A 144179-nucleotide genomic window follows, 5' to 3' on the forward strand; every position below is an offset into this window, starting at 1 on the left:
AATGTTTGACGTGACAAAACAAATGGATCTCTCCTTCCTTTGCTATTATCTCGCAAATTTGTCAAAGGTTGCTTTTCTATGGTCTTCTCAGAAATGTCAGTGTTTCATTTCTGTTTTCCAGAAAGAGCTGTACGGCTGTCACGGTTATGTATTATGAATGAATGTGGCCAAGATGGCTTCGTTCAATTCGGTCTTCGTTGTGTAACTGTTAGACACATTTGATCATTTTTATATCTGTTTGGGTGTGAGGTTTACAAACTGGATTATCGTAGGTAGCCGTAGGCGTGAATTCTTCGAACAGCAGTTCCTGCGGAGGGTGTTTTTGCGGCGTTAGGACCCTGGGGACAAGTTCTCATTCTCACAAGGCACAATGCAATTTGCATGCGTTTGTTCTGCAAGGCAAACACGGCTGTACGAGTGAAACCCAAACCACCGGAAGATCGAGGAACAGACTTGCATACTCGCTTGGTGTAGAATCACTATCGTGATGGGGAGCTTTCAGTCTTTGCCGGATAACCATCAATATCGAACCCTGTCACAGAAGACAGGCTGTGAGTATAACTATTACGAAGGGTTTAATGTCATTCATATCCCATACTTATATTGTAATGTTTGACAAACGCAGCACCATTTACTCAGGAAATGTAAAGTGAGAATGTATAGTGACAAATCGGAGATGTCTTCTTTTCACAACTTACACACTGAAGTGTGTAATCAACTAGAATAAATCTACTGCGTACTTATTGTAATATTTAGCCCCCCCTTTTTTAAAATAAAAAACCCTGATATGGACTTGTGGTAATTTGCATTCGTAATTAGACAAAGGATGACAAGACAACACTATTGCAAATTGTGCATCTGGTTTCACAAGTGGTTATTTATGCTTAGTTTGATGCCTCTGTCCTACAGACTCAAAAGGAAACAAAAATAAAGAATAGCCTACAGTGTGTATCCTACAAATGTGATGATTCACCCCCATCATTTAGACATTCATGTCGTTCCAAACCCATATGACAGGTGTTTGGCAGAATGACAGCCTCAAGCCTCACCCACTTTCATTTTGTTCCATGTAAGTGAACAATGACTGGTCAGTCTCTAACATCACCTTCTGTGTTCTACAGAAGAAATAAAGTCATAAGGGTTTGGAACAACATGACGGTTAGTAAATAATGACAGCATTTTGTATTTTTGGAAGACCGATTCTGTTTAAGGTTTCTTCATGACTCGTGATCATTCATAATTCAGTTACAAATGTCACTGTGAGGCATTTTAGATTTAGTTTTAGTAGTTGTGTTTCACTTCACACAGTGCATTGCCAGTTAGTGAGTCATCTGTTTGATGAGCACCTGCACCTCCATTCTTTTCATTCTCTCTCAGTTTCACTGGAGCAGATCGGAATCCTCCACAATCGTTTTAAGCAGCTCAGTCAGAACGAGGAAACATTACGGTAATCTACAAGTGTTGTTTTGTTTGGGAGATGATTCTGCAGAATGTTTCCAGCTTGAGTGTTGCAACATAGAATGACTTTTAAGACTCAAATCAAACCAGTTTGCTGGTACTTACTATTAGAAAAAATGCAAAGTTCTGTCATGCAACTCTAGATGGCACAGGCTGATCTCAAATTGCTTGCAAACACATCATTTTCTGTAGGGCACAGCTGATTGGTTCCTTCTGTATCAGTACCTAATGAGCTCGCTGCTCAACCTTCAAATACTTGGTTACCATTTGCTGTAGCAGTTGCAGCGCGCTTTCAGAAACCCTTACCTTCCCCAGATCCACCTGTATAGATCTGCTATGGGTAATTCATGTATGCTACATTGTACAGCAGTAGCAGTGTAGCAGATCTATTCCGCCAAGGCCAAACATATCGAGATGGTCATATCCATAACCATGCCAAACACACTGAAAGTTGTCATGACAGAACTAGTGCTTGATTAATAGGTCTGCTTGGGTGGTTTAGTTTGGCTATACAGCAATCCATAATGCTGGCCTTTTATGTGTCAGGCTTAATTGTTTTGTGTTCTCATTTAAAGGAGAGATGACTTTAAAACAATCCAAGATTTGGAAAGCAACCCAATTCGGTCCCAGATTATAGAGGCTTTCTTTGATAAAAGGTTTGTAATTGTTTATATACTGTGTATGTTTGTAGTATGTAGTGACAATAGTTATGTGAGGCAATTGATATTATTCCCTACAGCTTCACAAATGTGATATTGCATTTGAATACTAGATCATATTTTTAAAGGTCTTTTATTTTTTAAGTTTCAAATTCACAAATATCAACAGCATGTCTTCTTTCATAAGGGATGTGAAACTACACCTTTATAGTAAAGAGAAGTATATTTGCACTGTGTGGTTGTTTCTTCACTATAAGGCTAACATCATTTGGGAAGGTGGCTTTTGTGGCTTAAGATTATTTTGTTTTGTTTTGATTTTTGATATTTTTTATTGTTACTTATATCTCTAATTAAAATAGTCAGATTGAACACATTCTTTATTTCATTTAGAAAACAAATATTTAAAGTCAAACACAATTTGCAAGCTTTAAAATTGTGTTAGAATAGTGTCTTCTATTCTTTCCAAGTCCTCTCGGTCAAAAATTCATCTGACAACCCCAAACTTGAAGGTTAATAGTGAAGTTTAACATTCAGGGCTCAACAAAGCTGAAATGGAGCAATAACATGTTACTATACTTGCTTGTTCTACTCAGGAATTTCCAGAAAGATGATGTGGGATCTGTGCAAGAAATTGTTTTTGAGGAATTCCTGACCGTCATGTCGTACTTCAGAGCACCGACCCATCATATTACAGAGGAGCAGAGAGAAGAAATGAGGAGAGCCAAACTGCGCTGTAAGAACATGCAGAAATAATACTTGAATTATATTAAAAGACTTGAAGATAAAGTACCAGTGAACTGAGCCATGAATTCACAATACTAGTGAAACAATACTGTCTCTTTCTTGATACTGTAGTTCTATTCAACATGCATGACACAGACAATGATGGAACAATAACACTGGAGGAATACAGACATGTAAGAAATTACTCATGTTTGTGTAATTCAATCCATCTGAGTAAAGCATTTACTGTGTGTGTGTAGTTCATGATTATATTCAAAGATTATCAGCAGTGTTGTGGTCTCTCTATAGGTAGTCGAGGAGTTGTTGTCCCGTAGTGGAGCTCTTGGAAGGGAGACAGCTAAGGGCATTGCAGATGCTGCAATGCTGGAGGTTGCCAGTATCTCAGTAGGTCCCATGGTATGTTATCTAGAGGCTGGATCAACAACAGTGTGTGGAGTATATCAGATAACACCAATATTATATCAATGCAAGTTGTAACCTGAATTTGTAAGAATTTGTTCCTACTTGTTCTGTGATGGTGCTGTAGGTTTCACTGTTCGTTTGATCGTTCATTCACTCACCCACCCAAAATCTCACTCACTCACTCACTCACTCACTCACTCACTCACTCACTCACTCACTCACTCACTCACTCACTCACTCACTCACTCACTCACTCACTCACTCACTCACTCACTCACTCACTCACTCACTCAAAAACCTACACTCACCCACTCGCTCACTCACTCACTCACTCACTCACTCACCCACCCTCAGTCACTCACACACCCTCAGTCACTCACTCACCCACCCACTCAACTCACCCACTCACTCACTCACTCACCCACCCACTCACTCACTCACTCACTCACTCACTCACTCACTCACCCACCCTCAGTCAGTCACTAACCCAACATTCACTCACTCACCCACCCTCAGTCACTCACTCACCCACCCACCCGCCCACTCTCAGTCACTCACCCTCAGTCACTCACCCACCCTCAGTCACTCACTCACTCAACCACCCACCCTCAGTCACTCACCCACCCTCAGTCATTCACCCTCAGTCATTCACCCTCAGTCATTCACCCTCAGTCATTCACCCTGAGTCATTAACCCTCAGTCACTCACCCACCCACCCTCAGTCATTCACCCTCAGTCATTCACCCTCAGTCATTCACCCTCACACCCACCCTCAGTCATTCACCCTCCCTCAGTCATTCACCCTCCCTCAGTCATTAACCCTCAGTCATTCACCCTCCCTCAGTCATTCACCCTCCCTCAGTCATTCACCCTCAGTCACCCACCCACCCACCCACCATCAGTCACTCACCCTCGTCACTAACTCACCCACCCACCCTCGTCACTAACTCACCCACCCACCCTCGTCACTCACTCACCCACGTCACTCACTCACCCACCCACCCACCCTCGTCACTCACCCACCCACCCTCAAGCAGTCACTCACCCACCCACCCACCCTCAGTCAGTCACTCACCCACCCTCACTCACTCACTCACTCACTCACTCACTCACTCACTCACTCTCTGACCCTCACTCACTCACTCACTCACTCACTCACTCACTCACTCACCCACCCACCCTCAGTCACTCACTCACTCACCCACCCACTCCCAGTCACTCACTCACTCACTCACTCACTCACTCACTCACTCACTCACTCACTCACTCACTCACTCACCCTCACTCACTCACTCACTCACTCACTCACTCACTCACTCACTCACTCACTCACTCACTCACTCACTCACTCACTCACCCACCCTCACTCACTCACTCACTCACTCACTCACTCTCAGTCACTCACCCACCCACCCTCAGTCACTCACCCACCCTCAGTCACTCACCCACCCTCAGTCACTCACTCACTCAACACCCTCAGTCCGTCACTCACTCAACACCCTCAGTCACTCACTAACCCACCCACCCACCCTCAGTCAGTCAGTCAGTCACTCACTCACCCACCCAACCACCCACCCACCCTCAGTCACTCACTCAATCACCCACCCAACCAACCAGCCTCAGTCACTCACTCACCCACCCACCCTCAGTCACTCACTCACTCACCCACCCACCCACCCTCAATCAATCACTCACTCACTCACTCACTCACTTACTCACTCACTCACTCACCCTCTGACCCTCACTCACTCACTCACTCACTCATTCACTCACTCACCCACCCACCCTCTGACCCTCACTCACTCACTCACCCACCCACTCCCAGTCACTCACTCACTCACTCACTCACTCACTCACTCACTCACTCACTCACTCACTCACTCACTCACTCACTCACTCACCCACCCTCAGTCACTCACTCACTCACCCACCCACTCCCAGTCACTCACTCACTCACTCACTCACTCACTCACTCACTCACTCACTCACTCACTCACTCACTCACTCACTCACTCACTCACTCACTCATTCACCCTCAGTCACTCAGTCACCCACCCACCATCAGTCACTCACCCTCGTCACTAACTCACCCACCCACCCTCGTCACTAACTCACCCACCCACCCACCCTCGTCACTCACTCACCCACGTCACTCACTCACCCACCCACCCACCCTCGTCACTCACCCACCCACCCTCAGTCAGTCACTCACCCACCCACCCTCAGTCAGTCACTCACCCACCCTCACTCACTCACTCACCCACCCACTCCCAGTCACTCACTCACTCACTCACTCACTCACTCACTCACTCACTCACTCACTCACTCACTCACTCACTCACTCACTCACTCACCCACCCACCCTCAGTCACTCACTCACTCACCCACCCACTCCCAGTCACTCACTCACTCACTCACTCACCCTCACTCACTCACTCACTCACTCACTCACTCACTCACCCTCACTCACTCACTCACTCACTCACTCACTCACTCACTCTCAGTCACTCACCCACCCTCACTCACTCACTCACTCACTCTCAGTCACTCACCCACCCACCCTCAGTCACTCACCCACCCTCAGTCACTCACCCACCGTCAGTCACTCACTCACTCAACACCCTCAGTCCGTAACTCACTCAACACCCTCAGTCACTCACTAACCCACCCACCCAACCAACCAGCCTCAGTCACTCACTCACCCACCCACCCTCAGTCACTCACTCACTCACTCACCTGCCCACCCACCCTCAGTCACTCAAACCTCAGTCACTCAGTCAGTCACTCACTCACTCACCCACCCTCAGTCACTCACTCATTCACTCACCCACTCACCCACCCTCAGTCATTCACTCACTTACTCACCCTCGGTCACTCAGTCACTCACCCTCAATCAATCACTCACTCACCCACCCACCCTCAATCAATCACTCACTCACCCACCCACCCACCCACCCTCAATCAATCACTCACTCACTCACTCACTCACTCACTCACTCACTCACTCACTCACTCACTCACTCACTCACCCACCCTCTGACCCTCACTCACTCACTCACTCACCCACCCACCCTCTGACCCTCACTCACTCACTCACCCACCCACTCCCAGTCACTCACTCACTCACTCACTCACTCACTCACTCACTCACTCACCCTCAGTCACTCACTCACCCACCCACTCCCACTCACTCACTCACTCACTCACTCACTCACTCACTCACTCACTCACTCACTCACTCACTCACTCACTCACTCACTCACTCACTCACTCACTCACCCACCCTCACTCACTCACTCTCAGTCACTCACCCACCCACCCTCAGTCACTCACCCACCCTCAGTCACTCACTCACTCAACACCCTCAGTCCGTCACTCACTCAACACCCTCAGTCACTCACTAACCCACCCACCCACCCACCCTCAGTCAGTCACTCACTCACTCACTCACTCACTCACTCACTCACTCACTCACTCACCCAACCACCCACCCACTCAATCACCCACCCAACCAACCAGCCTCATTCACTCACTCACCCACCCACCCTCAGTCACTCACTCACTCACTCACTCACCCGCCCACCCACCCTCAGTCACTCAAACCTCAGTCACTCAGTCAGTCACTCACTCACTCACCCACTCACCCACCCTCAGTCACTCACTCACTCACTCACTCACTCACCCACTCACCCACCCTCAGTCATTCACTCACTTACTCACCCTCGGTCACTCAGTCACTCACCCTCAATCAATCGCTCACTCACCCACCCTCAATCAATCACTCACTCACTCACTCACTCACTCACTCACTCACTCACTCACTCACTCACTCACTCACTCACTCACTCACTCACCCTCTGACCCTCACTCACTCACTCACCCACCCACCCTCTGACCCTCACTCACTCACTCGATCACCCACCCACCCTCACTCACTCACTCACCCTCAATCACTCACTCACTCACTCACTCACTCACCCTCAATCACTCATTCACTCACTCACTCACTCACTCACCCACTCACCCTCAATCACTCACTCACTCACTCACTCACTCACTCACCCTCAATCCCTCACCCACCCACCCTCACTCACTCACTCACCCACCCTCAATCACTCACTCACTCACTCACCCACCCACCCTCAATCACTCAATCCCTCACTCACCCACCCTCACTCACTTACTCACTCAGCCACCCACCCTCAATCACTCTCACTCACCCACCCACCCTCACTCACTCACTCACCCACCCACCCTCCCTCCCTCAGTCAGTCACTCACCCACCCACCCACCCTCCCTCCCTCAGTCACTCACTCACTCACTCACTCACTCACTCACTCACTCACTCACTCACCCTCAATCACTCATTCACTCACTCACTCACTCACTCACCCACTCACCCTCAATCACTCACTCACTCACTCACTCACTCACTCACTCACCCTCAATCCCTCACCCACCCACCCTCACTCACTCACTCACCCACCCTCAATCACTCACTCACTCACTCACCCACCCACCCTCAATCACTCAATCCCTCACTCACCCACCCTCACTCACTTACTCACTCAGCCACCCACCCTCAATCACTCTCACTCACCCACCCACCCTCACTCACTCACTCACCCACCCACCCTCCCTCCCTCAGTCAGTCACTCACCCACCCACCCACCCTCCCTCCCTCAGTCACTCACTCACTCACTCACTCACTCACTCACTCACTCACTCACTCACTCACTCACTCACCCACCCTCAGTCACTCACTCACCCTCAGTCACTCACTCACTTACCCACCCTCAGTCACCCACCCACCCTCAGTCACCCACCCACCCTCAATCACGCAATCCCTCACCCACCCACCCTCACTCACTCACTCACTCACTCACCCACCCTCACTCACTCACTCACCCACCCTCAATCACTCACTCACTCACTCACTCACTCACTCACTCACTCACTCACTCACTCACTCAGCCACCCACCCTCAATCACTCTCACTCACCCACCCACCCTCACTCACTCACTCACCCACCCACCCTCCCTCCCTCAGTCACTCACTCACTCACCCACCCACCCACCCACCCTCCCTCCCTCAGTCACTCACTCACTCACTCACTCACCCACCCACCCTCTGACCCTCACTCACTCACTCACCCACCCACTCCCAGTCACTCACTCACTCACTCACTCACTCACTCACTCACTCACTCACTCACTCACTCACTCACTCACTCACTCACCCACCCACCCTCAGTCACTCACTCACTCACCCACCCACCCTCAGTCACTCACTCACTCACCCACCCACCCTCACTCACTCATTCACTTACTCACTCACTCACTCACTCACTCACTCACTCACTCACTCACCCACCCTCACTCACTCACTCTCAGTCACTCACCCACCCACCCTCAGTCACTCACTCACTCAACACCCTCAGTCCGTCACTCACTCAACACCCTCAGTCACTCACTAACCCACCCACCCACCCACCCTCAGTCACTCACTCACTCACTCACTCACTCACTCACTCACTCACTCACTCACCCACCCACCCTCAGTCACTCACTCAATCACCCACCCAACCAACCAGCCTCAGTCACTCACTCACCCACCCACCCTCAGTCACTCACTCACTCACTCACTCACCCGCCCACCCACCCTCAGTCACTCAAACCTCAGTCACTCAGTCAGTCAGTCACTCACTCACTCACCCACTCACCCACCCTCAGTCACTCACTCACTCACTCACCCACTCACCCACCCTCAGTCATTCACTCACTTACTCACCCTCGGTCACTCAGTCACTCACCCTCAATCAATCACTCACTCACCCACCCACCCTCAATCAATCACTCACTCACTCACTCACTCACTCACTCACTCACTCACTCACTCACTCACCCTCTGACCCTCACTCACTCACTCACTCACTCACTCACTCACTCACTCACTCACTCACTCACTCACTCACTCACCCTCTGACCCTCACTCACTCACCCACCCACCCTCTGACCCTCACTCACTCACTCACTCACCCACCCACCCTCACTCACTCACTCACCCTCAATCACTCACTCACTCACTCACTCACTCACTCACCCACTCACCCTCAATCACTCACTCACTCACTCACTCACTCACTCACTCACTCACTCACTCACTCACTCACTCACTCACTCACTCACTTACCCTCAATCCCTCACCCACCCACCCTCACTCACTCACTCACCCACCCTCAATCACTCACTCACTCACTCACTCACCCACCCTCAATCACTCAATCCCTCACTCACCCACCCTCACTCACTTACTCACTCAGCCACCCACCCTCAATCACACTCAGCCACCCACCCTCAATCACTCTCACTCACCCACCCACCCTCACTCACTCACTCACCCACCCACCCTCACTCACTCACTCACCCACCCACCCTCCCTCCCTCAGTCAGTCACTCACCCACCCACCCACCCTCCCTCCCTCAGTCACTCACTCACTCACTCACTCACTCACTCACTCACTCACTCACTCACCCACCCACCCACCCTCAGTCACTCACTCACCCTCAGTCACTCACTCACTTACCCACCCTCAGTCACCCACCCACCCTCAGTCACCCACCCACCCTCAATCACTCAATCCCTCACCCACCCACCCTCACTCACTCACTCACCCACCCTCACTCACTCACTCACCCACCCTCAATCACTCACTCACTCACTCACTCACTCACTCAGCCACCCACCCTCAATCACTCTCACTCACCCACCCACCCTCACTCACTCACTCACCCACCAACCCTCCCTCCCTCAGTCACTCACTCACCCACCCACCCACCCTCCCTCCCTCACTCACTCACTCACTCACTCACTCACTCACTCACTCACTCACTCACTCACCCACCCACCCTGTCACTCACTCACCCACCCACCCACCCTCAGTCACTCACTCACTCACCCTCAGTCACCCACCCACCCACCCACCCTCAGTCACTCACTCACCCTCAGTCACTCACTCACTTACCCACCCTCAGTCACCCACCCACCCTCAATCACTCAATCCCTCACCCACCCACCCTCACTCACTCACCCACCCTCACTCACTCACTCACCCACCCTCAATCACTCACTCACTCACTCACTCACTCACTCACTCACTCACTCACTCACTCACTCAGCCACCCACCCTCAATCACTCTCACTCACCCACCCACCCTCCCTCCCTCAGTCACTCACTCACCCACCCACCCACCCTCCCTCAGTCACTCACTCACTCACTCACTCACTCACTCACCCACCCACCCACCCTCCCTCCCTCAGTCACTCACTCACTCACTCACTCACCCACCCACCCACCCTCAGTCACTCACTCACCCACCCACCCACCCACCCTCAGTCACTCACTCACCCTCAGTCACTCACTCACCCTCAGTCACTCACTCACCCTCAGTCACTCACTCACTTACCCACCCTCAGTCACCCACCCACCCACCCTCAATCACTCAATCCCTCACCCACCCACCCTCACTCACTCACTCACTCACTCACTCACTCACTCACTCACTCACTCACTCACTCACTCACTCACCCACCCACCCTCAATTCCTCACTCACTCACTCACTCACTCACTCACTCACTCACTCACTCACTCACCCACCCACCCACCCACCCTCAGTCACTCACCCACCCTCAGTCACTCACCCACCCTCAGTCACTCACTCACCCTCAGTCACTCACTCACCCTCAGTCACTCACTCACCCTCAGTCACTCACTCACTTACCCACCCTCAGTCACCCACCCACCCACCCTCAATCACTCAATCCCTCACCCACCCACCCTCACTCACTCACTCACTCACTCACTCACCCACCCACCCTCAATCACTCTCACTCACTCACTCACCCACCCACCCACCCTCCCTCCCTCACTCACTCACTCACTCACTCACCCACCCACCCACCCTCAGTCACTCACCCTCAGTCACTCACTCACCCTCAGTCACTCACTCACCATCAGTCACTCACTCACTTACCCACCCTCAGTCACCCACCCACCCTCAATCACTCAATCCCTCACCCACCCACCCTCACTCACTCACTCACTCACTCACCCACCCTCAATCACTCACTCACTCACTCACTCACTCACTCACTCACTCACTCACCCACCCACCCTCAATCACTCAATCCCTCACTCACCCACCCACCCTCCCTCACTCGCTCACCCCCCCACCCACCCACCCTCACTCACTCACTCACTCACTCACTCACTCACTCACTCACTCACTCAGCCACCCACCCACCCTCACTCACTCACTCACCCACCCACCCTCCCTCCCTCAGTCACTCACTCACCCACCCACCCTCCCTCCCTCAGTCACTCACTCACCCACCCACCCACCCTCCCTCAGTCACTCAGTCACTCACTCACTCACTCACTCACTCACTCACTCACTCACCCACCCACCCACCCTCAGTCACTCACTCACCCTCAGTCACCCACCCACCCACCCACCCTCAGTCACTCACTCACCCTCAGTCACTCACTCACTTACCCACCCTCAGTCACCCACCCACCCTCAATCACTCAATCCCTCACCCACCCACCCTCACTCACTCACTCACTCACTCACCCACCCTCAATCACTCACTCACTCACTCACTCAGCCACACACACTCAATCACTCTCAGTCACCCACCCACCCTCCCTCCCTCAGTCACTCACTCACTCACTCAGCCACCCACCCACCCTCCCTCCCTCAGTCACTCACTCACTCACTCACTCACTCACTCACTCACTCACTCACTCACTCACTCACTCACCCACCCACCCACCCACCCTCAGTCACTCACTCACCCTCAGTCACTCACTCACTTACCCACCCTCAGTCACCCACCCACCCACCCTCAATCACTCAATCCCTCACCCACCCACCCTCACTCACTCACTCACTCACTCACCCACCCTCAATCACTCACTCACTCACTCACTCACTCACTCACTCACTCACTCACTCACTCACCCACCCACCCTCAATTCCTCAGTCCCTCACTCACCCACCCTCACTCACTCACTCACTCACTCACTCACTCACCCACCCACCCACCCTCAATCACTCTCACTCACTCACTCACTCACTCACCCACCCACCCTCCCTCCCTCACTCACTCACCCTCCCTCCCTCACTCACTCACTCACTCACTCACTCACTCACTCACTCACCCACCCACCCTCAGTCACTCACTCACCCACCCACCCTCAGTCACTCACTCACCCTCAGTCACTCACTCACCCTCAGTCACTCACTCACCATCAGTCACTCACTCACTTACCCACCCTCAGTCACCCACCCACCCTCAATCACTCAATCCCTCACCCACCCACCCTCACTCAATCACTCACTCACTCACCCGCCCTCAATCACTCACTCACTCACTCACTCACTCACTCACTCACTCACTCACTCACTCACCCACCCACCCTCAATCACTCAATCCCTCACTCACCCACCCACCCTCCCTCACTCGCTCACCCACCCACCCACCCACCCACCCACCCTCACTCACTCACCCTCACTCACTCACCCACCCTCACTCACTCACTCACCCACCCACCCACCCTCACTCACTCACTCACCCACCCTCACTCACTCACTCACTCACTCACTCACTCACCAACCCACCCACCCTCACTCACCCACCCACCCACCCACCCACCCTCCCTCCCTCACTCCCTCACTCACTCACCCACCCACCCTCCCTCCGTCACTCACTCACTCACCGACCCACCCACCCTCACTCACTCACTCACTCACTCACTCACTCACTCACCCACCCACCCACCCTCACTCACTCACCCACCCACCCACCCTCCCTCCCTCACTCACTCACTCACCGACCCACCCACCCACCCACCCACCCTCAGTCACTCACTCACCCTCAGTCACTCACTCACCCTCAGTCACTCACTCACCCACCCACCCTCCCACCCTCACTCACTCACTCACCCACCCTCAATCACTCACTCACTCACTCACTCACTCACTCACTCACTCACTCACTCAGCCACCCACCCTCAATCACTCTCACTCACCCACCCACCCTCCCTCCCTCAGTCACTCACTCACTCACCCACCCACCCACCCTCCCTCCCTCAGTCACTCACTCACTCACTCACTCACTCACTCACTCACTCACTCACCCACCCACCCACCCTCAGTCACTCACTCACCCTCAGTCACTCACTCACTTACCCACCCTCAGTCACCCACCCACCCACCCACCCTCAATCACTCAATCCCTCACCCACCCACCCTCACTCACTCACTCACTCACTCACTCACTCACTCACTCACTCACTCACTCACTCACCCACCCTCACTCACTCACTCACTCACTCACTCACCCACCCACCCTCAATTCCTCAGTCCCTCACTCACCCACCCTCACTCACTCACTCACTCACTCACTCACTCACTCACTCACCCACCCACCCACCCACCCTCAATCACTCTCACTCACTCACCCACCCACCCTCAATCACTCTCACTCACTCACCCACCCACCCACCCACCCTCCCTCCCTCCCTCACTCCCTCACTCACTCACTCACTCACTCACTCACTCACTCACTCACTCACTCACCCACCCACCCTCAGTCACTCACTCACCCTCAGTCACTCACTCACCATCAGTCACTCACTCACTTACCCACCCTCAGTCACCCACCCACCCTCAATCACTCAATCCCTCACCCACCCACCCTCACTCACTCACTCACTCACTCACTCACCCACCCTCAATCACTCACTCACTCACTCACTCACTCACTCACTCACTCACTCACTCACCCACCCACCCACCCTCAATCACTCAATCCCTCGCTCACCCACCCACCCTCCCTCACTCGCTCACCCACCCACCCTCCCTCACTCGCTCACCCACCCACCCACCCTCACTCACTCACTCTCACTCACTCACTCACTCACCCTCACTCACTCACTCACTCACTCACTCACTCACTCACTCACTCACTCACTCACTCACTCACTCACCCACCCACCCTCACTCACTCACTCACTCACCCACCCACCCACCCACCCTCACTCACCCACCCTCCCTCCCTCACTCACTCACCGACCCACCCTCCCTCCCTCACTCACTCACCGACCCACCCACCCACCCTCAGTCACTCACTCACCCACTCACCCTCAGTCACTCACTCACCCACTCACTCACTCACTCACTCACTCACTCACCCACCCACCCACCCTCACTCACTCACCCACCCACCCACCCTCCCTCCCTTCCTCCCTCACTCACCGACCCACCCACCCTCAGTCACTCACTCACCCTCAGTCACTCACTCACCCACCCACCCTCACTCACTCACTCACTCACTCACTCACTCACTCACTCACTCACTCACTCACTCACTCACTCACTCACCCACCCACCCTCAGTCACTCACTCACCCTCAGTCACTCACTCACCCACCCTCCCTCACTCACTCACTCACTCACTCACTCACTCACTCACTCACTCACTCACTCACTCACTCACTCACCCACCCACCCTCAGTCTCTCACCCACCCTCAGTCACTCACTCACTCACTCAATTTTTTTTCAATTTCAAATTAGCTTTATTAGCATGACTGTGTAACACAATGTTGCCAAAGCATCAACATATTATATATAAATAATACAACAAACAGTAAACATATATGTATAAATCATGTCATATGTAGCATTGTAAATATATAGATAAACACAATCTATCTTAATAAATAGATAAATAAATACATTTGATCACTCTAGAGCAGGGGTCTCAAACTCAACTTAACTGGGGGCCGCTGAAGGGAGAGTCTGGGTCAGGCTGGGCCGCATCAAGTATTCCACAAAAAATAGTATTCAAGTATTCCAAAAAAGGAGCACAACTGATCCAATCTTCATGAGCTGTCCTTCTGACAGTTGAAGTTCATTTTCCTTATACACAAAATCTTTGTGATACTTCATTTTACAAACATTCTTTTTCTTTTCCTTATAACACATATTTGTGATACTTATATTTGCTTATGTCCTTTTTATTTTCTTTATACAACACATTAATGATATTGAATGTTTTTTTGGAAGGCACATTTCCTTTTATTATACTTAGAAAAACGATTATTGCTTTTGAAATACAAATATTTGCAGTCATGTCTGCCCGTCTTAGGGCCTGTTCACATATCGCGTCTTTTGCGCGCTCAAGTTCGTTATTTCAAATGTAGGTGCGCGGTATGCGCGCTCATAATGGAAGCGACGCGGTCGTGGTGCGACGCGCTCGTTTTTTCCAAGCGCGTGCGCGCCGTATCGAGATAAAAACATCTCAACTTTTCAGTATGCCGCAAGCGCACCGTAGCTTAGCAACGACAGATGCCTACGGAGCGCAACCGCCCTAGCGCTTTGGAAAAAGGAGAACGCGGCGCGCCTAGCGTTTTCTACGCGTTTTTGGGCGCTAAATGTGAATTCAGCCTTATATAATTATTTCTACACATGTATAGTATCTCAGGCAAATTACTGACTTTGCACAAATCAAAGCAAACCTTCTTATCAACCTGCTGGACACATATTACAAGCTCAAAATGATTATTCTCACATTGTTTTAGAGCAGGGGCCTCCAACACGTCGCTCGCGAGCTACCAGTAGCTCGTGGCATGTTCACATATCGCGCTCACATATTTTGCTTGCTCAAGTTCGTTATTTCAAATGTAGGCACGCGCCAAGCGCGCTCATAAGCGACGCGCTCATTTTTTCCAGGCGCAGTAAGTTTGTACTTCGCGGTTGACAACTATTGACAACAAACCCACCGTAAGCTGTCATGAGACTATCTATGGTAGCCCATAAGGGATACAAATATATATATTTTTATATATAAATATATATATATATATATATATATATATATATATATATATATATATATATTTTTTTTTTTTTTTAAACGCAGCACACGCGACGACGGGCCGCACTAACATTAAACTTTAATGTCAAGTAGGGGGCCACAAAATATCACCCCGCGGGCCGCAAATGGCCCGCGGGCCGCGAGTTTGAGACCACTGCTCTAGAGAATTAGCTGTCTTTGGCGTTGTGAATAGCTAGCACATATTTAGCCGCTAGTGCAGCTGTATTAACATCTTCTCCCAGTAAGAAGGAAATTTTGACAGTGTCGCTCAGTTCATAGAATGATGGGATCAAGGCTTCAAATTTGGGCAGAAAAGTGTCTCTTATACTGGTATATTTAGAGCAGAAAAGCAGAAAGTGTTCCTCATCCTCTATGTGCTGTAGATCGCAGTGTCTACAGATCCTCTGCTCTCTCTCTGTCCATGTCTGTCTGTGTCTTCCTCTCTCTATCTCTAGATCATGGTCACTTAATCTGTATTTGGAGAGGATTTGTCTGTCTTTAAAATGTTTAATAAATAGATAACTGGCCAATTTAGTGGTTCTATTGAGGGTCGAGTAACATTGGAGTTTATTCTGGAGGTCAAAACTTGCTTTTAGTGATTGATCATGAGTGTCTTTTAGATGTGTGTGGATTTCTTTAACAGTAGTTCTGGGGCTGTAGCTGTGGTCAGTGGGGAGTGTAGTCTGATGGACGAGTTGAAGAGCGAGTGTGTGTAGAGGATGAGGTTCTGCTGAGCTTTCATTGGCGAGGAGGGCTTTATATTGGACTGACTCTGGATCAGACTGATGGAGGTGATGCCAGAACTGAACACATCTCTTCTGGATCTCGATGTTCAGCGGGTACAGGCCTAGCTCAGCCCTGCAGGCAGCAGTGGATGTGTTTCGGTGAACCCCTAAAATATTTTTGGCAATTTCCTATTGTAATTTTTCTACTGGTGTTTTATCTCAATTTTTTTAATTTTGTACTGGTCCGCAAATTTCACATCCATATAAAATAATTGGTTTTATTATTGAATTATATAATTTGATCCAGGTTTTAATTGGGTAATTTTAAGTGGCCGCATCGTGATTTTATTGCATAAAAAGCCCTCCGAGCCTTTTCACTGAGTGTTTTAACAGCCAGACCGAAGCGTCCCGAAGCGCTGATGTCGATGCCCAGATAGCTATAGCTCGTGCTGTGCTGCAGGACCTGGCCTTTATACAGGAACTGGTGTTTGTGTTCCTGAGATCTGGCCTTCTTCTGGAACACCATGACTCTGGTTTTGTCCAGATTGACTGTCAGGGCCCAGTGGTGACAGTATTGTTCCAGCAGGGACAGGCTCTGCTGAAGGCCCTCAGGTGTGCGGGACAGCAGGACCAGATCATCCGCGTACAGACATCTGACCTCTGACCCCTGACCCCTGGCCTGTGTGTGGTGTAGAGTGAGGCCGGGCACAGTGGAGCTCTCCAGCGCTGATGCCAGGTCATTGATGTAGATGTTGAATAGAGTCGGGCTCAGACTGCAGCCCTGCCTCACTCCACGGCCCTGCTGGAAGAACCCGGTTCTGTGGTTCCTGATTTTCACCGCACTTTTGCTGTTGCTGTATAGAGATTTTACCCTTTCACGCGTACGATCACACCGGTGTGATCAGTCTTGGCTGGTCCCTGGAGCGTACGATCACACCGGTGTGATTAGAACGGTCAGTGCATCACGTGATCAACTGCTAAATTCAAACGTGCTTTCGCGCGTTGGCTGGCGCTGAGCCAGAGATGGACGCACTCAGTGCTGTCATATATCACAACTATTGAGTATTTTAAACCACATAATGTTTATTTTAGGTTTCAGACATTTAAATACACATAAGTACTAGCAAAACAGTGATTTTGAATTAGTAAAATAGACACTGATGTCTATGGAAACGGCTACAATAATCATTTCCATTATAATAAGACAAAACGTTTTATTCATATCAGATACACATTGTGTAAGTAGCTTTACATTTTACCCTATTCTTCTCCTAGTTCACCGGCCACTTACTTTCATGTATTTCGTGAGAAACAACAGATCCGATTCTCTGAACTGTGAAACAAACTAACATGGCGCCGCCCATCGCGCATCCAGCTCAACTAACGCGATCGTTATAAAGACGTTTAAACAACAAAACACATCCACTTGCACATATTTGACAAACGGAATATCAGTGTTTCATGCTATAGCTAATACATGTGTGAATATTTTGAATAGAAAAGGAAAAAAGACATAAAAGCAGATCATCACTCATTCAGCTCTGTGTTGTGATTGCGCTGTGTCACGTGACAAGAAATGACGCGTCACCATGGAAACATTAAAGTGACAGGTTCTAAATAACGGTCGCCTTGAAAAACTCACGCTGGGGGGTCAGTTAGAATATTTTAAACGTACGTGCGAAAGGGTTAAATCAAACGTTTTTCCGCCAATGTCAATTTTTAGGATTTTGTACAGTAGACCATCATGCCAAATTGAATCGAATGCTTTTTTAAAGTCTACAAAACATGCAAATATTTTCCTTTGTTTGCCCTTGATGTTTTCGTTGATGAGTGTGTAAAGAGAATAGATGTGGTCGGACGTGCGGTGTTTTGGTAGAAAGCCAATCTGTGCTTTATTTAAAATGTTGTGTGATGAGATGTGTGAGACTCACTATGTGTGTTTATGATCCCGCAGAACAGTTTTCCTAAAGCACTGCCCACACTGATGCCGCGATAATTATTGGGGTCAAATCGATCACCTTTCTTGAATATGGGTGTGATGAGTCCCTCAGACCAGCTCTCAGGGACGCTTCCGGACCACAACACTAGATTAAATAGTTTGGCTAGAGTTTGAATCATGCTGGGACTGCTGAGTTTAAGCATTTCGTTACTTATGTGATCTTGTCCACATGCTTTCTTTAATTTAAGATTTTTAATATGTTCTAATATTTCAGATATTGTTATAGATTTATCTAATGGATTTTGATAATTTTTTATTGTTTTCTCCAAGTCTTCTAGAGTTTTCTTTATTTTACTCTGGGGTTGATTAAGGTCAGCTGGTGCAATTTTTCGATACAAATTTTCAAAGTAAGATTTCCAAATTGTGCCATTCGGGAGTGACATCTCTAGTTTGGGTTTTTCAAGTTTTTTTATAAAGATTCCAGAAAGTGTTTTGATCTACCGAATCATCAATTTCATCAATTTTGGTTTTCAAATATTTTTCTCTTTTGTTCCACAAAAGTCTTTTGTAATTTTGCAGACAGTCTGAATAAGAAAGCCGCAATGTCTGGCTGGACGGATCTTTGTGCTTTTTGTTAGTGAGTCTCCTCAATTCTTTTCTGAGACCGGCACATTCATCATCGAACCACACATCCTTTCTCATTCTCTGTTGGTTTGTTTTATGTGTGCTTTGCTGTTTAATGTTAGATAGAGTCATCAATGTTTTGAATATGTAATTTAAGTTTTTTGTTGCTACATTTATTCCATTAATATCTAAAGTGAAATCAGTGGACATAAATTCATCCAGCATTTTTGATATAGTTGGACTGTTCATATTTTCTTTGAATTGTTCTGAGTTGGATTGATTCCATTTAAGTTTAGGTTTCAGAGGAAACAGTTTTTCAGATTCGAGTGGAGAAGTTTTAGTTATTTCACCAGGGGGTTTCAGATAAAGCACAGTTTGGCAGTGATCGGAGATCGGGAGCTGAGGTCTGACTGTGAAGGCATTAATAAAGCTTGGGTCAATATCTGTTATTGAATAATCAACCACACTGGTTCCTAATCTGGAGCAGTAAGTGAATCTACCTAATGTATCTCCACGAGTTCTTCCATGGATGATGTAGAGTCCTAAACCTTTACAGAGTTTTAACATTTGTTTTCCATTAATGTTTACTGAATTGTCGTAGCTGTGTGATTTCTCTGTGTGATATTCGATGAGGAATGAAACGTGGTGTCACTGAGGATGTGGTCATTATCTACAATATTTACATAATCAATTTCTCGCCCTGTTCTGGCGTTTAAGTCTCCGGAGACGAGGACATTTCCTCTGGACTGAAAGTGTAAGATGTCCGCCTGTAATGTTGGGAAGCTGTGTTCTTCGTAATAGGGAGAGTCGTGAGGTGGGATATAGATGGCACAGAGGTAAAGATTGGACTGTGGTATGATGGATTTCACTTCAAGCCAAATAGAAGATTTTCCACTTTTAGCAATTTTAATCGAATGTTTTAAATCGTCTTTGTGCCATATAAGTATTCCACCTGAGTCTCGGCCACATTTTATTTTAGAATTTTTTGATGAAGGAAGTATAATTTCCTTGTATCCTATTGGGCAATGTAAAGTCTCATTACTACGACACCACGTCTTATGAAAAATACAGATGTCCATATCTCTTACACTGCTGAGTAAGTCTTGGTCTGCAGTCTTATTACCAAAAGTAGAAGAGTGCAGACCTTGTATATTCCAACTACTGATTTTAAAAGATTTCATGAGTAGGTTCTTCTATAATGTGTGTGTGTGTGTATATGTGTGTGTGTGTGTGTGTGTGTGTTATGCAGGTTATGTCCTCAGTCTGGAGCAGATGATGTTCAGCAGATGCCTTATCTGGTTGAGTTCAGCGGCTGCAGGGTTCTGGGGTTGTTGGGCGGCCACTGCGTAGCTCTTTTGTTGTGATGGAGGTCCGGGGGCCGGTCTGGGCTCTGCTGGAGGACGAGGGCTTCTCGGTGTTGTGTAGCTCTTGTGTTGTGATGGAGGGCCGGTGGCCGGTCTGGGCTCTGCTGGAGGACGAGGGCTTCTCGGTGGCTGAGAGCTTCTTTTGTCATCGAAGTTTCTGTTTCTTGCTGTGTTTCCAAGGGCTGTGCTTTTCAGCACTCTGGCGAAGACTTTCACTCCTTGCTTGTTGAGATGTACGTGGTCATACATATGATGAGGCTGTATGTCTTTGTGATGGGCGAGATGAACATTGGGAATGAGTGCACAGCTTCTGGAGAGTTCCACATTATTCCCGTGGATCACGTGGAACGGCACGTCGGTGCGTGGCAGCAGTGTGGACAGAGTTATTCTGGCCTGTGGGAAACGCTGTGTGGCTCTGATCGCCACCTCTCTCATCACAGGAGCCACATGGCCCTTAAGTCATTTGTCCCTGTGTGAATTATTATGTGCTTGTAGTTTTCGTGTTTACTCTCCGGCAGGATCTGAAAAGCACTTCTTGTGTTTGGACACCAGATTTTCTTGGCTCTCATGTTTGGTAATAGAAGCTTCTCACTGACATATTTCCCATTGGAGTCAGTCAGGATAAGAGCGTGTGTTTCTGTCGGGTCCTGTGCAGCGGAGCTGTGGGTCTGGGATGCTGGATCAGTCGAGCAGTGAGGCTCTTCTTCCACTGGTAGCTGTTCAGGGTGAGGATTCTCCATTAGCATCTCTGGACGGATCAAGGGTTTAGCAGAAGACTCTGTAGGTGCTGAAACAGAACTGAGTCTTTCTTTTAGGTCAGTGATGAGTTCATCTTTGGTGTGAAGAACTGATTTCAAGGCAGAGAATTCCTCCTGCATTTCTTTTCTAACGTCTGTTAGTTGTCTCCCTAAAGTTGATTTTACTTCCCTCAGTTCATCTTTAGTTTGCTGAAGTTCTGTTGACATTTCTTCTCGTTGTCTCTGCAGAAATTCAACTTCTTGTTTTAAGTTCTTTATGTCAATTGTCACTTGTTCCATGTTGATTTCTTTCAGGTGGGACAGTATTAACTCTTTTGTCTCCACTACTTCTACTTCCAGAAGTGAAAAATTGTCTTTCATTCTTGACATTGGAGATGGGATCGCAGTTGCTGAAGTCACTGTCATCTTTTGGACTGCTTTTCCAGGGGACGCATTAATGTTCATATTTTTGTCAGCTTCATCAGACAGGGCCAGTGTTTTTATTAGTTAAAATCCTCAATAAAGACCTTGAGAGCAGACTCTGATCCCTGGACCATGACAGTGCCATTTTGATACAAGTTCAGGGTCAAAAATCTTGTTTCATCATTTTTTTCAGCATCTTCAAATGCTAAGATCTGTCTGCCTTTACAGATGCCTCTTTTCTTGATAAAGGTGAGATGTTGACAGAAGGCAGTGTGCCATAAAGGGCTGTGTTCGGTGTAGAAGAGCAGGTTGTTCATGGCACTGTGGTCCTGTAGATCAGCGAACAGTGTGTCAGGGCTCTCCTTCCTCTGCTTGTGTCTGAGCATCAGCCTGCAGTGCTCAGAGCTCTTCTGAGGGTAGAGGAAGGGGCGGGGCCGAGATGATGCGCTGGCCATGTTGATTTGGAATGTAATCAATCAACTGAAATAACTGCCACTGTTTTGATTTGTTTTGTTTTTCATTTCTCAGTGAATATATAAAATAGGCAAAAATGAATAAATAAGCCAAAAATGGGAAAAATATGACTTTCACTGGTCTCTTTACAATTCCAGTTGTGTCCAAAATGTCCAAAAATGTTTTTCAGTGCTGTTCTTTTAAACAGAAATCAGGCAAAAGTCCAAAGAGAGATAAATAGCACTGTCTATTTAAAATATCTTTACCTCTCTTTTCCTGCAAGTTTTCTTATAGTTGTTGTTGTTGTTTGTTGCTTGATGTTATCCTTTCCAACATGAATATCCTCTTCTGCAGAGGGTTATCCTCATAGACATAATAAATACATAGACGCCCTATTGGCCGCTTTGGAACGTTGCTGCGATACGTCAACGGGTCCGCCATTTTGCGAAAGGGCAAGACTGCACTGTAATCAAATGTAAGTAAACGGGGGAGCTGCGTCTTTTCTGGATAAAAACAAACTGTTTTTACATTTTACAACCAACCGATTTCAGTGGTTTGTATGTGGTGTACAAAAAGTTCCATCTCTAGTTATTTAAAATCTCGATAGTTAGACTTGTAAAATATTTTTTTTTAATAAAGAATGGTCAAAGCTCAGGCTTGTCATGTATCTGGATTTTTATTCTTGGATAAGAATGGTGAAGACCCCCAAACTGAGATATAATTTAAGTTTTCTTATTGTGGAAAAAGCATTTTCTGTGATTGACCAGATTTTAGCAATAACAAAGATAACTGATGGATCCTTTATAATAATACGTTATAGTACAACTACAGTGCAATGCAAATAGTAAATATAACATAAAGTGAGAAGTAATAGTAAATAGTTTAGTCAATAAAATAAACAAATAGTATACAGCAGATAAAATAGTAATGATTAGTATAATTATATAATATCATACAATCATAAAAGTATTGATAATAGCATAGTTTATTAATAATACTATAATAATAGCAATAGAATAAGAAATATCAATTACAGAATATACACAATAAAAAATAAGTTAAATAGTGACTTTAATATTTAACTCATTTTGTTAAATTTCAGTTTTATTGATCAGTAATAGCCATTATAACAGAAGTAGCTTCAGTCAAACATACAGCAGGATACAATGTTAAAATAGCCTAAATATAAAGTTATGAAACTTCACTTTGCCCTCAGCCAAAATGATTTACCAGGGAACCATTTATAGATTAATGAGACCAAAAATCGCCCGTTAGATATACACAAGACAAATTATATCTCATTTTTAACCACTAGACTACAGACATCCGAGTCAGCGGCAAAACTTCAGAAGCACTGGCCGAGGTACGGCTGTTCCAGGCGGGGTAGACGAGCGCTGAGCGCATCTTACAACTCCGAAAACGTCAGATCAAAATTTTAAATAGGCGCTATCTTTATAAACAAACAACATATTTGAGCTTTAAGCAACTACATTGTCGACTGAAAAACTATTTAAACTACATTTCGTGACACAATAACAGTAGTATTTTTAAATGTATCCTCTGAACGTTACTATTACTAATTAAATCATGACCAAATACAACCAAAAACAAACGTTCAGTCTTGCTTGTGAAAGGTAATTCCTCGAAAGCTGTTTTCAATTGTGTGGCGATGTGTACAGCCCCAAACAGTGCACAAAACATGCATTTTTCTCAATTCCCGGTATGAGAGGTATGGGAAAGTTGCCATCCCCAACATGGCGGCGCCGTTGAACTTTTCCTCAGATTCAGGTGTGACAGTTTAAAAAATAAAAACTGTCCAGATTCAACAAAATCTTTGTTTAGATGTTGTCTAGGTGTTGTTGTATGTTGAATCCTCTATTTTCTTTAGCTTGTTGGCAAATAAATCTTATTTTTCTTGCAATTTATCTGGAGCTCAACTCAAGCATGACCATCTCTCATGGAACACTCACACTCACTCCAGTCACAGTCACTCACCCACTCACCCTCAGTCACTCACCCATCCTCAGTCACTCACCCACCCACCCACCCTCACTCACTCACTCACTCACTCACTCACTCACTCACTCACTCACTCACTCACTCACTCACTCACTCACTCACCCACCCACCCTCAGGCCGTGTGTCCACTGTCCACCAAAGCGTTTTAGCCGGCTGAAAACGCTAGACGCTCTGTTGAAAACGCCCAGCTGTGGGCGCTTGAGAGTGTTTTGGCAGCGCAGCGTTTTTTCCGTTGAGACGCTTCGTTGCTATGATACAGAATATCTGAATAGAATATTCCGATTACCGGGCGTTATTTATAGAAATGTATCTTAAAAAAAAAGAGCTTTGACGGTTTGCAAGCTAACGTTACGCTAACGTAGATCCCGGCCCCCACCGATCAGCTGTCTGACTGCTTACCTGATAGACCGATCGCCGATGAAATGTTCCTCCAAGCATTGTTTTTTAAATTCACATTGTGGTAATCCGGGGATGTCATCTGGTATAAACACGTATGTTCGGAGACCAACAATATTAATTTTTCATCCATTTTGTTCAGCTCTGCTGGTTGATGTCCTTGTACACAAAGAATGTTGAATGACAGTTGGTCGGTGTGATATTAGTCCCGCCCCTCCTCCACTGTGATTGGACGGTTGGTGAAAAGTGACAGTGATGAGCGCTGCGTTTTATCCAAAAGTTGAACATTTTTCAACTCTCGGCGACCAGTAAAAACGCCGGGCGCTCAGCGCTTCAGCGTGTAAAAAACGCCGAACGCTCAGCGCTTGAGCGTTAAATACACGCTCAGCGCCTCGTTGCGCTCACGGCGTTTAAAACACGCGGCGCTCCCATTGAAAACGTACGCCAGGCGCGAGTAAAAACGCTTTGGTGGACACACGGCCTCACTCACTCACTCACTCACCCACCCTCAGTCACTCACTCACTCACTCACTCACCCACCCACCCTCAGTTACTCACTCACTCACTCACCCACCCACCCTCAGTCACTCACTCACTCACTCACCCACCCACCCTCAGTCACTCACCCACCCACCAACCCTCAGTCACTCACCCACCCACCCACCCTCAGTCACTCACCCACCCACCCACCCTCAGTCACTCACCCACCCTCAGTCACTCACCCACCCTCAGTCACTCACCCACCCTCACTCACTCACTCACTCACTCACTCACTCACTCACTCACTCACTCACTCACTCACTCACTCACTCACTCACCCACCCACCCTCACTCACCCACCCACCCTCAGTCACTCACCCACTCTCAGTCACTCACCCACCCACCCACTCTCAGTCACTCACCCACCCACCCACCCTCAGTCACTCACTCACCCACCCACCCACCGACCCTCACTCACTCACTCACCCACCCTCCCTCAGTCACTCACTCAGTCACTCACTCACTCACTCACTCACTCACTCACTCACTCACTCACTCACTCACTCACTCACTCACTCACTCACCCACCCTCAGTCACTCACTCACCCACCCTCAGTCACTCACCCACCCACCCTCACTCACTCACTCACTCACTCACTCACTCACTCACTCACTCACTCACCCACTCACTCACTCACCCACCCTCAGTCACTCACCCACCCACCCTCAGTCACTCACCCACCCACCCTCACTCACTCACTCACTCACTCACTCACTCACTCACTCACTCACTCACTCACTCACTCACCCACCCACCCTTAGTCACTCACTCACCCACCCACCCAGCCTCAGTCACTCACTCACTCTCAAGGTGATGTCACTCACTCACTCACCCACCCTCAGTCACCCACCCACCCACCCACCCACTCACCCTCAGTCACTCAACCACCCACCCACCCTCAGTCACTCAACCCTCAGTCACTCACTCACTCAATCACTCACCCACCCTCAGTCACTCAACCCTCAGTCACTCACTCACTCAATCACTCACCCACCCTCAGTCACTCACTCACCCACCCTCAGTCACTCACCCACCCACCCTCAGTCACTCGCTCACCCTCAGTCACTCGCTCACCCACCCTCAGTCACTCAACCACCCACCCTCAGTCACTCAACCACCCACCCTCAGTCACTCAACCACCCACCCTCAGTCACTCACCCACCCTCAGTCACTCGCTCACCCTCAGTCACTCGCTCACCCACCCTCAGTCACTCACCCACCCACCCTCAGTCACTCAACCACCCACCCTCAGTCACTCACTCACCCACCCTCAGTCACTCACTCACCCACCCTCAGTCAGGGTGAGACGCTTCGTTGAGACGCTTCGTTGCTATGATACAGAATATCTGAATAGAATATTCCGATTACCGGGCGTTATTTATAGAAATGTATCTAAAAAAAAAGAGCTTTGACGGTTTGCAAGCTAACGTTACGCTAACGTAGATCCCGGCCCCCACCGATCAGCTGTCTGACTGCTTACCTGATAGACCGATCGCCGATGAAATGTTCCTCCAAGCATTGTTTTTTAAATTCACATTGTGGTAATCCGGGGATGTCATCTGGTATAAACACGTATGTTCGGAGACCAACAATATTAATTTTTCATCCATTTTGTTCAGCTCTGCTGGTTGATGTCCTTGTACACAAAGAATGTTGAATGACAGTTGGTCGGTGTGATATTAGTCCCGCCCCTCCTCCACTGTGATTGGACGGTTGGTGAAAAGTGACAGTGATGAGCGCTGCGTTTTATCCAAAAGTTGAACATTTTTCAACTCTCGGCGACCAGTAAAAACGCCGGGCGCTCAGCGCTTCAGCGTGTAAAAAACGCCGAACGCTCAGCGCTTGAGCGTTAAATACACGCTCAGCGCCTCGTTGCGCTCACGGCGTTTAAAAAACGCGGCGCTCCCATTGAAAACAATTGAAAACGTACGCCAGGCGCGAGTACACCCACCCACTCTCAGTCACTCACCCACCCACCCACCCTCAGTCACTCACCCACCCACCCACCCTCAGTCACTCACCCACCCACCCACCCTCAGTCACTCACCCACCCTCAGTCACTCACTCAGTCACTCACTCACTCACTCACTCACTCACTCACTCACTCACTCACTCACCCACCCACCCACCCACCCACTCTCAGTCACTCACCCACCCACCCACCCTCAGTCACTCACTCACCCACCCACCCACCCACCGACCCTCAGTCACTCACTCACTCACTCACTCACTCACTCACTCACTCACTCACTCACTCACTCACTCACTCACTCACTCACTCACTCACTCACTCACTCACTCCCTCACTCACCCACCCTCCCTCAGTCACTCACTCAGTCACTCACTCACTCACTCACTCACTCACTCACTCAATCACTCACTCAATCACTCACTCAATCACTCACCCACCCTCAGTCACTCACCCACCCACCCTCAGTCACTCACTCACTCACTCACTCACTCACTCACTCACTCACTCACTCACTCACTCACCCTCAGTCACTCACCCACCCTCAGTCACTCACTCACTCACTCACTCACCCACCCACCCTTAGTCACTCACTCACTCACTCACCCACCCACCCAGCCTCAGTCACTCACTCACTCTCAAGGTGATGTCACTCACTCACTCACTCACCCACCCTCAGTCACCCACCCACCCACCCACCCACTCACCCTCAGTCACTCAACCCTCAGTCACTCACTCACTCAATCACTCACCCACCCTCAGTCACTCAACCCTCAGTCACTCACTCACTCAATCACTCACCCACCCTCAGTCACTCACTCACCCACCCTCAGTCACTCACCCACCCACCCTCAGTCACTCGCTCACCCACCCTCAGTCACTCGCTCACCCACCCTCAGTCACTCGCTCACCCACCCTCAGTCACTCAACCACCCACCCTCAGTCACTCAACCACCCACCCTCAGTCACTCACCCACCCTCAGTCACTCACTCACCCACCCTCAGTCACTCACCCACCCACCCTCAGTCACTCACTCACCCACCCTCAGTCACTCAACCCTCAGTCACTCACCCACCCACCCTCAGTCACTCACCCACCCACCCTCAGTCACTCGCCCACCCACCCTCAGTCACTCGCTCACCCACCCTCAGTCACTCACCCACCCACCCTCAGTCACTCAACCACCCACCCTCAATCACTCACCCACCCTCAGTCACTCACCCACCCACCCTCAGTCACTCGCTCACCCTCAGTCACTCGCTCACCCACCCTCAGTCACTCACCCACCCACCCTCAGTCACTCAACCACCCACCCTCAGTCACTCACTCACCCACCCTCAGTCACTCACTCAACCCTCAGTCACTCACTCACTCAATCACTCACCCACCCTCAGTCACTCACTCACCCACCCTCAGTCACTCACCCACCCACCCTCAGTCACTCGCTCACCCTCAGTCACTCGCTCACCCACCCTCAGTCACTCGCTCACCCACCCTCAGTCACTCACCCACCCACCCTCAGTCACTCACCCACCCACCCTCAGTCACTCACTCACCCACCCTCAGTCACTCAACCCTCAGTCACTCACTCACTCACTCACTCACTCACCCACCCTCAGTCACTCACTCACCCACCCTCAGTCACTCACCCACCCACCCTCAGTCACTCAACCACCCACCCTCAATCACTCACCCACCCTCAGTCACTCACCCACCCACCCTCAGTCACTCGCTCACCCTCAGTCACTCGCTCACCCACCCTCAGTCACTCACCCACCCACCCTCAGTCACTCAACCACCCACCCTCAGTCACTCACTCACCCACCCTCAGTCACTCACTCAACCCTCAGTCACTCACTCACTCAATCACTCACCCACCCTCAGTCACTCACTCACCCACCCTCAGTCACTCACCCACCCACCCTCAGTCACTCGCTCACCCTCAGTCACTCGCTCACCCACCCTCAGTCACTCACCCACCCACCCTCAGTCACTCACCCACCCACCCTCAGTCACTCACTCACCCACCCTCAGTCACTCAACCCTCAGTCACTCACTCACTCACTCACTCACCCACCCTCAGTCACTCACTCACCCACCCTCAGTCACTCACTCACCCACCCTCAGTCACTCACTCACCCACCCTCAGTCACTCAACCCTCAGTCACTCACTCACTCACTCACCCACCCTCAGTCACTCAATCACCCACCCTCAGTCACTCAACCCTCAGTCACTCACTCACTCACCCACCCTCAGTCACTCACTCACCCACCCTCAGTCACTCAACCCTCAGTCACTCACTCACTCACCCACCCACCCTCAGTCACTCACTCACCCACCCTCAGTCACTCACTCACCCACCCTCAGTCACTCACCCACCCACCCTCAGTCACTCGCTCACCCTCAGTCACTCGCTCACCCACCCTCAGTCACTCACCCACCCACCCTCAGTCACTCAACCACCCACCCTCAGTCACTCACTCACCCACCCTCAGTCACTCACTCAACCCTCAGTCACTCACTCACTCACTCAATCACTCACCCGCCCTCAGTCACTCACTCACCCACCCTCAGTCACTCACCCACCCACCCTCAGTCACTCGCTCACCCTCAGTCACTCGATCACCCACCCTCAGTCACTCACCCACCCACCCTCAGTCACTCACCCACCCACCCTCAGTCACTCACTAACCCAACCTTAGTCACTCAACCCTCAGTCACTCACTCACTCACTTACCCACCCTCAGTCACTCACTCACCCCCCCTCAGTCACTCACTCACCCGCCCTCAGTCACTCACTCACCCACCCTCAGTCACTCAACCCTCAGTCACTCACTTACCCACCCTCAGTCACTCAACCCTCAGTCACTCACTCACTCACCCACCCACCCTCAGTCACTCACCCACCCACCCTCAGTCACTCAACCACCCACCCTCAGTCACTCAACCACCCACCCTCAGTCACTCACTCACCCACCCTCAGTCACTCACCCACCCACCCTCAGTCACTCACCCACCCACCCTCAGTCACTCGCTCACCCACCCTCAGTCACTCACCCACCCACCCTCAGTCACTCAACCACCCACCCTCAGTCACTCAACCACCCACCCTCAGTCACTCACTCACCCTCAGTCACTCGCTCACCCACCCTCAGTCACTCACCCACCCACCCTCAGTCACTCACCCACCCACCCTCAGTCACTCACTCACCCACCCTCAGTCACTCAACCCTCAGTCACTCACTCACTCAACCCTCAGTCACTCACTCACTCACTCACCCACCCTCAGTCACTCACTCACCCACCCTCAGTCACTCACTCACCCACCCTCAGTCACTCACTCACCCACCCTCAGTCACTTACTCACCCACCCTCAGTCACTCACTCACCCACCCTCAGTCACTCACTCACTCACCCACCCTCAGTCACTCACTCACCCACCCTCAGTCACTCAACCCTCAGTCACTCACTCAATCACCCACCCACCCTCAGTCACTCACTCACCCACCCTCAGTCACTCACTCACCCACCCTCAGTCACTCGCTCACCCACCCTCAGTCACTCGCTCACCCTCAGTCACTCGCTCACCCACCCTCAGTCACTCGCTCACCCACCCTCAGTCACTCACTCACCCACCCTCAGTCACTCACTCACCCACCCTCAGTCACTCACCCACCCTCAGTCACTCACTCACTCACCCACCCTCAGTCACTCACTCACCCACCCTCAGTCACTCAACCCTCAGTCACTCACTCACTGACCCACCCACCCTCAGTCACTCACTCACCCACCCTCAGTCACTCACTCACCCACCCTCACCCACCCTCAGTCACTCACCCACCCACCCTTAGTCACTCGCTCACCCTCAGTCACTCGCTCACCCACCCTCAGTCACTCACCCACCCACCCTCAGTCACTCACCCACCCACCCTCAGTCACTCAACCACCCACCCTCAGTCACTCACTCACCCACCCTCAGTCACTCACTCACCCACCCTCAGTCACTCACTCAATCCTCAGTCACTCACTCACTCAATCACTCACCCACCCTCAGTCACTCACTCACCCACCCTCAGTCACTCACCCACCCACCCTCAGTCACTCACCCACCCACCCTCAGTCACTCACTCACTCACTCAATCACTCACCCACCCTCAGTCACTCACTCAACCACCCTCAGTCACTCACCCACCCACCCTCAGTCACTCGCTCACCCTCAGTCACTCGCTCACCCACCCTCAGTCACTCACCCACCCACCCTCAGTCACTCACCCACCCACCCTCAGTCACTCACCCACCCACCCTCAGTCACTCACTCACCCACCCTCAGTCACTCAACCCTCAGTCACTCACTCACTCACCCACCCTCAGTCACTCACTCACTCACCCCCCCTCAGTCACTCACTCACTCACTCACCCACCCTCAGTCACTCACTCACCCACCCTCAGTCACTCAACCCTCAGTCACTCACTCACCCACCCTCAGTCACTCAACCCTCAGTCACTCACTCACTCACCCACCCACCCTCAGTCACTCACTCACCCACCCTCAGTCACTCACTCATCCTCAGTCACTCACCCACCCTCAGTCACTCACCCACCCACCCTCAGTCACTCGCTCACCCACCCTCAGTAAGTCACTCACCCACCCACCCTCAGTCACTCACCCACCCACCCTCAGTCACTCACCCACCCACCCTCAGTCACTCACTCACCCACCCTCAGTCACTCAACCCTCAGTCACTCACTCACTCACTCACCCACCCTCAGTCACTCACTCACCCACCCTCAGTCACTCACTCACCCACCCTCAGTCACTCACTCACCCACCCTCAGTCACTCACTCACCCACCCTCAGTCACTCACTCACTCACCCACCCTCAGTCACTCACTCACCCACCCTCAGTCACTCACTCACTCACCCACCCTCAGTCACTCACTCACCCACCCTCAGTCACTCAACCCTCAGTCACTCACTCAATCACCCACCCACCCTCAGTCACTCACTCACCCACCCTCAGTCACTCACTCACCCACCCTCAGTCACTCGCTCACCCACCCTCAGTCACTCGCTCACCCACCCTCAGTCACTCGCTCACCCTCAGTCACTCGCTCACCCACCCTCAGTCACTCACTCACCCACCCTCAGTCACTCACTCACCCACCCTCAGTCACTCACCCACCCTCAGTCACTCACTCACTCACCCACCCTCAGTCACTCACTCACCCACCCTCAGTCACTCAACCCTCAGTCACTCACTCACTGACCCACCCACCCTCAGTCACTCACTCACCCACCCTCAGTCACTCACTCACCCACCCTCACCCACCCTCAGTCACTCACCCACCCACCCTTAGTCACTCGCTCACCCTCAGTCACTCGCTCACCCACCCTCAGTCACTCACCCACCCACCCTCAGTCACTCACCCACCCACCCTCAGTCACTCAACCACCCACCCTCAGTCACTCACTCACCCACCCTCAGTCACTCACTCACCCACCCTCAGTCACTCACTCAATCCTCAGTCACTCACTCACTCAATCACTCACCCACCCTCAGTCACTCACTCACCCACCCTCAGTCACTCACCCACCCACCCTCAGTCACTCACTCACTCACTCAATCACTCACCCACCCTCAGTCACTCACTCAACCACCCTCAGTCACTCACCCACCCACCCTCAGTCACTCGCTCACCCTCAGTCACTCGCTCACCCACCCTCAGTCACTCACCCACCCACCCTCAGTCACTCACCCACCCACCCTCAGTCACTCACCCACCCACCCTCAGTCACTCACCCACCCACCCTCAGTCACTCACTCACCCACCCTCAGTCACTCAACCCTCAGTCACTCACTCACTCACCCACCCTCAGTCACTCACTCACTCACCCCCCCTCAGTCACTCACTCACTCACCCACCCTCAGTCACTCACTCACCCACCCTCAGTCACTCAACCCTCAGTCACTCACTCACCCACCCTCAGTCACTCAACCCTCAGTCACTCACTCACTCACCCACCCACCCTCAGTCACTCACTCACCCACCCTCAGTCACTCACTCACCCTCAGTCACTCGCTCACCCTCAGTCACTCACCCACCCTCAGTCACTCACCCACCCACCCTCAGTCACTCGCTCACCCACCCTCAGTAAGTCACTCACCCACCCTCACTCACTCACACTCACTCACCTTGTTGTCGGAAAGAACAGAAATCATGGAGGACACCAGGTTTATTCTTGTTTATTTATTGGGAAAATCTTTTTAAAGTCAATGTTTAAAGTTTGTGGCCCTCCCATCTCAGAAACACCCTCAGTCACTCGCTTACCCACCCTCAGTCACTCGCTCACCCACCCTCAGTCACTCACTCACCCACCCTCAGTCACTCACTCACCCACCCTCAGTCACTCACTCACCCACCCTCAGTCACTCACTCACTCACCCACCCTCAGTCACTCACTCAACCCTCAGTCACTCACTCACTCACCCACCCACCCTCAGTCACTCACTCACCCACCCTCAGTCACTCACTCACCCACCCTCAGTCACTCGCTCACCCACCCTCAGTCACTCGCTCACCCTCAGTCACTCGCTCACCCACCCTCAGTCACTCACTCACCCACCCTCAGTCACTCAACCACCCTCAGTCACTCAACCACCCACCCTCAGTCACTCAACCTCCCACCCTCAGTCACTCACTCACCCACCCTCAGTCACTCAACCCTCAGTCACTCACCCACCCACCCTCAGTCACTCACTCACCCACCCTCAGTCACTCAACCACCCACCCTCAGTCACTCAACCTCCCACCCTCAGTCACTCACTCACCCACCCTCAGTCACTCAACCCTCAGTCACTCACCCACCCACCCTCAGTCACTCACCCACCCACCCTCAGTCACTCACCCACCCACCCTCAGTCACTCAACCACCCACCCTCAGTCACTCACTCACCCACCCTCAGTCACTCACTCAATCCTCAGTCACTCACTCACTCAATCACTCACCCACCCTCAGTCACTCACCCACCCACCCTCAGTCACTCACTCACCCACCCTCAGTCACTCACTCACCCACCCTCAGTCACTCAACCCTCAGTCACTCACTCACTCACCCACTCACCCTCAGTCACTCACTCACCCACCCTCAGTCACTCACTCACCCTCAGTCACTCGCTCACCCTCAGTCACTCACCCACCCTCAGTCACTCACCCACCCACCCTCAGTCACTCGCTCACCCACCCTCAGTAAGTCACTCACCCACCCTCACTCACTCACACTCACTCACCTTGTTGTCGGAAAGAACAGAAATCATGGAGGACACCAGGTTTATTCTTGTTTATTTATTGGGAAAATCTTTTTAAAGTCAATGTTTAAAGTTTGTGGCCCTCCCATCTCAGAAACTTGGGTATCAAAATTATCTTAGAGCTTCCCAGTGGTAAAAACGACTTTAGAGGGCATTAATGTCGAACCTTTAACTAGGAAACTCATATTTACAAAACATTTCACTATATTAGTAAGAACAGACACAACTTGACCCTTAACCCTCACAAAACCTGTGCAAAACACTAGATTTAAATACAAGCATGATTTGGCCAATTTATAACCCTTAAAAAATTTACATAAACATGCATTTTTTTTACGCATATAAGTGAGGTCATTTGGCCCTCACAGGCATAGTTAAACAAGTGCGCGCACACACACACACAACACGCACACAAAATCTCTTGCTAATCTCTCTGTTCTTTGTGTGTTTTTACCAGGCACCTGATGAGTTCTTTGAAGGAATAACATTTGAGCAGTTTTTGAAGGTTTGTAAATTTATATATTTTTATGCACAATCCAGATGGTCTAATTTACCATTATTTTTGAAGCAAATACACTACTTTGTATTTGCATTAAACATCATCACAAACAACGTGTGTAAACATAAGGCATTGTATGGTCTGAACTCATAAGACTTGCCTTTTTTAACCAGCCTTCACTCTTTTTCCTTGTTTCCTGCTCAACAGATTCTTAAAGGAGTTGAAATCGAGACGACAATGCACATTCGCTTCTTAAACATGGACACAACTGTATTGTGCAAATAACATTCTGTCTAAATACTGCTGGTTAAATGTATACTTTCTAGTAAAGTACGCACTTTATTAGATGAGGTCAGTTTAGAATTGTTTGGATAGATCTCTAGTTCTATGAACTATTTATAGGAAGCTCAGAACGTGCATTTTACACGTTAAAAGTTAAAAAGTTAAAGAAAAGTTAAGTTAAAAAGCTATAAGAAAGAAAGTATCTTGAAATCTGAAACTCCTGGCTTTGCATGCACATATTACATAATTATGGTCCAATACAATTAATACTATGCAGGCATTTATTTATTTATTTATTTATTTGACTTGTATACACCCTCCTATTAAAAATAAAAAAAATGCAATGTTGAATGCTTATAACCAAACGCACTTCAGTATTAATACTGAATAGAACATTTGATTATTGACACTGATATAGCAATAGCAATATTTTGTGTGCTCCTTTTATGTGTGATCTGCATTAATACTAATAAAATAAAACTACTATCTATAATCTGAAATAAAGAACTGCAGTTACTCTTATCAACCAGCAGATATTGCTAATGTAACAGCTTTGTTTGTGTCAGTGGATATAGAAATACTCAGGTTTATGTACAACTAATAAGCAAGTTTCAGCCTGTCCTTGCAAGGGCAACTAGAAGTTTATCAACAAAATTACATTATAAACAATACAAAATATTCAAAAACAAATAATGACACCATGGCATTGATGATCTGTAACTGCTAGTGGACACCAAAGACCTTTAATCAATATCAGCAGCCACGTATATTTCAGTAATAAACTTTGAGACATAGAGCTCAAGTTGTGCTCTGTTAGCAGTTATAAATTGTGCATGCATTATGCAAATGTAGTTTTGTTTTGCATAAAGCGTTTTTGTAGTTGCAAAAATGAAACTAGAATTTACTCTGCGTGAAAGGGCAAAAAATGTCTCAGAATGAAGAAATGAATGAATGTTTCTTCTGTTAACCTTAAAACGGAAAAAAGACTCTTCATGCAATTACGGTGTATTGAATCTGCAACTTGCATTTACCACAATAAAACGGCATCTTGCAACACTTTTTGTAATGCACTGTTTTTTCCCCAACTGAAACAATTCAAAGCATTTCTCAGATCTCTTCAGTATTTGACAGTAAAAAGGCCATGATCACTTTCATATTTCGTGTGAAAGTGTGTCAAGTGAGGTTGCCAACACAAGACAGAAAGAAGTTCTCACATGAGCACCTGTTTTGATTGTAAATTATTTGATTAGGGGGTCTTCCCCACCACAAGCTACCTGTGAAAGACTCTGTGACCCACTACTCTTTTTTTCTTGTTTCATGAATGTGCCACTCCCTTTGTTAGTAAGCGTGGCACTGTTACAAAAAACCCATCTGTGTTTCTACAGAAATCAACTTTGTTAGACATCAGGAAGTTTGATGCAATGTCTCATAACAAATATCACTGTGGCTGTTTTAACTGTTTTGAATGAACAAAATGCAGCTCTTGTTCAGGACAGAAGTTTCCAGGACCATTCAGCTTCTAGAGATCATTATGCACAATGTCAAGTGTTCATTAGAAAGGGATTAGGCCTACTACAACCTTTATGAACAAGTGGAAAATGCTCTCTGGATAATCTTGCAGTATGATGATAGAGTTTGGTGGATCCCCAGATAATTTTGTCTGCATAAACCTGTTTTCCACTAAAAAGAGATGGGGAATTTTTTTTTGTTTTTTTGTTGGAAAACTTGCATTTCTAATTCATAAAAGTCCTTAAGTACCAATTACAGGGGCTAAAGCGCTAAACATTTACTTTTTTAGGCATTCTTCATCACAAATGTACTCCTACCCTGCAAAATCAGGTGAGAGCAAGGATGAACTGCAATTTTCAGCCATTTTATCATCTGGCCGTTTCATGAATATGGGTTTGGTGGATCCATGGTAGAATTACTGCATGAATATCATGACCCTGCAGCATACCATACCATGACACTTTTTGCATCGCTAACCTTCTGACGTAGTATTGTGTTGGGAAGGGCCTCCCCTGATTCAGCATGATCATGCCTCTAAATGTTTAATTGAGATGAATGTAAAAATGTCAATGCATTTTGCTTTTTCCAGTTGCAATATTAACAGACAATATAATATAAGACATTTAACAAAATGGGGGGAAATGCTGATAAAGCTCCCCTCCCTGTTTTTCCTTAAAAACATTGCCATGCAGAACTTGACCTATAATGAATCTTCCTACTTCCATTTCCACATAAGCGTGTGACTAGGGCAAAGTGCCTGAAATGGCATTTTTTTGACTGCCATCACAACATAAAATGAATAGATCAGATGAAACATTTAACAATAATTACGGATGCTTTGTATCCTTAGTGGCTGTGTTGTTTTGCATGTTGTTTGGTATGATATGATACTATGAACTATTATGAAATTCATATTAGTGTTCATGCTTTGATTTTGTTGTCATTTAAAGTGTCAGCAATATACTAAATGGAAAGAAAGGAAGAAGCATTTCTGCATGTCCATGTGTGCAACTTTGCAACATTTGTACACAGTGTAAGTACAAGAACAGAAGTTTCCTTAAGTTTAGTTTATTTTGAAGATATGAATGCAAAGTGATTTATACCATGACATAATGTACATAGTTTTTATATAAATAAGTATCAAAATAATTACATACATTCATAATTTATAACTGATAGCTATAGAAAGCATTCATAGCTTTGCTGAGTGAAATATACTAACCAAAGAATGTAAACTTTCAAGCAAATGGCTTGAGATTCACTCACATGGACACAAACACACTTATACCTTGTGACAGGGGAGACAGCTAGTCAGTTTTTTCCCCTTTCTGATGTGGTGAAATGAATGCGTCATTATGGGCTGATATCAGTCTCTTGCACTTCCTGACTTCTAAAATGGTCTCAACTCAAAGCTGTCTCAAAAAGTACATATACATTTACAAGGTTATTCAGGTCATGCTATGTTAGCACAGACCACAAAAGCCAATATGGCTAACGTGTGACATCACAGTTTATCACTGCAAATTTCTTTATAATCAAAACAATTGTCTCTGACAACATGCATGACCTCATAGAGTGCTGTTAAGAAATCCTGAGTAAGTGCTAAGAATTTTTTGAGCCTTCTTTCCTGAATGGCAAAATGCTCCACATCCAGCCATATTGTATACAGTTCTGATGACAGCTGATGCTTCATAACTGAATCAAGTGTTTTTTTTTTTTTTTTACTGTCAAATAATAAAGGAACCATGGCAGTCCATGACATCCAAATAAGATTTTCCATTCTAGTCCAAATGGAAGTTAAAAAAAAAAACTTTTTTTGTCTACATATATGGATAAAGTATGCAGGGCAGAAATAAATTACATTAATAAATATTACATAAAACAAACACTCCACAGGACATCTTTTCAACATAGATTAACCAAAATAAATATTAATATTAAAACATCAACATCGTTTTATGTCTCAGAAGAAATTTTTTGTCCTTTTTCTGCACAAGAGACTTTTCCCCCTAAGAGACTTTTGTTCTTGAACTGCTTTGCTAAGGAGCTCCTGAAGCCGAGACAGGACAATGCATCCATAGGCCTTCTGCTGGAAAATATTTTGTGCAGGGGGAATTCCCGTTGGCCTTTCAGCTGGCTCAGGAATGGGTATATTTGGTTGGAGGATTTGTAAGAGACAGTTCACTCTCAGAGCAGTGTGGCGAACATGTGTAATCATCATGTTAAGCCCCTCTGCCACAGGGTTGGTTGGAGGATTGAAGTCTTTCTGCTGCTCCATAACTGTCTGCATGTGAGGCAGAAACTCTTTCAGGCGGGTGTAAACACTCAAGATGCGCTCCGATATAGTCTGGCCGGAGATTGTTGATTCTGGAACATTGTCCATTTGCATATCACAGATCAGGTCTGTAGAGTCTCCTTGACTGGCTTTCTGAATGAGAGAAGACATAAGTCTATAAGAACTATAAAGTTTTGTATGTTTTTTACAATCTATTTTATCCTTACAAATTTATCCTTTATATTAAATTCCAATATTGTCTTGGGCAATGCTCTTGGCTAATCCAGTGAACAGAATTAAGGCTATATATTTAATGTCAGGTTCCTATGTGACAACATGCCCCACTGTTATTAAAAAAATCTTTTTTTTTTTTTGGCCAATAATGATGGACGTGTTCAGTAGTTTTTCCGTAGACAAGGCTTAAAGGCATGTGCCTAGACCAGTGGCTCTCAGCCTGTTTGATTCCAAGACCCCACTTTCCACAACATATTTAATAACCCCATGACTTGATTTACAGGATAAGGATTAGGAAAATTGTTTTCATAATTTCTAAATAAAAATAATATATTTTAGAGCTTGGCATAAGAAGAAAAAAAAAATATTTATTATAAAAATGCCCTTGGAGTTATAAGATATTATTAATTTACATTACTTTTTCACATCTAGAAATCACACTTTTAAAAGTAGGCTACCTCTTTTACCTATGTTTTTCACACACACACAAAAAAAAAAAAAAAAAAAACCTTTCAGGGGGTGAATTCAATTGAGAAATATCTTCATATTTTCTTTGTTTGTCTTATTTATTTAAGCCACGGCCCCTTGGTTGAAAACCACTGGCTTAGACAGAATTGCATTTATTTATTTATTTATTTATTTATTTAAAAACCCACTCTGTGACAACTAGCCCCATTCAGTGTCTTTTGCTATTTTGAATACATATGACCATGAATAATTCTGTTGAAAGACTCATTTCCACACTTTATGCACAATATATACTGTCAAATAGCTACATTTACACTTCCCACTTACCCACAGACTCCCACCCACTCTCAAAACTAACCAGTTTTATCAATGAAAGGAATCACCTCATTGGATGTGGAAACCACCCAAGCAACTGCTGACCATATTAGGCATGTATTGTCAGAGCATCTCCTCTTTCTTATACCAATCACAACCCAAACTAGGATTATTGATGTAAACGTCATTTGCATTGCTACTTATTGTAACTGTAGAAAGAGAGTACTTACATAGGTTCCTAAGAGCTCTGCCGTCTTTTTGCTGGTTAATCTAGTGAGCTTGAGACTATTGTGAAGAAGCCGGCTGCAGTTTTCATTCTTGCATGACATAGTTGGTTGCACTAACTCGACAGCAATCAAGATGAGGAGAGGGAAGATTATTCCTAAAAAAATTAAATAAAAATGATTTAAAGTCATGTTAAACAAATAAACTAAGCTCAAGTCAAAACAAATTCACATTGGATGGTGCACACTTTCACAAAAAAATGTCTTTAGATTCACATTCACTGCAGTCAGCATGACCAGATGATGATCTTATGAGTGCACATATATAGTCAGTACATGTAAATCTATCAAATGCAACACACTTCAACAAATATACGCGTTTCGTTTATGTGTATTGTAATTGGGTTATTAATTGAATCACAGCATTAATAATATTCCATGTCTGACTGTAAGCGTATTGTTATGGGTGCAGTGTGGCAGTAATACTTACTGGATTTTGCTTGTGATCTCTGAGATAGGCAGACCATGTTCCTAACATGACAATTCATTCTCCTTTCACAGACAAAGTTTCAAACTGGTCATGATCATAACTCTGAAAAAGTTTTTAAAGACTGAAACCACACATTTGTCATTGGAAGGAAATGACGCGGCCAGCTTTCTGAGGCAACAAGAGTTCCCAGAATTTTTTTTTTCTTTTTGCGTCTTCATTATCACATGTACTATGTGTAATGCTCCCTCCTTCTTTAGCTGCCACCCAGTTTTTGTGTAGATGCATCTCCTTATGTGATGCAGAGTCTGGATAGGTTGAGCAATCATCTCTATTTATTCAACCGTCATTACGTCAAATGAGCTTATAAGTAAAAATGTAATTTTATTGTTTCCTCTGAAATCTTAAAAAAAAAGATTTTGATGTTGCACAATGCCACACGACAACATCTCATCTCTCATCATCTAATTTCATTATCTACATTGAGATTTATTTTTTTATGCAAATATACTCTTGCATTTTGAGATCACACTTTTTGAACATTTTTACATATCCTCAGCAAAAAGTAGAAAAATAACCAGTCCAACACAGCGCTCTTCCACCCTTGCTCTGAACTCTGTCCGTTGTTGGTTCAACAGGAAGTGGTCTTTTAATAGGAAGGTAGTTTCTCAACTAGATTTTCACTGACACCTTTCGATCTTTTGACGCAAGGTTTGGAATTTCAGCCACCTATCAACTTCAGACAAGGAAGGAAGATGACGAAAACGTTGCTGTGCTTTGATTTGCCTGCACTTTTATTCAACTATTGTGTGATGCAATTGCGCATTTATTGCATGTAGAATGCCTTATGTGGACAGAAAATCACATCTGATGTTATCTGAGCTAAGCTTTATTTTTACCCCTTATGACTACAAGGGAAATCCCAGAGCCAAAAGTTTAGAACTTGCACAAACATCATATAGTCCCCCAATTAAAGTCTGATCTCACAGCCACAAATGCAAAAAAAAACAAAAAAACATTTATATGCTTAGACAAATACATGTCATTTCTTTGGTAAGAAGTCTGCCTGTTCAAGCATAAGTGTGGCACTGATGTGGTAAGTTGTGTCAGTGTCACAGGGGAAATCAGTGTCTTCTCAGCAAAACACAGGTAATAGTTCAGTACCTGGTACTTTCCACAATTCTTACCAAAAATCATGCACAATAGGTAGAGTGCGGAAGGAATGAGGATACATTGGAAGTGTTGTTTGCTGACTGTGGTCACTTTCTCCTGTATCTGTTGTTGATTTAACATCCTGGGTTTTGGATGTGCATGGGTGTGTGTCAGCCCAGTCTCAGCATGGGGGCACCTTCTGCCCCTTCAAATGTTTATCAACTTCAGTCAACTCTGGAATGTTTGTAACTCAGTCACTGGAATGGTGCTAGTGTTAATTCAGCAGAATTCATGCTTTTGAGTGTCAGACAGGTCTGCATTTTATATGTGGGGCAAAAAGATCAAAGACAATTTCTCTTAACCTCTAAACCACACAGGAAATGCTTTACTTGAGAGCCTAAGGAAATCCCCCAGTCTCTTTTATGTATTTCTCATAATTACATATTAGGCTAAACTCACCTCAAAATATTTTACGTAGAATTTGACACGGTTGCACCAGAGTTAAGAATAATGATAATTGCAATACATAAGCATAGCTCTCCTATAATTCAGTGAGGTGAATCTTGATATTGTGTAAGAAGTAAGAACTCATAAACATGTATGACAAACTGTTGACATGTTAATGAATTGCACGCAAATAGTTTTTTTTAGCTTGTTCATATTGTGTGTTGATGCTTTAGGCATTTTGCTGTGATGACGCACCTGTGTTCGTGGCAATTTCCTCAAATGCTGCAGGTCATTGTTTTTTTTTTTATTTCCTTATTTATTATATTTTATATTATTATGATTAGTAATTTGATCGATTGCGTGAAACAGCGGATTATTCACTCAACGGGGGACACGTAGCCTAATACTGAAATGACACTAATTGTAAGTGTGTAGCCTATGTAATTTTAATCACATTTCTCAAAAGTCCTAGGCTATTGATTCTTTACACGTACAACTTTTAATTAGCAACAAATCAAAAACAAACACAAATAATAAACAAACACTGACTGCACCTTTAAGTATGTAGAGTTAGAAACGATAAAAGTTTAAGACGCATGCACGCGCGCGCACACTCTTTCCGCTGATTGCCCGTGGTAGGCATTGCGTAACCGTGCGTAACTCACTCTATCCCACCGGATCTGTATGCTTCCTCCTCCTCCTCCTCCTCTTTCTTCTCAGGAAGTGCAGCCGCTAGTCTGAAGAGAGGCTACGGACTCCCGCTCTCGCCGAACAGAGCGACTCGCGCGCCATCCATCGCGATGCTGTGCCTTTTGCAGGCACCTGTGAACGACATACGCCAGTAACAGATGAAGGGTGAAGAGGATGCGCTGGAAGCAGCAGGCTGTTTGCGGGCAGCAGGGAGACGCAGCGGCATCATCCTCATCCTCAGCATCAGCAGCAGGGCGCTCGGTTAGCGCCCACCCCCACTCACTTCGTCTTTTCCTCCCCCCCTGCAGAAGCATGCTTGCGTGAGGGATGAGGCTGGAGACAGGGACATCAGGCCAGAGCTGCGGCCTTCTTCTTTTCACAAGAGCCGGGCTCGCCATCATCGCAGCAGCAGCAGCAGCAGCAGCATCCGCCAACGCTTTGCCATCATCACATCAGCATATTTGGTAGGCAGCCTATCTCTCCTCTTCTGCTCGCCGTTTTTGCATAAGAAATGCAGGCCTGCCATGGTCATCCACTCAACCCCACATCAGTAACCATGGCAACCACATCCTGTTAATAAGCGCTTTTTAACCCCCCCCCCCCCCCATGTCTTTCTGTCTCTGGAGCGCAGGCTTATTTTCCGGCTTTTTTTTGTAAAGATATTAATTTTGTTGTGATTTAGAGCTCTTTTCTGGAGCTGTACATTATGTACAGTAACCCCCCCCCCCCACATATATATATATATATAGATTCCTTTCCAGAATGCAAACTAAGTCAAGGGTTTTATATATACAGAGAGAGAGGTTAGTAGGCTACATGTTCGTTAAAAGAACATAATTATTTGCTTTCATATTGGCATTTTGATTCAGTTAGTGACACTATTATAATGATTATATTTTACTCAGACACAGTGTGTTCAACCCATCAAGATGAATCTGATTAGCTCCAAAATCATATTTTTCTTCAATGTAAAATTATATGAACCTATATACTTATAGCTGACATGAGCTGTGTAACATGCATTTAATCATTTTATTTTATCTAATTATTTTTTGTATGCATGCAGGTTTTATGATCTCTAATTAAATGACAAACTACATGGTATATTTGTACTGTAAAAACTAAGGGTTGATTTAAAATGAACTAATCAATAATGTGAATTAGTAAAACACTAAACAGTGAAATCACAATATATTTACTTTTTCTTATGCATACATATTCATTTTAACCTAAAATCCTGATACTGATAAACACTATACTACACATTATGCATCAACTTTTAATGTATTCAGTAGCTCCTGTTGCCCAAAATTTATATATGGACGTTTCAGATTTTTTAAAGTTTAATGAGTGATACACTCTATAACATTATGCTAGTTGTGAAAAAAAAAAGAAAAATTGATGAAGGCAAATTTAAAAGCTTATATATCAAAACATATCATTATACGCAGTTGCTCTGATGGAGCAAATAAACACAGCATTAAACAAAATGATGCATGCTCTCATTTTTATTGGTTATATAATCATTTACATACATATGGTATATAAGGTTACATATGTTTTCAATTTAGAAAATTCTGAATTAATCATAATATGACAGAAATGACTAGAAAGTCACTTTACAGAATTGGTCAATATAATGAAGATGCAAGTAATTGGTAACTTAAATGGGAACAATGAACATCTTTATCTTAAATTAATATCTTACATCTTGTGGTTTAAAAGGTGCAAAGAGAAAATAATCTTGCTTGGCTTACGTGACCTTTGACCCCCCAACACACTGTGTTTGCAGGTCAGTGAGCAGATCCAGGAGCATGAGCAGGAAGCTGTGCGGCGTGAGCAGATGTCAGGGTATAAGCGCATGCGGCGGCAGCACCAGAAGCAGCTGATCGCCCTGGAGAACAGGCTAAAGGCTGAGATGGATGAGCACAAGCTCCGGCTGCAGAAGGAAGTGGAGACCCAGGCCAATAACACTTACATTGAACTGGAGCGGCTGGCCAAGAAGCAAGCTGCTCAACTGGACAAGGAGGTGCTTGCTCATACTGTACTTTACACATAGTGGAGAGGGTTATGCAAAGTTTACAAGATATCACATTTTTTCTGTAAGTTGCTACTGTGAACATGCAGTGGGGTCCAAAAGTTGAAGACCACAGTAAAAATTTGGAATGGAAAATCTCATTTGAACCTGGAAATAAACAGAAAGTTTTAGAATTATGAAAAACGTAAAACAAATAAAGGTTATGAATTAAAATTAATTGGAAATATTTAAGTTTTTCAGTATTTTCAGTATTATCAAATAAGCAAATTTGTGACATTGATCACTTGAACTCCTTTGTACAGGTGATCAGATGTTCTTGCTTCCATTGAAGCTCAAGAATCTCTTTGGATCATCTCAAATCAACAAACTTGTGGATTTCAAGCAGCTCGAGGCTGCTGTGATTTAAACAAAAGGTGAAAATACTATGCAGTTCAAATTTTTTTTTTAGAATTTGTAATCAAAATAAACTGTATTAAATTATTATACAAAAGGATTTTCACTAGTGGTCTCAGACTTTTGTATGCCGCTATATGTGGATTACATGAATTATTTTAAACAGATTTTGATGAAATGACTTAGTTTACAAAACATACACCTATTGTATGTTTATTCAATATAGCAAATCACCATGATGACAAAATATTGTCAGTTTACTAATGCACAGCTGACCACAGTAAGCTTTTTTGTGATACTTATCCTCCCTTGGCCCTACGTGATTCATTTGTAAATGATTAATGTTGCAAAACCAGATGTTTTTTCATTTTGTCTCTCAAAAGACGAAGGCCTCGGCAGCTGAGGAGAAGAGAATCCAGCAACAGATCTTGGTCCAGCAGAAGAAGGAACTGACCACCTTCTTGGACACACAGAAAAAGCAGTACAGACTATGCAGAGAAAGAATGAAAGAGGTGAGATCAGGACAGTCAATTAATTCACAGGACACAGGACAAACCCAACTTTTAATGGTTGGGCCCCACTCTTCTGAGCCCAATGAGTATACCATAGACCAGTGGTTCCCAAACTGGGGTACGTGAGGTGACAGAGGGGGGTATGCAAACAAAATGCTGCGTTTTGCCATTCATTTAATTCTACCATTTAATTTCATTCTAAAATCTTTTGCGGTCAAAACTGACTGCATCCACACAAGCAGCGTGCATATGATAGGTTGCTTGCAGAGTATGCTGCCTTAGCAAATCTTGCTTTACTGCCATTTACACGTACTAGCATGAAGAAAAAATATAGACACAGACTATGCATAGAGATCGTTTTAAGACTCAAACTCTCTTCGATACAAAAACATACCCTTGTGTAAGTTCTTGTTTTTAATTTTGATATTATATTATCTGAACAAGAGTGCAGTTTTTTTCAGTTGAACGAACGTTTTGTACAGTACATGTTTATATTATGTACATTTTAAACACAGTATTGTTGTCAGTATTGTTTGCTCTATTTTGCAACGAAATAATAGTTCAAACCAAAGCCACATCAGAACTGCAACACACAGTGGTGTTTCGTGAACAAATCTGCGACTTTGAATCCATTCATAATTCATAATTACAGCCACTTTCTTTCTTACTGAATGAATGAATGACTCGATGGCTCACTCATTAAGATAGTGACTTACTGCCACCTACTGGCGGTTTTAGTTTAATATTTAAAGGGGTGGTATAATGCCCTTTTCACAAGATGTAAAATAAATCTCTGATGTCCCCACAGTGTGTATGTGAAGTTTTAGCTCAAAATACCCAACAGATATTTTTATATAGCATGTTAAAGTTGTCACTTTTTGATGGTAAGCAAAAACGCACTGTTTTGTGTCTGGCCCTTTAATTGCAAATGAGCTGCAGCTCCCGACACAGTGGGCGGAGCTTCAAGAGTGTGTGTGTTAGCAGCTCCGATTACCTCACGCAGACACACGCTAAAATGTCAGAAACTGTTCTGCCTTTTACGTTTAAACCGGAGTCAGACAAAGATGGAGAGACTAAGAAGAAGTGACAACATGTAGAATGCAACAGGACGTCTCTGAATGGTTAGTTGATGAATTTATGTTGCTGATGTGGAGTTAACTAACTTTAATTAGCATATTCTGTCAGGATAATCTATAAATCGCTCGTATAGGAACTGTTGTGAGATGCACAGAGTGACTTTCTATTGCATGTGAAAAGACTGATGCTACAGTTTGAGCTGACTCACAAATGAGCTCGACTACAACAGCTCTTCCTCTTCTCAACATGGATGGACTGCGTTCCCGGGGGCGGGGTTTATGTAAATCTTAGGGTTAGTGATGTCACTAACCCGGGAGGAAGCTGGTGTAGTTCCTACCAGCCGTTTGTTGTAGTCCTTAAAAAACGATTTCTTTAAAAGCAAATCTCTCCCTTTGCTTTGAACTTTGAGCGTTGTAACTTTGCAGATGTTGTTTATGCTCAAACAGCAACATTACACACTAACTAAAGCTAGAAAAGTGAAATCATAATCAACCACCCCTTTAAAAGTATCACTTCGTTTTTACCATCATTGCATATTTTTCTCTATTGAACTTTTGATTTATTTATTAAAAACATTATTTATTTTATAAAGGCATTTATAAAGGTAAAAAAATAACTGGGCAATCAATTTAAGGGGGCAAATATTGCGTATTAATGATGTATTATTAACAAAGTTCATGAGGAACTCGTTCAAGTGATCTATCCAATCAGTACGAGAGGAGGCCTATATATACAGTGCTTAAAGGGGTCATATAATGGTACATGCACTTTTACAAGTTGATTGTACTGAAATGTGTGTTGGCAGTGCCTGTACACAACCATCATATAATGATAAAAATCCATCCATGTATTTTGTTTTAATCTCCTTATATGTTTTCCCCTGTCTCAAATCGAGCCGTTTGACCGTGTGACGTCACACGGTCGGACGCCCCTCCCACGATTGTTGATTGACAGCAGCGTTTCAACACATCCTCGCCCTGAGCGAGCTGTCATCATAGTCCGTCATTGTTGATACTGGAGCAGAATGGCGTCTAAGCGATTGTGGTGTTCTGTTCTTGGGTGTAATAACGAACACAGCAGTCATTTTGATGTTCCTAAATCCGAACCGCTGAAGACGCAGTGGCTGAGTTTTGTTTTCGAAGGGAATATTCCCCACGAGCAACGTCAATGCTTTCATGTTTCCGCGAATCATTTCTCACCAGACTGCTTATAAACGAGGGTCAGTATGAGCTGGTTTTGCTAAGAAGCTGCTCCTGAACAAAAGAATCGGTAGCAACTATTTATGTTCCCTGCTGCACCTCCAGAAGAAGTAAGTGTAAAGTTGTATTAACCTTTATATTAATCTTTGCAAATCGCGAAAAAAAGTTTTTCATGACCATTAGTTGTAACAGCAATCTGTCAATGAACTAACGTATACATCAGTAAACACATAGCGTTCGTATCTCACTACTCTAACGTTACCCTGTCAGTGCATACAAAAATAGATCAAAGTAACATTACATTAACCAACAATTCAGAAACGTCCTGTTCGAACCTGCTGCTGTCAATTGCTGTTAATTGTCGAACTTCTTTGCAGCCGTCATCTTGTTCAGGGTCCGACTCCGGTTCAAACTGATACGGTTGCACAGATGTGTCCTCAGAGACTCCCGCTGCCATTCTTTCTCCAAATTATACCCTCAACTGTTGTCAAGGTAACACTCCACGTGCGTTGTATCAAAACGCCCACAGAACAGAGGGGCGGAGTCAGCGAAGCTGATTATCATTTAAAGGCATATGCACTGAAACGGGGTGCTGAAAACAGAGCTGTTTTTGACCAGATAAAATTAGTGTTTTCTTAAAATACTAATGAGAATTTTTAATAAAAGTATATTACAAAGTTTTCATTTAGACCCTAAACATTCATATTAACTTGTACAAAAATGGCATTATATGACCCCTTTAACAAATTTAGTAGACCACCTGTCATAATAAAGAGAAAACAAATTGGGGGGGAGGGGGTTGGGGGTTGATCCATCAGGGGGTAGTGAAGGGAGAGACTTAAAAAAGGATAAATAGGGCTGCCTTTACTGTAAAACTTGTTGGAAACACCTCTCAGAGAATATTTAATCTTTTCTAATTTCAAAAAGAACATAACATCCCTTAGCCATTGGGCGCTGGAAGGGGCTTTTGTAGATTTCCAGTGGAGAAGAAGCTGTCGTCTCGCCAATAGAGATGTAAAAGCAAGGATGTCTAATTGTTTCGATGTAAATCTATTGTAATCCTCTACGCATCCGAATATGGCAATATGGGGAAAGATAGTTAAGTTCATCATAAATATTTCAGAAATAATATCAAAGTACCTCTGCCAGAAGGAAAAAACTAACGGGCAAGAAAAAAACATATGAGTTAAATTACAGGGAGAGGTATGGCATTTGTCACAGCTGTCGGTGACAGCAGGAAAAATTTGTGACAGGCGTGCCTTGGAGAAATGGATCCTATACAAGACTTTGAACTGTATCAAAGTTAAACGGGCACAGGTTGAGCTAGAGTGGATTTTGTTGAGGGCAACGTTCCACCAAGTGTCATGCAATTCCAACCCAAGTTCACCCTCCCAGGCAGTCCTAACTTTAGTGGTGGATGAGGTGTCATGATTCAGGATAGGGCTGTCACGATGTTAGATTTTTCACACCACGGTTATTGTGGCCAAAATAATTCACGATATCGATATATCGCGATATCTATAGAAACCTTGGGGGGAAAAATGTCAAATCAGTCAAATTAATTTTTACTTTATTTAATTAGTCTTTTTTTGCATTTTTACTTCTTGCGTTGTTATATTTGAATGCACATTTTTGCGAAGTAAGACAAGCATGTGAAGTATATCTGGTTTCAAACTGGAGCGAAACACTGTCTGAATGTTTCCTGAAGAACTGAAAAGCTCAAACCTATTGTTGCGCCGGTGCAAGTCATGCAGATTTGAACAAAACAAATCAAGTGCAAATACAAAAATAAGACGAGTAAAGAAAACGGGGTATGCTACTTAATAATCACCCTTTATTTAAACATATGAAAACAAAAACCCGCTGTTAACAGGTTAATGTCACATTTCCCATTCCATGACTAGTAAAATAATCGCAATTTACTCTCTGTAAAATAGCGTAATCCGCAGGGTGATGGACACGGAGATGGGTAAAAAGGTTGGTGGCTACACATTCTGCAGATTGGGCTTAAGGGGGGTCGCACACCGGACGAGAAGCGCAGCGCAGCGCCGCGTGTAGCACACCTGACGCGCACTTTCTCAGTTCATGGCCAGCAATATTGTTATGTTTAAGGACATTATGAAATTAAGATCATATCTGTACTATGTTATGATTGTACTGTACAATTAAATACAATCGTTGCGAAGTCTGCAGTCTGAACACTTTACCTCAGTCAGAGCGCATCCGTTAACTGAATGATTTGAGAATCTCACCTGAAAATCCGAGCCATTGCTAGGCGTCGCGAACAGACGCCGAATGGTGCCGGTGGTGTGTGTAAACTCCTAGAAAATAATGTGTTCGAATTTTAAAGAATTCTCTGCGCTTCTTGTCCGGTGTGGGATCCCCAAAGCCGAAGAACTCCCATACCAAAGTGGCTGCGCGGGTGCGCGCTGCGTCTTCTTCTCATTTGATATGTCGCGGATGCAATACTGGCACCTCAACTGGCGCTGGAGTATACGTGTCATATTATCATAAAAGTCCTATTCATTTTAAACATCGTGGTTATCGCCAATACCGGTATATTGCCACACTCTAAATTAACACGATGTCGATATTTCACGCTTTGAATATCACGATTATCGTCAATACCGGTATATTGCGACACCCCTAATTCAGGAGTTTGTTATAAATTTCTGAAATGAAAGACTTCTGAGGGGGGTCTGGAGAGAGAAACTCTTCCCACAATTGGAGTGGGGGTGCAGAAGGGAAGGTTGGGAACAAGGATTTGGCGCAGTGTCTGATTTGAAAATAACGGAAGAGGTGAGATGGGGGGAGTTGAAATTCACTTGACTGCAAAGCTACGGAAAGTACCATCTCTATAGAAATCTTTAAAAGTTTTCAGGCCTTTGTCATACCATGTAGAAAATGTGGGATCAGACAGTGCAGGTTGAAACAAATGTTTTTTTATTAAAGGAGCTGAAGTAGATGGAGAAGTGCATTTAAGAAACCTTCTAAGTTGGAATCATATTTTAAGAGTGGACTTTACCACTGGGTTATCTGTAAAGCCATAGATGTTGGTAAGGATAGAGGAGGCAAGCAAATCAGACAAAGAAGATGAACCGCATGAATGTAACTCTAACTGGTACCATGGGGGATGCGTAAATTTGGACCAAAATGAAATTTTATGAACATGTGTCGCCCAGTTGTATAATTGGATATTAAGGGAGAGAGAGTCCGGCATTTAGTTTACATCTCTGAAGAGTTGATTCACTTATTCTGGATGTCTTTCCACACCATAAAAAGCTAGATATATCCTGATCAAGTGTTTTAAAAAAGCGCTTAGGTAAGAATAAGGGGAGACATTGGAATAGAAACAAGAACTTGGGTAAAATGTTCATTTTAACTGTGTTGGTCCTACCTATAAGCGACAATGGCAGGCTCCTCCATCTTTGAAAGTCAGACTTAATTTTAGACATTAAGGGGAGACATTGGCAGAAAAAAGGGAGGTTAGCTTTCTGGCTACATTTACTCCTAAATGCTTAAAACCTAAGGGGCTCAATTTGAAGGGGATATCGGACTGACTCAGCTGATACGCCAGAGCATTAACAGGATCATTCACTTTTGGATACATTAACTTTGTAACCTGAAAATGAGCCAAAATTACTGGTATAGAGTGACCGGGGTCTGAAACATATAACAACAAATCGTCCGCATAAAGGGAGAGTTTAAATTCCATTCCAAAACGTGATATACCAGAAAAAATGGAAGAGGATCTCAGATATATAGACAGCGCAAAAAGTAAAGGAGATAAAGGACAACCCTGTCTGGTGCCTCGAGATAAAGGGAAAAAAGCAGATTGAATACCATTGGTGGAGATACTAGCTAGTGGGGATGTATAGAGAAGGCGTATCCATGAAATGAATGCATCACCCAACCCAAATTTATTTAGTACAGTGAGCAGGAAATCCCATTCGACCCTGTCGAATGCTTTTTCCGCACCAACTGAGATGACCACCTCGGGGGTTGTAGTGGAATTTTTTGAGTATAATATATTTAAAAGGGTGCGGACGCCAGTTTGCTCTTCTGAAATCATGGCCGGGAGATGTTTTTCCAAACGGCTGGCCAGAGCCTTAGCAAGGATTTTAGCATCCACGTTTAGTAAAGACAGGGGTCTGTAAGAACCACAAAGGTCGGGATCCTTGTCCTTCTTTAACAGCAGACTTATGGAGGCTTGCCTTAAAGTAAGAGGGAGAGAGCCAACCTGTAGAGATTCCTTGTATACAGAAAGCAATATCGGGGCCAATCTGGATTGAAATCTTTAAAAAAATTCCACTGGGAATCCATCAGGGCCAGGTGCTTTATGATTTTGCTTGTTATTTATAGCAGCGTTGATTTCATCCACTGTTAGCGGCAGATCAAGATCATTGGTAACATGTAGGGGTGGGGGAAAAAATCGATTCTTAGATGCATCGCGATGCGGACGTGGACGATTCTGAATCGATTCACAATTGTCAATTTTTTTTTAGATATATATTATAATAACGTAATATTGACGGAACGCGAAAGACGGAACTCTGAAGCGCGGAAATGCAGTGGCCGGACCGTCTGTGGCGTGCACGTAACAGAGACGCGGACGCGATGGCTGAGCGGCAAATCCAAACACCCTCCTCGTTAAAAGCTGACGTGTGGAAATATTTTGGCTTCTGAAGTTGAAGGGGGAAAGGAGCTGGACAAGAGCCACAGTAGTTGTAAGCTTTGTAGAATAAAACTAAAATATTTCGGAAACACGACACATATGAGAAGCCATATGACACGTTTCCACCCAGAGGAGGAAAAACACTCGGCTGTACCGGTCGTTGTTATATTATTAATTTACTACAAGTATGCTGCTAGTTCAGACACACATTTATTTTCCTGTTGGTTCTTTGCAATGTTAATAAAATATATTGTACGTTAATTCTTTATGGGTCATTACTTTGTACTTTTAAAGCAAAGTATTTATAGTCACACACACACACACACACACACACACACACACACACAAAAAAAAGATTCAGATAATCGATTTAGCATCGAATCGCAGCCCTCTGAATCGTAATCAAATCGAATCGTGAGGTGCCTAGAGATTCCCACCCCTAGTAACATGTGGGCTAACAGTAGGAAAGTCGAGGCTATCTAAAAAAGCACCCATTTCAGAGACGTCAGGTGAGGACTCAGACTTATACAGAGAAGAATAGAATGAGCAAAATACTGAGTTAATGGTATTAGGGTCAGTATGTAGTGTGCCCGAGGGATCCTTGATTTGAAGAATCAATAAGTTGTTTTTATAGTCATGAAATAATTTTAAACATAAATTATTAGTTTTAGGCTAAATGGTAGGCTATTAACGAGCGTTTTAAACCTAGACTTTCTTATTTGCCATCGACCCATATCGAAGTTATAAAATGCATTGGTGCAAAAACATTCTTGCTGGCATTGTTTTTATGTACTTTTCCACAGTCTCATATTGACTTATTGAAATGACTGAAATAGTTTCTAGTTGTTCCGAAAGACTTGCTTTTGATGAAACTTTTATGCAATCTATCTGTTATGTTGCCAAATGAACACGTAGATAAACCACTGAAGAAGACCAGGACCACAAGGGACGTTTTTGCATTTTAATTTCTTCTCCAGATGGTGAAAACTGAAAGCATACACAACATGCTCTTAGAAAACTGAGCTCTAGACAGACGAGAATAAAGTCATTCATCGGCGCTTTAAAATGCATTTCCCAACTAGACAATACAAAAATACATTACTTAAGATCCTTATAAACACATAAAAACTTACGGCATTGCCTTGACAGTGCTTTAAAGGGAATGGCAACAGATCGCTGACCATACAATGCTGGATTTCGCCTGCTCTGTTTACCATGAAACCGAAACCGGAAGTTAGCGCGGCCGCACAGGAAATAAAATTGTCCGCTAATATTTTTTAAATAAAACTTACAAATAAACATGAAATACTTATAAGAAACTCTTAGAAATGCTTTTTAAACATTTAACTTATTTATTAAATTATTAACTGCCTTAAGAACAACACATTCCCCGCCTGACCTCAGTGAGGTCACTATCAACAACAAAAACTTAGCGGGATTCAGTCCTTTGGCAAAAGAAGAATGACTTCAGTAACTGGTCGCAAAAAGGTCTTTCGAGTGCCTTTGTCATTTACTGTGACCTCGACTTTCCTTACTCGATTGTCTTTCCCAGGGAAAGTTGCCGTGACTCTACTCATGAGCCAGCTGTTCCGTGGAACCTGCTTGTCCTTGAGCAAAACAAGGTCACCAACTTGCAGATTTCGACAAGATACAGTCCATTTCTGCCTCTGCTGCAATGAAGGCAGGTACTCTCGCCTCCAGCGTGTCCAGAACTGGTTGGCAAGAGCCTGAACTTGTCTCCATTGCTTGGTGTAAAGGTCCTTGTCCAAGAAATCTCCAGGAGGAGGTATAAGGCACGATTTCTGGGTTAGCAGCATAGAGGGAGAGAGAATGAAGGGATTGTCTGGATCGGACGAAACTGGAAGGAGTGGCCTGGCGTTTATGATTGCAGACACTTCAGCCATAAGTGTGCACAATACGTCGTGAGTGAGTTGCACCTTACTTTGAAGCAGCATTGAATCCAATATTCTCCGTGCAATGCCGATCATGCGCTCCCAGGAGCCTCCCATGTGGGACGCATGAGGCGGGTTGAATTCCCAACTGCAACCTTGATCATTCAGGTATAGTTGCAGAGCTTTGTCCATTCCTAACTCCTTGGAAGCCCCAATGAAATTAGTGCCACGATCCGATATAAGTTTTTTGGCAGGGCCTCTCAGGGCAAAGAAGCGTCTCAGGGCATTTACACAACTGCTGGTGTCTAAGGACTCAATTACCTCCATGTGCACGGCTCTTGAGCTCATGCAGGTAAACAGGATAGCCCAACGCTTACTTTGTGCATGTCCACCTCTGGTACGTCTGGTGGTTACTGTCCAAGGCCCGAAAACATCAAGGCCGACGTAGCTAAAGGAAGGACATGTTTTCAAACGTTCCGGGGGAAGATCTGCCATGAGTTGCTCTTCCTGCTTTCCCCGCAGTTTGCGACAGATAACACACTTGTGGATAACTGAATTAACTAGTCTCTTTCCACCGACTATCCACAGACCTCCAGCCCTTATTGCACCTTCTGTTAGGTGACGACCCTGGTGCTTGACCTGTTCATGGAAGTGGCGAGTGAGCAGGATAGAGACATGACTGTCTTTTGGGACAATTATCTGGGTTTTTTCAGAGTTCTCGAGCTCTGAGTGTTTGAGTCGACCTCCAACAGAAATGATGCCGTTGTCCAGGACTGGGGTGAGCTTTTGCAAAGGGCTTTGTTTGGTGATGGATTTGCCAACGTTGAGGGCAGACAGCTCCTTTGCGAAGGTGGCCTGTTGCACTTGTTGGAGGATGACACGTTTTGCTTGATCCATTTCATCTGGTGAACGAGGAAACTGACATATGTGCCACCCTTTGCATCCATGGTTTGAATTGGAGCCGTTGAAAGATTTTGCCATGTGAATGAGGAAGGCGACTGCACGGACCAAAGACTTGAAGGTGGAGAAGCGCTCAAAGCGCTTACAGGAGACTACTTGAAGGTGAGTGGCACAAGTTCTCACTTGTGGCCTGATTTCACAGTCTTTGTCAGGCTCAACTAAGTCAAAATTGTCGTTTTCATTCTTTGCCTCTGGGGGTGAGCGACGGATGAAGGAGGGTCCGGTGAACCAAGTTGTTTTTGTTAGTTGAGATGCTGTGAGCGAGCGTGATGCGTGATCCGCTGGGTTTTCCTCGGTGCGCACATAGTGCCACTGCTCCGGCTTTGAAGACTGGCGAATACGCTGCACTCTGTTGTGAACATATGTGTAGAATCTTTTTGATTCGTTGCAGATGTAGCCCAATACCACCTTGCTGTCTGTGTGAAAGTAAACAGCGTCAAACACTATGTCTAGCTCATTCCTGACAAGATCAGCTATCTCTACAGCCAAGACAGCGGCGCACAGTTCCAGTCTTGGTATTGTGGGCTCTGACTGAGGAGTTAGTTTTGCTTTACCCATGACAAACCCTACCTCAACTTTGTCATTTGGATACAGAGCTCTCAAGTAGGCTACTGCACCTATTGCTTTGGTCGATGCGTCTGAAAAGACATAGAGTTCTTTGCGCTTTGCCTGACTGAGAGAGGTAGATGTGTACGTTCTTGGGACATGGAGTTCCCTTAAGTCCTGCAGCGAATCCCTCCAAGCTTCCCATTTGCTCTGCTTATCTTCTGGAAGTGGTGTGTCCCAATCAGAGTTTTCTGAGGTGAGTTCTCTGAGTAGAGCTCTTCCCTGAATGGTGACTGGTGCTTATAAGCCTAGTGGATCGAAGACACTATTAACAGATGACAAGACACCTCGGCGAGTAAATGGCTTGTTTGTTGTGGCCACAGAAAATGTGAATGTGTCTGTCATGGTTTCCCAAATTAGGCCTAGACTGCGCTGTGATTGTGTTTCCTCACCACTCAGATCCAGATCTTTCAGGACTGCTGCGCAATCTTCAGGAGAGAAGGCTCGCATGGCTGCTGGTGAATTAGAAGCAAACTTATGCAGGCGCAGATTGGACTCAGCAAGTGAAGCTTGCGTTCTTTGGAGCAAGTCGATCGCTTTGGCTGGAGAAGGCACAGAAATCAGTCCATCATCGACATAGAAGTGTCTCTCCACAAACTTGACTGTGTCAGCCCCATAGTCTTTCGCTCCAGCTTCAATGGCCTTGCGCAGACCGTAAACAGCCACAGCGGGAGATGGAGAGTTCCCAAACACATGGACCTTCATTCTATAATCAATGACCTCCTTTTCAACATCATTGTCCTTGTGCCACAGAAAGCGAAGATAGTTCCGGTGATCCTCACGCACCATGAAGCAGTGAAACATCTGCTGTATGTCGGCCATGACAGCAATGCTTTCTTTACGGAAGCGGAGGAGTACCCCAATGAGACTATTGTTTAAGTCGGGGCCAGTGAGGAGTACACTATTAAGTGAGACACCGTCCTCTTGGGCACTGGAATCAAAAACTACCCTGATCTTGTTGGGTTTTTGAGGGTGGTAGACCCCAAACGTGGGGAGATACCAGCATTCTTCTCCTTGCTTAAGTGCGGGCGCTATCTCAGCGTGACCGCTGGAGAAAATCCCTCCCATAAACTCCACGTATTGCTGCTGCATGTGGGGTTTCTTTTGCATGCTCCGTTTGAGAGACAAAAAACGTCTGACTGCTAGCTCTCTATTGTTAGGCATTTTCCGGCGAGGCTCTCTGAAAGGAAGTGGGGCGACCCAGCTATTGTCATCGTCTCTGTACATACTTTCATCCATGATCTCTAAAAAGAGTGTGTCATCTATGGAGGGAGCTGGCTCATTGTCGTTTTTGCTGCGGTTGAAAACTGATTGTCCCAGACTTTGCTCTGGAGCCTTAGTGTGCCTGTTACTGTGTGGCGTTTCCTTGAGCTGTCGGAAGTTATCACACTGTCCAAAAACCGTGGGGCGGCCATTTTCAAGAATAATTGTTTTGAATGAGTTGACTGTGGGCTTGTGGACCTTACCTACACACACCTCCCCGACTACGACCCACCCTAAATCTAGGCGCTGGGCGAAGGGCGCATGATGAGGGCCATTAACTTGTTCCCTTACTTTGTGAGCACGTAGAACATCTCGCCCTAGCAATAGAAGTATTTCTGCCTTATGGTCTAGCTCTGGAATGTACTTTGCTATGGACCGAAGGTGTGGCTGGTGCCTTGCAGCGTTTGGTGTTGGGATCTCGCTTCTTTCGTTAGGAATGTCCTGACATTCAATGAGAGGAGGGAGTGGGATTACCACAGACCCATCTAAAGACTCAATGTGAAAGCCTTCAGCCATTTTCCCCCATGTTTCAACGAGGCCTGAACATGTTCTTAGGTCATAACTGACTAGTTTATGTTTAATGTTGAACAGATCAAAGAACTCTGGCCTAGCTAAGGATCGATTGCTCTGATCATCGAGTATGACGTAAGCCTTAACCGCACTGTCCTGGCGACCCTCTGGATACACCTTTGTGAGACATATTTTTGAACAAGAACGACCCCACTGACCTGGATCGCACACTTTGGTGCATGTTGTGGTTACTGTGATGCTGTCTGAGATGTCTTTTCCCTCCCCGCCATCCTCTTGAGCGGGAGCAGGAGCCTTGAAGGTTTGAGCAGGAGCCTTGAAGGTTTGAGGTGGAGGGCCAGGATGCATTACTGTTTCGTGGCTGGTACTTTCACAGTCGGAGCACTTTACTGTGGATTTGCAGTCCTTAGCGAGATGAGTGTCCGAGGCACAGCACTTAAAACAAATTCCTTTCTCTTTAAGGAAGGCCTTTCTTCATCAAGCAGTTTGTTCCTGAATGTCCTGCATTTATTGAGTGGGTGGGGCTTATTGTGCAGCGGGCAGTTGCTTTTAAAGTCCTTGTTGGGGGGTGTAATATTAGTTTTATTTACGGAGATGGGTTTGGCGGAGCTAAAGTTTCTCAGGTTGGGTCTTTCTAAATGTAATTGGGTTTGGCTGTACTGTTGGTTAAAGCTTGGATCGTTACGTCTCTTAGCTTCTTTGCATATGAACTTGCAAAAGTAACTGAAAGGTGGAAAGCAGTCATGATGATCCTCTTTATATTGTGAACCTAGTGACATCCACTTCTCCTGAATTCCATATGGGAGTTTGTCCACAATTGGCCTGATTCCGCGTGACGTGTCAAGATAGAGAAGACCGGGCAGATACCCATCCTCTTTTGCTCCTTGAATCTCCTGTAACAGATCCCCAAGTTCCCTCAGTTTCACATTATCCTTTGCTGTCATTTTAGGAAAACTGTCCAATCTCTGGAAGAGCGATTTTTCGATGATTTCAGGAGCCGCATAACACTCTTGGAGTCTGTCCCATGCTTTCTGTAAAGCTACTGCAGGGTTATTGACACACACAGAGCGAATGCGTCTAATTTGACTACTTGACTCCTTTCCTAACCATTTTGTCATCAAGTCGAGCTCTTGTGTTGGCATGAGGTGAACGTCTGCTGTAGCCCCGGTAAATGAGGAGAGCCACGCTCTAAAATTCTCTGGTTTGTCATCATATTGGTATAGACCTGAAGTGATGAGGTCACGACGTGCCATATATTGTGCAAGTGGCTCTGCTTGGTGGGACGTACTTGCAGGTGAGTTATAGGGAGGCACGAAAGGGCTAGAGAATGGGTTGAGTGCGTTCTTTGTTTGTTTACTTTTTGGTTTAGTCTCACCTATAGGAGAGGAAGATGTGGATTGGAAAGCCACGGATGTGTGTTGGTTGTGGCATTGGGGCCTAGTGTTAACAGGTGAAGGTTCTGCGTCTGAAACGTCATTTTCAGTAGGATTCCATGTGATGAATGTGCCCTCTATTTCAACACTTTGGTTGCAGGTGGCTGGAGCGGGGCCATTATGTTTATTCACATCCATTTGAGATTTCACATATTCACATGTTCTTTCTCTTTTAACTCTATCTGATTCTGATCTTCGGCTCTCATGCCCATCTCGTATTGCCTCTGCATCTTCTAGCACCTCTGCCTCAGCTACTGCGGCATCTGCTTCTCTTTGTAATTCTAGCACCTGTAGCTCTGTGTCGATTTTCACTTTTTCCACTTTTAACTGTGCTTCCTTGCTTGCATATGAGGCTCTTACCCTAGCCGCTTCTGCTTTGGCTCGAGCACGAGCGGCACTGCGTTTGTAGCAGATCTGTTGCTAGCTGCCATTTTGACCACGATGAAGCTCTGATTGCTGCCTTTTCACTGTTATGTTGCCAAATGAACACGTAGATAAACCACTGAAGAAGACCAGGACCACAAGGGACGTTTTTGCATTTTAATTTCTTCTCCAGATGGTGAAAACTGAAAGCATACACAACATGCTCTTAGAAAACTGAGCTCTAGACAGACGAGAATAAAGTCATTCATCGGCGCTTTAAAATGCATTTCCCAACTAGACAATACAAAAATACATTACTTAAGATCCTTATAAACACATAAAAACTTACGGCATTGCCTTGACAGTGCTTTAAAGGGAATGGCAACAGATCGCTGACCATACAATGCTGGATTTCGCCTGCTCTGTTTACCATGAAACCGAAACCGGAAGTTAGCGCGGCCGCACAGGAAATAAAATTGTCCGCTAATATTTTTTAAATAAAACTTACAAATAAACATGAAATACTTATAAGAAACTCTTAGAAATGCTTTTTAAACATTTAACTTATTTATTAAATTATTAACTGCCTTAAGAACAACACACTATCTTTGAATCCACTAAATCCCGAATATGTTCATATATTCAAGTCTGGACTTTGACTTGGCCAACTGTGACTAAAGATCTTACACATATTGGTGGATTAACCATTACATAAATAAAAATGATTTCGGTAATAACCAATACTGTTACAATAGTTTAGGGCAGCTGTGACACAAACCTTACATTGGGTGGTGGTCTAATAATTTTTTTAAATAAAAAAAACAACAGATTTCTGCATCGCTCCGCCACTCCTCACTATTGGCTGGTTCCTATCCCAGCCAGGAATATGGGGGGAGCACTCTGGGTTCGGGCCAAATTCGAGGTCGGGGCCCTCCTCACGGACAGTACGCCAAATAGTCTTTTCTGTGTCTGATTATTTGTATGTGTGAACTTGTGAAATGGAAAAGGTGTGACTGCAGTCTAAGTGGAACAGAGGGGGTACACAGAAGGATGTTAAACGCCTCAGGGGGTACACCACTCTAAAAAGCTTGGGAACCACTACCATAGACGATGTTAGTCCCACAGGGCCCTGAACAATGTCAGACTAATTGTTACATATTACCTGTAATAGGTGTAAGCCAAGTATATAATTCCATTGCCCCTTATGCCCTTAAATTCTATTACCATGATTTTGCAGTAAAATATTACAGTAAGATATATATTTTTTCTGTATACATTAGGAAATGAATGAAGACTCTGATACACCAAAAGAGGAGAAACAGGAGCGCTTGTCACGGCATAAGGAAACAATGCAGCGCTCCCAGGCTGAGGAGGAGGCCCAGCTGTTGAACCAGCAAAGACTGGTTTATGAAAGGAGCTGCCGTGCTCTAAAAAGAAGAAGCCTTATCAAGAAGCATGAGTTTGAACAAGAGCAAATGCGGGAGGCAAGAAATAATATGAATCACCACAAAGAATGTCTCAAGCACATTCTTTTGTTCTTGTGAATTTTGAGGTTTCATTTAGACATTAAATAAAAATTAAATAAAAAGGTTTAAGCTTGTTTAAGTTTAAGATTAATGTTTTAAAGTCTCTTATGCTCACCTCACCAAGGCGGTATTTATTTGAAAATAACAGTTTTCTATTTTAATATATTTTAAAATGTAATTTATTCCTGTGATGGCAAAGCTGAATTTTCAGCATCATTACGTGCAGTCTTCAGTGTCAAATGATCCTTTCTAATATGCTGATTTGGTGCTTAAATAACGTCCTGGTTGCGTATGCAACCTGAAGGAGGGACGGAGGACGTTGTCGACGTCGACTGAAATTGGATCATGTTAGGGAATCAATCTTCTTCGAGTATTATTAGAACGAGCCAATGCACATTGGCGTGCGAGATCTGCATCTCATACTCTGCCCTGCGGCGTGGGTATAAATACGGAAGTAGATGCACGCACCAGTTGCTTTTCCGCTGAGGAGCCGAGCAGAGCCCGGAGTCAGCGGTGGACCTGCAATAGTGGCGAAGGGACTACGTCCTCCGTTCCCTCCTTCAGGAGACAAGGATCTCCCATCTAAGATGCAGCGGCTGTTGGACACAGGTGTGTCGCAACAGACCGCTCCACTGGAGGGATAGCCTCATAACCCTTCACCGCTCCTCCGTCAAGGGTAGCGAGGGAGGACGAACCACTCAGGCCATTTTCGGCAGTAAAAGGTGCCGTCCATGACCTGGTACGCTCTCCATGCACTTGGGCTGAGAACCAGCATGGCCCGCCCCGAGATACCAATCATCCAACCGAGACTGAGCAGGACACGGTGGAGGATTCCACTCGAGCCCGACAGCCTCGGCGGCCCATTTCAGCATAGCTGACAATTCTGGATCTGGCTCGGGCAACGTTACACTACCAGAGGGAGATAACACAGTCGAATCATCATCTCCAGTGGCCAGCTAACCCTCCGATGCTGCGATCGGCGTCCTGTTCTCTGGGGGAGCCCCAGATGAAACGGCTGGCCCACCCATTACAGATGGACCAGCACGCTCCACGAGGGACTCCACCGGCTGCGGTGGAAGGGAGGAGTGAGGAGCCCACAGGGAATGGTTACCGGGCGAGACATCCAACACTATCCTCCTATCACCCATCCCACGCGGCACCCGAGGGCGGGGTGTGGTAATGGGGACTCGTGCTTCGCAGACGAAGTCGAGTCTCATCCTAAACACTGCGAGAGTCATATTCCCGCAATGGGAACATGAACTGTCCACAAAGACTGCTTCAGCGTGCTGTAAGCCCAAACACGTGACGCAACAATTGTGACTGTCAGAGAGAGACTGGGAACGACCGCACCCAGAAACGCACAGGCGGAATGACATCTTGAAAAAGACGCAAACGCACCCGTGTTGCTCTTTCAGGAAAAAACTCTCACCAGTGCCAGAGCACACAGGGTTATAACCGCGGCAACACTGATACAGGGCTGGTGCAGCCGCTGCACTCGCGCTGTAAACACCAACACCGGGAGAAACTTCCAGAAGAAGCACCGACACACTCACTCAGAAGACCTGAACATGAAGCTCGGCTCCGAAGCGAAAGGCAACTGGTGCATGCATCTACTTCCGTATTTATACCCACGCCGCGGGGTGGAGTATGAGATGCAGATCTCGCACACCAATGTGCATTGGCTCGTTCTAATAATACTTGAAGAAGATTGGTTCCCTAACGTAATCCCATTTCAGTCGACGTTCACCATGGAGGTTAATTTATTATTAATAATGTTTAAAAGAATTGCGTTGCTAAATATTTTTATGGAAACCATGATAATAGAACGGAAATCTTTTGTAACAATGTAAAAGTCTTAACTGTCGCTTTTAAATGTCTTTACAATCAATTTAACCCATCTTTGCTGAATAAAAGTATTAATTTCTTTTAAAAAAAACTGAAAGGTAGCGTGCGTGTGTGTGTAGATTTTATATAGTGATATTTAGTGTTGATCAGAGCATTTGTGCTATTTCAAATCAGAAACCTGTTACACATTATCTTTTTTTGTTGATGTCACACAAACTAATGAAATATTATTCATACATGTCTTGCTCTTTGTGTTAAAGGAACTTAACAAGAAGAAGACACAAAAAGAAATGGAGCATGCGTTGATGATCAGGCAGGATGAGTCCACCCAAGAGCTGGAACAGCGGCATCTACATACCTTACAAAGGCTACGCTTTGAGCTGATGCGCCACCAGCATCATACTGAGTTGGAGAACCAGGAGGAGTACAACAGTCGCCGGCAGAGGGAGCTCCACAGAAAGCATGCACTGGAACGCCGACAGCAGCCCAGGAACCTTAAGGTAAACATTTTGTAATGGTGGGTAGAACCAACTTAAAATATGAAGTAAAAAGAACATTACATACCGGTAATATAAATATAAAAATAGAATATGTAGCAGCTTTGGATGAACAAGTCGCTAATTTAACATTAAAAGGATTTAAATGTATTTGAATGTTAATGTTAAATGTTTTTCTCTCTTTGAAACAGTGAAAGTATACACAATAACACAGGATGAAAACACTATTGTATTTAACCCATGTATGATTGTTTATGATTGTATGAAGTTTATCATCTTTTTACTATTTTAATTGTATCATCTTTATATCTCTTTTAATTCCTTTTATAACTGTTTTAATTTTCTTTGCTTTTATTTTGTGATTATTTTAATTCCTTTCTGTGTAAAGCACTTTGAATTACCATAGTGTATGAAATGTGTTATATAAATAAACTTGCCTTGCCTTGCCTTAAATCATTATCAAAAATTATCATGTCTCATCTCATTATAGACATTGGAGATGCAGATCAAAAAGCAATTCCAAGATACATGTAAGGTGCAAAACAAGCAGTACAAAGCTCTGAGGAACCATCAGCTGGAAGTCTCCCCGAAGAGTGACCACAAAGCCATCCTGAAGTCGCTGAAGGAGGAGCAGACGCGCAAGCTCGCACAGCTGGCAGAACAATATGAGCAAAGCATTAATGAGATGATGGCCTCTCAATCGGTAAAGTACACAAGCAGTAGAGGAAAATTATGTCAAACCACACAATTTGTCCTCAGAATGTGGAGTCAGTTGTGGCCTAGGTTATAAAGTTGAATCTTAGACACTTCACCTGATAAATGAATTGAAACATACACTGCCAAAAAAAAGGTGTATGATTTTATTGCTAGCAAATTTCACTAATAATTACAAAGAAACAGCATGTAACACATTAAATTAAATACAACATATTGAAGTTGAAAGACTGAAATAGAATTGTATTATGTAGTCTAATAATCTTTTTTTTATTTACAACTTTGAAACAGTACAGGACTTGCCTCTTTGGAATTAGAGAAAACCTGTTGAAATAGAAATGGAGTGTTTAATTGTTTTTAAACAAATGCTGTTTTTTTATATGCAGTCAAAATATGCTTTTTTAATATTCCCCTTATAGCTACAGGCTAAAACCGTTTGAGAGGTTTCCCTCTAGTGGCTCTGCTAGGAACTGCTAAAATAGGATTTACAAATTGAATTTCCACAACCAAGCCAAAGTTTCTACTTACACCATTTGTCCAAATGAACACTGTTAAGTGTAATATTGCTGCTTATATATGCAATATTGCTTTTATTCAATATGGAATAGTATAGAAAATCTCAGTGTTTTAGATAATAATTGGAGCATATTATCTATCAGTTACGTTTAGATGAGGAGCAGGAGGCTGAATGTCAGGCTTTAAGGCAGCAGCTACATCAGGAGATGGAGCTCCTTGATGCCTACCAGAACAAAACCAAGGCACAGATGGAGGCCCAACATGAGCGTGAGGTGCAGAAGTTGGAACAGAAGGCGTCTTTGCGCCGGGCTCACTTGGAACAGAAGGTGAGCTGTTTTTTTTTATTTTATTTTTTATTTTTTATTATATAATTAACCTCTGTAATTCATAGAATAGATTTGGCCATAACTGGCCAAACTGTGAACTTTGTTGTAAAAAAATGGAAGAATCTTGTCTTAAATACTGCCCACACCTCTGTTCACAGATTGAAGAAGAGCTGGCCTCACTTCATAAAGAACGGACCGAAAAAATCAAGCATTTATTTGAGCGTCAGGAGCGAGAACTGGAGATGTTTGATTCAGAGAGTGCGCGGCTAGGATTCGGAAGCTTGGCCTCATTTGACTTTCCCAAGGATGAGGCCAGATGATCCAACAGAGGTAAAAGGGACTGTTTAACACTGATGTCTTTGGACACATTGTGCCTGCACTGTCCCTGATTGTTGGATTTACCAAGATTATCCAAACAGTGACCATGCTGGATCAATATCTTATAACTCATATCGGCTGTGAGAACTTCACTGTATTTCTGAAAGGAGAAACTAAACAGCTACAAACTCAAAAGTGGTTTGGTGGTGCATCACTGAGCTCATAAACCAAGAAGAAATATCTAGACAAACTGACCTTTTCTCCATGCCATTGTCCCACTTTTGGTATTAAATTAGTAATTCAGGATATTTTAGTACAAGTAAGCACTTTGATATGTTGAGTACGATCCCATCATGTTAGGTGGAAATGATGTGTGAAATGCCTTTGGTGTCATCAAAGGACATTGCGACTGTAGAATGTGTCCTGCGTCTTCACCGTGGCTATTAGCTGTTTTGTATGTATCACAGAGAATGTGACAACTGTTGATGAAAACTTTACGCAGAAGCAGATTTTGAAGCAGTGTCTGATTTTAAAATATGGTGAAAACATTAAGAGCTTTTAATTCATTTCATATTGTGGAACCCACGCTTTATTTCTTTTTACTTATAAAAAGAAGAAAGAAAAAAAAAGAAAAAAAAATGTATTCATTGTTCAGTATCCTAAATTAATTGGCATTAGTTTTATCAGGATGTGGACTTATTACATTGAATCAGTTCTGTCAGAGTTACTGGTATTATTGCATGCACTTTAAAAGACAAATTCAGGTTGTGAAGTGGAGCATGAATCTGTCAGAGATTTTAGCCGTGTACAAATAAAAGTGTTCATACAGTTTTGTTTTCATGGCTATTGATACTGAACATAAGCTTTATCTTTGATATAAATACCCGCCAAATTGCCAAATGCCTTTAAGTTCTGTTGATGAATGTTTTTGTTTTCCTTATTTTGCACAATTTGTTGAATTGTGATTCATTCAATGTGGACTTATCACTGCTCTTGTACAGGGAAAATGTTGCAATTTGTGTTGTAAAATTTTTATATAAATATTTGTATATGATAACCTAAATAGGGTTTACATATGTATTGATCTATCATTGCCAACAAAGACCTATGGAACTCTTGTTCAGTGAAGGCAGAGGAATGCAAACTTATTTTTGTAAGTAAAATAGAAAGTAACTTATATTCTCGTGCATCATGTGACAGCCTTCATGTCTGGTGGAGCTATAATGTGAACACCTCTGTGTAACAGAGTTCATGGCTTGCTGTCATTTAAGAAAGACACCACTCCAGCAACTAGTAGAAGGGGTTCAGTTGATTCTTAATTCACAAAAACATGTACTGTATAGGCAGATTTGTGGTGTGTAATAAAAGATTCTTTGGGCCTGACTAACTACTATCTTTTATAAACTCTGACCTTTCCCCTTATTATTCATGAGTGTCTCATAATGTTTTATCAGTGATAAAACTGTCTTTGCACAAATGAAGTGATGTTTTAACAAATAAACACAATGAAGTTTTGATTGGCTAGTAGCATGCTATGAAGTTTTGACTGTCAAACAGCATGCTGGGAAATATTGATTTGTTTCTTAAAAGTAATAAGAATGAATTTTAATAATTCATTAATTTATTTTGGTTGCTGATATTAACACAGCAGAACATCTGTATTTCTGTGCATCTTCACGTGCGTACAGTTCGATATCTTACCTCATTATGCCCTTCAACATGTGTAAATATGATTTTAAAAATATATTGTGTAAATCTCAATCTCAGTTATTGTATGGCTTGGTCAGAAGATCACTTTAATAATAAAGATTGTACATAATAATAACAACAATAATGATTATAATAATAAATATAGCTGCAAGCAGCAATTATCGGAGCCAAGCGCAAGAAGACAATAAGACATGCCAACATGGCTGGGAGTGTCAGACCAACTGCTGCAAGGAGCAAATAAAGACATTTTAAGATGTTTTAAGGCAAAATAGCTAAATAATCATATATACAGTAACGTAACTAAAAATATGTTTTAATGGATTATCACTTTTGACCAATAGGTGGCGCAATTATGAAATGTATGTGGTGTGGTCAGAGTGAGGTGATAATGACATACAAATTTTGGTGTCAATAGGCTATGTCAAGGCATTGCAGAGATAAAGCCTGAATAGTCATTTTGGCATCATGCCTCAAATTTGCTGCTGCGGTATACAAAAACGGTTTTGTCTATTGACACGAAATCCTTAAATTTTAGTTGGCACGGTCTGGAGATGATACTATTCGATTTTGGTGAAAATCGGACAAATGGTCTAGGATAAGTTTGAAAAAGTGGGATTTAAAAGAAAATAAAGATGGCCGACACCGGCAAACTTGGTGTCTATATGCTTTCAGCATAACCCAAGGAATTTTATGAGACCAATAATATTAAGACCAGTGTCATTATAATAGGCAAATTTATTCAAAAGTTATTAGTCTTTTTGGAAATTTTGGTGGTAGAACTTGAGTACTTTCAAGCTATGGTGCTGATGACCCATACCGAGTTTCGTAACGATACGCTAATGCGTTTCTAAAGTATAGCATTTTATATCACAATACTGTATTGAAGTCAATGGCAATTTCATGTTTTGTTCTATTATAGTGCCAACAAGAGGCACAATCCCACTATTTTTTTTTATGTGTTCTCAGAGTTGAGCCCATACACGTGTGTGTCAAATTTGGTGAAAATATCTCATTTAATTTTGGAGTTGTAGACATTTGTATAAACACATAAAAATGATTTTCACATTTTCTTGCCACTTACTATTAATATTTTGACATTTGGGTATTCGTATTTAGTCAACGACCTATGTTTCCAAACTTCCTACGGTGGTTTAGTCTCGATCAGTCTAACTGTTTCGAAGATATTGGCAAATGTTTTTTAAGCGCTAAATCACAACGCTACATAAACCGTAAGGTGAAACCTAGCATATTTGGTATCGTTGGACTCGGCAAGGATTCAGGAACCTAAGGAGATGAGTTGGTGGCGCTGCGCCGGAACGCAGCATGTTGCCTCAGGTCATGCTTGTGATGACATGTACCAAGTTTGGTCTGAATATACAATAAAGTGTTGTGGAGATACAGCCTTACGTCTGTTTTCGCAAGCGCTACGTAAAAGTAGTTTGCGCGGTATTCGAGAACGGTTAAAATGTATCAACATGAATTCCATAAATGTTTGTCTCTATGGTTTGAAGATGATCTGATTCAATTTTCGTGACAATCGGAGCAACGGCCTAGGATGAGTTTGAAAAAATAGGGGTTTTCAGACAATTAAAAATGGTGGAAAATTTTTCATGACGGAAAATGACGTCATCAGAATCAGAGGAACTTTTTATTTTGTTTCTAGCCCTTACGGTTCAAAAGTTATTAGCATAAACATGAGTGCAAATTTGGACAGTTGGTGGCGCTAAAGGGATTGATTTGGAGACTCCAAATTTGCTATGTTGACAGATCAGATCAGTGTGCCAAGTTTCATAAGTTTCCTGCAAGCGGTCGGGCTGCCACAGACTTCCAGATCATAATAATAATAATAATAATAATAGGAACAGGAACGGATACAATTAGGTGCCTAAGGTGCTTTGCCCCTAATAAAGCATATAGCAAATTCATTCAATAAAAAAAAAAAAATTCGCACATTCACACACAATATTGTGAACATTATGAACATCAGCTATGCTAATTATTTCCCATCTGCCTTTCTGCTGTTATCTCGGGACGCTTGTCCCGAGAAAAATGGCGTTCGTAGGCTCCAGTTTGGTATCCTGCCTCTCACGGGGATTTCGGATGCCTCAACGCCTGTGATGAGAAGACCAACGCCTGTGAAGAGACGACTCAACGCCTGCGAAGAGACGACTCAACGCCGGCGATATGTTATCCCCTAAATATTACATGATTAACTAAATGTATTTTTTCCAGGTACTCTCTGATATACACTTACTGTAAAGCTTCTTTAAAACCCTATGATTGTTAGCCAGAGGAGAACTGGCCCCTGACTAGCCTGGGTTCTCCCAAGGTTTTTTTCTCCATCCAATCTGATGGAGTTTTGGTTCCTTGCCACTGTCGCCTTGCTTTTGGCTTGCTTAGTTGGGGATATTTAATATTCAACAATATTATTGAACTGTGTTGTACTACTTTCATGTTATCACTGTGAAGCTGCTTTGATGCAATCTGTATTGTGAAAAGCGCTATATAAATAAATGTGACTTGACTTGACTTGACAATATAAAACAATAAATTCTTATTTGCAGTCCCTCCATGGACCACAAGATGGTGACATTCCTTAAGAAACACCGACAAGGACATCAGAACGCTCTACTTGGTAATATTCTACTTAGAAATATTCAAACCCTTTTCAAAGAAAATATTACTGAAACGTATTATTAACAAATACATGTAATTAGTGTAGTGTATTGTATATTTCCTTTACACTACTCAAATCCAAATCAATATCTTGATGTTGGAATAACTCCATCTGGAGAAAGTCTGTTTTCCCACTGGGGGACGCAATAGCAAATGGCAGTGTTTAGCTCAAGGAGAGCTAGGCTTAACTCAGAAGTTTAGCGGTCTGGAAGTTGTTACACATGAATCAGGTAGGCTAGGATGGGTTACGATGGGTTAAAATGGGAGGGAGGGGTGTTATATTCTTATTATAGGATTTAAGGTATTGCAATTCCGTGTAGTAATGTTTCCAATAAGAGAAACAAGCTCCTGATATTTGGATTGAGAATGTTGCTATTTAAGCTCCTATTACGCCCCTTGGCAGAAGACTACTGTCTTCCCATTAGAAATGGTTGCTGGCGAGTAACATTCGCCATCCAGTTACACTACTTGACCACACGAGGAAGCACGCTAAGATTTCTAAATAAAGAAAGGTTGTGTTTGATTCTCTTTTACAGTTCCAGCCATATACTGCATGTTTCTAATAATATGACCCTTTGATCTAAAGATTTATACTTAAGTGCTTGAAATTTAGACGTATTACAAATATAAAATTAATTTAAGGAATAATTAAATAATTAATTGGACAAGAGTGAAGAAAAAGCACCCATAACGGACCCATTAGGCCTACTTAAAAGAATCTAGGTTTGTAAATTTTAATCCACTGCATGGGCTAATAGCCATACTTCTATTTTTTTTTGTCTTCGCTATTCTAAAATGTCATCTAAATGTATCAGTCAACAGGATGACTTGTTTCCCCTTTGGGTCTACTTTAAACTTTCTTTAATATTTTCATGTTAAAGTGAAAACATTTTTTTTGCATTCCAAATTCAGAATAATAGTCTCAAATATAGACATTTGTTAGGAATTCATACACCCTTGTTATTAAAAAAATCAAATGACCCATGAGTCATAATAACTAAGTAAGTAATTCATTTAAACTGCAGCAGTTTAGAAACTATGAAAAGAAGAGTAATCTTAAACTGATTAATTCAATACACAAAAAGAAGCTACCATTAAATTAAACTATACGTTTCCTTTAGTTTGGTTATCAAGAAAGTGAATTTGTGAAGGGCATCGCATCAGACCTAATTCGTCATAACACGTGTTGCTATTAATAATTTATTTGAAATAAATTATTTAAAATACAAATATACAAAGCTCAGGACTGCAGTTAACTAAATTATGCCAGGTAATTAGTTGGTGCTGATCTAAGCTTGCAGCTGTTTGTTCGAACTCCTTATGGTCCATGTTAGCAGTTGGCACGGTCAGAAATAAATGTAGCTTTGACAGCGGAAACCGGATAGAGGAATGTGGGTGTCCGGTTCATCGCTTTTCATGTGTCAGGACAGGAGTCGTTTGATTGGGGTCACTGTACCCAAGTATCATAATTCAGGACCTTGTATGGAACACGACCAATAAAAGAAAACTTTGGATGTCTTGATGACTGTCTTGATAAAAAGGTATTACACATTTTTCCTTCAAACATGATAAACAAAATAATCAAAAATTTAAGCCTTAAAGAAAATGTAGATAGAAAAGATTGTTCTTTCTACGACAACCATATGCAGCTGAATTATTCAGTTTGTGGATAATTTAAAATGTTAACTTTGATTTACAAAGTTAGAAATGATAACAAAGCAAAATTATTTATATGTATCAACTCTTAATGAGGGCGGCTCCATGAGTTTTGACATTCAACATGTTAAAACATTGAATGCACTTTTCTTTAATTTGTAAAATGTATTTTTTAGAACTCAAAACACAATATATGCTGTGTGTAAATCATGTTCTGCTTTATCTGTTTATTTCTGAGCTAAACACTATATCCCCTGAAGGTATTTAGGGCTGTGAGTGATGAGAAGCTTGATAGTTGTTGGCTGTTTGTGGCTGTAGAGAAGCCTCAATGAGCTGCTGTAATATTTACATTTACACAATGAGAGCTATTCCAAAACAGTTAAAACACAGCAGGTGTGAAGTTGTCAACCTGTCATCTTAATGCATTTTAAATGTTAAAGAGTCTATGAAGTCAAGCCTGACTGCATACTTCTCTAATACGTTTTGGCATGTTACTGACAGTACTGTCATACAGTTCATTCACTCTGAAGGCATTGAAATTTAGGCCTGAATGTACTTTACATACACATCTATGTACAGGTCATTCCCACTACTGTCCCTTACAAACATCTTGCCTCTAACATACATTGAAAATGTCTCACATGTTTATCCACTTTTTGTCTCAGATAAAGAAAACAAGTGACTACATTTTAATTTAATTTCAGGCAGGGTTGTAAACATTACTGACATTGACAACATTCAGAATAGCGTATAATTTTTAAACGTATGTTTTCCCTTATATTTTTCTATAGGATTATTTACCGTAATTGAACAACTATTGACTCCACCCTCTGAATTCCTTTTGAGCCACTTACATCACACAGGCATAACACGTCCTGTAAGAGAAATGGGCAAGAGAGCAAGTATATATATATATAGTACATGTTTCTGTAGACTGTTTGGCTCAGACAAGACTGAGATGCAGGGCACAACAGGGCAGTCGTTACGGTTGGCATTTGGCAACATTTGCAGGAACGTGCAAATAGGATGCCAAGCAAGTTTTGAAACATTAAGGAAATGGCTTTGAATGCGGTAAGGACCTTAAAGCATAGCAGATTCAATTTCTTCAATAACATCCGACTTTTGCATGGAATGACAAATGTAATTTATTACTCAAATCCAATTAGTATTGAATGCATTTTTTTGACTACTAATTGGCAGTAAATATATTGAACATTTATCTAACTGCATTAATATATATATATATATATATATATCAATTTCTTTGGAAGCATAACATTGAATACAAACATCATTATTGGCCAGGAAAAAATATACAGTTAATTTTAATTTACAGTTATTTTTTTTTTAAAAGGTTTTTTTTATATATATAAAATGTTTTAGCAATATTTTAAACAAGTAAGTTAATTGTGGAAATTCATTTAGTAAAAGGTCAAAAATGGAAAAAGATTTAGTAAAAGGTCAAAAATGGCAAAACTAACAAACAACTAGAATTTCGGGAAAATCTAGAAAGAAAATGTCAGTGGTGCAAGCCCATGCAAACTTGTTCTGGGTGCTTGCAATAGAGTAACTATCCAGTTGCTAAGGTGTTTTCAGTGGTTGAGTGTGCTGGGTGATTGCTGTGATTAAGTACTGGCCTAGTCAATTGAGCCTACCCCAAAGCCCCTCCTTCATTGCAAGTTTATGGGGTATATTGTACTGTTTTATTAATTTAGAAAAGTTTTAAATATGAGCCATTGTTTTGAACTTCAAAAATTGTAGTTATTGATTTGTATACAATTACAACATGTACAGTACAACAGAAACAAATGAGAAAAGTTTGTCTGAGTGTTTATGTGTGAGTATGAGAAATCAATGTGACATGTAAGAACAAGTTTTCTGTTAAACTTTTCAGGTCAGTGATATAGTTAAGCATTGCCTTAAGTTGTCTGGCCTTTAGGCAAGTTTACTCAATGACTGATACCAAAACAAAAATGAATAAAGAGATGTTTAAATGTGGCAAAAAGTGTTTGAAACCAACATTAAATGTGGCAAAAAGTGTTTGAAACTAACATAGATAACATTGCTAGACAAAAAGCTTTTATGCAGTGGGGCTTGTTCAAGAATGTATCCATCTTTTTCCTCCGTCCCATGACTCTGTAACTTCTGTTAAACTGTAAACAATCAGCAAAAGTTTTGCTCTGTGAATGCAATAATATCCATTTTCAAAAACTGGGTACAATGAGATGATATTATTCTACTCACCCTTCAACCATAGGACATTAAAAGTAAATTTAAAATATCTCTCTGTAGTAATGTATCTCTTTATTGTGTAACATATGTTGCCTTGATCAAAAATGTTCATTAACTGGAACATTAATTAATAATATTTCAGTGATTTCCGTAGTTTTGACAGACAGTAAATATTGTGGTTTTCTGCTTTAGAAGGATTCCAGTAAACACTGCTCATAAAAATCAATATTATTTTTTGTATTATTATTGTTATATTATCAATACAATTACATTTGCATCAGTAAAAAACAAACCCTGGAAGGAGATGTTGAGGATTTGTGGAGAAAATCAAGAGTTTCTTAGTGCATTTCAGAGAATTATTCATGGATATTTCATAAATCGGGGAGCAGACCACAAATGCACAGTATATGTTGTCTTTATTCATACTGTTACAGTATGTTACAATACTGTTACATACTGTTACATTCTTGTTGTACCATATCATCCTCAACTGACAGATAAGGATTATAAGGACAACCTTATGATTTGAAATTATTTGTTTCAGTGTTTTTGAGTGGAACTTCTCCAAACCATAAGTGTCTCCCATAATCTAAATAATAAAGTAGGCTCATTAGGAAAAAGGTGCATAGCCTTTGCGACAACTAACCTCTGCCATGGGAATACACACACATGCATCCACTAGTAGTCTATATGGCCATTAATATGTTCACTCTTAAGAAAAATAGTTTTAAACAGTACCCGATTAGGGTCCCTTGGCTTGTAACAATAGCAGAACTATTTTTGAAACTCTTTTTTCCTCCATAAGGAATTATGTTTTGGACTGTGCTATAAAGGACCTTAATGGTAATGGTGTAATAAGAAATACATTGTTATAAGCTATAAGCCCCAAGAAGCCATGGTTTACAGTGAATTTAGAACAGCTAAGGGTCGTTGTTAAAGGGGTCATATAATGGTACATGCACTTTTACAAGTTGATTGTACTGAAATGTGTGTTGGCAGTGCCTGTACACAGCCATCATATAATGATAAAAATCCATCCAGTGTTTTTGTTTTAATCTCCTTATATGTTTTCCCCTGCCTCAAATTGAGCCGTTCGTTTTTGTGACGTCAATAAAACGGACGCCCCTCCCGCGATTGTTGATTGACAGCAGTGATTTAACACAGACCCGCCCTCGCTCGTCCTGTCAATCATAGTCTGCGCGGACCGGCGCGGTCATTGTTGATATGCTGGAGCACTGTCTATGAGCAGAATGGCGTCTAAGCGATTGTGGTGTTCTGTTCTTGGGTGCAATAACGAACACAGCAGTCATTTTAATGTTCCTAAATCCGAACCGCTGAAGACGCAGTGGCTGAGTTTGTTTTCGAAGGGAATATTCCCCACGAGCAACGTCACTGCTCTCATGTTTGCCGAATCATTTCTCAGTGGACTGCTTTATAAACGAGGATCAGTGTAAAGCTGGTTTTGCTGAGAAGCTGCACCTGAATAAAGGATCGGAACCTATTCGTGTTCCTGCTGAACCTTCAGAAGAACTAAAGTGAGTGTAACGTTTTATTAATCTTTATATTAATATTTATATAATGTTTGCAAATCGCCAGCTGCACGCTTCACGATGAATGCGTCGGTTTAGACTCAGGGTACATTACAGCATGTTTTCTATGTACAACGTTCTCAATATAATTCATAATCCCACGTTTATAATGAACAACGCGTGGTTATTGTGTTAGTGTGTTACAAACGGTGTACGTGCAGAACAGAGAGGCGGAGTGAGCAAAGCTCATTATCATTTAAAGTCATATGCACTGAAACGGCGTGCTGAAAACAGAGCTGTTTTTGACCAGGTAAAATAAGTGTTTTCTTACAATACTAATGAGAATTTTTAATTAAAGTATATTACAAACTTTTAATTTAGACCCTAAAGAATCATATTAGCTTGTACAAAAATGGCATTATATGACCCCTTTAAATCAACTAAAACACTCTTCGCTGTTCTAAGCTGTTCAAGTGGAATGGTTGCCAAGCAACTGACAGACGCTGCAGCACAACACAAGTGGAGTTATGATAGCCAGAAGCAGCAAAATAAAAAATGTCAGTAAAATGACAGCATTTGAACCCTTCATGCTGAAATATCCCAAACAGTTGCCTAAATGTTGAAACCCCAAAATTCTCTGGAATGTAATGCTGTAGCATTTAGATTTGCATTTTTTATTACTATAATAGCCAACCCCATTATTTATAAGAGGATGTCTATATTTCTGATCAAGTGTACATTTTCCAGGCTTGCATGCAAAACATTTTCGATGTCTTTTTGTGAAGTTTTGCTGCTACAACATTGAAATTTTCCACCCACAGAAATGAATAAAGGCAAACCCTACTCACTTACACTTCTAATGAAAGTGTGCTTTAATGATTTTCATTATTTGTAACTTCACCATTGTAACACAAGTAGATATATTCAAGCTGTATTCATATACAGTACCTGGTAGACAGACAGAAAGTTCACTGGAGAGTTCCTAGTCACTGCAGTACCCAGTCAGATCGAGAATGTCTGTTGTGTTTTATTTAAAATGTTCACAACAATACACAACATAATAAACGCATTACAAATTATCATTGTGTCATTCCATCCAAATCATAACTATAAGCTTTTAATTTAGGCAAGCTAATTCATTCCCCTGATCATGTTCACAGTGTGTATATCAATTGGTTGTATAAGCTGAAGTTTGTTCAACAATGTACATAAAATCCTGAAGCAGTCTTTTGCCTTATAAAACAATGAATGAATAAAAACAATGTATAAGAAAATGAAACACACCTTGAGTATCTTCCTGTATGTCTAATGAAACAAAAGTGTTTTCCAAGCACATGTTTTTGCTAGAGTGGTAGATGAACTAAAAACACTTTACCCCCTTTACCATTTACCCTGGCCTCAAGTAGCAGGTCATTTTTACCAGCATGCAAGTCCATCATCATACAAGTCCAATGTACCCTTAATAGTCCTACTGATAAAACGAAATACAAATATACGAAATAACGAAAAAACGCATACGAACATTTTGGACTCAGTGTGCAAGGACCTCCAGAATTTTCGTATGCATTTTTTCGGTCCACCTTAGCCTTGCAGTTCAGTGCAAACTCGCTAAGGGTCTGTGTGCAGAGTTATTTACTATTCCTTGTCACATTCAGCATTTGTGCATGAAGGTACACTGTAAAAAAATCCCATAAAAAACGGGAAATCTTGCAGCAGAGTTTCCAGATGGATTCCAAAGTGACTTACCAATTAAGAGAACAATAGCAGCAACAAGTGCAGTGACAAGTCCCAGTTAGTCTAGCACAGTACAAATAGCAAGTTATATATATATTTTTTATTAAAACAAAGATTTAGTATTATTGGGTCAAGTGTTTACGAAAAAGACGGATCTTTAGCAGTTTCTTGAAAATGCAGGAAACAGTCAAGGTAAAGGTCAGTGAAAGGGATTTTGTGTCTCTTTGGGATGATGGCACCACAAGGCACCGTCTACTTGCAGAACACAAGCTTCTGGAGGACACATAGATCTGAAGTAGTGAATTTAGGTATAGGGCTACCTTTAAAGACCACTCTTGCTGCAGCATCTGGATCAGTTGCAGAGGTTTGACTGATGCTGGAAGGCCTGCCAAGAGAGCATTACAATAGTCCAGTCTGGATAGAACAAGAGCTTAGACAAGGAGTTGTGTAGCTCCGATAGAAAGGGCCGGATCTTTCTGATGTTGTATAAGACAAATCAGCAGTATCACACAGCAAGGATGGTTTGGCTGAAACCATAAGCAGTTCTGTCTTGGCAAGGTTGAGTTGGAGTTGAAGGTGAAGGTCAATCATCCAGCAAGAATTTTCATCAGGTAGGCTGAGATGCGAGCAGCTACCGTTAGATCATCTGGCTGGAATGAAAGGTAGAAAGGAATGAAAAGTAGTGATAGGAAAAAGCCATGTTTCTGAATGACAGAGCCTTACAAAAAAAATAAAAAATAGATGGGGGTGGAATCTAACACAATCATGCTCTTACTGTAGCAAAACCAAACTTTGTGCAGCCACAGTGGCCTCACAAGGATCAAATGAATATTCACATGACAAAATAATACAGTATAAAACGGATTTACTTTTTTGCCACTTTTATGTAGATTATTTGCCACTTTTAGTGCAATCATATGTAATTACGATTACGATTTTTTAAGTTACTTCTTCCCATACCTTGTTGCCATGATCATCTGCTTTCCACATGACCTGAAATCACAAAACAATTTGTATTACACTATTACATTTACAGATGTCAGAATATGTTCTACTGGGACAATGCAAAACCTCAACTGACGGTCTGGAAGCTGAGCAGGAAAGGCTAACAGTTATGTTTTGAGCTGCCATGTGATTTTAGCTGTACATTTATAGAAAGTAAATGCATATGAATTATTGTGACTTTGCTGCATCAGTTACACCTAGGTCATCAGTGTCCATTTATCTGGATCAATGCAATTTTTTTATAACCAATGATCAAAAGTATCCTATGAAAAAGGCTGCCAATGATGACCCCCGGGCCTTCCAAAATGTAGATAAGTTCATTTCTTCATCAGAACACAAACTTTCAACCCTTTATTCAAAAACAAAACTGACAGTGCAAATTAACAGTGCAAAAAATCTTCAGAAAGTGCACAAACGGGTTGCTCCTTGAACATCCATGAGCTGTTAAAGTAATAAAAATTTTTAAAAAAAAATTGGACTAACACAAAAAACATACACTTGTATGCTTTACATCTGCCAAATATATAGGCTTTTTTAAAATAAAGTGCACAAAAAGATGTATTTTTTTGTTTAAAGGGACCTGAGCTGTCAGAACAATAAATAATTTATAAAAAATAAAGAAAAATAGAAAACAGAAAACAGGATTTGTTTGAACGTCAGAACTTGTTCTCTACACTACACACACAGACGTACACACTCACAAACTCTCACAGTCAGACACACACACACACACACACACACACACACAGACACACACACACACACACACACACCCTATCTCTCTCTCTCTCTCTCTCTCTCTCTCTCTCTCTCTCTCTCTCTCTCTCTCTCTCTCTCTCTCTCTCTCTCTCTCTCTCTCTCTCTCTCTCTCTCTCTCTCTCTCTCTCTCTCTCTCTCTCCCTTTGTTCAGACACTTTGCATTGCAATGCAAAAATGTGAGCATGTCCACAGGCTCCTGGCTCAGGCTCAGATGGTGTTGAGGTGGCAGGGATGCATAAGACTTGGCTAGCCTGGCCAACATGGGATATCTGTCATTGTTAGCCTTCCACCACAGTAATGGGTTTTCTTCCTTGACAAGGCTATTTTCTCCAAAGTATGTGAGGACTTCGTTCCTCACTTGGGTGTGGACATCCTCAGTTTCGCCTGCTTTATTCTCTTTTTCACCATCAGAACCAAGGAGTGAGTCAAGTAGAGTGGCTAGAGGTGTTGATTCAGTAGCTGTAGAGGTAACACTGCAACTGCCATGCTGCCACACATCCATCTTCCTTCTCTCTTCAAGTGTCATTGTTTGCACTTTAGTTTGAACAAGGACCATCGCAAGAATCACTGTGTTTGGTGCTCTATCCGAGAAAGCAGTCTCCCTTTTCCATCTCTCCTGCAACTGCTGCACAGCAGTGAGTTGGAAAGCCCGCAGTGGGGCTGACTCGTAGGCAGCACTCTGGGTGGACTTCAACAGCCCCTTCACAAGTGGAGGTATTGAAGATATTATTGCATATTTCTGTCCACTCATGAACACAGTGACACATTCAAAAGGCTTGAGGACTGTTGAAAGCTCTTCCAGCAGGCTCCACTGGCCTGGTTTCAGATCCAGGTACCTTTTGCCTCTCTGTGAGACAGAGCTGTCAGACAGTGTTGCTGTTACAGGCCACCTTTGCTCAAGCAGCCGGCTTATCATATAGAATGTGCTATTCCACCTAGTGCTTATGTCTTGAACAAGGCTGTACTCAGGTGTGGCCATTTGTTGTTGTTTCTCTCTGAGCTTACTGCTGGCTAACTTGCTTTTCTTAAAATGTTCTACCAGACATCTTGCAGCCCCGACAGCTTTTTCAATGCTTGGATGCTTCAACGCAGCATTGATCACAAGTTGCAAAGTATGGCTAGTGCAACGGACAGAGGACCACCCATGCTTCTCCTCCAGGATATTTGCCGCAGCCACAATATTAGCACCATTGTCATGGACTATGGCAATGATTTTGCTAGGAGGAATTTCAAATCTGGCCACTACCTGCTCCAACCACTCTGCAGTGTTAGATGCAGTATGTCTGTCCTGCCGTGGCATGGTGGTGAGGCAGATTGACTGCATGTCCCAGTCATCTGGGATGTAGTGCCATGTAACGCCAAGGTAGGCTTCAGTTGCTACACTTGTCCATACATCAGCGATGAGAGCAAGTTTTCTGTTGGTGTTTATTGCAGTCTTCACTTCCTTGAATGTCTCTTCATATTTTCTCTCCATGAGCTTTGTGAAGTGGGTCCTTGAGGGCAGAGTGTAACCAGGGTTCAAGGTGTGGATCATTTTAGTGAAGCTATCATCTTCAACCATTGACAGAGGCCTCATGTCAGTGACGAGCATGTTGAGGATACTATCCGTCAAGACAGCGGCTTGCTGTGGTGCACAGGATGCTTTTCCCATAAAGAAGCCTCTCATGGTTGGCTGTTTTTTTCTGGAATCAAAAAGATAGTATGAGTATGTGTAATAGCACAATTTACATCAACTCAATACATACTTACTTGTTGTTCTCTTACGAGAGGTTCTCTCGTACTGCATAATATCTTACACTAGGGGAAAACCGCTTTTCCACGAGATATTGAAGCCAAAAATTATCCTTAATTTTGTATTAATGTAAAACGCGTTGCGGCAGCATGCAGACATAGGTAAGGCGGCTTGCGTGCCTATTGGCTGTCCTGCGGCAACTGCACCAGCCTATCGAGACAGGCCCTTTGGTGACGGTCAAATGGGGGCGCTTCGCGCCCACTGCGTCACCTTCCCGCCGAAGTAGGCGTGGCCTAGCCCTATAAATATAGCTCGATGGGCTGATATCACTGATTTTTCATCTCTTCAGCGAAGCTCACGCATCGCTGGATCCGGAGTGAGAAGCCGCGCAGTTGACAAAGCCTTTCTGCGGGACGAGCCTCTGCATCTGAAGTCGCTGGCCTTCATCTCGCCGCCTTCAGTCGCCGTCCTGCTACGCTATCCGGCGTCTATATCCTTTACACTCTGCAAAGTGTGTGCTCGCCATCGCGACTCACACTCTCTCTCTTTATCTAAAAGAGCAGCGTCTTTTTAAAGATGCTTTGTTCCTGTGGCTCGTGCCGAGTCACACTCAGCGACGGGGACCGCCATTTCATCTGCGTTTCCCCCCTGGGTAAGGATCATGCAGCTCCCGCGCTCGCTGACGGCGGCTGCCATCATTGCGAGCTGTTGCCATGGTGACTCTGAGGACTCGCCTGGCATTTTTTCTCCGAGTCTGCACTTCCGCCCGCTGTAGTGCCGCGCCGTAAAAGCGCCGTACTCAGCGGGTCCCCGAGCCTTCTCCAGCCCGTGAAAGCTCACCGGTTCGCCCGCCAGCTTCACCAGCTTCACTCGAGTCACTCACTGACGGACAACGGCCGCCGCGCGCCGCCGCTTCCGCCATTAATGACGACGAGATAGCTGCATCTGTAGAGAAGGCCAGCTGCTCTATCCTGGCGTTGGACAGTGAGGATTGGGCGAGCTCTGTGGACCTCCCCCCCTTCTGTCCGCCAGTCGTCAGGGAAACGGGCCAGCATCAAAACCGCGGCTAGCTTTCTTTAAGTTATAAGAAAGCTACCCCGCCCCCCGTGGGCATGCGTCACCGGCAAAATGAGGAAAGAGTGTGTTTTAGTCCCGCCGAGGCCGGACCGATCTCCATTTCTCAAACATTACTCAGCTCCTCTTAGTTTGAGCGGCTGAAAATGTCAATATTGCAGCAATGAGCCTTTTGTATAACATCTGCTCGAGCTAATGTTGTTAGCCTCTGTGGCTCAGTGGCGGAACCCTAAGCCTTCGCCCGAGAGACCTGTGTTCAATCCCGGCTTTCGCAGCAGATCAAATTTTGTCTCGCCGCGGCCAGACTTCCACCGAAACTTTTCGCTCGTTCAGTTCCAGAAAATGCGACTGTTCCAGTGTATTTTGCAGTAAACAAGCCGGTACCACGGCCCGCTTGCCTGCACACAAATGCCGTTTCCACGGCGACCCAGAAAAATCATTTAAAGCAGTCCAAAAAGACCATGTGTGTTTCACTGGCAGAAATAAAAATGGGATTTTCCAGCATCTAAACTCATGTTTCCATTTAAGAAAATCCTAATAGAAAATAACTAAAAAGATATAAATACCAGATATGAATCTTAAGATGTGGAAAAGCATATTGAGGAGGCTGAAATTACAGCTTGGTTAACTGAAAGGTCAGGCTAAGGGGAATAACTCTGAGTACTTGCATGAGGTAAGCTTGCCAACAGGATCAAGGGAAGGAGTTGGTGTTTTGTTGGTGTAGAGTGTTAGGAGACAACATATTTTTGTTATGAAAAGCAGTTTAGATCAGGTCATCAAATGAAATCATTATTCATATACCGGGTATGCTTAAATGATTGGAAAACATGATAACACTTTATTTTACAGTTTCATTGTTACACATGTTGTAATAACTATAAATTAGGGCTGTTTTCGACTAAGGATTTTCATAGTCCAATCTGATTCGTTAGATTTTGCCGTAGTCGACTGATAGTCTAACCTTTTTTTTTTTTTTTTTTAGATAGCAGCTAGACGTTCGGTTGAATCTGTTCGTCTGTTATAGGACAACTCGCTCTATGTTTATTTAAAATGAACAGCAAGACAACTAGAAGTGAATGTGCTTTCCATTAAATGAATCCTTAACACACAAAAAAAACGTTGCAATGAACGTGCTTTGTTTTAAATAAATCACACACAGTAAACAAAACCTTAACAAAAAAACTTTGCAATGAACTTTGCCATTTAGACGCGCAAACTGCGTGCCGGTGCGGTGAGACGTAGCCTACATGCTCGGGCAGATTCGGCTTGAAGTCGTTCATCCTCGGATGCGGCGTCGCGCGCGCTGTTACAAAAAAAGCTGTGCACACAGCCAAGCAAAATGGGGTCTTGCCGGTCTTGCATACCCAACGCGTCATTTTATTTTGCCGTCCGCACCTTAGCGCTGGTGCGGATGCGTCGAGTATAAACAAGCGCGCTCTGATCGGTAAAGGGGCACAGACCTCTCCCGAATCATCTCCAGCAGTAGCAGCCTCCGATCGCACCACTAACTCCGCCTCCATTTCCCTCGTAAGATGATATTAGTATTTAAACATTCTCTATGATAAACATGTTTGTAAAAAATATTTTAATAGCACGGTTTTGGCGGTTATAGAGTTTTAATGACGGTGTTCAACTATAACCGTCGGTCTCACGGTTATATAATAATGTCACACCCCTCATAACACTTGCCTACTATTCGACTATGAGGTTCATAGTCGAATCAGACCTCTCCGAATCGAATCCTCGAATCCTCGACTATTAGAAGTCAGCCCTACTATAAATTATGCATAATTACATGCAATAACCCTACACCAAACCCTATTCCTAACCCTAAGTACATGTAGTTCATTAGTATTACTCTTTACTTAAATGTATAATTATACTGTAACAAGGACACCTTAAAATAAAATGTAACTGATCCACCTCCAGTAGGCTTTTAGCTGTGGCCGGAAACGACAACTCTCGGGAGATTGGTATGGTAATAAAGATTGGCATGGTAATGGAAATGGCAATGTTAATGTATTTGGTTTTGGCGGAATAGATCTGCTACGCTGCTGCTGCTGCACAGCAAGTGCCAAGACTTGCTATTGCGAACACCTTCACAGATGTTTATGTGAGCAAGTAAGACATGCTTCAGTAACATACATGAATTAACCCCATAGCAGATTTATACAGGCGGAGCAGGGGAAGGTTCTGAATGTGTGCTGCAGACTGTAACAGCAAACAATGCCAACTATTTGAATGTTTTAGAAGCAAGCTCATAATGATGCAACAGCAACCAATCAGCTGTGCTATGTAAATAATGGCATAATTGCTACTAATAAGTTAAAGACCTAACAGCTTGCACCATTCAGACTTTCATGCCAGAACTACATAATTAGTAGTCACAGAGGAAGCAAAGAGTGTTGCCAGTGAGAGGATGGTTGTGGTCACCCTCTGACCCTTGGTAGTTTAATTGAGTCTAATGGGCTTCTGGGTGTTTAAATTAGAATTTTAACAGCCATGGCTCACTTAAACATTCCATCAATGTAAGTATGGGATTTTTCCAAGTATTAACAGAGACAATTTATATAGAGACATGCCACTTACTCAATCCTCAAAACAACTATATAGGGAAAACCCCTAACGCCAAAGATGGCGGTTGTATGCACATGCCCAGCCCCTCCCGCTGGAAAGCCAATCGTCTGCTTTTAACAGTCAAGCCGGGAAACATGTAAGCCTATTGTCTGGTTACACTGAAGCATGCACACAGTTGAGGTTTGCGACAGCGCAGACGAGAACCCTTGCGCATGCGTAGTAAACGTATAACCTGTGGGGAAAAAGGCCTTTTAAACCTTATTTTGGGGCAAAGTCATCAAACTTTTTCAGCGATTTTTATCATATTTTACTGGTGTTTCTATACAAGCAGTTTTTATGTCCTGGTGACCAGTGAAAGTGCAGTTCCCTTTCGAACGGTCACTTCGTATTGCGTAGCTATACGCAGTGGGGGAAACTCCTTTTCCTCGATTTACTGAAACCTATATGTAAAACGCATTTGCAGCTGCACAGCCAGCACACTGAGCGTCTGGCACGCTCATAGGCTGTGCTGCCGCAACTGCACAACCAATGGCGCGGGCGACTCTGACCTGCAGCCAATGAGCTAGCTCAACGTCAGAGCCCGTCAAGGGGGTGTGGCTTAGCCTATAAAAGACCCCCGAATTCGCCATTATAGCAGATTTTACTCCTTCAGCGACAGTATACATGTCCCTGAGCCTTTTACTGTGAATTCGCCGTCGAACAAGCCTTTCAGCCTGAGCGAGCTTCTCTTCAGCAGACTTCGCCTTCAAGCCGTCGTCTCCTGACGCCGTCTCACCTGTGGCTATCCGGCGACATCCTATATCCTTTCTATTATTGTGTTTGTTTCAGAATGCCTCGTTCATCCTGCGCCACGTGCGGAGGCCGTCTGCACGAGGCAGACCAACACGAGAGCTGCGTTTCCTGCTTGGGTGTCGACCACGCGGAGAATGCACTCTCTGTCGGCGGATGTGCGGCCTGCGACTGCATGCCTATCTCCGTGCTGCGCAATCGGCTAGCTCTCTCTCGAGACGGCGATGCCGCTTCAACCACGCTTCCCATTCCGAGGAAGAAGAAGCGTCGCAGCCAACGGCAACCGGAGGGTATGGAGATTGGTGAACGCACGCCGGCCGCGTCCCCGCGTGCTTCACTTTCTCCGACTCAAACGCCTTCACCGGTCCTGTTCACAGGAGACCAGCGCCCCCCCCCACACGTGGCGGGCCTCGTCTCCTTCGGCGGATCTCTCGAGCGCGACGACAGCATATCCATCGCCGCTTCTGAGGACGAATGGCCGGGCTCTCTCGACCCCGTCTCCGCTTCTCAATCTGTGGCCAGTGGATTAGCGACCAGGACAAACTCCGACGCCGAAATGCTTCGGATCCTGACGAAGGCCGTCGCGGACCTCGAGCTAGAGTGGGCCTCGCCCGAGGAGCCGCCTCGTAGTCGGCTGGATGGATGGTTTCTGGAGGGGCGCCAGCAGGCCCCGCGTCACAAACCGGCGCCATTTTTCCCCGAGGTCCACGAGGAGCTAACCAAGGCCTGGCGCGCTCCATACTCAGCACGTGTGGGATCTGCAGTTTCCGCGACGCTCTCCTCCGTGGATGGCGCAGCGGAAAAGGGTTATGAGTCTTTGCCGTCCCTCGAAGAGGCCGTGGCAGCTCATCTTTGCCCGAGCACTGCAGCTAGCTGGCGACCTAGAGCCGCTCATCCCAACAAACCCTGCCGAAACACCTCAGCCCTCGCTGGACGCGCGTACTCCGCCTCCGGTCAGGCTGCATCGGCCCTGCACACGATGGCCGTGTTGCAGGTCTACCAGGCCAAACTCCTCCGGTCCATGGACGAGACTGGCCCGGACCCGGAGACCTTTCGAGACCTGAGGAGTGCTACAGACTTAGCGCTGCGTGCTACTAAGGCTACAGCACAGGCCATCGGAAGAAACATGGCGAGCTTGGTCGTGCTCGAGCGCCATCTTTGGCTTAACCTCACCGAGATTAAGGACGCCGACAGAACGAGGTTTCTCGACGCCCCGGTGTCCAGCTCCGGGCTCTTCGGCCCGGCGGTGAAAGGATTCTCGGAGAGGTACACAGAGGCACAGAAAGCGTCCCAGGCCATGCGACACTTCTTGCCGAAACGTTCGAGCTCCGCGACCAGCAAGCCCAAGCCGCCGCCTTCGCCTCATCCAGCCAAGCCAGTGAAACAGGCCTCTCAGCCCCGCCCTGCGGCTGATAGCCAACGCCAGCCAAGGCCCGCGAAGCGCTACCCGCTCCCCAGGCGTCAAGGCCCTCGACCCAGCGCCGCGGCCGACCAGGTGCCTCCGAAGTCGTCCTAGCACGGAGAGGAAAGAGCGAGGGCTCGTGTCTCACGCTAGCCGGACCACCCTCGAAAAAACCGGCAAAACTTCCCACAGCTCCCTGTTCAGTTCAGGCGGCTGGGGATTTTATTATTGTAAACAGGCCCGCAGCAGTGAGCGCGTCTTTGCAAACAAACGCCGTTTTCACGGCGACCCAAATAAAGCACAAAAAGAGTATGTTTCACAATCACATCACACGGGTTCACGGTCCCCCTTCACTAGGCGGCCCCCGCCCTGTTGTAAGACTGAAATCCCCCCGGGCAAAAGCCGGTATAATCAGTCAAACACTCAGTATGTGCACAAATCACAGTGTAAGGGTATCAGGTCCCCCTATGTTAGGCGGTCCCCCCCATTCAGTGTGTCAAGCCCTAGCCACACGGGCGTTGGCCTGGCAAGCCATCCCTGGTGTGTCGAGTTGGGTCATAAACACTATAAAGCGAGGCTACTCGCTCCAATTCGCTCGCAGACCCCCGAAATTCCAGGCGGTTATCGAGACATCGGTGAGAAGCGGCGTGGGTCACGTGCTTCGCACCGAAGTTCAGAATTTATTAGCAAAAGGAGCGATAGAGTCAGTCCCTCCCGCGCTAATGTATTCGGGGTTTTACAGCCGCTATTTTCTAATTCCAAAGAAAGACGGCGGGCTCAGACCCATACTAGATCTGAGACGTTTGAACAGGGCTCTCATGAGACGGCCTTTCAGAATGTTAACACTCAAACAAATTCTCGCGCAAGTTCGCCCGGGGGATTGGTTTGTTTCAATGGATCTGAAAGATGCATACTTTCATATTCAGATCGACCCTCGTCACAGGCCATTCTTGAGATTCGCCTTCGAGGGGAGGGCATATCAATACACCGTTCTGCCGTTCGGTCTGTGTCTGGCACCCCGTACATTCACGAAATGTATGGATGCAGCGCTCTCCCCGCTAAAAAGCCAGGGAGTGCGTGTGCTGAATTATCTCGACGACTGGCTGGTGCTAGCGCAGTCGAGAGACGAACTAATAATTCACAGGGATTTGATTCTCGGCCATTTAAAATGCCTGGGTCTCACAATCAATGTTGCCAAAAGCGAACTGAACCCCAGCCAGACTGTGGTCTTTCTGGGCACGGTTTTGGACTCGGTGACAATGAAAGCGCGGCTGACTCAAGAGCGCGCGCTATCTGTGCAGACACTGGCAGCCGCATTCAGGGCGCGCAAGCGCGCGCCTCTGAAGAGGTTTCAGAAACTGCTTGGTCTAATGGCAGCCGCATCATCAGTACTCCACATGGGATTACTGCGCATGCGCCCGCTGCAGCACTGGCTGAAACGCCGTGTGCCAACCCATGCATGGCAGTCAGGCAGCCTGCGCATTATGGTGAATCACGGGTGTTTAAGAACACTGATTCCCTGGCGGGCTCAGGACTGGTACCGCGAGGGGGTGACCATGGGGGTAGTTTCCAGGAGGAAGGTGGTTTTTACAGACGCATCCAACCTGGGTTGGGGAGCGCTGCACGAGGGCAGGCCTGCCTCCGGCCTCTGGTCGAGCACGGAGCAGAGCTTACATATCAACTGTCTGGAAATGAAAGCAGTTGGTTTGGCCCTGAAAGCATTTCTGTTAAACCTCAGGGGTCACCATGTCCTGGTCCGTACGGACAACATGTCAGTGGTGGCCTACATAAATCGCCAGGGTGGCATCAGGTCGGGCAACCTGCATGCTATGGCGAGGGACCTCCTCCTATGGGCACAGGCCAACCTGAGCTCCCTGAGAGCAGCGCACATCCCGGGCGTCCAAAATCTGGGCGCGGATATGCTCTCACGGGGCAACACTCCCCTAAGCGAGTGGTCTCTGAACCCTCAGACGGTCAGTCTGATATGGGAGAGATTCGGCGAGGCCGAAATCGACCTTTTCGCCTCGAGAGCCAACACCCACTGCAGGGTGTTTTTCTCGAAGAACAGGGACGCGCTGGCCCATCCCTGGCCCAACCGCCCCCTTTATGCTTTCCCCCCCATCTCGATGGTCCCACAAGTCATCGAACGGGTCAGGGAGAGCGGATGCCCAGTCCTTCTGGTGGCTCCTCTCTGGAAATCTAGACCATGGTTTCCGGAGCTGGTTCAGCTGTCAGACACGGTCCCCTGGCCCGTTCCAATGAGGAGGGACCTCCTCACACAGGCCAAAGGGACGATATGGCACCCCCGACCCGATTTATGGGCCCTCCATGTGTGGCCCCTAAACGGGTACCCGGGGGCCTTCCTGACAAGGTCTTAAGCACTATCTCTGAAGCAAGGGCCCCGTCTACTAGGCGTCTTTATGCTTTGAAGTGGTCGGGTTTTTCCAGCTGGTGCTCGAAAAATCGAGTTGACCCAGAGTCATGTGAGGTATCGGTGGTACTCTCCTTCCTGCAGGAGCTACTGGACGCGGGCCGCACCCCGTCCACGCTCAAAGTTTATGTGGCAGCCATCGCAGCGCATCATGCGTTGGGGGCTGGTCAATTACTGGGAAGAAATTACCTGGTGGTAAGATTTCTGAAGGGCGCTAGGAGAATTAACCCCTCCAGGCCCCCATCAGTACCTCCCTGGGACCTCTCCACGGTCCTCAGGGCCCTGAAGGGGCCGCCTTTTGAACCGCTCCGGTCGGTGGATCTAAAACCACTCTCGCTTAAGACTGCTCTCCTGTTGGCATTGGCATCTATCAAGCGAGTGGGAGATCTGCAGGCCCTTTCTGTGAGTCCGGCATGTTTGGAGTTTGGAGCGGATGACTCCAGAGTCATTCTCAAACCCAGGCATGGTTACATACCCAAGGTGCTCTCAACGCCGTTTAGAGCGCAAGTTATCACGCTATTAGCCCTTCCCCCTTCTGCTGAGGATGGGGAGGTTAATCTTCTCTGCCCAGTTAGGGCGCTGAGAGTCTATCTGGAGCGTTCTGCGTCTTTTAGACAGTCAGAACAGCTGTTTGTCTGCTTTGGTGGCCGATCTAAGGGTGGTCCAGTTACCAAGCAAAGACTGTCTAGATGGATAGTGGATGCCATTTCTATGGCTTATACTTCAGTGGGTCAGGTTTGCCCTATAGGTGTCAGGGCCCATTCGACTAGAGGCATGGCCTCGTCATGGGCTTGGTCATCTGGGTTTCCCATTCAAGATATTTGTGATGCGGCCGGCTGGTCCTCGCCTTCCACATTTATGAAGTTCTATAATATGGAGGTGCCTTCCCTGCAGGCGAAGGTTCTTTCAGTATGATTAAGACTCGATGCTGTCTGGTCTTGTCTACAAAAAATTACTGTGCATAATCACATACATATAAAACCCGCTTAGGCCGGTTATGAATTGTATTAATAATCCCGACAGTGTCGGGGTTTGTTAGTATATTCTGTTGGTTGTTACTGACTCTTATATATTATTCAGGCCTGACAGTGTCTGGTCTGTTATATATATATATTCATATTTCATATGTCTTTTATAGGCTAAGCCACACCCCCTTGACGGGCTCTGACGTTGAGCTAGCTCATTGGCTGCAGGTCAGAGTCGCCATTGGTTGTGCAGTTGCGGCAGCACAGCCTATGAGCGTGCCAGACGCTCAGTGTGCTGGCTGTGCAGCTGCAAATGCGTTTTACATATAGGTTTCAGTAAATCGAGGAAAAGGAGTTTCCCCCACTGCGTATAGCTACGCAATACTCGTTCCCTCTCTCAGGGAACTGAGGTTACGATAGTAACCGAGTAGTTCTGACTCTCTGCCCATTCATTTAGATAGGAGCCTGGTCTTGTTAGTCCGAAATAGCTGCCCGGAGGCGTTGCCAAGATGGCGGCCGAGTGGCATGGCTTGCCTAAAATGACTTTGGTATTAATCATCATTTTAGGAAAACCGAAAGTCCCAATCAGTTAGAAATGATATAGCAACCCGAGTCAGAACAGTCTAAAGGTCTGAGCCGAGTGAGGTGGATGTATCTTTAAACCTTCTAGAAGGAAGCTCTAAGGCCTGGTACATATTGCTGCTAAATTCAGTTCTCAGTTAACCTTTTAGTGCTTAACCCTCTGGGCTTCTTTGTAAATGGGTTGCACCAGAGACTATTTATATAGAGACATGCCACTTCCTCAATCCTTAATACAACTATATAGGGAAAACCCGTAACGCCAAAGATGGCAGTTGTATGCACATGTCCCGCCCCTCCCGCTGGAAAGCCAATCGTCTGCTTTTAACAGTCAAGCCGGGAAACATTTAAGCCTATCGTCCGGTTCCACTGACGCATGCGCACAGTTGAGGTTTGCGACAGCGGAAAATACGTTACTGTTTGAAAAGGCGGCAGATTTGATATGCAGTGTATGTGTGAGTTGTGTAAATATCAGACATCCCAAGTCTCCCGGAAGTTCCGGGAGTCTCCCGCAGATTGATAGCGGCTGCCTGATGCCCGCAAATTAGTTCAAATCTCCCGGAATCAAGAGCGAGCGAGCAAGAGCCCGGACATACTGTGCTTCAAACTGTGTAGCCCGCGCACGAGAGAGGGAGAGAACCCTTGCGCATGCGTAGTAAAAGTTTAACCTGTGGGGAAAAAGTCGTTTTAAACCTTATTTTGGGCCAGTCATCAAACTTTTTCAGCGATTTTTATCATATTTTACTGCTGTTTCTATACATGCAGTTTTTATGTCCCGGTGACCAGTGAAAGTGCAGTTCTGACTCTCTGCCCATTCATTTAGATAGGAGCCTGGTCTTGTTAGTCCGAAATAGCTGCCCGGAGGCGTTGCCAAGATGGCGGCCGAGTGGCATGACTTGCCTAAAAGGACTTTGGTTACACTTAGCTTCCTCCCGATCAAAAAAGACCGAAGCCTTAAAATTAGTGCTGGGCAAGTTAACGCGTTATTATCGCGTTAACGCATTTATTAATTAATGCTGACAATTTTTTTATCGCGCGTTAACGCAGTTTTTTTTTATTATTATTTTGAAAGTCCGTTGCTCACTGGCTCTGAATACAAATAGGCCTACAGTCAAACCATGATCACAGGAGGGGTGGGATGTTGGTCAGCCAGCAAATAACCTACCCAAACAAGCAGTGGAGAGGCCTTGGCAGGTTCTCTCAGGTTAACAGAAAGGGAGACAGCGCTCCGCGAGTGAATGACAGGCGCTCTATGGATAGTAACCATGGCAACGGCTTCTGTGCGATACGCAGCTGTAGCCTTTTTAACTTAAATTAAAATTATACATAACTTTACCTGATAGGCCTGCGTTTAGTTTAGCGGGGATGCTCTGCCATGTGAATTCCCTCCTGTTGATGTCCTGATAACTATTTAGATTCTGGAAACTCACAAACAGCGAGCCGAGGATCAGTCTCTCTTCCAATGATTTGTGCTGCGCGTCGTGTACAAAAAGTTAGACAATTCAACTTCGGCAACGCGCGGGCGCGTGCGTGTGCGTGAGGCGAGCATGACCGCAACAGTTTCACTCGCTTGTCGCTGCACCTGTGCTCGACCACTTCACCTCACTCTAGGCTGATTTATACTTCTGCGTCGGACCTACGCCGGAGACTACGCGTTGGTTTTCATTTATATATCTGCGTCGTTGTCCGCGTTGACGCGCAATTACACATGCAGAGGGAGAGTGTGAAACCCGGGGAGCGGTTCTAGCAATCACAGCGCTTGCGGTACGCGTAGAATTGACGTTACATTTTTGGAGAGATGCACGTCAGGGTACGCGCGCTACACAGCTACGGCGTGAGTTCGACGCAGAAGTATAAATTGGGCTTTACCTCTGTTTAATGTAATCTTACGTGGGAAACCATGGCATGCCATGACCAAACCTAAGCTGCTATCAGAGAAGTAACGTTGGTCGACTTATATCTGTAGTAGTGATCATGACCCTTTGACTACATAGACTGTTTCTGCTGCTCCCTGGCCCTGATACAAGATACCTGTTCAGAAAAAAACAAACAAGAAAACTGGACTCGTTTTAACAAGCTAGATAAAAGGTAATGCCCTGGCAGTGGCAAATAGCTTTGTTTAAATATTTTATTTGATTACGTTAATGTTTAAGTTGAGATTTACAAGAAATATTTTATTGATACTGTGTAAAGGGAATACTGCTGGTATAAAAGCACCTTATTTGTTTAAAGTTTTTGCAAACCACATGTTATTGCACTTTTGTAGCAGTACATTTAAATCAAAAGTGCACAATACACTACTTTAGAATTCATTATTCAATTTTGCGCGTAACAATGCGATTAATCGCAAGAAAATCATGCGATTAATCGCGATTAAATTTGTTAATCGTTGCCCAGCACTACTTAAAATTTAACTTTTATTTTTCCCAGGAAAACCAGTCAAATATATTTTTGTTCAATAATATTTTCTTATTATTATTTAGAATTTTTAAAGATTTTTACGATACTTTGCATTAATTATATAATTTTTATGAGCTATTTTATCCATTAGAATTATATTATATATTTTATTATTATAAAATTTTTTTTTCAATAAATGCAACATTTCACATCAAAATAGAGTGCAGGCTGCAGGCAAAAAAAAATTCAAGTGAGAAAACCGCCATCCAGTGGCTTTAAAAATATATAAATGTGTGTAATGTCCTTAACGGCCTTAATTTTTATTTTTTATTTTTGAAATGACAGATCGTTTCGCTATATAAGACCCTTACTCATTGTCTGGTATCGTTTAAAGCCCTTTGAAGCTGCACTGAAACGGTCATTTGGACCTTGAACCGTTTGGGGTCCATTGAAGTCCATTATATGGAGAAAAATCCTGGAATATTTTCCATCAAAAACCTTAATTTCTTTTCGACTGAAGAAAGAAAGACATGGACATCTTGGATGACATGGGGGTGAGTAAATTATCAGCAAAAGTTTTTTTTAAAGTGAACTAATCCTTTAACATCAGTTTAAAGCAGGGGTCTCAAACTCAACTTAACTGGGGGCCGCTGGAGGTAGAGTCGGGGTCAGGCTGGGCCGCATCAAGTATTCCACAAAAAATAGTATTCAAGTATTCCAAAAAAGGAGCACAACTGATCCAATCTTCTCAATCTTTATTATTAACGTTTCTTCCTCTGAATTTGAACATACCTTTCTGTACATGATTGGTTCTTCATGAGCCGTCCTTCTGACAGTTGAAGTTCATTTTACAAACTTTCTTTGTCTATAACACATATTTGTGATATTTATATTTGCGTATGTCCTTTTTATTTTCTTTATACAACACATTAATGATATTGAATGTTTTTTTTGGAAGGCACATTTCCTTTTATTATACTTGTGTAACCCATATAGAATATGCTGTCACTAAAGGGTTAACTAGTCGAGTGTCAAATTACATGATGCCAGTAGAGGGCGCGCTAGCACTGTTTTTTACATTCGTCATTGGGGATTCTCCTTTGTATCAAGCTGCATTAGAGAAAAGCTCTAGTTCACGTGGCGAAAATAGATCGAAAAACAGTAACATCTAGTCAATTCTAATCAGGAGTTGTGTGGATAAGATAATAGGCTTGTTTGAGATGCGCCTTGCCTCGCCTGAAATGTAGTCGAGAGTAGGCGGCTGCAGTGAGAGGAGGAGTGAAAAAAGCGCAGGCAAGCCGGACAGATCGCTCTTCTCGCAGTGGATCAGACACCTGTGAGATCAAAGGCGGATATCGCGGGATTCACACTCGTGCACGGTGTTGCTAATAAACTGGATGTATTTTAAGTTTTGTTGCTTGAATATGAAAATAAATATAATGAACAAGACACCCAAAGTACTTATTTAATTCCATTTTAAATAGGCCTATATGTTTATGAATCATTTTTTTTCTTTACAGATATGTGTTTTTATTTTTTTTTATTTTTTAAAAAAAAATTACATCACATAGATCGCACTGTCAGAGAGTTTGGGGATATCCACACATAATCTATACACATAAAACATGATATCAGAGTTTTAAAATCAAACATTTTAAAAGAGAACAATACATCACGGTTGTTTAAACCAATGAGCATTAAGCTGTGCCGTCAGCAAGTCGTTTCCCATCATGCTTTTGATCAGCGCAGTCGGTGGAGAGCAACTGCGCGCGACTGCAGAATCCGACACGTGGGCCTTGCGGTCGCGAGAGTTTTTTGACACACATCAGAGCAAGGCGGACCGCACTCGGACACATTTCTAACCGGCATGCATCTCGCGCTGATCACCGGTGATCGGTTCTGCGCAGATTTTGCTCATCTCAAACAAGCCTAGTCTTTTACTAGTAACCCGAGGACTGCATTGTGGGAGACATTTTTCTGTTGTTTTTTCACCGTGTTTTCTGCCGAAACCTCCGGTGAGTTTCTGTTGTCTCAATGTGCTCATTAGCTTGCCATATTGCTAGCTAACAAGAGGTGATGTTATCAGTGAACAATATTAGGTTTTAAAATCTCATGCTATTATAATAAAACCAATCGGAGTGACATGAGACTCGAGAGTATTGTAAGATGTTTATATTGCACTTAGCTCATAATGTGTGAATTTTGTGTTTTGTTAAACTGAGTATTCAGTTAAGTACTGGGTTCTAAATGTGTTTAACTGAGGTAAAATGACTAATGGGGAAATAATGCATTCATTTCAGGTTGTTTAATAGTTTAATAGCTTAATAGCATACAGGCATTATATGTTATGATTGAAAAAATGCATTAATCCTGTAGGGAACATTTATTTAGGAAAATAAATGCTATTGTTTAATTTGGTACTATGTTTTGGCTTTGCCAATGCAAACTATGGTCTTTAGTCAAACAGACTTGTATGAAGCATAGTCGTAGAGGGATTTGAACAGTTATCTTATAATCATAGCTAATGGTTTTAATTGTGTAGCTGGTTTATTGAGAAAAAAGTAACTTACCTTATATATGGAAAGGAGATATAAAGAATTATAATTGTTTTTTTCATCTATTCTGTACTGCTATGTACAGATTGGTTTTTATTCCGGATTCAGTTTGGTTCCAAACCATACCGACTTCGATGGCGAGCCTGTCCCAGTGAGTGACATTCTACAGAAGGAACGTTTGGACGTAGCGTGGCCAGCTGTGTCGGATTCTCTTCTGCGGAGTGACTGAACTGATTCGTATCCAGACCTTGGATATTGGATTCCATGGATTTCAGATAAGAAAACTTGAATGGGTTTTGGTTTACTACCCGGGTAGAGTGACTTTCTATTTTCCCAAGGACAATTTATTTTGTTTTCCTATTTGTTTTCTAAGTGAAAGAGCTCTATTTTATTTTGGGGTATTTTCTAATGTAAGAGAAAATAACTATGTGAATAGTGTGTTGCACAGTGATTGTGTAATAAACCTGCCAGCTGTTTTGTTTAAAAAAAAGGTTAAGTCTCCTTGTGAGTCTTGTCAATTACTGCTTAGAGCCTAGGTAATAGATATATAGCTATCATTCTAATTCAGGTTAGAGGTGCTACATAAAGCTTGGCGAGCCAGCCAGGAGCAGTTTGTGGTTATATCTATACTTATACAGAACAGCTTTGGCACATTTGTTCACAATTCCTCATAATCTCGCAGACTGTAAATTGATGTGTTTTATTTTTTTGGGTTGTTTTGCAATTTCACTTACTGCAACATTGATGTTATTCAGTCTAAGAACATTAAGGTGCCCAATTCAGTCCTTATCAGTGGGCTTTCTGGTACTGATGTAGATGATGAGGTGGTCGACTTTTTGGAGAAATATGGGTCCATTGATAGAGTAGTTAAGATAGAAAGTTCTGATCCTGATTTCAAGAACACAGCGGTTGTTGAGTTTCAATTTGGCGCAGCTATTCAAACACTCCAGAGTGACTTACCATGTCACAGACCCTCTTCTGATCCTAACATTATTCATCACATCCAGCTTTTGTCTAGCATTTACACTGCTAATGTAGGATCAAGTTTAACCCAGTCCTACCTTTCTGAGTTAAAAGATGTAGCAAAAATGAGTGGTACAGATTTTGAGAAAGTACTGTTAGAGGAGTTGGCTAGAATTCAACACTCTGCAAAGCAGGACCGGCCATTTGAGCATGAAGACCCCTTGGTCAACATATCCCCACTGTATACCCCTGATACAAATACAGTGGCAGCCCCGGTAACTGACCAGACCCCAACTGAGCCAACTACTCAGTCCAAAGTGACAATGAATATGGATAGCATTCCATTTCCACTCAAACAGGCTTCTGAGGTTCCACGTAGTGGTAGTAGAGCAACCTACCAGCTAACACCTGAACAACTTACTACACCTGAAGTCCAAAGAGTGGTGGTAGAACACATCGTAAAGAGCAATGATATGTCGTCAACACCTTACGGCTTTTCCAAGTGGAGGCCTTTCTCGGGAAAAACCCCATGTCCAAGCCTAGAAGTTGATTATGACACCTGGCGTAGCAATGCAGAGTTTTACCTCACAGATACCACAGTCTCCGACAAACAAGTGGTCAGAAAGATTTCAGAAAGCCTGCTTCCTCCAGCTGCCAATGTTGTGAAACATCTAGGGCCTCAGTCCAGTTCCCGTGAATATCTGAGTGTTCTTGATTCAGCTTATGGTACCGTAGATGATGGTGATGAACTTTTTGCAGCATTCCTAAACACCAATCAAAACGCAGGTGAAAAACCTTCTGCTTACTTACATAGACTACAGGCTACATTGAGCAATGTAGTGAAAAGAAATGGTATTGCTGCTGGAGACTCAGACCGCCAACTGCTGAAACAGTTCTGCAGGGGATGCTGGAACAACAGCTTCATCACAAATCTCCAGCTGGAACAAAAAAAGAATAATCCACCCTCATTTCCTGAGTTGTTGCTCTTATTACGAACTGAAGAGGACAAGCAAACTGCCAAGTCCTGCCGCATGAAGCAGCATCTTGGATGTCCCAAAACTAAAGTCCAGTCTAACTCACTGAATGTGTATGACTTTGACACTGATGAGAAAGACATAGCAGCTGCTGCTGCAGAAGAAACCCCTGATGCGGGTACAAAGAAAATGAAAAAAACAAATAGCACAACTTCAAGCCCAGTTGGCAACCATGAAAGCATCAATGGATGAGTCCTCAGCAAAGGCTACCTCCAAGACATTCAAGTCAAAGAAATCTAAGCCGAAAGAGCCTGCAGAGAAATCACCACAGCACAATGTGGGAAAATCCAGCAAGAAACCTCGCCCATGGTACTGCTTTAACTGTGGTGAAGATGGACATATAGCCCCATCCTGCAGCAATGAACCCAACCCAGTCGTTGTTGAGGCTAAACGAAAAGAACTCAGAGAGAAGCAGCGATTGTGGGAAGCCCAAACCCAGCCAGAGTTAAACTAGGTTCTGTTCCTGTTGAGGGGCAAACAGGAACAAAGACTAACCACACTTGTCCCAAACCAAATGCTAAACAGAATACTTCAAGTTACTCGCTGAGCACAAAGCACCGGTCTAAAATACCAAAAGGGTTAATAGGGGAGAAATGCACCAGCAATGTTACTGTGTCAGGAGTAAACTGTAACTGTCTCCTTGACACCGGATCTCAGGTGACCACAGTATCAACTGCATTCTACAAAGAACACTTATCAAAGCAGCCAATCCAGCCTTTTAATCTACTTGATGTTGAGGGTGCTAATGGTCAGTTTGTTCCATACTTAGGGTACGTAGAAGTCAACATTGGTTTCCCAAAAAACTTTATTGACACTGCACCTGAAGTATCCACATTAGCATTAGTTGTCCCTGATCTACGCTCCAACAGTGACTTACCTGTTCTGATAGGGACTAACTTACTTGATGTGCTATATGATGAACACTGCCAGAACAACACTCGGAAAAACACTTCAACTGTCTATGGTTATAGACAAATCCTCAGGGCACTTGAGCTCCGAAAAAGGCTGAACACCACTGGAGAAATTGGCCTCATGACACTTAAAGGAAAAACACAGCAAGTCATTCCTGCACATGAGAAAGTTGCTGTGGAAGGCTATGCCAATGTCAGTTATGCTAATACTGAGGAATGGGCAGTCCTGGAGCAACCAACAACCTCTGCCTTACCTGGTGGGATTTTCATTGATGGTTGTCTCATCACTCTTCCACAACAGCACAAACAGAAGTTGCCTGTTTGGATCAGGAATGAAACAGCCCATGATATAACAATCCCCGCAAACTGTGTTATTGCAGAACTACATGCTCCCGAGCAGATCCTTGAAAACGTTCACTTAACTGACAAAAACTCTGCTACTGTGAACTGTTGTAGTGCCACTGTTTCTCCTTTGTGTCAAACCACCCAAAGCAACCTGGCGTTTGACTTTGGCCAGTCCCCCCTGCCAGAGGAGTGGAAAAGCAGAATCACTGAGAAGCTCAACGGTTATGCTGACGTTTTCGCACACAATGACCTTGATTTTGGTCATGCCACCAAAGTCAAACACCATATCAAACTAAAAGACGATACTCCTTTCAAGCAACGAGCACGGCCCATCCATCCTAATGATTATGAAGCTGTGAGGAAACACTTGCAATCACTGCTGGAAGCTGGTGTGATATGGGAGTCGGAGTCCCCTTACTCCTCACCCATCGTTGTTGTAAGGAAGAAGAATGGTGATGTCCGCCTTTGTGTCGATTACCGTAAGCTTAACCTGCAGACCATAAAGGACGCTTATGCATTACCAAACCTGGAAGAAACATTCTCCGCCCTTACCGGGTCAAAATGGTTTTCGGTGATGGACCTCAAGTCAGGCTATTACCAAATCGACATGGAGGAGTGTGACAAAGCCAAGACTGCTTTTGTGTGCCCCCTGGGTTTTTGGGAGTTCAATCGGATGCCACAGGGAATAACCAATGCGCCTAGCACTTTCCAGCGGTTAATGGAGAAATGTATGGGTGACATTAACTTGAAGGAGGTGCTAGTGTTCCTTGATGATCTAATCGTGTTCTCAGACTCCCTGGAGGAACACGAGGCCAGACTTCTGCATGTACTGCAACGGCTAAGAGAAAATGGTCTCAAACTCTCTCCCGAGAAATGCAAATTCTTTCAAACCTCTGTGCATTACCTCGGACATGTCGTCTCAAGAGATGGTGTGGAGACTGACCCTGGGAAAGTCAGTGCACTGAAAACTTGGCCAAAGCCCCAGACTCTTAAAGAACTGAAGTCCTTTTTAGGCTTTTCCGGCTATTATCGTCGTTTTGTGAAGGACTATTCCAAAATAGTTAAGCCACTAAACAATCTCACTTCCGGATACCCACCTCTCAAAAAAGGTCAGAAGATGACGACATGTAAAGGAAAGTATTACAACCCAAAAGAGCCGTTTGCAGAAAGATGGACACCTGCTTGTCAGGAAGCTTTTGAGTGCATAATAGAAAAGCTGACCTCCTCTCCAATCCTGGGGTTTGCAAATCCAAAGCTACCATATACTTTGCACACAGATGCTAGCACTACTGGTTTAGGGGCTGCTTTATATCAGGAGCAGGACGGACAAACACGGGTCATTGCCTATGCTAGTAGGGGCCTTTCAAGTAGCGAGGCGAGGTATCCAGCACACAAGCTGGAGTTCCTAGCTTTAAAATGGTCAATTCTAGAGAAGTTCCAAGATTATCTCTATGGTAATACCTTTACTGTCATAACGGATAATAATCCATTAACCTACGTACTCACCTCAGCTAAACTAGATGCCGCCAGTCATCGTTGGCTTGCAGCCCTTTCCACATTCAATTTCAACATCAAGTATAGGGCTGGAAAGAGCAATCAGGATGCCGACGGCCTCTCTAGGCGACCTCATGGTATGTTGGTTGATGATGACGCTGAACTGGAGGAGAAAGAAAGGATAAAACAGTTCACATCACATCATTTGGCATCATCAGCTGACCATCTAAACTTACCTGCAGATGTGGTTACAGCTGTATGTCACAGAAGCCTTCTGAGAGAGCCAGACAACTACTTACCTTCCCTTACATTGGTTGAATCTCTGGCTCTCCAAGCCGAGGCTGTACCAGACATCTATGGTGAAGAAGACTTAATAGGCCATGCAACTGTACCCACCTTTAGTGAAGTGGAACTCAGAGATCGACAGGAAGCTGACCCCATCATCAAGCATGTCATTAACTGGTTAAAAGCTGGAGACAAAGTACCCAGTGACATCAGTCCTGACTCCCCTGAACTCAAGCTGGTGCTTAAAGAATGGAAGCGTCTTGAAATGCGAGATGGTCTTCTGTACAGGAAACGTCAGTGTGAAGAGAAAACATCATATCAGCTCATACTTCCAGAGTCACTCAGGGCAACTGTACTCACTTGTCTTCATGACGACATGGGGCATATGGGGATAGACCGTACAACTGACTTAGGAAGGTCAAGATTCTATTGGCCACGAATGGCTGCCGACGTCGAGCACAAGGTTAAAACATGTGGACGATGTGTTAGAAGAAAGACTCTGCCTGAAAAAGCAGCACTTCTTGTCAGTATCCAGACATCTAGGCCAATGCAATTGGTTTGCATGGACTTCTTATCGCTTGAGCCTGACACCCACAACACTAAAGACATCCTGGTCATCACAGACCACTTTACAAAGTACGCAGTAGCCATACCTACTAAAGACCAAAAGGCTACTACTGTTGCAAAGTGCCTGTGGGAGCAATTCCTAGTGCATTATGGGTTTCCTGAACGCCTGCATAGCGATCAGGGCAGGGACTTTGAGTCTCGTACTATTAAAGAACTCTGTGCCATAGCTGGTATCAAGAAAGTGCGGACAAGTCCCTATCACCCGCGAGGAAATCCGGTTGAGCGGTTCAACCGCACCCTTCTTGGCATGTTGGGTACCCTAAAGGATAAGGAGAAGAGTCACTGGCGGGACTTTGTAAAACCACTCACGCATGCCTACAACTGTACCAGAAATGAGGTTACAGGGTTTAGCCCTTATGAGCTGATGTTTGGGAGACAACCAAGGTTGCCTATAGATATTGCATTCAGTTTACCTGTCAGAGAGGGGAAACAAGCATCTCACTCACAATATGTGCGGAATCTCAAGTCTAGGCTAGAGGAGAGTTATCAAACAGCCATTGAAAACTCACATAAAGTTGCTGACAGAAACAAACGCCGTTTTGATAAGAGGCTCCGAGAATCTACCCTTGAAGTGGGGGATAGAGTCCTGGTGAGGAACGTCCGGCTGCGGAACAAGCACAAACTTGCTGACAAGTGGGAGTCTGCTGTGTACTGTGTCCTAAAACAGATGGGAGATTTACCTGTTCACATGGTTCAGCCAGTAAATCAAGATGGTCCAATCCGCACTCTGCACAGGGATCTTCTGTTACCATGTGGGCAGTTGTATGGAGCTGAAGAAGATGAACCAGATCAGCCGAGGGCCACACATCGTCCCAGGACACGACAAAATTCTCCTCCGCAGCAAGAAGAGGAAGATTGTGGGTCTGAAGATGACTACACCGTCTTTCCTGTGAAATCCTCAGTCTTTACTGAGGAAAGGTTCACAAATGTATACGACATCCAAAGAAAGCTGGATACATCTGCCCATTTTCCCGGAAAGAGTGAGTTGAGCAAGACATTACCACTCCAGTCTCCAGGGGAGTTCTTGGCAGGTAATGAGATGGCATTGCCGGCAAAAGAAGCAGAGGCATGTCTTGAAGAGGCTGGAGAATTCCAGTCAGAGACTACTGTTGATCAACCTTCTACTGAGGATGTGGAGATCTTGCCTGAGCCAGGCAATGTGATGCCAGCTATCACTCTGGAAGATGATGATGTTCCCTTGTTGGATTTTGGTGATCCAGAAGATGGAAATAATAAAAGAGGAGTACAGAAAACTGACATTGAAATCCCTGACGGTTGTGATCAACGAGATGAGGAAGTACTTGGAGAAGTTGTGGAAGACGCGTCTGTACGTCGATCTGAAAGGTCAAGGCGAGCACCGGGCCGGTTCCATTACCCACAGTTGGGAAAACCCCTCATCTCATTTGCTCAAAACCTTTTAGACAGTTTCAACCAAACACTCAGTATATTTAGTGAATATGAAAGTAAAGAACTTGTAATTGTTTGAGCCAGACTATTATAGCGCATGAAGGGACTCATGCTGATTTAGGAGGGGAGTGTGTAACCCATATAGAATATGCTGTCACTAAAGGGTTAACTAGTCGAGTGTCAAATTACATGATGCCAGTAGAGGGCGCGCTAGCACTGTTTTTTACATTCGTCATTGGGGATTCTCCTTTGTATCAAGCTGCATTAGAGAAAAGCTCTAGTTCACGTGGCGAAAATAGATCGAAAAACAGTAACATCTAGTCAATTCTAATCAGGAGTTGTGTGGATAAGATAATCTTTTACTAGTAACCCGAGGACTGCATTGTGGGAGACATTTTTCTGTTGTTTTTTCACCGTGTTTTCTGCCGAAACCTCCGGTGAGTTTCTGTTGTCTCAATGTGCTCATTAGCTTGCCATATTGCTAGCTAACAAGAGGTGATGTTATCAGTGAACAATATTAGGTTTTAAGATCTCATGCTATTATAATAAAACCAATCGGAGTGACATGAGACTCGAGAGTATTGTAAGATGTTTATATTGCACTTAGCTCATAATGTGTGAATTTTGTGTTTTGTTAAACTGAGTATTCAGTTAAGTACTGGGTTCTAAATGTGTTTAACTGAGGTAAAATGACTAATGGGGAAATAATGCATTCATTTCAGGTTGTTTAATAGTTTAATAGCTTAATAGCATACAGGCATTATATGTTATGATTGAAAAAATGCATTAATCCTGTAGGGAACATTTATTTAGGAAAATAAATGCTATTGTTTAATTTAGTACTATGTTTTGGCTTTGCCAATGCAAACTATGGTCTTTAGTCAAACAGACTTGTATGAAGCATAGTCGTAGAGTGATTTGAACAGTTATCTTATAATCATAGCTAATGGTTTTAATTGTGTAGCTGGTTTATTGAGAAAAAAAGTAACTTACCCAGGGCCTGAATTTCGTTTTGGAAAATGGGGGGGAAATCCCCCCTTAGATGATTCTCATGGGGGGGATTTTTTTTGTTTGAGGGGGAGAAAGGGGGGGGCATTTTTTCCAAACAAAATTATTACATTTATCTTGCCTAAATGTTTGCGCTCATTGCATTTTTACAATGGGGTAATATTGTTGTTAAGAATTTACACATCACAAGGAAGCTTGATTTAAATTGTTTAATTAAATTGAAAAAAGTAGCACAAATAAATACAATAGAATAAAGATACAAATAAAGACAATTAAAGAGAAAAGTTTTTGAATAGGTCTAACACTAGTATTCATATACAGATACTGAATAAAATAATCAAATGGAAAATAACACTGGGTAGTATTTTAGTCCTGAATAAATTAAATACATAGGCTATTAAACCTGATTCCTTTAACTTAAAGCCATCTTTTGTTGTTTTGACAAAAAAATTAATGACAGACACATATGGCTTCCGTCACTTTAAGAGCTAGTGCACGGATCCTGTGTTCATTATACTGGCATGCGTTTTATGCTTATTAAAGACAAAACCGACTATATTTAGAGTATAGCCTACTCACAAAGACCGAAATTGACAATTTTGCGTGTTAAAGCAATATAATCCGCGAAAAATAGTTACTGGCCAGCTGTTTTTGAGGCGGATTTTCTATGAATGTGCGCATAGAAAATAATCTCAGAGAGCGCCCGAGCACTGATTAGTTTAAAATCGCTTGAATGTTTAAACTGGTAAGACTTAAAAAGACTTCAGTCACGATGCACTGCTGGCCCGATTGTGCAAGTGAATATTCCGTCATGTCCCGACCTTACAGTCTATGGTCCCGACTCCAAAACGCGAGTGTGTAGCCTATTATCGCCGCAGCGCTTGATGCTTGCCTTGCACAACACATTATGAGAAGAGATAGAAGACGCGCGGCACCGCTGAACACTCACGCTGTTTGTGAAATTGCGTCTGGAAGATAGTTGTTAAAAGAATGATTTGATTTTATTATCTGTGTGGATTACGATTGCGGGAATTTCCCGCATTATAAATGGGAGACCTGCGGGAATGATTAGAATTATGCGCAATACCCGCAATCCCGCGCCGAAATTCGAGCCCTGCTTACCATATATGGAAAGGAGATATAAAGAATTATAATTGTTTTTTTCATCTATTCTGTACTGCTATGTACAGATTGGTTTTTATTCTGGATTCAGTTTGGTTCCAAACCATACCGACTTCGATGGCGAGCCTGTCCCAGTGAGTGACATTCTACAGAAGGAACGTTTGGACGTAGTGTGGCCAGCTGTGTCGGATTCTCTTCTGCGGAGTGACTGAACTGATTCGTATCCAGACCTTGGATATTGGATTCCATGGATTTCAGATAAGAAAACTTGAATGGGTTTTGGTTTACTACCCGGGTAGAGTGACTTTCTATTTTCCCAAGGACAATTTATTTTGTTTTCCTATTTGTTTTCTAAGTGAAAGAGCTCTATTTATTTTGGGGTATTTTCTAATGTAAGAGAAAATAACTATGTGAATAGTGTGTTGCACAGTGATTGTGTAATAAACCTGCCAGCTGTTTTGTTTAAAAAAAAAGTTAAGTCTCCTTGTGAGTCTTGTCAATTACTGCTTAGAGCCTAGGTAATAGATATATAGCTATCATTCTAATTCAGGTTAGAGGTGCTACACTTAGAAAAACAATTATTGCTTTTGAAATACAAATATTTGCAGTCATGTCTGCCCGTCTTATTGAATTCTTTCTACACATGTATAGTGTCTCAAATTACTGACTGCACAAATCAAAGCAAACCTTCTTATCAACCTGTATGGACACATATTACAAGCTCAAAGTGATTATTCTCACATTGTTTTAGAGCAGGGTCTCTCTCCAACACGTCGCTCGCGAGCTACCAGTAGCTCGTGGCCTGATTGGTGGTAGCTCGCCAAGGGGCCGTTAACATATCGCGCTCACATATTTTGCGCGCTCAAGTTCGTTATTTCAAATGTAGGCGCGCGGTAAGCGCGCTCATAATTGAAGCGACGCGCTCATTTTTTCCAGGCGCAGTATGTTTGTACTTCGCGGTTGTCTATGACAACTATTGACAACAAACCCACCGTAAGCTGTCACGAGACTATCTATGGTAGCCCATAAGGGATACATTTTTTTTTTTAAATTTTAAACGCGGCACACGCAACGACGGGCCGCACTAACATTAAAATTTAATGTCAAGTAGGGGGCCACAAAATATCACCCTGCAGGCCGCGAGTTTGAGACCACTGGTTTAAAGTGTTTTTCATTGAACAGTGACTCATTAACCTGGAATGTATTTGAGTACAAGCTCTAAAACAGAACCAAATACAATGCATGAAACGCATCCAAATGTATTTCTCTTGGCAACTTTACTTTCCCAGCTTAACACGGAGGCTGAGAACTTTGCGCGTCATTTTCTTTGGTTCAATCTCTATTAATAACTTTTGAAGTGCATCAAAGGTGTATTCCAGTTCACCTGGATAGCTCAAGTTCAGCACATAAATTAGGCCAAATAACATGGCACATGCATGTGCAACTGATGGCAACCTGTTCAGGACTTTCACACCTTCAATGACTATACCAATGTCATGTGGTGTTTGGAGAGAATCACCCTCTTCCCTGATGACGAACACAGCCATTGTGGAACTTGCAAGCTCTGTTTCAGCTTCATCCCTCTGGACAACCTGATAAAAGACGAGCTACAAGTTATTCTAATGAAACCAGTTTCCAATGTACCGACATAAATGACACAGACAGTTCCCAAAATCAAATAAAAAAAATGTTGATAATGAGATTAAGCTGGTTTATATTATATACACAAGACTCAGGATTCACAGTCTGATTTCCAGAGACAAGTAAGTTTTCGAGTAGGATGATTATAAATTGCAAGTAAAACGCCCTGCTGACGACTTGGTTTTGGTCTCTAGTGAATTCAAAATGTAATGAACTGATGCAAAAAAAAGAGAAGCATTTTCTCATCAAAATATGACCACTTTCCCAGTAACATTTTCTTTTGCTTACACATGGGCAAGGGGGCAATGTGTCCGATGCATGGATTTCGTGTTCTGCAGTGAGGACTATCTCACAATAGCTTACCATCACCGAGTATGAACTGAAAGAATAATGACTACACTGTAGCGCTTTGAGAAGCTTGTGACACTGGTTTGTAAAGCGAAATACAAGTGTAAGGCACAATTATTATCATATTCATACAAATAATGTTCACTGCCTGGTGTGCATGTGTGGATCACCTACCAAATTCTGCAGCGGTTAATGATTCCAGAAAGAGGGCACCTGTAAATACAAAGGAAATGGCATTAATTTACAGGAGACACGAGACAGTGATTATTATTTCCAAACTATAACTTATGCATGTAGTGTTTCTCTTTAATCAGTCATTGCTCTCACCATTGCTACAAATAACATATGTAATAAACAAATACATACAAGTAGTAAATAGTAAGTTAACATTAGGAAGGTTTTTTTAAGAGAAAATAAAGCCATTGTGGCAAAACGGACACTAAATTTATACATGTGTATGGCAACACTGTCGTCCTCTTCTATCTCTAATCTGAGCAGGTTCACAGGGTGCACGAATTTACAATGGGCCCAAAAAAATCCAACACGACCTTACTCGAGCTCGGTCAACGGCCGGAGTAAAGATAGTTTGCGGTTTGATTTTCAGTTTTCGTTTCGCTGTGGTCCCGCAGTGCGGTGTCGTGGACATGCAAATAATATCTCACGTCGTTATTCATGATTTGTGAATTTGTGTAACAGTGTTTCTCCGGGTCAAAATCTTTTTTTTTTATTATTTTTTTTTTTATTGGGTATAGCTCCAAAAGTCGGTCACTTAGGAGTCTGAACCCAGTGTCACCTTGACATGCTCGATTTGTGAATTTTTTCACAGCAAAGCTCTTGTCTGTAAAACGTTCGCTAAGTCCGGTAGACAGGAATGTTGAAAATAGGCGTTTTTCATGTTTAAACAATGGATATGAACAATTTATAATAAACACACAGTGCTGGATTACAAAAACACTTGTTTTAGATTGAACCTGATTTGTGAAAACTTTCACAGGTCAGTTTGGGCCAGTTAACCCTTCCCTGAGTGGTTAACTTGGTCATTCTGATTTGTGAAAACTTTCACAGATCAGTTTGGGTCAGTTAACCATTCCCTGAGTGGTTAACTAGATCATTCTGATTTGTGAAAACTTTCACAGATCAGTTTGGGTCAGTTAACCATTCCCTGAGTGGTTAACTAGATCATTCTGATTTGTGAAACCTTTCACAGATCAGTTTGAGTTAGTTAACCCTTCCCTGAGTGGTTAGCTTGGTCATTCTGATTTGTGAAAACTTTCACAGATCAGTTTGGGTCAGTTAACCCTTCCCTGAGGGGTTAAATAGGTCATTCTGATTTGTGAAAACTTTCACAGATCAGTTTGGGTCAGTTAACCCTTCCCTGAGTGGTTAACTAGGTCATTCTGATTTGTGAAAACTTTCACAGATCAGTTTGGGTCAGTTAACCCTTCCCTGAGTGGTTAACTAGGTCATTCTGATTTGTGAAAACTTTCACAGATCAGTTTGGGTCAGTTAACCCTTCCCTGAGTGGTTAACTTGGCCATTCTGATTTGTGAAACCTTTCAGAGGTCAGTTTGGGTCAGGTAACCCTTCCCTGAGTGGTTAACTAGGTCATTCTGATTTGTGAAACCTTTCACAGATCAGTTTGGGTCAGTTAACCCTGCCCTGAGTGGTTAACTTGGTCATTCTGATTTGTGAAAACTTTCACAGATCAGTTTGGGTCAGTTAGCCCTTCCCTGAGTGGTTAACTAGGTCATTCTGATTTGTGAAAACTTTCACAGATCAGTTTGGGCCAGTTAACCCTTCCCTGAGTTGTTGACTAGGTCATTCTGATTTGTGAAAACTTTCACAGATCAGTTTGGGTCAGTTAACCCTTCCCTGAGTCGGTAACTTGGTCATTCTGATTTGTGAAACCTTTCACAGATCAGTTTGGGTCAGTTAACCCTTCCCTGAGTGGTTAACTTGGTCATTCTGATTTGTGAAAACTTTCACAGATCAGTTTGGGTCAGTTAACCCTTCCCTGAGTGGTTAACTTGGTCATTCTGATTTGTGAAAACTTTCACAGATCAGTTTGGGTCAGTTAACCCTTCCCTGAGTCGGTAACTTGGTCATTCTGATTTGTGAAACCTTTCACAGATCAGTTTGGGTAAGTTAACCCTTCCCTGAGTGGTTAACTTGGTCATTCTGATTTGTGAAAACTTTCACAGATCAGTTTGGGTCAGTTAACCCTTCCCTGAGTCGGTAACTTGGTCATTCTGATTTGTGAAAACTTTCACAGGTCAGTTTGGGCCAGTTAACCCTTCCCTGAGTGGTTAACTAGGTCATTCTGATTTGTGAAAACTGTCACAGATCAGTTTGGGTCAGATAACCCTTCCCTGGTTGGTTAACTAGGTCATTCTGATTTGTGAAAACCACTCAGGGAAGGGTTAACTGACCCAAACTGACCTCTGAAAGTTTTCACGGTAACACTTTATAATAACTGCATGCTATTAATCATTTGTTAAGCATGAGTAAACAGTTAATTCATCATTTATAAAGCATTAATAGACATTAATAAGCAGTTTATAAATACGGCTATAAACACTTATTTTCTTGATTTATAAGCATATCTATAATGCGTTTAATAATTGTATTTTCATACTTTGTTAATGATCAATTAATAATTTCTAAATGAAGTATAGCATTATTTATAAACCAGTTATTTAAGAGTTGTCAGTTATTCATAAGATCACTAAGAAAGTGTAAGTAAATGTAGTAAATACAGGTAGTTATAAAGCATTTAGTAGTGGTCAGTTAACTATTTTGTGAGCTAATCTAAAGTGAGGACTATTCATGCCTTGTAAAGCATTTATAAAGGAGATTTGAAGGCGCATCAATCTTCTAAACAGTAAAATGTAACAAACACAACACAGTGATACAGAACATAGAAATATTTAACAGCCTTTAAATCTCCTTTATAAATGCTTTACAAGGCATGAATAGTCCTCACTTTAGATGAGCTCACAAACATAGTTCCCTTTCGAACGGTCACTTCGTATTGCGTAGCTATAAGCAGTGGGGAAACTCCTTTTCCTCGATTTACTGAAACCTATATGTAAAACGCATTTGCAGCTGCACAGCTAGCACACCAATGGCGCGGGCGACTCATGCAGCCAATGAGCTAGCTCAACGTCAGAGCCCGTCAAGGGGGTGTGGCTTAGCCTATAAAAGACCCCCGAATTCGCCATTATAGCAGATTTTACTCCTTCAGCGACAGTACACATGTCCCTGAGCTTTTTACTGTGAATTCGCCGTCGAACAAGCCTTTCAGCCTGAGCGAGCTTCTCTTCAGCAGACTTCGCCTGCACGCCGTCGTCTCCTGACGCCGTCTCACCTGTGGCTATCCGGCGACATCCTATATCCTTTCTATTATTGTGTTTGTTTCAGAATGCCTCGTTCATCCTGCGCCACGTGCGGAGGCCGTCTGCACGAGGCAGACCAACACGAGAGCTGCATTTCCTGCTTGGGTGTCGACCACGCGGAGAATGCACTCTCTGTCGGCGGATGTGCGGCCTGCGACTGCATGCCTATCTCCGTGCTGCGCAATCGGCTAGCTCTCTCTCGAGACGGCGAGGCCGCTTCAACCACGCTTTCCATTCCGAGAAGCGTCGCAGCCAACGGCAACCGGAGGGTTTGGAGATTTGTGAACGCACGCCGGCCGCGTCCCCGCGTGCTTCACTTTCTCCGACTCAAACGCCATCACCGGTCCTGTTCACAGGAGACCAACGCCCCCCCCCACACGTGGCGGGCCTCGTCTCCTTCGGCGGATCTCTCGAGCGCGACGACAGCATATCCATCGCCGCTTCTGAGGACGAATGGCCGGGCTCTCTCGACCCCGTCTCCGCTTCTCAATCTGTGGCCAGTGGATTAGCGACCAGGACGAACTCCGACGCCGAAATGCTTCGGATCCTGACGAAGGCCGTCGCGGACCTCGAGCTAGAGTGGGCCTCGCCCGAGGAGCCGCCTCGTAGTCGGCTGGATGGATGGTTTCTGGAGGGGCGCCAGCAGGCCCCGCGTCACAAACCGGCGCCATTTTTCCCCGAGGTCCACGAGGAGCTAACCAAGGCCTGGCGCGCTCCATACTCAGCACGTGTGGGATCTGCAGTTTCCGCGACGCTCTCCTCCGTGGACGGCGCAGCGGAAAAGGGTTATGAGTCTTTGCCGCCCCTCGAAGAGGCCGTGGCAGCTCATCTTTGCCCGAGCACTGCAGCTAGCTGGCGAGCTAGAGCCGCTCATCCCAACAAACCCTGCCGAAACACCTCAGCCCTCGCTGGACGCGCGTACTCCGCCTCCGGTCAGGCTGCATCGGCCCTGCACACGATGGCCGTGTTGCAGGTCTACCAGGCCAAACTCCTCCGGTCCATGGACGAGACTGGCCCGGACCCGGAGACCTTTCGAGACCTGAGGAGTGCTACAGACTTAGCGCTGCGTGCTACTAAGGCTACAGCACAGGCCATCGGAAGAAACATGGCGAGCTTGGTCGTGCTCGAGCGCCATCTTTGGCTTAACCTCACCGAGATTAAGGACGCCGACAGAACGAGGTTTCTCGACGCCCCGGTGTCCAGCTCCGGTCTCTTCGGCCCGGCGGTGAAAGGATTCTCGGAGAGGTACACAGAGGCACAGAAAGCGTCCCAGGCCATGCGACACTTCTTGCCGAAACGTTCGAGCTCCGCGACCAGCAAGCCCAAGCCGCCGCCTTCGCCTCATCCAGCCAAGCCGGTGAAACAGGCCTCTCAGCCCCGCCCTGCGGCTGATAGCCAACGCCAGCCAAGGCCCGCGAAGCGCTACCCGCTCCCCAGGCGTCAAGGCCCTCGACCCAGCGCCGCGGCCGACCAGGTGCCTCCGAAGTCGTCCTAGCACGGAGAGGAAAGAGAGAGGGCTCGTGTCTCGCGCTAGCCGGACCACCCTCGAAAAAACCGGCAAAACTTCCCACAGCTCCCTGTTCAGTTCAGGCGGCTGGGGATTTTATTATTGTAAACAGGCCCGCAGCAGTGAGCGCGTCTTTGCAAACAAACGCCGTTTTCACGGCGACCCAACTAAAGCACAAAAAGAGTATGTTTCACAATCACAACACACGGGTTCACGGTCCCCCTTCACTAGGCGGCCCCCGCCCTGTTGTAAGACTGAAATCCCCCCGGGCAAAAGCCTGTATAATCAGTCAAACACTCAGTATGTGCACAAATCACAGTGTAAGGGTATCAGGTCCCCCAATGTTAGGCGGTCCCCCCCATTCAGTGTGTCAAGCCCTAGCCACACGGGCGATGGCCTGGCAAGCCATCCCTGGTGTGTCGAGTTGGGTCATAAACACTATAAAGCGAGGCTACTCGCTCCAATTCGCTCGCAGACCCCCGAAATTCCAGGCGGTTATCGAGACATCGGTGAGAAGCGGCGTGGGTCACGTGCTTCGCACCGAAGTTCAGAATTTATTAGCAAAAGGAGCGATAGAGTCAGTCCCTCCCGCGCTAATGTATTCGGGGTTTTACAGCCGTTATTTTCTAATTCCAAAGAAAGACGGCGGGCTCAGACCCATACTAGATCTGAGACGTTTGAACAGGGCTCTCATGAGACGGCCTTTCAGAATGTTAACACTCAAACAAATTCTCGCGCAAGTTCGCCCGGGGGATTGGTTTGTTTCAATGGATCTGAAAGATGCATACTTTCATATTCAGATCGACCCTCGTCACAGGCCATTCTTGAGATTCACCTTCGAGGGGAGGGCATATCAATACACCGTTCTGCCGTTCGGTCTGTGTTTGGCACCCCGTACATTCACGAAATGTATGGATGCAGCGCTCTCCCCGCTAAAAAGCCAGGGAGTGCGTGTGCTGAATTATCTCGACGACTGGCTGGTGCTAGCGCAGTCGAGAGACGAACTAATAGTTCACAGGGATTTGATTCTCGGCCATTTAAAATGCCTGGGTCTCACAATCAATGTTGCCAAAAGCGAACTGAACCCCAGCCAGACTGTGGTCTTTCTGGGCACGGTTTTAGACTCGGTGACAATGAAAGCGCGGCTCACTCAAGAGCGCGCGCTCTCTGTGCAGACACTGGCAGCCGCATTCAGGGCGCGCGAGCGCGCGCCTCTGAAGAGGTTTCAGAAACTGCTTGGTCTAATGGCAGCCGCATCATCAGTACTCCACATGGGATTACTGCGCATGCGCCCGCTGCAGCACTGGCTGAAACGCCGTGTGCCAACCCATGCATGGCAGTCAGGCAGCCTGCGCATTATGGTGAATCACGGGTGTTTAAGAACACTGATTCCCTGGCGGGCTCAGGACTGGTACCGCAAGGGGGTGACCATGGGGATAGTTTCCAGGAGGAAGGTGGTTTTTACAGACGCATCCAACCTGGGTTGGGGAGCGCTGCACGAGGGCAAGCCTGCATCCGGCCTCTGGTCGAGCACGGAGCAGAGCTTACATATCAACTGTCTGGAAATGAAAGCAGTTGGTTTGGCCCTGAAAGCATTTCTGTTAAACCTCAGGGGTCACCATGTCCTGGTCCGTACGGACAACATGTCAGTGGTGGCCTACATAAATCGCCAGGGTGGCATCAGGTCGGGCAACCTGCATGCTATGGCGAGGGACCTCCTCCTATGGGCACAGGCCAACCTGAGCTCCCTGAGAGCAGCGCACATCCCGGGCGTCCAAAATCTGGGCGCGGATATGCTCTCACGGGGCAACACTCCCCTAAGCGAGTGGTCTCTGAACCCTCAGACGGTCAGTCTGATATGGGAGAGATTCGGCGAGGCCGAAATCGACCTTTTCGCCTCGAGAGCCAACACCCACTGCAGGGTGTTTTTCTCGAAGAACAGGGACGCGCTGGCCCATCCCTGGCCCAACCGCCCCCTTTATGCTTTCCCCCCCATCTCGATGGTCCCACAAGTCATCGAACGGGTCAGGGAGAGCGGATGCCCAGTCCTTCTGGTGGCTCCTCTCTGGAAATCCAGACCATGGTTTCCGGAGCTGGTTCAGCTGTCAGACACGGTCCCCTGGCCCGTTCCAATGAGGAGGGACCTCCTCACACAGGCCAAAGGGACGATATGGCACCCCCGACCCGATTTATGGGCCCTCCATGTGTGGCCCCTAAACGGGTACCCGGGGGCCTTCCTGACAAGGTCTTAAGCACTATCTCTGAAGCAAGGGCCCCGTCTACTAGGCGTCTTTATGCTTTGAAGTGGTCGGGTTTTTCCAGCTGGTGCTCGAAAAATCGAGTTGACCCAGAGTCATGTGAGGTATCGGTGGTACTCTCCTTCCTGCAGGAGCTACTGGACGCGGGCCGCACCCCGTCCACGCTCAAGGTTTATGTGGCAGCCATCGCAGCGCATCATGCGTTGGTGGCTGGTCAATCACTGGGAAGAAATGACCTGGTGGTAAGATTTCTGAAGGGCGCTAGGAGAATTAACACCTCCAGGCCCCCATCAGTACCTCCCTGGGACCTCTCCACGGTCCTCAGGGCCCTGAAGGGGCCGCCTTTTGAACCGCTCCGGTCGGTGGATCTAAAACCACTCTCGCTTAAGACTGCTCTCCTGTTGGCATTGGCATCTATCAAGCGAGTGGGAGATCTGCAGGCCCTTTCTGTGAGTCCGGCATGTTTGGAGTTTGGAGCGGATGACTCCAGAGTCATTCTCAAACCCAGGCATGGTTACGCACCCAAGGTGCTCTCAACGCCGTTTAGAGCGCAAGTTATCACGCTATTAGCCCTTCCCCCTTCTGCTGAGGATGGGGAGGTTAATCCTCTCTGCCCTGTCAGGGCGCTGAAAGTCTATCTGGAGCGTTCTGCGTCTTTTAGACAGTCAGAACAGCTGTTTGTCTGCTTTGGTGGCCGATCTAAGGGTGGTCCAGTTACCAAGCAAAGACTGTCTAGATGGATAGTGGATGCCATTTCTATGGCTTATACTTCAGTGGGTCAGGTTTGCCCTATAGGTGTCAGGGCCCATTCGACTAGAGGCATGGCCTCGTCATGGGCTTGGTCATCTGGGTTTCCCATTCAAGATATTTGTGATGCGGCCGGCTGGTCCTCGCCTTCCACATTTATGAAGTTCTATAATATGGAGGTGCCTTCCCTGCAGGCGAAGGTTCTTTCAGTATGATTAAGACTCGATGCTGTCTGGTCTTGTCTACAAAAAATTACTGTGCATAATCACATACATATAAAACCCGCTTAGGCCGGTTATGAATTGTATTAATAATCCCGACAGTGTCGGGGTTTGTTAGTATATTCTGTTGGTTGTTACTGACTCTTATATATTATTCAGGCCTGACAGTGTCTGGTCTGTTATATATATATATTCATATATTGGGTTCTGGCTTGTTCTGTTAGCTCAGGGGGCCTGAGTTGCAGTGCAACCAGTTACTAAGGGTGCGGCGTTTTACAGGGCGTCCCCACTGCGTATAGCTACGCAATACGAAGTGACCGTTCGAAAGGGAACTACTCGGTTACTATCGTAACCTCAGTTCCCTGAGAGAGGGAACGAGTATTGCGTAGCCGGCCGCACTTAGTAGCTGGTGAAGTTGTCGCTTCAGTCGTATAAACCTGCTATAATGGCGAATTCGGGGGTCTTTTATAGGCTAAGCCACACCCCCTTGACGGGCTCTGACGTTGAGCTAGCTCATTGGCTGCATGTCAGAGTCGCCCGCGCCATTGGTTGTGCAGTTGCGGCAGCACAGCCTATGAGCGTGCCAGACGCTCAGTGTGCTAGCTGTGCAGCTGCAAATGCGTTTTACATATAGGTTTCAGTAAATCGAGGAAAAGGAGTTTCCCCACTGCGTATAGCTACGCAATACTCGTTCCCTCTCTCAGGGAACTGAGGTTACGATAGTAACCGAGTAGTTAACTGACCACTACTAAATGCTTTATAACTACCCGAATTAACCCTGAATTACAGCTTAAATACATGTTAATAAAGCATTTATTAACACACTAAGTAACCATCACTATATGTCTGAATAATAAGATGTATGAATGTACATTTAAATAGTTTATTAATCATTTACTTACACGTTCTAAGTAATCTTGTGAACCACTGAAAACTCTTAAGTAACTGGTTTATAAACAAATGCAATTAATCATTTGGAAATAATAAATTGATCATTAATAAAGGATGAAAATACAATTATTAAATAAATTATAGATATGCTTGTAAATCAAGAAGAAAGCATTTATAGCTGTATTTATAAACTGCTTATTAATGTCTATTAATGCTTTATGAATGATGAATTAACTGTTTACTCATGCTTAACTAATGATTATTAGCGTGTAGTTATTATAAAGTGTTACCGTTTTCACAAATCAGAATGGCCAAGTTAACCACTCAGGGAAGGGTTAACTGACCCAAACTGATCTGTGAAAGTTTTCACAAATCAAAATGACCTAGTTAACCACTCAGGGAAGGGTTAACTGACCCAAACTGATCTGTGAAAGTTTTCACAAATCAGAATGACCTAGTTAACCACTTAGGGAAGGGTTAACTGACCCAAACTGACCTCTGAAAGGTTTCACAAATCAGAATGGCCAAGTTAACCACTCAGGGAAGGGTTAACTGACCCAAACTGATCTGTGAAAGTTTTCACAAATCAGAATGACCTAGTTAACCACTCAGGGAAGGGTTAACTGACCCAAACTGACCTCTGAAAGGTTTCACAAATCAGAATGGCCAAGTTAACCACTCAGGGAAGGGTTAACTGACCCAAACTGATCTGTGAAAGTTTTCGTAAATCAGAATGACCAAGTTAACCACTCAGGGAAACGGTTAACTGACCCAAACTGATCTGTGAAAGTTTTCACAAATCAGAATGACCAAGTTAACCACTCAGGGAAGGGTTAACTGACCCAAACTGATCTGTGAAAGTTTTCACAAATCAGAATGACCTGGTTAACCACTCAGGGAAGGGTTAACTGACCCAAACTGATCTGTGAAAGTTTTCACAAATCAGAATGACCAAGTTAACCACTCAGGGAAGGGTTAACTGGCCCAAACTGACCTGTGAAAGTTTTCACAAATCAGAATGACCAAGTTAACCACTCAGGAAAGGGTTAACTGACCCAAACTGATCTGTGAAAGTTTTCACAAATCAGAATGACCAAGTTAACCACTCAGGGAAGGGTTAACTGGCCCAAACTGACCTGTGAAAGTTTTCACAAATCAGAATGACCAAGTTAACCACTCAGGAAAGGGTTAACTGACCCAAACCTATCTGTGAAAGTTTTCACAAATCAGGTTCAATCTAAAACAAGTGTTTTTGTAATCCAGCACTGTGTGTTTATTATAAATTGTTAATATCCATTGTTTAAACATGAAAAATGCCTATTTTCAACATTCCTGTCTACCGGACTTAGCGAACGTTTTACAGACAAGAGCTTTGCTGTGAAAAAATTCACAAATCGAGCATGTCAAGGTGACACTGGGTTCAGACTCCTAAGTGACCGACTTTTGGAGCTATACCCAATTAAAAAAAAAAGAAAAAAGAAAAAAAAAGAAAAGATTTTGACCCGGAGAAACACTGTTACACAATTCACAAATCATGAATAACGACGTGAGATATTATTTGCATGTCCACGACACCGCACTGCGGGACCACAGCGAAACGAAAACTGAAAATCAAAACGCAAAATATCTTTACTCCGGTGTAAAGCAAGGCCGGTCTCAAATAGAGGCCGGGTCTGTTTTTTAGTTTCGGTAACTTTCGGGTTGTATTTAATCCTCTAAAACCGTCAGATCGTCCGCTTTTTGGCGGCCGCCAAAGCAAATTTTTGTCCCTCCAAAGCCTTTTTTGATCGATGAGTGATGTAGAATAGAATGACTGCTGCGCCTGACAGGGCGCATAACGAGCAGAGAGAGAGAGCGCTCCGGCCGCGCGCGCGCACTCTCACGTCTTCAAACACCACGAGCGCTGTCTTGCTCTCTCTCCCTCGTGTATATTAATCAAAATCAATTGACGCGATAGTAAAAGGTCGGAAGACCGCAGTTTCACGTGGAGCATTTGGAGATTTTCAGAGATTAGAGACAGGCCTATACACTCAATGAACAACATCTCAACACTAAATTATAAAGGCCTGTCTCAAATAGACATGTGCCGGTATTCGGTAATGCGATAAATCGCGGTAATGAATATGCACGATATTGTTATCGCGGGCACTTCAAAATACCGTGAAAAATAATAGATTCGAATTTAGACTTTTAGAACGCGCATTAGCTTATTTTCCATCAACCGCTTAAACACTGCATATATGCTGCGCAAAACACGTGCGCACTCTGATGTAAACAATCCCCACATGTATAAGCACTGTGTGCATGCGGCGCAGTGCGCACTAGTCTAATGTAAACAATCCTCACATGGAGTAGAAGCATGGCGGATGATTTATCCCCCGCAGGGCTGCCAACTCTCACGAATTCAGCTTGAGACTCAAGCGCCTTTCAGACAGGACGCGGAATACGCGCGCAACGCGCGGGGACGTTTTGTTGCTGCGTCGACCAGCATGCCGGGGTCAAAGTTCAAAATAGTTCAACTTTTTATTTGAAAAATAGCAAATCGCGTTGTATCTGAAGGGCAACGTTGAACCCAGCAGCCAGCGCTGTGCATTCCGCGTCCTGTCTGAAAGGCGCTTTACGCAATTGACACTTTTCACATGCTCTCACGCAGAGAAAAATCACGGAGCAAAGAGGACACTGACACCGACAGACTAGACAGAGCAGGTTACTTTAGATATGAAAAAAAAAAAAAAATCAGCTCTTAGGTTCTGTCCATTGTGACAGATCGCTGCGCCTCCGTTCAAGTAAACCGATCATCTGTTACTTTTTATTTAAAGATACAGTACAACTTACCGAAAGGTAAATGCCTCATACATAATATCGATCAATCAGTGTTTTTCAAACACGGAAAGAGGTCAATAAAACTGCAGGAGAACAATTGTCACAGAACGTTACATTTACCTCAGGAAGGCCATTTAATGACCAGCACGTTAGTTGACTAGAAAAAATAGCGAGGAGTATTTTGCTAAATATGTGCACTATATTACATATTTATTATATGTTTACTTGTCATTACATAATTGTTATTATAATGAAAACCGCATTATATTTAATTTATCTCTATACGTTTACAGCATTATGTGAGATATATTTTTTCTTAAGAAAAATTAACATGCAGACTGTAGCCTACCTAATATTTATCCAAATGAGTCAATATTGAATTAAGATTGAAATCAAATCCAAGAATTGAATTGAATAATACAAACAGTAGCCGTCATTGTACCATGTAAACATTGTAACATGTTGTCACTAAACACATTGTGATGCAAGTTGTTGTTTTTTTAGATACCCACAATCCATCTGTTTCTCTTGAGCAATTAAAATATCGTGATAATACCGTATACCGTGATAAAAGCTCAATCAATTAACCGCAGCATGAAAATTTGATACCGGCACATGCCCAGTCTCAAATACAAGCCGGTGCAGTTCGACGATTTGGGAAAATAAAAGCCCGGGCTACTATTTGAAGTTTTACGGTACGCGTAAAGTCGGTCCCTGGCATTAGCAAAAATTCGAGATGACAATTTTAACCAGTTCATAAGTCCATCACAGACCACCCCGACGTCTGCAAAGTAGTTCCCAGTTCTTTGACTTAATGTTAATTTCCTCAAAAACAAATATGTTGACACCAAGCAAAACACATCCGAGTTCTTACCTTGTTTAATTGAGTTTTCTCGCAGACTCGCACATGGAGATGGTCCTTTGCTTGCGGTTCGAGGTAATGGCGGACAACAGAAATTTTCAACGACTGAGCTGTACCGAGACGTAATGACGTCACATGACCACATGACACCCCAAACTTTGGTTTAACCTTAAACTACCATTCAAGTAAAAGTAATGTTTTAAAGTTTGTCAAGAGGGCGTAACACTTACTTTGAGGCAAAGTGAAAACAGAAGGTATAAACTGAAAATCAAAATTTTCCATTGGACCAATGTAAATATATATTATGAATCAATTGCACTGATGTTTCACTTTTTTCAGTGTAGTCCAAGGATTGCAGTGTCAATGGTATACTGGGGCAGTGGCTCAGTGGTTCATGTAGGATGTCTACAAACCGGAAGGTTGGTGGTTCAATCCCCGGTTCCACCTGACCAAGTGTCGAGGTGTCCATGAGCAAGACACCTAACCCCAGCTGCTCCCGACGAGCTGGATGGCGCCTTGTATGGCTGACACCGCCGTCGGTGTATGAATGAGTGTATGAATGGGTGAATGTGTGGCAAATTGTAAAGCGCTTTGATGGCCATTGGGTCTGTGAAAGCGCTATATAAATGCAGTCCATTTACCATTTACTTGAGGAATATGGTATTGGATGAGGGGCTGGTACAGTCGTTTGTGTAGAGGGTGTAAAGGAAAGGGCTTAAAACACAGCCCTGCGGGGCTCCTGTGTTGGATGTCAGTATAGGTGTGGTTGTTGTTGTGCTTACCCACACAGCCTGTTGTCTGTTGGTGAGGAAGTTGTGGAGAAGAGAGGGAGGGGACATTGAGGTGGAGCAGTTTCTGGATCAGTAGATGTCTCTGAATGGTGTTAAATGCAGAGGTGAAATCTGCAAACAGGATCCTGGCAGTCGTGCCTGGAGAATCCAGGTGTTGTAGGCGAGGTGCAACAGGCATGCTACAGCGTCCTCAGTGCCTCTCTTGGCCTTGTGGCAAATTGGAGGGGATCTAGATGTGGACGGACGTGTGGCAAGATGGTTTGTAGTAACAAATACTCCAGACACTTCATCAAGATGGGTGTGTGGGCAGTGGGCCGGAAGTCATTGAGTTCTTTGCGACGTGTTTTTTTTTGGGTACTGGAATTATTGTAGCTGTTTTCCAGAGGGTGGGGATTTTGCATTGATGGTAGACTTCACAGAAGAGTGGATGGATTATTGCAGAGAGTTCAGTGGCACAAGTTTTAAGCACCTTTGCTGGGATCCCATCAGGCCCTGGGGCCTTGCCTGGCTTGCATCTCCTCAGTTGCCGCCTGACGTCTTCCTTTGAAAAGGGGGCTGGATCGTTTGGGTCCAGCAGGGGGAGTGCATCCAACTGACTGCGACACTCCTCTGAGTAGTCAACAGAGTCGAACCGGTTAAAAAAGATATTCAGCTGATGTCCTTACTCTGGTGAGATTGGAGTGCTGGGTCTGGGTGCATTTCCTATCAGTGTTTTGGTCATCTGAAAGGCTTGTCTGGTGTTCATAGAGCTGAATTTTTGTTCCAGTTTATTCTTATATATTTTTTTATTTTATTTATTTATTTATTAAAGAGTCTTGCACTTACATGCCCAGCCCTTAGGCAAGACACTAATGACATAAAACAAACATAATACACAAAGATGACCATCATACAAAGCACATAGGAAGATGACTATCAAAAAAGATATATCACCATCATTTTCACAATATAAACAAACAAAACAAGACAAGACACCGTCAATTTAGGTCAGGATATAAATTCCTTTGCCTAAGTTTCCACGCCTTTTCCACATATCTAGCTAAACTATAAATTTCATTTTCAAAGAGCCTATTCAACATATCCCCATCCGTCATCCAAAACAAATCAGGCTTTTTATGTTGAATTCTCTCAAACATACCCATTCTTAATTCATGATATAAAGGACAAAAAAACAAAAAATGCCATTCATCCTCAACAACCATTAAATCACAAAAAACACATAATCTATCCTCTTCTGGGACACCTTTATAGCGCCCCACCTCGATCTGCAAGGGCAACACCCCAGCTCTAAGCTGGGCACACAAAGACCTCTGTGATCTAGTTAACCAGCATTTGACATAAGGCTCTGTGGAGTATTCATTTTTAAAGTGAACATAACTTCTCAATTTGGGCTTATTTAAGAACCTGCCATTGCCATTGCTCTTTGTAAGAATTAAACAAAAACTCCCTGACCTGAGATATATCACATTGTAAAGTATTTGTAAATATATACTGTGCTTTTACTGATAAGAGTATTCCAAGGACCTCCATTGACCAAGGATAATTGTAAGCTTTATCCCAATCAAAAACTTTCCGAGTAAGTCTATCTTCAGGTAATCTTAAACGATTCCATAATCGTATTAATTCCACCTTTTGTTTCACCATACAAGGTTGTAGGTTGTATACATATATAGTTGTTTGGCTTTAAAAAAAACTCATTTTTGTACTGCTCTGTTTGCTATATTAAGTGCTGTCCAGTCCTTGAGCTTGAAGGCTCTGTGTTTTTCCTTCAGGCTTTTTCTTAGCTGATGTGCAATCCATGGTTTAGAGCTTGGGTATTTTTTTATTTTCTTAACTGTTATGGTGGTCTAAATACAGAAGTTGATGTAGTCTGAAATGATGGAGACCCTGTCATCTAATTCCCCATCAAAAATGTCCCAGCCAGTGCATGCCAGGGAACCTTGGAGTTGCGCAATGGCATCCTCCGTCCATTTAGGGGCGCTGTATGTCTCTGGCTTGTGTGTTTTGAGTTTATGTTTGTATAGCGGAAGTAAACAGATCATATTGTGATCTGCAAGTCCGTGATGATGGTGAAGCCATCCAGGGCTACCTCGTTGTCAGAGATCGCCCCGTCCAGCCAGGTTTCGGTCAAGGCGATGATGCAGATATCTCTAAAGGCCCTTTCCAGACGGCATCGGGCATGTAGTATGTCCATTTTGTTGCGGAGGGACCGGACATTTGCCAGGATGATGGAGGGAAGAGGTGGTTTGAAGGGATGTCTTCTTATCCTGCTTCGGATTCCTCCCCGTTTGCCCCTTTTCCTGGGACGGAGTTCCGGGGGTATGGCCCCCACGGGCTTGATGATACTTCGCGGAGAGTCCCGTAATAATAGCAGGTCTTCTCGGCTATAGGTGAGTAACCCTCCATTTCTCACCAGTCGTACTATGAGGCCATCACCGATAAGCAATTGTCTTGCAGCCACCAGCACAATCAGTAATTTAAAGATTTCTGCCATAGTTGACAGATCGGGGACACAAGACGAGACAAACACAAACTTTAGACTTAGACAAGCCATGGCTCAGACGAGACGCGTACGGAAACAGAAAATGTGTTGTCGCAGCAGAGCATGCGCCAAAAAGGGTGATAAATGAAGTATACAAGTTTAGAAACCTGCCCTAGACTGAGAGTGATACCAATGAGCCAGGCGCTCCCAGAGCCATTAGAAACAAAGGGTGATAGTCTCAGTAATCTGACTCATTTAACTTACAATAGAGAGACCAGGGGCCTCATTTATAAAACTTTGCATAGGATTTGCGTCAGAAGTGGCGTACGGATGAAACATAGGACGTGCGTACGCACAGAAATATTCGGATTTATAAAACCGTGCGTACGCACCTCCTACGCATTTTTCCCTTAATAAATCACAATCAATTCTAAATGTAGCGCAGCTTTTGCGGCTTCATTTCACGCCCATAGTTGCCCATAAATAGTCCGTGAAACGCCCATAAGTTAATATTCATCGATTGCGAAATCATGGCAAACATAGAGAGGAAATCAAAAAAACGTAACTTCACTCAATGTGAAGTAGAAGTTATCGTTGGCGAGGTGGAAAAGAGGAGAAAAATGTTGTTTGGAGGGCACAGTGTGGGCATTAGGCTACTAATGCCAAAAAGGCACTTGAGTGGCAAAAGGTTGCAGACGCCGTAAATGCTGTAGCCTCACAACCTCGGACTGTGGCCGAAATAAAAAAGAAATGACAAGCTACAGATGTCGGTTATAATCTACTTGGAAATGGGAAATAGTTCAGCGCAAATGTAATTTCTTGCAGCTTTCTGAATGATTGAGACATAGGTCTACATCATACGTTATTTTATCAAAAATAAAACAAACTAAAGGTATATGCATGAATACCATGATTCCGTAGCTGATGAAGACATTTTTACTATGAAAACAACTTTCCCCAGTGGACAAATAATCTATCTATCTATCTATCTATCTATCTATCTATCTATCTATCTATCTATCTATCTATCTATCTATCTATCTATCTATCTATCTATCTATCTATCTATCTATCTATCTATCTATCTATCTATCTATCTATCTATCTATCTATCTACCTAATTATCTATCTCCCTAATTATCTATCTATCTATAATTGCATCTATATCTGCTCCGCCTGACGGACACATTGGCGAGAATATCAGTTTTGTACATTATTTCGTTCTGTTTACCATCTTATTTATGAGGATGAATTGTATAACATGCCAATATTATTGCATAACATATTTCACTTTTCTTTTTGCAAATATGTGTTAATTTGCATTTCTGTTGCAGATCGATCAAACGTGTGTTCATGTAGGCTGTTAATTGTAAGACTTGCTTTGTGAAGTCTTCGTATTATTTATGAGAGGCAGTATTGACATTTATTTTACACAACGGTCTACAGTTTCACACACTTTTACGTGTTTTTTCCATCTGCCGACGGTGTCGCCATTTCTCATTTCACCCGTTTTTGTGCGTACGCCTGGGTCAGAGCTTGCGTGAAGGACCGCACTTTTTACCATCAAGTTTGCTTTTTATAAATACCAATTATTGCGTAGAGAGCGCCGTACGCCTTCTTTTATGCGTACGCAACGTTTATAAATGAGGCCCCAGGACAGGCAGATTCTCTTGCTGGAAACTCTGATATAATCCTCACTTATACCTCAAATGCTAAATTCAGTCTACTAAACTTTCTCAGTTTATAAACTATTGTACTGGAACCTAAATTAAACATTTAATACATTTGTAACACTACATTTCCCCCTTTGAGAGTTCTAATAACTCTCACAAAATACAAATTTAGACACTTAAGAGTTCATTCTTGTAACTTGTGATCATTACAGGCACATAGCAGATGCTCTGTGTTGATTTTCTGTAATTGCCTGCTGACACAGAAACAAACATGCAATTAGGGTCCGTGAAGTTCTTACGGGTAATTATCTTCAGTCATCTGGTGTAATTTTGCTGAAAGGTAAAGAATGTCTTGTTGGATTTTGTTCAAGTTCTCTGTTGGATCCATTAACCCAGTGCAGCATTCAGGGCCAATAATGGTGCAGGCTCCTCCTTGCATTGCAAGAATGTAATCCAAGGCCGCTCTGTTCTGTAAGATCATTATCTTGTGCGAAACGAGAGTGTCCGTGATGTTACCCAGGGCCAAAGCCGTATCATTGGCCAATTTCTGTACAGAATTCGAATTCGGCCCGTATGACACCATAAGACTCTGCGTTGTGTATTTTTTTCTTTTCTTTTCTTTTGTGATAGTTGGCTCGGCAGTGGGTCTAGCTGTTTTCTGAAGGTTGAGGCTTCATACACAGGTGAGGAGGTCGGTGCATATGGGTTTCGGGACAGCCATCAAGAGGTATCTGCACAGAGGAAGAAAGAAAACAAAAAACAGAGAGCAGTATTTCTTTAAACACTAGGGTTGTATCCTTTTCTGAGTCTGCTATTGTTGTTCCTTCTTTCTCTATTTCTCAATTCCTGCGACACCTAAAGAACAGTGAGGAAAGGATGGACTAGTGGATTGGGAAGGCCTATGAGGGAGTCTTCACCGCAGGGTTGGCACCCGAAGCCTGTTGCATTCGGTTCTTCCATGGGCTCCTCACTGGTCTGTGTCCTATCCTATCCCTGTAGGTGTGGGAACAACTTTACAGTGTGACACATGAGTCCAGGTTTTCCTTCCCTGACACAATACTGCAGCTGCTGTAATCAACATCACTTGATGTGGTCCGTGCCACTTAGGCTCTAATGGCTTGTTTCTGAACGACTTTATCATGCATAACCTGCTCGTCTGTTACCTTCAAGGACTTGCGCTGAACCATCAACAAACAACTCAAATTCTGAATTCTCTATGGGAATTTCTTTTACTTCCCTTGTAGGTGTGTATGTAAGCGTAACATAATCGTGAGTCATTTCTCCTTCATCCTCTAACAAAACTTCAGTCATTGCAGACATCATACATGAGGATGGGTTCGTGACTGGTGCACGCTGTAAAACAATGTTCAGGGCTGTGAGGGTAGTTAACCAATTTCCCCAATAGGAGGAGGTGACAGAAGTGACTTTTGCTTGATTCATTAGTGCACACTGCATGAGGGCATTTTACGTTTACAGTCTGACCTAACACCATTATTGATGAAGGGCCTGTGCTGTAGCATAACATTGAAGGCTGTGAGTCTACTTAACCAGTGTCCCCCAAAGGAAGGCTGAGACAGTAACTTTCCTTTTGTTCTATTAAACAAAAATAAGTCTTTCATCTTTGTTGCAAGTTACTGGGGAAATTAAGCACTCACAGCCCAAATGGTTAACACCTCAACAAGCTGCCCAACGAGTTTAATGACGAGGGGAGGGGCTGCTTCAGAGTAGCAAGCAGACTGAGTAGAAGATGAGTAACATTGTTAACTTCTCTAAAGTTCTTTTTGTTTTTCCCACACTCTTTCCTCCAATGTCCTTGCTTACCGCAGTAATGACAACTGCCCTCTCTCTTAGGACATTTACATTTCTGTTGGTTCTCTGTGTTGACCTTAATGGATGCTTCTGCAATTTTTACTCTTGCCTTGACATCAGGGTCTCTTCCCCATTTAGCTAACCTGTCTAGGTTACTTCGGAGAGTTCTGTTAGACCAAGTTAGATTTAGGAATGGCAAGGCTCTTCTGTACTCAGCTACAAGGCCATCTGACCAGATGCGGAATAGGGGTCCTTTGTCACCTAACACACTTTCAGAATCATCAACTATTCCATTGTAAGTTACGGCTGACTGACAAAACCTTTCAGTGTATTCACTCACAGTTTCTTCTTTCTTTTGTACACAGCTAGTAATTCTAGACCAGTCTATTTTGGGTCCCATGATATTCTTTAGAATTTTCAAAACACCTTCTCTCAAATCACCTTTACTGGCATGTTGCAGTTCAGAAGTAACAGCAGACTCAAAACTGTTTAATTCAGATTCAGTTAGAATTTGTGACATCAGCTGTCTGTCTTCTGCCAACGACATGTCGTAGAGACGCATTTTCCTGATCAATGCTCTTCTAAATTCAGACAAATGTGTGCGTGCTGAGGGTAAGCTCTGGGATAGTCTCTCTATATCTTTAGGTCCTAGCGCTGTGGCAACAGTTTGGATTTTGGCAACAGAAGAGTTGGGAGGAACACTTTCAGTTCCCTCAATTCTCTGAGATCTTCTCATAGCACCACATATATTTACTGAATCTACAGGCTCTTCAGTTACTGACTGAATGGCCACATCTCTTTCAAAGAAAGCTTGTAAGTCACGATAAGTTTCTGACTGTTGGTCTTCTGAGTCACATTTGATTGAGGCCTTGTTATGGCCCACCTTTTTCGTGAGACAGGAAACTCGAGTATACAATTGTTTGTTCTGTTGTTTTAACTTAGCAATACACCTAGCTTGTTCTTGTGCAATGGATAAGCTTAATTCTCCGTGGCAGCAGATAATGCCTTTTATGTTTCTCTTCCTGATACATGCACCCAACACCTTCTTGCATTCTTCAATAGACCATGCTTTTTCTGGGTGAACACCAAATTTCTTTGTCAAATCCGATCTGACTGACTCAGTCACTATGGAGTCCATGTGCTCTCCTAACAATGACTTGAACTCACTATCTGTCCATAAAGGGGTAGCTAGTCCACATTTCTCAGTAGTTGGAACCAGCCTAGCATTCCTTCTAACCATTCTGTGATGTTTTCCTGACACAGTACTTCCCTGACAAAAAAGAGGATAAACCAATAACTTCTCTGACAAAGCAAAGGATAGTTAGTTATGAATACTAATCATAATGTATTCAACCTTTCCCGGCAAGCAGAGGAGAAACAATTTGCTAACACACTTTTAACAGTTGTTAAACTTTCCTGATTAAACAGAGGATTAATCTTCTATGACTGCACATGGGATATATCACCTTCCCTGGTAAAGCAGAGGATAAATCTTCCCTAACTTTACAGAGGATAAACATTCTCTAGAAATGTAGAGGATAACTATTCCGTTAAACAACCTTCCCTGACTAGACAGAGGATAAAACAACCTCCCTGACTATACAGAGGATGAAACACTTCCCTGGCAAAGCAGAGGATAAACTACTGTTAACACACTGTAGCTGTTGTTAACCTTCCCTGGTTGAACAGAGGATAACTTTCATCTCTAAAAGAAAACTTTAGAGGATAACTTAGTTAACCAAACTCTACAGCAGTCTGTGAACTGTTCTCTGACGGTGCAGAGGATATCAAGATATGGGGCCCTATCTTGCACCCAGCACAATTGACTTTGTACACCGACGCACGTATCATTCCTATTTTGCACCCGCGCAAAGCGCGATTTTCCTTCCACAGAAGCACGTCGCTAAACTAGGAAATGAATTTGCGCTCCCTGGGCGGTTCAGCGCAAAAAAGGAGGTGTGTTCCGGCGCAAACAATCCCTTTTGCTATTTTGCTGTTCCATAAAACAATTGCGCCACTGACCAGAAAAAACTAGTCTAAAGTCAGTGGCGCGTTGCGAGTTGTTCATTATGCTATTTTAAGGGCGCATGCTTGGCCATAATCAATGTAGCGTGTGGACAACGCGCATACACTTTGATTCTCTCATCTAAGCAGCAGTTTTCATTTTTGTAAATCATACATTATTACGATAGATAGATAGATAGATAGATAGACAATTTATTATAAAAGCATACATGTAGCTTACACATTTACCCAAATTATCATACGCCTGTTTAACAGAAGTTAATTTGGGTGGGTTTCTCCATCCCCAATGTCACTTCTCTGTGTTTTACGGCCCTGACGAGAACGTTGCTCTCCTTGGCTGTGAACTGCTCCTGGCGCGCGCCTGGCAAATCCGCCGTTATAATACGAATCCGCTTTAGAACAAGCGCGCCTGCTCTTAAAGGGAATGTGAGATGACGCTCTGATTGGTTTATTTCACATTACGCCCAAACCACACCTATGAATAATGAAGCTACTTCAGACCAACCCCTTTTAGATTTGCGCCTGGCGCAAGAGTAATTTATCCCGCCGGGAAAATAGCAACAGCGCCCAAGACCCGCCCACAAAGTTACTTGCGCTTTGCGCTTGACACTTGCGTTTTAGATCGTTAAAATAGGGCCCTTAGTCTGGAACTCAGTCAGATCTTTGTTGCTTGAAGTTTCAATCTGGATTCAGGTGGATAGCTCTATCCGGGTCACGGGGCACCAACTGTTGTGAACTTTTTTCTTCTCAAGTGTAGGAAACTCAGAAGCGAAGCCCAGGAGACTTGGTTGTATCTTCAGCATGATTCTTTATTGAGAGCTGCTGGTAGCTGCAGTCATCAAGTCAAGTCTGACTAAGGGAACGTTCCCTTGCAATTTATATACATTTAGGGGCGGGGATTTACATTGTGATGAGACACTATTGAACAAAGCATGTAAATGAAGTATACAAGTTTAGAAACCTGCCCTAGACTGAGAGTGATAACAATCCTAATCCAATCAGCATAACTATTCAAATTTAGCCAGGGGCACCCAGAGCCATTAGAGACAAAGGGTAATCTGTAAGAAGGGTCTCAGTAATCTGACTCATTTAATTTACAATAGAGACCAGGACTGGCAGAATCTCTTGCTGGAAACTCTGATATAATCATCATTTATACCTCAAATGCTAAATTCAGTCTACTAAACTTTCTCAGTATATAAACTATTGTAGTGGAACCTAAATTAAACATTTAATAAATTTGTAACACTACATGATCAAAGTTTTTGATCGGTCTGTGTTTGGAAAGGAGGCTTCAAGGCTGTTAGCAGCTCTTCGACAAGGCAAGAGATCTGTGGTGGATTTCGCTATTGAATTTCGAACTCTCGCAGCCACCAGTCAATGGAATCCTGAGGCGTTGGCGGCGCGGTTCTTGGATGGGCTTGTTGATGATATTAAAGATGAGATTTATGCTTGTGTAAACTTTGGTTAGATATAAAAATACCCGACTACGCCACCTAGGTTCCGTCTCTACCTAGGAAAGTATAAAGTAATAAAAATATCCCAAAAAGAAAATTAAACCAAAAAGAATTACAACAAAAGAAAGGACCCTGCTGGTTCGGATTGCACTGAAGACAGAGACTTTCCAAAAGTATACCAAATTTATTTATCACAGGAAATAAAATCATTCACTTAAAAACATCAAGATAGATCTCAAATACAGCTTACCAATTAATACCGACAGAAACAAGAGACCACAATTTGACCACTTTAACAGAAGGGAAAAAAAACACAGCAAATCAGTGAGTAAGTGTCACACCAAATAAAGAGAATATCAAAAGAAAACAAATACACTCCCCCTTCTGTTAGGTTTCAATATCACAGTTCTAGCCACCAGCGGATAGAACTGGCAAATGGGTTTAACACAACAACAACAGAAAAGAAAATAATTACAACACTCAGTCACAGTAACATCATATTTCACTTCTCAATTAAGACTGATGTTAATATTGTTTGCGCTGCATTACATGGACCAGGCTACCAGCATATCAGTGTACTATAACTTAATAGCTCATCGAACATACATTAGGCTACGTCAGTCTTTCAACACATTTCTTACGAACAGCTTGTTAAAGGGCTCGATCGTTAGCGGTTCACAACCGCAATATCCGCAGCCGTCAGTTGTACTAAGACCATAAAACAGTGACAAAATAAATATAATAATAAAAAAAAACAGCAGCTAGCGCTCTTGGGCCGCACCTCGTAGGGGATTTTAAGCTATAGTGACCTTTATGTCCCCTGCACTCGTCACTTCACGCACACACATTCCAGAGAGTCAAAGCAACTAGAAATGGGTAGCCGGTTACTTCACACCGCACAGAGAATAACAACAATTAACCAACCTTAGACAGGGTTTTTATCACGCCACTAGACACAGACGCACCCTCCTGATTGCACCGTGCAGGTGTACTCAATATCAACTGCTGCTCAACGCCGGTGGGCGTGTCTAGTCATTTGCAATGTGTAGCCCAATTCTAAGGAGCAAAACTGAACGTTAGATTATCAACCTGTCACACTTGTGATCCCCCAGAACATCTGGATGATCTCATCGATATTGCCGTTTGTCTTGTTTGGAGTTACGTCGGGGGGTTTGGGGTCAGTTTTCCAGGCAACGAGCAGAACTCTTCGATTCTCCTTCTGCTTCTCGGGTACCTGAACCATCGAATGGTGTAGAGCCCATGCAGATTGGCAGAATGCATCTTTCTTCTAAGGAAAGACAACGACGCTTGTCTGAGGGACTCTGGGCCCTATCTTGCACCCGGCGCAAATGACTTTGTACACTGACGCATGTATCATTCCTTTTTTGCACCCGCGCAAAGCGGACTTTTCCCTCCACAGACACACGTCGGTTAACTAAGAAATACACTTGCGCTCCCAGGGGCGGTTCGGCGCAAAGAGGAGGCGTGTTCCGGCGCAAACTTTCCCTCATGCTATTTTGCTGTTCTATAAAACAATTGCGCCACTGACCAGAAAAAACCTAGTCTAAAGTCAGCGGCGCGTTGCACGTTGTTCATAATGCTATTTTAAGCACGCATGCTTGGCCATAATGTAGCGGGTGCACAACGCGCATACACTTTGATTCTCTGATCAACACAGATGCAGCAGTTTTTATTTTTGCAAATCATACATTATAACAAGGAAAAATATTAACACATGATGGAAATCATTGTGGTGTCCATGAAGATGTAAAAAAAAAAAAGTTTTTTTCCTCCCACGCCTGTTTAACCGACACTGATTTGGGTGGGTTTCTCCCATCCCCATACAACGTCACTTCTCTGTCTTTCACGGTCCTGACAAGAACGTCGGTCTCCTCGGCTGTGAACCGCTCCTGGCGCGCGCCTGGTAAATCCGCCGTTATAATAGCAATCCGCCATGCAACATGATTTTAACTAAATCTCCAGTAACTCCCTTAGTTTTTGGCCATCCCTGGCTTTCCCTTCATGGTCCCCTCATTAAGTGGGCAGATAATTCTATTTCTAATTGGAGTCCTTATTGTCTTGTTTCTGCGCCATCTTTTGTGTCCCCTTCTCTGTTTCAGAAGGAGGAGATTGATTTGTCCTGGTTTCCTGTCATGTATCACGATCTGCGGGCAGCCTTTAGTGTGTCCCGAGCTGCATCTCCTCCACATCAACCGACTGTGCCATCGATCTCCTCCCAGGCACTTTTCTGCCTCGTGGTTGCCTTTTCTCTTTGTCAGCTCCTGAGTTTTTTCCATGGAGAGTCTCTGGCCGCTGGAACCATCCACTCCTCTTCTCCGGCAGGTGCGGGATTCTTCTTTGTGAAGAAGGATGGCTCTCTGCATCCCTGTATAGATTATCGGGGGCTGAATGACATAATGGTTAAGAACAGGAACCCCCTGCCTCTTATGTTTTCAGCCTTTGAACTCTTGCAGGGGGCGAGATTCTTCACAAAGCTGAATCTAGTCAAGTCAAGTCAAGTCATCTTCATTTATATAGCGCTTTTAACCATGGATTGTTTCAAAGCAGCTTTACAGAGATAAACATATAATTTAAGGTAACAGAGATTGTTTTGGTTTTATAGCGGTTCTTGAATAATGTTATTTCCAGCTAAAGTTAATTTTGATTGATTCACCTCCGTCGAAATAATCAGACTTTAAACGCGAACCTGTGATTAACGCTGACGGCGTTCACATGCACATTCAGAATTGATTCTATAGTTATGTGCTTTTGAAAATATGTGCGCAGGTTTGTAATTCCATACAACCCATGCCTAAACAAACTACTTGTCTTGCCTATACATTTTGATACAGAATTTTGTTTTATTTTATCACTTCGGGGTACGCGAACCGAAATTTACAACGCTTTATCTGTAGAGCGGGAAAGGGATTCTCCATAGGGAGAGGATAGCTGACACTTCAGGATTGCATTGTCATCGGGTCCAGGCGAATCTCCTTCGTCAGATCTGGATACGGCCTGGATCCGGCAGGCTTCGGGAAAACCTTGGGATAAACAAAGACACTAATATTAGCGTAGATGCCTTTCTTTTTATGATGTAACGAGTACATCAAGATTTAAGGGAAGTGTTCCCAGTTCCGGCTGACCTAATCTATGCAGCCTAACATTGAATTATAGAAGTCTATAATGTATTATGTGTATGCTAGGTCAAAGAGATGTGTTTTTAGTCTAGCTTTGAACTGACAGAGTGTGTCTGCTTCCCGGACAATGGTAGGAAGACTGTTCCAAAGTGTTGGTGCTAAATAGGAAAAGGATCTACCGCCAGCAGTCGATTTAGATATTCTAGGTATTATCAACTGGCCGGAATTTTGAGATCGCAATAGACGTGAAGGACTATAATGCGTTAAGAGCTCGCTCAAGTACTGCGGAGCTAAACCATTTAGTGCTTTGTAAGTAATCAACAATATTTTAAAATGTATACGATGTTTAATAGGGAGCCAATGCAGTGTTGACAGAACCGGGCTAATATGGTCATATTTCCTGGTTCTGGTAAGAACTCGAGCTGCTGCGTTTTGAACTATAGCTGTAGTTTATTTATTAAGCGTGCAGGGCAACCACCCAGTAGAGCATTACAATAGTCTAGCCTTGAGGTCATGAACGCATGAACTAATTGTTCCGCATTTCCCAATGAGAGCATATGGCGTATTTTAGATATATTTTTAAGATGGAAAAATGCAGTTTTTTAGCCATTAGCCATTGGGCTAACCTCTGCTTGGAGACAGCCTTCCCCTTCTGCTGGCCTCCGTAACAGACGAAGAGCTGCTCTGAGGTCCTGAAGCTTTGCGTTCTGTCCACATAACAACGTAGTGCACGTACGGGACAGGGAAAAGCCAGGGCTGGGTCTGCCTCCTCCACGGGCAGCGCTTGCAGGTTCACTACCTGATCTACAAATGGAGTGGTAGGAACCTTGGGCACATATCCAAACCGGGGTCTCAGAACCACGTGAGAAAGGCCCGGTCCGAACTCAAGGCACGATTCGTCGACCGAAAAAGCCTGCAGATCCCCGACCCTCTTGAAGGAAGCTAGAGCCAATAGAAGAACAGTTTTTTCAGACAAAACTTTTAGCTCTATACCATTTAAGGGCTCAAATGGGGGCCTTTGAAGCGCTCTCAGCACCAGGGCTAAGTCCCAAGAGGGTACGGGGTGCAAATTACGAGGGGGATTTAATCTCCTAGCACCCTTAAGGAATCTGATGATCAGGTCGTGCTTCCCTAACGACTTCCCGTCGATCACATCATGATGGGCAGCTATTGCGGCCACATGTACTTTGAGGGTGGAGGGAGACAGCCTTCGCTCCAACCCATCTTGCAGGAAGGAAAGCACGACTCTGACCGAGCAAGTTCGGGGGTCCTCCTGACGGGAGGAACACCATTCGACGAACAGGTTCCACTTTAGCGCATAGAAGCGCCTCATAGAGGGGGCTCTAGCGGAAGTGATGGTGTCTACCACTGCCTCTGGTAGACCACCTAGAACCTCCGCGTCCCGTCCAGGGACCAGATATGGAGTCTCCAGAGGTCTGGACGCGGATGCCATAGAGTGCCCCGTCTCTGAGAAAGCAGGTCCTTCCTCAGAGGAATGGGCCAAGGGGGTGCTGTCGCAAGGAGCATGAGTTCCGGGAACCAGGTCCGGTTAAGCCAGTACGGCGCAACTAGCAAGACCTGCTCCTCATCCTCCCTGACTTTGCACAGTGTCTGTGCGAGAAGGCTCACTGGGGGAAACGCATACTTGCGTGGGTCCCGGGGCCAGCTGTGTGCCAGTGCACCCCTGCCGAGGGACCCTCCGGTCAGGGAATAGAACAACTGGCAATGGGTCGTGTCCGGAGAGGCAAACAGATCTATCTGAGCGGCTCTGAAGATTCCCCATATCAGCTGAACCACCTGAGGATGGAGTCGCCATTCTCCCGGAAGGGGCGGCTGCTGTGAGAGCTCATCGGCTGCATGGTTGAGCACACCAGGGATATGAATGGCCCGAAGCGACCTCAGATGCTTCTGACTCCATAGGAGGAGATGGCGGGCGAGGCGCGACATACGACGGGAGCGTAGACCACCTTGATGGTTGATGTACGCTACGGTCGCAGTGCTGTCCGTACGGACCAGTACATGCCTGTGCAGAAGCAGCCCCTTGAGGCGGCACAAGGCTAAGCGTACTGCCTGCAACTCTAGGCAATTGATGTGCCAATGCAGCTGAGGCCCCGTCCACAGACCTGAGACTGCATGCCCGTTGTACGTGGCCCCCCATCCGTTGGCAGAGGCATCCGTGAAAACCACAGCATGCCTGGACACCTGGACTAGGGGCACTCCGGCCCGTAGAAAGGCAGGGTGCGACCAAGGACTGAAGGTTTGGCGACAGTGCGGGGTAATGTTGACCCGGAACGTGCCGCTCTGCCACGCCCATCTCGGGACTCGATCGTGAAGCCAGCGCTGAAGCGGTCTCATATGTGACAGGCCAAGCGGCGTTACTGCGGCTGCGGCTGCCATATGCCCCAGGAGCCTCTGAAATTGCTTCAGTGGGACCACTGACCTGCCTCGAAAGGACCTGAGGCAGTTGAGCACTGACTGGACGCGCTCCTCGGTGAGGCGCGCAGTCTGACTGACCGAGTCCAGCTCCATACCGAGATAAGAGCTCCTCTGCGTGGGGCAGAGTTTGCTCTTGTCCCGGTTGACCTGAAGTCCCAACCGGCTGAGGTGCCGGAGCACCAGGTCCCTGTGATCGCACAACAGATCTCACGAGTGAGCTATTATCAGCCAGTCGTCGAGATGATAGAGTTGAGAATGCGAACGCCATGTTCTCTCAAGGGAACAATGGCCGCCTCCACGACTTTCGTGAAAACGCGGGGCGACAGGGCCAAGCCGAAGGGTAGGACCTTGTACTGATATGCCCGACCCTCGAACGCAAACCGAAGAAAAGGTCTGTGTCGAGGCAGAATCGAGACATGAAAGTACGCGTCCTTCAGGTCGATCGCTGCAAACCAATCCTAGGGACGGATGCACTCGAAGATGCGTTTCTGCGTAAGCATCTTGAATGGGAGCTTGTGAAGGGCCCGATTCAAAACACACAGATCCAGGATTGGTCGTAACCCACCGCCTTTCTTGGGTACAATGAAGTAAGGGCTGTAGAACCCAGACCTCATCTCGGCTGGAGGGACCGGCTCGATCGCGTCCTTCGCCAGCAGGGCAACGATCTCTTTCCTCAGGACAGGGGCGTTGCACTCCGCACTTGGGTGAAGAGGACACCCCTGTACCTGGGAAGCCGACGGGCAAACTGAATTGCATAGCCGAACCGGATGGTGCGAATGAGCCACCTGGACGGTCTCGGAAGCGCTAGCCAGGCTTCGAGAGATCGAACCAATGAGCCCACTCGGACTACCGCGTACCCACGGAGGGGCAGCGAGGTGGAAGGCAGGGACCCGCCCTCAGAGGCATTGCTGCGGCCGAAGGTGGGGTCTGTGTGTGTGGTGCAACACTTACCTGCCTCCACCGGGGGGCAAACAGCAGGGAAGGCCCATCTTTCTCTGGGGCGTTCGACTGCTGACTGTCCCGAGGCAGGAGGGGAAACGAGGAGCGAGGCTGGGGGGCGTCGAGTCCTGGCTTACGCGCCTCCTTGCCCGGCGACAGATGAGAGTGACGAGGCCGTAGCGGCGACACTGGCATCTGAGCGCCTTGGCCAGCGACAGACGAGAGCGACGAGGCCGTAGCGGCGTCACTGCCATCTGAGCGCTGGGGCGAGGGGAATGAGAGCAGCGAGGCAACGTGGTGGCGCGCACTGTCATTCTCACCCTCTAGGAGGGGAAACCAGGAGCGAGGCCCGGGGGCGTTGAGTCCTGGCTTCCGCGCCTCCTTGGCCAGCGACAGACGAGAGTGACGAGGCCGTAGCGGCGTCACTGCCATCTGAGTGCTGGAAGAGGGGGGAAGGAATGGCGAGGCATGGGAGCGTCGCTCACTGCAGTCCGCACCTCTTGTAACCCAGAGATGGAAGAAATTGCTCTATTGAAAAAGTGGGTACCACTGGACTCAGGGAGCCAGCAGCGGAACAGAAACTGAACAAATTTTCCACCCGGCCCTCCTCCGGGGGCGGGAGAGGTGAGGACACCATCTCCCTGAGAGCAACTTCCTCCAACCCTGTGTCACCCGTCTCAGGGCTGCTGAGACAGGTGGCGCCGTCCTCCTGCGAAAGCTAGACGTCACCATAAAGCTGGTTGACATCTTTTTCACAGGGGGCTGACACCCTTGGCGACAAACAGACTGAGGAGAAACCAGGAATGTGTCGACAGCATATCGGGTCAGCTCCTGGCCTCCTCAACCTGCTTCTGAACTGTGGAGCTCTGCTGGGCACAGTCTCTAACAGTGTCGCCGAAAACGACAAACCCTGTGGGATAGGAGCACCGAGAAAGCGAACTTTGGCGATGTCTCGTACTCCACAAGGTTTAGCTGTGGGATGCTTCTGGACCAGCAGTGTGGACATCGTCTGACCGAGGGCCAGTGCTATAACTTGCACAGCTCAACCCCGACTCAGAACTACCCCTGTGTAGTCAAACCACTAAGGGTAGTGAGAGAGGAAAAACTTTCTGCAGATTTTGGCACGTTTGGCTTTCCAAAGCACCAACATGCTTCCATACTGCTAAAAGCTCTTTCACACGCATCCGGGCAGGCACGGGGGCGGGGCAAATTATGCGTTGCACTGCGCCCCCAGAGTAGCCCGGGAAGTGTGGCTGTCAAGTCTGAATCTGATTCAGCATGAGCACACACACCATTACATTGGGAACTCAGCGTCATCATTTCCAGAGTGTAACAGCCCTCTCTCCGATCCAGCGATCGAAATCTGATCCTCCCCTGGTGCCCTGAATGAAATAGCTGGTCCCTCATGAGAAGGACCAGAGATTCCACCCGAAAGCTGCCAGGCATGCAAAACAGTGAACGTGGCCATACCTTGATGGCACACGGCACGCTGAGCGCTCAACCCCTCGAGAAAGGCAAGCGAACAACGCGCCGACGTGGTCATGCTCTCGTAAGAGAGCATAAACCACCCACGAACACAGTCTCAGCATGTTTGCGATGCGCTAGAGGAGTGAGGGTTCCAAGGAGGTGGTCTCGTCAGAGAACACTCACTGTAATCCTCTAATCACCAATACTATTAACCAAAATAGCCCTCCACCGTTGGCCACCAGAAGAGGAACTAGATCGGGGAACAGTCAAAGGCGCGCATCTAGAGCGCCGACTGACGCGCGCTGGGTTGCCGTGACAACCCGCGCTGTCAGCCGGCAGCTCGACGGCACACGGTACGCTGAGCGGCTCAAGCCTTTACGAGAAAGGGGAGACGAACAACGTGCCGACGTGATCATGCTCTCATGAGAGAACATAAACCACCCACGAACGCAGTCTCAACATGCTTAAGCCCAGGCACGCGAAACAGTGATCGTGGCCGTCAAATGAGGACAGGAAGCGACCGCATCCAGAAACACACGGGTTAAACGTCATCCTGAAAAGGACGCGATCTTCACCCGTGTTGCTCTTTTCACAGAAAACGTTCTCTTATTGTGCTGAAGCACACAGGGATAAACGCGGCAACACAGCGGGGAAACTGCAAGCCCGCTGTGCGCACTCAACCGAATACCAGCTGTGACAACAGCTCTTTGAAAAAAAGGCAGATCGCGTGAAGCAGCAGCCGGTACCCGGGAGATCGCGAAGATCGCTGAAGCGCCGTCACACTAACACAGAGAGGTCTCGGAGAAAACAGCAGACTCGTTGAGCGTGAAGATAAATTACTAATCTTGAAGCTCATCCACTCAGAGGACACACCGGTCGGCTCCGAAGCTAAAAGCAATGGTATGTGCGTGCGCTTCCGCTTTTATACCTGCATTGCTAGGCGGGACGCAGAATGCAAATCCCGCATGCCAATATTTATTGGCTCGTTTTAATTCACTCGAAGGCAATTGGTCTCCCTACCGTGATCCCAATTCGTTGGAAACTCCTACGACGAGACGTAGGAGTTCCCATACGAAAGGGAACAAATTTTTCCTCAGGGAGACTACAATGCACTCCCTGATGCGATACTGTGGTAGACGGTTGCATAGTTATAATTTTGTCCCTGATATTATCAATCTTATAAGTGAAGAAGTTCATAAAGTCATCACTGCTGTGTTGCTTGGACACTTCTGAGCTTGAAGCTTTCTTTTTCGTTAGTTTATCCACTGTTTCAAATAAATACCTTGGATTATGTTTATTTTCTTCTAATAGGGTTGAAAAATAAGCAGATCTAGCAGCTTTTAAAGCCTCTCTGTAAGCAATCGAGCTCTCTTTCCATGAAATCCGAAACACCTCTAGTTTAGTTTTCTTCCAGTTGCGCTCCATTTTTCTGGCTGCTCTCTTAAGGGCCTGAGTGTGCTCGTTTTACCACGGCATTGGACTATTTTCTTTAATCTTCCTCAAGCGCAACGGAGCAACTGCGTCTAAAGTGCTGGAAAAGAGAGAGTTAAAAGTTTCTGTTGCAATATCAAGTTCTTCTAAGCTATCCGGGATGCTGAGATGATGAAACTGATTAGGAAGATTATTGATAAAGCAATCTTTAGTGGCAGAAGTTATAGGTCTAACACATTTATAACACGGAGTCGGCTTTGCAGCCTTGGCTAAATGTAATTTCCATGAGACTAGATAATGATCTGAGATGTCATCGCTCTGCTGCAGAATTTCAACAGCATCAACATCTATTCCATGTGATAATATTAGATCTAAAGTATGATTACGACAATGAGTAGGTCCTGACACGTGTTGTCTAACTCCAATTGAGTTTACAATGTCTTTAAATGCCAATCCCAATGCATCTTTTTCATTATCTACATGTATATTAAAATCACCAACAATTAGTACTTTATCGGCAGCCAATACTAATTCTGATAGAAAGTCCGCAAATTATTTGATAAAATCTTTATGGTGCCCTGGTGGCCTGTATACAGTAGCCAGCATAATTCTCAAATGTGATTTATCGTTTACACTACATATTTTTACATTAAGCACCAATACTTCAAAAGAAGTATATTTAAAACTAGATTTCTTAGTGGTTTTGAAAATATTACTATAAATTACAGCAACACCTCCCCCTTTGCCTTTCAGACGAGGTTCATGTTTATAAGTATAATCTTGTGGGGTTGACTCATTTAAAATAATGTAATCGTTTGGTTTTAGCCAGGTTTCTGTCAAACACAGCACATCTAGATTATAATCTGAAATCATATCATTAACAATGAGAGATTTTGAAGTAAGGGATCGAATATTCAGCAACCCAAGCTTTATCATTTGCTCATCTGTATTATATCTGTTTTTTATTTGTTGAACATCAATTAAATTTTTACCCTGACGTTTTTTGGATTTCCAAATTCAGGGAACAGACACAGTCTATATATGATATCTAGGTGAAAGAGGCTCTATGTGATGGGATTTATCTGACCTTGGTGACGTGAGGCCGCTAGCAGACGGTCGGTTTAGCCAGTCTGTTTGCTTCCTGACCTGAGCCCCAGATTGTCATGTTTTATCTCTAAGACTATGAGCCAAATTACTAGAGAGAAGAGCAGCACCAGCCCAGGAGGGATGGATACCATCTCTTTTCAACAGGTCAGGCTTGCCCCAAAAACTTTTCCAATTGTCTATGAATTCTATATTATTCTGTGGACACCACTTCGACAGCCAACCATTGAGTGAGGCCAATCTGCTAACTATCTCATCACTCCTGCATACAGGAAGGGGACCAGAGCAAATTACAGTGCCTGACATCGTACTTGCGAGTTCACACACCTCTTTAATATTAATTTTGGTGATCTCCGACTGGCGGAGTCGAACATCATTAGTGCCGACATGAATAATGATCTTAGAGAATTTACGATTAGCATTAGCCAGCACTTTTAAATTTTTAAATTTTAAATTTGCTTTGCGCTCTGGCTCCCGGCAAACATGTGACTATGGTGGCTGGTGTCTCTATTTTCACGTTCCGTGTGATCGAATCACCAATTACCAGGGCACAATCAACAGAATTCTCAGTGGGTGTTTCACTGAGTGGGGCAAATCGGTTTGTTATGGGAATCGGAACGGAAGGGTGGTTCTTTGATCCGCGACTAGAACGATCTCTCACTGTCACCCTGTCATCTGCCCTGCTGCACGGGCTCTATTTCAGACGGAACCGAATCATGTAAAGAGTTCACTATGCTAGGCGCATCCAAAACAGTATCTAAAGATCTAACATACTTACCATCCTCAATTAAAGTTTGGATACGTGTCGGGCGCGCGAGAGAAAATAAATAAATAAATGAGCGCACGGGTGGCGCGTTAGCAGGCTAACGTTAGCGAGTTACTAGCGTGCTGTGTTAACAATAACGGAAGCTAGAGATGTAAGGTTAATCTGAGATGTTGGGTAAGCTGTATTTAGTAGTATAAACAACTAGATAGGCTCAAAACAAAAAGAAATACGAGGCTCAGGCGGAGCTTACAACCTCGGAGCAAACCTCGAAGCAAACAAACACACAGCAGGCAGCGAGGCAGACAGGAGCAATCGATCAGCGATCAGCGATCTAGAGCGAATCTATGCAACACTTACCAACTTGTTCGGATTAAGGAGGGGGACGAGTGGAAGACGGCCTCTAACACCCCCACAGGGCCCTTTGAGTATTTGGTTTTTATTTGGTATTTGGCCTGTCCAATGCCCCAGCCGTCTTTCAAGCACTCGTCAATGACGTGCTGAGAGATATGATCAATAAATTAGTTTTTGTGTACCTGGATGATATTTTAATTTTCTCTCCCTCCTTCCAGGTGCACATCTGGCACGTCAGGCGAGTGCTCCAGCGGCTGCTGGAGAATCAGTTGTTTATTAAGGCGGAGAAGTGTACTTTCCATGCCCTTCTCTAACTGCCCGGTGCCTGACACCAGAAAGAGTTTACAACAGTTCCTGGGTTTCGCCAATTTCTATCTGCGTTTCATCAGGAACTTCAGTCAGGTGGCGGCCCCTCTGACTGCCTTGACCTTCACCAAGGCTAAATTTGCCTGGACTGTGGCGGCTCAGGGTGCGTTTGATGAACTCAAATGCAGGTTTACTTCTGCTCCAATTCTTGTTACACCTGACGCCACTCGGTAGGTGTTGGAGCGGTTTTTTCTCAAAAAAAGAAAAGCGGTTCTTTCTTTGTGTCTGTCATTTTCATCTTTTCCACGTGCATTTGCACTCAGCTGTTTGTGTTTCACAATCAGCGCATTTGCGCACAGCTGTTTTTTTTCGCAATCAGTGCATCTGCTCGTTTCCGCTCACCTGTCTCCCCTTATTGCTTGATTTCTCAGCTAAATTTATGCTTTCTTTCCCTTTGTTCTCTGGCAGTATGTTCTGTACCTTTTGCTGGTCACTTGCCGTTTTTTTCCTTGTTTAGTAGATTTTGTTTAATTTTTTTTTTTTTTTATCTAACATATTTTTCTCTGCCCAGTTGTATTGCGGTTTTCCTGTTCCTCTCCAGCATTCACTGGTCTTGGACTGTTATATTGCTGCTGATCATTAGGACTGGTACTGGAGTTTGGATTTTGCTGGGTTACTGTTTGCCTTTCTGGACTGATTACTGCTGTGACCTACTGCCTGCTTCTGATTGTGAGTTGGGATGTCACTTTTGGTTCTGTTTGCTCCTCGCCTGACTACCCTGCTTGTCTGATACTGATTCTCGCCTCATGATTTGGATTTGATTATCCTGGAGTCTGATCCCTGCCTGCCTGACTATTTTCTTCACTGCTGTTAATCTGTTCAGGAGCCGTGCAGCTTCAACTGTATTACTGTTTCAATAAATTGAAATTAAGCATTCTTCTGCTTTTGGGTCCTCCTTCCTCAGAACCTTACAATTGTGGTTTTGAATCATTTTACTCTCCATGTGGCTGAGGCTTAGACTGTAGCTGTTGAAGACCAAGAAATGTCTACAATCTTTGAATATTTTGCACAAATTATAACAAAGGGATTTTTGCAGGATGGGAATCTGCCATTTTATCACTACTGGCTTTCTTCTACAAAGAAAAACTGACACTTGTTGTGTGTTTTCACTGTATAGGTGTCACAGTTGTGTTTCTGTCTGAGTCTTCTTCTTCTTTCGTTTTTTGGCGCGTTGCATTCTGTCTGAGTCTTGTAGTCACATGTCTTCCTTTGTTCTGTTTTCCCGCCACTCATCTGTTTCCATGGTAACTGTCATATAGTTAATCTGCATCACCTGTGTTTAGTTTAATAATCATCATTATCTGTTTCACCTGTGTTCTGTTAATCAATATTGATCTGTGGTTGTATTTAGTTTCCTTCTGTTCAGTCAGTCTTGGTCCGTTCTCCGTTGTATTTGGTCTGTGTGAACCTTCTGCCTGTCTGTATCTATTTGAGTTATCTTGTAAGTAAAAGTTTGTATTGGAACCTTTTATTCTCTCTAGTCTTCTTCTGCCTGCACCACACTGTGACAGAAGAACGGACCGTCCAAAATGGACGATAGGGTTAGAATAATCGTCATGGCTCAGGAGAGCCAAAACTTTTTTACTTTTGCCCTGGATTTTTGCAGCCTTGCCGTCTCCAGTGCCCTCGACGACGAGAGCCTGTGCACCTTGTTCGGGGCCACATTTAGCCATCAAATCGACCTCCCAGACACCACCGGACTGGACTGGAGGGAGACCGTCATCTGGTGTTTGGAGAGGGTCGTGCCTCGATCCGGAACACAGCTAGACCCAGGGAATCCTCATGTCATGCCTGACAGCCTGATCTTCACGTTATGCCTGATCTTCACGTTATGCCTAATCTTCACGTCATGCCTGACCAGCCTGAGCCTGTTCACGTCATGCCTGCCGAACTAGTGTCTCGTCCCACTGAGCTTCATGTCCGTCCTGCCAAGCCTGAGCTTCACGTCAGCCCTGCCGAGCCTGAGTCTTCTGTCCCCGAGCCTGAGTCTTCTGTCCCCCCCAGCCTCCCTCTCCCACCTCATCCCATATGCCACCACTGCCTGTCAGCCCCTCAGCTCCTCTAACCACCTTCGGGGAGGTGGAGTCGCCGTGGGTCCGCCGGCCTACAGCTCCAGCCTGGTCGGTGGATCCCCAGTCTCCGCCTCCGACCTCCGCGACCAGAACTCCGCCTCAGCCCGACGGTCCATTGTCGTCACCTTGGCTCCTACCTCTCTCAGCTCCACCATGGCCCATCAGTTCACCAGTTCAGCCAGGCTCCCTCGTCCCCCCAGAACCACCTTG

At 44.7% G+C, this 144179-nt stretch overlaps 3 protein-coding genes across 5 annotated transcripts; 2 read left to right on the forward strand and 1 right to left on the reverse strand.

Moving 5' to 3' along the window:
- Positions 1-313: 313 nt before the first annotated feature.
- tescb (tescalcin b) lies at positions 314-35625 on the forward strand. Its single transcript, XM_056267469.1, has 8 exons — positions 314-551; positions 1378-1447; positions 2034-2114; positions 2711-2850; positions 2973-3034; positions 3150-3257; positions 35164-35211; positions 35413-35625. Exons 1-8 carry the CDS (start codon positions 488-490, stop codon positions 35488-35490), a joined length of 651 nt encoding a protein of 216 aa, XP_056123444.1. The 5' UTR covers positions 314-487; the 3' UTR covers positions 35491-35625.
- Positions 35626-38100: 2475 nt separating this feature from the next.
- On the reverse strand, positions 38101-43316 carry m17 (IL-6 subfamily cytokine M17). 3 transcript variants are annotated; one of them, XM_056267467.1, is made up of 3 exons: positions 41003-41308; positions 40519-40632; positions 38101-39424 (listed from the first exon to the last, which is right to left on the reverse strand). In XM_056267467.1, the coding sequence occupies exons 1-3, from the start codon at positions 41048-41050 to the stop codon at positions 38960-38962; spliced, it is 627 nt and encodes a 208-aa protein (XP_056123442.1). In that variant the 5' UTR covers positions 41051-41308; the 3' UTR covers positions 38101-38959. The 3 variants fall into 3 exon arrangements, with proteins under 3 accessions (XP_056123442.1, XP_056123443.1, XP_056123441.1); XM_056267468.1 differs by lacking the exon at positions 41003-41308 and adding an exon at positions 43264-43316 and having other exon boundaries at positions 38102-39424; positions 40519-40670; XM_056267466.1 differs by having other exon boundaries at positions 38102-39424; positions 40519-40670; positions 41003-41307.
- A 1-nt stretch (position 43317) lies between these two features.
- taok3b (TAO kinase 3b) lies at positions 43318-67357 on the forward strand. Its single transcript, XM_056267465.1, has 8 exons — positions 43318-43752; positions 45081-45317; positions 46103-46231; positions 61508-61711; positions 63859-64098; positions 64586-64798; positions 65469-65651; positions 65810-67357. Exons 2-8 carry the CDS (start codon positions 45132-45134, stop codon positions 65969-65971), a joined length of 1317 nt encoding a protein of 438 aa, XP_056123440.1. The 5' UTR covers positions 43318-43752; positions 45081-45131; the 3' UTR covers positions 65972-67357.
- Positions 67358-144179: the final 76822 nt, after the last annotated feature.

The sequence above is a fragment of the Rhinichthys klamathensis genome, unplaced genomic scaffold (assembly GCF_029890125.1).
Source record: "Rhinichthys klamathensis goyatoka isolate OS25496 unplaced genomic scaffold, OSU_Roscu_1.1 h1tg000259l_1, whole genome shotgun sequence".
NCBI lineage: Eukaryota > Metazoa > Chordata > Actinopteri > Cypriniformes > Leuciscidae > Rhinichthys > Rhinichthys klamathensis.

Bases quoted from the DNA above. Each gene is read 5' to 3' on its own strand.
- tescb (XM_056267469.1), top strand. From the start codon at position 488: ATGGGGAGCTTTCAGTCTTTGCCGGATAACCATCAATATCGAACCCTG. The intron at 552-1,377 runs GTGAGTATAACT...ATTCTCTCTCAG, and splicing joins CCTGTCACAGAAGACAGGCT to TTTCACTGGAGCAGATCGGA. The intron at 2,115-2,710 runs GTTTGTAATTGT...TGTTCTACTCAG, and splicing joins GAGGCTTTCTTTGATAAAAG to GAATTTCCAGAAAGATGATG.
- m17 (XM_056267466.1), bottom strand. From the start codon at position 41,060: ATGAATTGTCATGTTAGGAACATGGTCTGCCTATCTCAGAGATCACAA. The intron at 40,671-41,002 runs GTAAGTATTACT...TAATTTTTTTAG, and splicing joins GAGATCACAAGCAAAATCCA to GAATAATCTTCCCTCTCCTC. The intron at 39,425-40,518 runs GTAAGTACTCTC...TCTCTCATTCAG, and splicing joins CAGAGCTCTTAGGAACCTAT to AAAGCCAGTCAAGGAGACTC.
- taok3b (XM_056267465.1), top strand. From the start codon at position 45,132: ATGTCAGGGTATAAGCGCATGCGGCGGCAGCACCAGAAGCAGCTGATC. The intron at 61,712-63,858 runs GCAAGAAATAAT...TTTGTGTTAAAG, and splicing joins AACAAGAGCAAATGCGGGAG to GAACTTAACAAGAAGAAGAC. The intron at 64,799-65,468 runs GTAAAGTACACA...ATTATCTATCAG, and splicing joins AGATGATGGCCTCTCAATCG to TTACGTTTAGATGAGGAGCA.